The following is a 144,179-nucleotide window of genomic DNA, read 5'->3' on the forward strand; positions in this document are numbered from 1 at the left end:
GGTGTGGGGTCGTAAAGGGGTGAACTGGTAACCTTTCCTCCCCCTTTTTTCTGTTGGTCAGGGGTAAACCCACCTGTCCTTCAAGGTTCCTGTCACGTTGCGGTTCGGCACGTTACAGGGTGAGGGGGGGGGGGGGGGGGGGGAGTTTCCTGGTCCCACGCCCTGGAATATTGGGCGTGTGCACCGCAGAAATTCCCCCGCCATAGAGTACGTCACTGTGCGCGTCTCTGTTGGTAGGACTTCCGTGTGCTGTTCAGGTCCATGTGATGGATCTGTTTCGGGGGGTGGTCAGGGCTCCTCCTCACGAAGCTCCTATTCGGGCCTTCTGTGAGTTGGGACTCTCCTTCCATGTGAGGGAGCCTCCTTCAGAGTACAGAGCCTCCTCCTCAGATTGTCAAGGTGAGTGGAACCTCAAGAAGGAGTCCTACTCTATTGTGTGTGTATTCGATTCAATTCGATTATTGAGTGTGTATGGGTTCAGTGCCTCCTCCCCGGAGAGCCCTAAAACCAATTTTTTACGTGGCTCAAGGTGCAATATATTCTTTTCAATCTGTACAGCTCTCTGGGGATTTCCGTCTCCTTCCTATGGGAGGGTGGTGGGATGTAAAAATGTGAAATTTTTTTACCCCCGGCTGTGTAGACTGGGATACATACTGTTGGTGCTTCCTTCTTTTCTATTAAAAAGAGTTGGAGTTAGGAAGTATCACACCCCTCTTGTCGTTCCCCTGGGCGCCTTGGGGATTCAATGACAGGTCTAAATAGCCTGTTCATTGATGTGGTTGTGTCCCGACGCACGCATAGTGCTAGCTCGGGGTGTTCTGTAATCAGGTGACTGACTGGCACGCCTTGGTTGCATGGGGTTAAAAACGGCGTTTTTATAAAGCAACTGGGATGGAGGTTTTTTCCTCTTCCGACGACCTGTTTTGGTTGTTGACGGATTCTCGTTCATATCTGGGGGATGATGACGGAATGGATCTGAACATATGTAGAGGGGTCTCACACCCTGGGGGTGGGCCACCGGGCGCAGTTCGCCCCGAACGTCTGGGTGGCGCCTTCTTTTCATGTTTAAGATCAACGCGCATATCTGCCCCTTCTCCTGGAGTAGGCATGTCGGCGTGGTTAGGGCACGGGACTGGTTCTGGTCACGCTGGTCCGGATCAGTTAAACCCGTTGTCCGCCGGGGATGCAGATCTGCTGTTCTGGTACCCTGAGGGACTTGGGCTTTTTTCAGGGGGAAAAATGCCAGGTCGGTCCGGGTGTCACAGGGTTAAGCGCTATGGAGACCCTGGTTGGGTACATTTTGTACTCAGCACTGTCGTAATGGCTTACGGCCATGCCAACCTGTACACGCTCGATCTCGTCAGATATCGGCCACTACACAGGTTGGTCCTGGTTAGTACTTGGTTGGGAGACCGCCTGGGAATACCAAGTAGCCTACGGTGTGCTTGGGGCTGGTTCTCCATTCTATTCGCTCCTCTCTCACGCATGGCGAAGAGGGGCCTGTTGGGGTGGTCTTTGACCTCCTCGGGGGACCCTGTGCTCCCCGTATCACCGGGCCCTGTCCGAAGTAATGTTTTCGTTGACCCGTAGGCTCGGGATAACCCTGTTGGAAACTGGAACACCGGTACTGCGGTAGTGCCGCAGGTACGTTTTTGAGTTTTTTCCTGAGGGGTTATGGGACCAACCACCGCATAGGGTAACGACTAGGTGGTTGGTTCTCTGGTGTGTTGGAGCAGTGTCAACTCCCGGGTTAACCGGTTGAGGGTGTCCCTGCACGTTCATGATGTCTGCCAATCGTGTCAGCCTTCTCTGCCTCAACCCCTCTGGGTGTTTTTTTTTAAATGGAGGCTTGGTCATGCAACAACGCCAGCATGCGCCCCTTCCGCCGGGGCGGCTGTGTTCAGCTGTCCCCTCTGGCGCCTGTCTCGTCCGCAGTCTCCAGGCTCGGGTTAACAGCCTGTTGCCTGGTTTTCCCCGGTGCGCTGCCTGTTTCCGTTGGTTAACCTTTTTTGTGTGCTTACGGCCATGCTGACTGCCTGTTCTGCAGGGTCGGTGTGCCAGGCGGTGTACTATTGGGGGGACAGGGCCCGCTCGGCTGAGGGGCCTTTGTCCGAATACGCTGGCGATGTGGGGGGCGGGGTCACTAAGTGCCCACCTGGTGGGGTCTTGATGCTGGCATCATGGACTTCTCCGGGCCCCCGTTCCAGGGGGTCCAGTCCCTTTGGTGGGTCTGGGCCTTCCTTCGTGCTCCGCTGCTACGGCCTTGCCACAGGGTTGGGTTTGCCCTTGACCCTGTGTTTCTGGGGGCAGTAACAAGGTTGTTCCCTCCGTTCGTTCCCGGGTGGCATGCGGGTTGTGCGTGTGTGTAGTCGTGGGGTCAGGCCACGGTCTGCTCACCCTGTGCGTTGAGTTGCTTGAGTGCCTCTTCGCACGGTCGGGTCCGTTGCCCTCCCGGGAAACCTCTAATAGGGGGGGTGCCCTCCATTAGGGGGGGTCGGGGGGGCTCGGCCCTCCCTGTTCTGATGGTTGTGGGGGGCTTTCAGCGGGGTGTATTTGTCGGCCGGTGGCTCCGCTCGGCCTCCCTTTGTGCATGAGTGATGCCGAGCGGATCCACTATGATACAGAACGATAGGTTATGACTATAACCAAGTTCTGTCAATAGTGGTGACGCTCGGCATCCGACGCCGCTGCAGCCCTTGATCTCACCTTGTGGTGAAAGCTTGGGAAGGAGGAGAGCAGGTGACCACACACCTGCTTATGAAGGTAAGCTAACGAGGGGTGTGGTCAGACGAATACTGGGATAAAGGTACATTGTGGAATTTTATTCAGTGCGCGTGCACATGCGGGGATAGTGCATGAGTGATGCCGAGCGTCACCACTATTGACAGAACTTGGTTATAGTCATAACCTATCGTTATCCTCATGTACAGAAAGGACTTTCATTTTTGGAATGTTGCAGCGGATGTGTTGAAGGAAGTCTGTGTACAGCGGAGCAATGATGTTCTGTTTCAAAGACTCATTCCAATTAGCCTTCAGACTTTGTCCATCTTCTTTCCAAAGGCCTCTCCTGGAGGAATCAACCTCAAAATTCCCATTCACATGCACTGGAAGTCCAGTTTCTACTGGCAGCGGTAGAGAGCAAAAGGCTCTTCCAATGAAAGCTTTCTGTCTGCTCGGCTCACAGCTCATGCGTGCAGCCAGTGCTGCTTGGGGTACCTTGTCCGACTGGTAGCTTTCTGTGCCAGTACTGTTTTTTAATGAACCAAACTTCTCTGCAATAGTCCAATTGCTTTGTCTTTTATCAGAGGTTGAAATCTTGATATCATAAATGGCCTTTAAGGGTGTTGTTGGTTTGTCCGACTGAAGTGCATTTTGTAGATGCCTTTGAAAATAATCTCTCTCTTCTCTGCTCTTTTCTGAGAGACTTTTTTCAACCATGAAGGTGGAGTTCATCGTGTGCATTGATTTCATGAAATTGTATCTTGTGGATGTTTTTCAGGAATAGAATCAATCCTTCAGGGTCTTCAGAAAGGGCAGAGGACAACTCTTCCATGTCACGGTCAGTGACTCCCTGGTTTGATATTTTTGAGCTGTTTGCCAACGCACCGATCCTTAGAGGCAGTCTGAACATGGTGCCTTTTTCAAGTGAAAATCTATCTGGACGAAATGACTTGTACATATCCATGTACATGTCCTTGAAATCCTTAGCGAGATTATAACCACAACCAAACCCATCAATTACATCATCCAACATTGTTTAAACAACTAAGACATTCGCTGTGACAGAATCGCTTGATATTTAGTCGTTTAGTCACTATCAACATATCCATTTGTAAAGATTATTGTCCATCTTCTTGTGATCCGGCGGATTGATGTGATTCGGTTGTGGGCGGGTCCTGGGCCAGCAAGCGTGGACTGATCGCAATACATATTTGTAAACGGACTGTTTCAGCCAATCAGAATCGAGAAATTTGCATGCCGTTGTATAAAATACATTAAACTGGTAAAATAAATGCTTTTGAAATGTAAAATAATAGACCTAAAATTCTGATAATAAATCATATTCAGCCTATGGATTTCCTATACTGCACGACACCTGTTTGAGCTGCGGGATGAGGCGCGCTTGTTTCTGATGGAGAATGCGTCCCAGATCGCTGCCCACCTCCGATGCCGACTAGATATCAATTGAGGGGGAATACGCACAGCTATACCTACCTATTCGAAAAAAACATTATCTGCACTGACTTATATAAAAAATAAGTACAGATCACGTCTGAATGAATGTGGAGGATGATCTCCGAGTCGCTGTCTCCAAAATTAAACCCAGACTATTGCCCATCTATCTCATTAGGTGAGTTGAACATTATAGCCTTCTAAATGAAACACGCTATATGTATTCATTTTATGGTTGTTTGATTATTGTGTTATTTTGTGTAGTTATTGTGCGTGTTAAAAGCCTCCAATGAATGTGTGCGCGTGAACGTTTGCATGTTTCAACCACCTCTATATAATAGTGGGGGTCGCGGCTCTCTGACACCGTTATTTCGGGGATCGCGGCCTGAAAACTTTAGGAACGATGTATTTATTATATTACATGATACCTAAGCGCATACAGTACAGATATCCTCATAAGTATCTATTAATTCGTATCAATTAGATATACTCTTTATCTTTGGGCTTGTTTTGTATACTTATTCTGAAAGAGTTGAAATAATTATTTTCGCTAGCAAGATCTCATTCGATTATTCATTCCATTAAGCCTATTGCCAGCAGTTACATTTAAATAAATATAATCTGATTGATTGGGGTAATGAGGGACTTAAAATGTGCCTATAGATTATGCATTTAACTCGGCGAGGCTATTGAGCCGTACTGTATTGTACCCATTCTGCAATCTTGTTAATAAAGTTTTAAATCAATCAATCAATGCCGTTAGAAAATCAGGATTTCTGCGATCGACACCTGCTGTCTTTTCAACTGAAGCGGCCGCGCGCACTTATCCTGAGTATCAAGTCTGGTTCGAATGAACTAGACTGAATCAGCGTTCGAGGAACAGGAAAATCCCGGATTCAAACATCGGGTTAATTGAATCTGGATAATGGGACTTTTGATCGACTTAGTTGAACCAGGTACGGGGAATGGGGCTCAGCATCCCCTTAACAATTGTGTGTATTGAGCTGTACTGTATTGTACCCATTCTGCAATCTGTTAATTTCAATCAATCAATCAGTATTTTGTGACTGTTGGGAACTAGGCTATACTGGCACACCTACTTCCAGTGAATGACGCTAAGCTAGGCTAACGGTGTGGCTGTTCCCGGCCTAATGCATGCATAGAGAAGAAAATGGTATGTATCTGCTTATCTAATTCAAGTTCAAGTTGTTTATTATTTGTCACAAGAAAATACATAATACTTTACGATGAAATGCTTGTTTCTGTATGAGCCCGAGTGTGTTTCATACAGTAAAAAAAAAAGGGTAAGTAAGTAAGTAAACAAGTTATTAAGAAGTAGGTAAAAAGTAAGTAAAGGAATGTTCAATGTAATAGACTTCAGATTATGCAGACTATTTTACCTTATTCATCCCACAATGGTGATTGCCTCTCAGTTTACCTTTTACATTATGGCCTAATATAACAATATACAAATAATTAGTATTTATACGTGATGCAGATATTGAGCATGTACAGTGCATTGCAATTTTTTTTAAATTATAATAAAGATCGCCTCAAGCATGGACGTTGAGCTGCTTGTTGCATGTAGCAGGTGAAAACACCGCCATCCGCCAACATTGTGGCAAAAGTGAATCAGGAGACATGTCTGGTGGAAATGGGCCGTTGGCCTCTGGCCGCGACTAGGGGCATCCCTTGTTGGCCAAGCTAGAAAGCCGGAACTCATCATCATTTTCACAAGTTCTTTATAAACCCAACCCTTACCTTATCTCTTCCTTAACCCTTACCTTAACTCTTCCTTAACCCTTACTTTAACCCTCACCTTACTAAAAATAGAGTATAGGGGTTTCTGACTTTGCAGCTTGGCCAACAAGTAATAACACCTGACTATTATTGTGTATCTGCAAAGGAGTGGATATGAGATGATAAATTGGGATCCAAGAACAAGCCATTATTGTGGCAGTTTATTGGCCACATATACAATTTATTAATATGCTGTAGTTTTAGATTAAATAATTTACACTGAATCAGTAAACAAAATCAACACCTCTGGTAGGCGACATACACATTTCCAGACATGGTTACATAACTAGTCTTAGGTAATTGCACAAATATAACTGAGGAATGTGAATCACAGTATTCACATTATAAAGACTAACCATACAACTAATAAACCGACATTTAAAAAGGTGGATGAGTTATTTTTATTATGCATGTTCTATTTTTCAATGTCCGATTCTTTGTATGGATGATGTACAGCAAATATTTCTAGCTGGTCATATATCTATGTAGTCTCTCCTATTACCATTGCTTCTGTAATAAATGCCTATATATTTTCAAAGACAAATATGTCCTTCTCATTCATGTCTTCCTTATGTCCTGCAGCTGCCATTCAGTGCGGTAACAGGATTGTGATCGTTTTGACATTTTGTAGAGGGTACATGTCTTGACGACGGACCGGTTTTATGAATGGATGCATTCATCAGTCATGCCTGCACCTTACTCTTGGCTCTAGCTCTGGAGCGGGTGGTGACTTCAGAGAGAGCAGGCAGAGAGGAAGTGGACAGTGTAGCAGAAGGTCTGGAGAGAGGAACAAACAATGGAGGTTTAACCACCTTCTTCTCCACTTTCTCCACCTCCTCCACTTCATCCACCTCCTCCTCCTCCTCTTCCTCCACTTCTCCATTTTTAACCCTTTTCTGCCTCAGGTGCTTATCACAATGGTTCACAAAGGTCTCCATCTTGACAAACGTTATGTTACACACTTTACAGTGGTAGGGTCGAAGCCCTCTGTTCAGCCGCATGTATAGCCTGACGTACGACGACCGCACAAAGGTACGACAACAGATGGCACAGTTGAGATCATCTTGGCTGGCCTGTGGTTTTGGTCGCAGCCGGTCCTCCTCCGACCTGTTCTCAGCCGACTCCTGTGCCTTACAGAAGGAGTGCGGCAGTGCCGAGGAGGGGGAGGACTCCTCCGCGGCGTGCTGGCGGCTGTGCGACATGAGCCCGGCCTTCTGAGAAAAAGCCTTGTTACAGACAGTGCACCTGTAGGGCTTCTCGCCCGTGTGGAGCCGGCGATGGGTCTTCAGGTGCGAGGCTCGTCCAAAGCGCTTCCCACACTCTGGGCATTTATATGGCCGCTCCCCACTGTGGATCAGCTTATGGATCACTAGGTGGGTCGACTGGTGAAAGAGCTTCCCGCAGACCCCACACTTGTATTTCCTTTCCTTACGGTGGGTATGAGTAGCTTGGTGAAGGGCCAGGTGAGCAGAGGAAATAAAGGTCTTGGAGCACAGCGGGCAGCTGTGAGGGTCCGGTTGGAAGCGCCTGTGAAGCCGCCGGCCGTCGTAGACATCGAGGCGCGCCTCACAGGACGGGCATTTGGAGGGCTTCTCCGCTTTATGCGAGCGCCGCTGCCTGGTGAGCGCTGAGGGCTGAGCGTTGGCCAACGGCGGCGGCTCTGGCTGCGGGTTGAAAGTGGATCCGCAGTCCGAACACTTGTGGGGTGTCTGGAACCGCCCGGTCTGACCCTCTTCCTCACTGGCTTTATCCAGCATGATGCCGTCTACAACCATGGTGAGAGAGAGGTCTCCATGCCTTGACCCACCAGAGGGACGTGTATCTGCAAAAAGTAAAAAAAATAATAATACAAATAAAAACACTTTAGCCAGGTCTACGCCGCATTTAAAAAATGTCCACATTTTGTTGCCCGACAATCAAACTAAACTTTTCCCACCCTTATTTGATTTGATTTATTGACTAAAACATATAACAAAATTGACAGATCAACAAATTGTATTTGCCTTGTCAGGGATAGAACGAAAAGGACTTATTTCCGTCGTTGTCCCTGTTGTTTCAAGTTCAAGTGGCACGTTGGAGTCTGTTTGAAGTGCATTGAGCATTCTTAGTGAATAGTCTAAAGTGTTGTATTTCACTCCATCCATTTCCCATTCTATCCTGACAATAGCCCCAGTCCCTGCTGGTGGGGGGAAAAACACTCCCAGAACAGGATGCCTTCCCTACCATGCTTAGTATAAATGGTGTTATTTGGGTGATGTGCCATATTGTGCCCCCCTCCCCAGCAAATGTAATATAGCAGTTAGTCCAGAAAGTTCTATATTGGTTTTGTCTGACCACAAGACCTTTTGCTACATGTTCTTGGCAAATGCAATGGACATGCACAACACAACTACTAGACCCGTCTTCACCATAATTATAGATGTAGCAGTACTGTCTATCTGTATGTCATGTTATGATGAATTGAAAATGGGGGACCCTGATGTAAACAAGACAAAAGTCTTTCTCTGGTCTGCATCCCCTTAACAATTGTATGTATTGAGCTGTACTGTACCCATTCTGAAATTTGTTAATAAAGTTTTCAATCAATCAATCACGTCCTGTAGCTCCTTCATAGCTAGCTGCCAGTGGCCTCTCTGACAAGTGTCCTTCAGCTTGGATGGATGATCTAGGCATGGGCCATGGTTGTGCCATGCACCTTCCCCTTCCTAATTGTGGTCTTAACCTTACTACATAATTATGCAAGGTATTTGCTACTGCACTGTTATCCTATAGCTAGTTTACAACTGCTATTATTCTGATTGATTGATTGAATTGATTGAAAAGTTTATTAACAGATTGCAGAATGGGTACAGTACAGTACATCTCAATACATACAATTGTTAAGGGGATGCAGACCAGAGAAAGACTTTCGTCTTGTTTACATCAGGGTCCCCCATTTTCAATTCATCATAACATATATGACATACATGACATACAGATAGACAGTACTGCTACATCTATACATTTATGACATATCAGATTTGCAAATACAGTACTGTTTGTGATACAAAAGTGTCCAGAAAAGGAGTGTATATACATTTGGCGTAGAAACTGTACATTGGAGGAGGTTGGTGGGGTGGGGTTGGGTGGGTTGGGTGAGGGCTGTACATTGGAGGTGGGGGGGGGGGGTTGGGTAGGGGACACACACACATTTTACACTGTACATTGGAATATTGACAAAGCCTTACTTGGTCATTTACTGTACAACTAGGTTAGGACATTTGTAGGGGCCAGTTTCGAATTGCAGTCTCACGTAGGTGTTTTTTGAGAGTGTTTTTGAAGGTGGGTAGTGATTCACATTCCTTTACAGCTTTAGGCAGGGCGTTCCACATTGATGTGGCATAATTGCGAAACGTGTTTAGTCCCTTGTTTGAGCCGAATCTGGGTTTTACATGATTTGTGGAGCTCCCTCTGGTGTTGTGATCGTGGTATTCACTGACCTTTGGGAAGTATTTTGACATGTACATGGGTACCTTGGTCGCGTAGTGTATCTTGTAGACCAGGCCCATTGCAAGTTGCTGTACTCTGTCGTCTACTCTAAGCCATCCTAGGTTGTCAAAGTGGGCAGGGGTGAGGTGGGTTCTAGGAGTCAGGTCAAGTAGTAGTCTGACTAGCTTGTTTTGAGATGTTTGTAATTTGTTTTTTAGTGCCTTTGAGGTGCTTTGGTACCATGAGGTGCAAGCATAGTCGTAGTACCCTTGAATGAGTGCTCCTGCTAGAGTCTTCAGGGTATTCTTGTTTACCAGAGAGGAGATCCGGTACAAGAATCGCGTTCGTTGGTTGACTTTTTTTATTACATTGGATGCCATTTTGTCACAGGAAAGATTAGCCTCTAGGATGGAACCCAGGTAGGTAATTTCATCTTTCCTTGTGATAATATTGTCACCCACTGTAACCGAGAAGCCGTCAGTCTTGCTGAGTTTGTTATTTGAACCGAAGAGAATGGACTCTGTTTTGCCCATGTGTAATGATAGTTTGTTGTCGGCGAGCCATATGCAGATTTTGCCTAGTTCCGAGCTGAGGGCTTTTTCAACCTGTAACTTGTTCTTGTCAGAGACCAGCAGGGCTGAGTCGTCCGCAAACAGGAACAAGTTGCAGTCACAAGCTGACGACATGTCATTTGCATAAATTAGGAATAGTAGCGGTCCTAGTATGCTTCCTTGTGGAACACCACAGCTCACTGTGAGGGGGGGGGGTAGGGTACCGTTTACTTCCACCATCTGTTCCCTCCCCTCCAGGTAGGATTGTATCCAGCTCACTGATAAACTATCAAAACCAATTGCTTTTAGCTTGTCAATCAGAATGGTGTGATTGACAGTGTCGAAGGCCTTTTGTAGGTCCAGCATGACCATGCCGCAGTATTTGCCCGCGTCCACCTCTTGTTTGATGTGGTCGTTCAAGTAGAGAAGGCATGTGTCAGTGGAGTGGGATGTTCTGAAGCCAGATTGGAATTCGTAGATTAGATTTTTTTCCGCGAGGTACTTTTCGATCTGTTCGTATACTATTTTTTCCATGACTTTCGAGATGGATGTAAGGATAGAAACAGGGCGGTAGTTACCCGGGTCTAATTTGCTGCCCTTTTTGTGCAGGGGTGTTACTCTCGCAATTTTGAAGTCCTTGGGGACGTGTCCCTGTTTTATGGAGAGGTTTATTATGTGTGTGATGACTGGGGTGATGGCTGCTGCTGAGTCTCTGAGGAATTTGGAGGGGATGTTGTCATGGCCAGTGGCCTTGTTTGGTTGGAGGGCGCTCAGTTTTTTGAGTACCTCATCTGTAGTTACTATTTCCAGTTTGAAGTCGTCTTTGTGGACGCCTAGGTTCATGTAGTATGCTACTATGAGACTTAATTCCAGTTATTCTTATTTTTTCGTTATTTTTCCAGACAGTGAGTTTTTTTTCCCCACTTGGAAGAAGTTGTAGGGTATGTTTGTAGATACATATGTGGGGATAGTTAGAACGCTTTTGTTATTATTGTTTCAGGCAGTAAGGTACAAATAGACGGGATGTGTTCTTTGGAGCACTGTAATTGAATGCGTAAAATGGCACTGCGCCAAAAGGAATGGAACTGGGAGCAGCCTACGTGGGTTTATTTACCAATAAAGGCCGATAACTTAATCAATCAAAGCCATATGCATACATGTGATTTCGACAGAAGTCCACACAATGCAATCTGAATCTTTCAGGTGGCGATCATCTATTTACCATGCAACAAGAGAAAGTAGGCCTGAACTGACGAGAAATAAGAACCTCTGAGGATGACGTTAAACAAAGAGAGCCATGAACGCGCCGAGGGTTTACATACCGAAATCACTGTTCAAACGAAAATGCAGATGTAATCGAAGATATCATCTCGAGTCGTAAGCATTAGGTCTGCTGCATTCGATGGGCTCAGGGGCTGCGGTACCCTCTATCGCTTAGCGGCGAAAGCAGCCGATCTGTTACATCACCGATTCCGACCGTGGTAGACCTCTTATCTGACTTGTGTACGTTTGAGACCGCTTGAGTTTGTAGGCGCTGCGCCGCACTTTCGACACAATCGCATTCACAACAGACGCGCGTCCAGCCCCGCGCAGTTTGGTGACGTCATAGAGTACCGCTGGACTGGTCCCATAGATATAAACACGACTAGATGAATCACCCGCGCTGCTGGCCAACGAAGACCGACGTAGCCAAAAAGCGGCCACCTGGCTGCAGGGCAGCACGGCACGCGTGCCCACTCATAACCAGGCTTGCGTTGTTAATATGGACTGAGCCGGCACGCAGGATAATGACGCCGCGCGCACGGGCGCGCGCGACCCCGCGCGCATGCGCATATGTTCCCTCGCGCACATAATAATAATAATACACTTTGTTTGTATAGCCTTTCATACAGAAACTGCAGCTCAAAGTGCTTCACAACAGAAGAAAGACAGGCATAAAATGAGCACATAAAGTGCAGACATATAAAATCAGTTTTTCACATTAGGATCTAACATCCCAACAGGCAACCTTGTTTATGGTTTGATTCAGTTTTAATATAAATAATAAAAATAAAGAGAAGATTAATTAATGATCTACTCAGTCCCAAAGTTTGTGATGTAAATATGGAATGTCCCAAGTTGCTGCTGTTTACAGAGTGTATTGTTGTCCAAAGGTGAATGATGGTGAATGAAGGGTTAAATCAAAACAGTTGTCAATTCCAAACGGTGAGACACGTCCTCATACATCATTCACCTTTGGACAACAATACACTCTGTAAACAGCAGCAACTTGGGACATTCCATATTTACATCACAAAGAGTCCAGACGTGGTTGAAGACACCGGCCTAGCGGCTATTGTTATGATAATGCGAGGTAGCGCCGGGAGGCAGGTAAACAGACGAGCCGAGTCGAGCGCAGCGCGTTCTTGAGTGCACGCGCATGCGCGCACAACCATGCATGTGCGTGCACGCGCTTCTGCTCAAATCTTTAATACTCAGTGAGCTTGCACACCGTGCTACCCCGTCCCATGAACAACGCATGCCTGCTCATAACATGATTGATTGATTGAACACTTTATTAACAGATTGCAGAATGGGTACAATACAGTACGGCTCAATACACACAATTGTTAAGGGGATGCAGACCAGAGAAAGACTTTCGTCTTGTTTACATCAGGGTCCCCCATTTTCAATTCATTGAAACATTTATGACATACACTGATTGATTGCTTGATTGAAAACTTTATTAACAGATTGCAGAATGGGTACAATACAGTACAGCTCAATACACACAATTGTCAAGGGGATGCAGACCAGAGAAAGACTTTCGTCTTGTTTACATCAGGGTCCCCCATTTTCAATTCATCATAGTATACAGATAGACAGTTATATACATTTATGACATACCAGATTTACAAATACAGTACTGTTTGTGATAAAAAAGAGTAAAAGAAAAAAAGTATATACATTTGACGAAGGAACTGTACATTGGAGGAGGTGGGGTGGGGGGGGGTGGGTAGGTGGGGGGGGGGGGGGGGGACTGTACATTGGAGGTGGTTGGGTGGGTGGGGTAGGGGGGGGATGGGTAGGCAGGGGGGGGGGGGGGGGGGCAGGCCCGGACTGGCCATCGGGAGCACCGGGAGTTTTCCCGGTGGCCTAGCCTGCACAGATAAAAAAAATAAAAAATTATATAAAAAAAAAAAAAATTATATATTTTTTTATTATAATAATTTTTTATTTTTTTTTGCCAGTACATTGTTTCTAGTTGTGGCGGCGGCGCGGCGCGATAGTTAGATAACCTTAGTGGGTGGGGAACAACCAGGATTTCACTGTCTGCGACTGCGACAGAGTTGGAGAACTATCTGACTCTCTCTCCCTCACGTGGATCTCACACACACACAATGGAGCCGTGCTGCCGCTTTTGATTGGTGGAGGCGGGACCAGGCGATACAACTGATTGACAGCGGAGGCGGCGAATGGAATGGCTCAGATGCAGAATAACAGCCAGGCAATGAGCCAGGTAGTGAGGGACTCAGGAGAGATACAGTAGAGCGAAAGTCAATTAACGTTGATGTCAAGATGGACAGTGGAAGAAAGATAAAGGGTGGAGGAGAGAGGGATAAAACAAAGAAAAAGAAAGGAGATGCTGCTAAATCCGGCAACATTTATCAAATGTTTTCTTGCACCAAGGTCAAGGAACCAGCAGGTTAGTCAGTGATAAAAAATAAACATGTGGATGTTAGCTAGCTAACATTACCATGCAATGCATCATCTCCCCTGTCAAAAGCCCAATGTTAAATCTGCCAAGAAACAAATAATAATTTAACCCTTGTATCTGAAAACTAAAGTGTTATACTCTTACCATATTAGGGGACTAAATTGAAAAACGCCATAAAAAGATTATATGTTGAAATAATTTCACACTTTCTTTTCCATAAATATTTTATTCAACTTCAGATTAAAAATGAAATACTCCCACTTTTCTGAAAGGAGTTGTTAAATCTGACATTACAAAAAAAAATATGTGGTGGTTATGATTGGGGCTGAAGTTGAATAAACAATTTATGAAAGAGAAAGTCAAAATAATTCCAAGATAATTCAAAGATTACACACCTTTGCCACATATATTGGCTACAAACATAATCACTGCAAAGTTATCAAAAAAATAAGAATCTGATCAGACACAAGGGTTAAGTTGTTGTTCCCTTTCTAATTTCCTCAAAAACATCTAGTCTAGTTAATGTGATCAATATTATTTGACAATTGATGCTTTTTGTTGGAAATTTCAGTCAGTGAGCTCATACTTTGAGCTCATTTTATAGTTAAAATGATTGAGACAACGCAATCTTCTGTTTTCGTTGTGCATCCATGCGTGTGCTCACCACACGCGATACATGTGTCACTATTCTGGCAGTGGCTACTGTTATTATAGTATTGTAATGAAAGGTCTGTTATTTAATGTTTGTGTAAAGGGCTATTTTAACTGTTGATGGGTAGTGCATCAGTAAAGTGAATATGGTATTGTGCTCTTTTTTGCTCTGTTTGAATAGGTGGAGAGAGTGGTTAACTGTATTATAATAGTAAATAGAAAAATATGTTGTGCTTTTGCTTTTTTCTTTTTGAAGGTGGAGAGAGTAGCATTGCAAGTGCAACAACAGTTTTATTTGAGGTTCATAACAGTACATTGTACTAAGCAATTGTTGGCTCATTAGTTTGTGATTCACATGCACTAAAATTCACCAGAATGCAGAAAATTAAGTCTTTGTAACAAGAAATGTTCTGGTGGGGGACCCCCAGACCCCCCGCTTAAAAAGTGGCCTGATTGGGGCTATATTTCGCGCTATATCTCCCGGTATGAATTATTTCCCCAGTCCGGCCCTGGTGGGGGGTAACTACATTGGATTATCGACGAAACCTTACTTGGTCCCAAGAAGAGGGTCTCGTGTATTACTGGGTTAGGACATTTACTGTACATTGGAGGGGGTTGGGTTAGGACATTTACAGGGGCCAGTTTCGAATTGCAGTCTCCCGTAGGTGCTCCTTGAGCAGGGACGTTGGAAGGGGGGGGGGGGGGGGGGGGTGCGGGGGGCCTGCAGCACCCCCTCTCAATTATTGCAAAAAAAAAAAAAAAAAGGATATATATATATATATTTTTTTATGGTTTTTTTTATGACAGTATTTATATATTTGTATATACTGTAACTGTATAACTGTAACACTGTATATTATAAGTTTATCCTGCTCAAAGCACTTCACCATTTTAATATTGTGTGTATTGAGCCGTACTGTATTGTAGCCATTCTCCAATCTGTTAAATAAAGTTTTCATTCATTCATTACACTACTGTATGTACACAATCATACGTGTAAAACCGAGTAGATTTTCGAGTGATGACAGACTGTCACAGACTGATTGAATGACAGTCTGTATTGTATTGAATTGTATTCACCTCCCGTCTCCGGCCCTTCCCATGCGCCACGAACCACTGAGCTACTGTGATACAGTGCTTGCGCAGTCAGTCGATTTTAGCTAGTAGTCAGACTTTGCTAGCACAGAATGTCTCACTCGCAGAAAAGAAAAATATCAGATTTATTTTCGAAGCGTCCCGCCGGTCCCAGTGACAGTCCCACTAAATCTGATAAATGTCAGAGAGAGACAGAGACGACAGGTTCAGCCTCAGCATCAGGTATTGAAGAGTTAACTGAGTCTGTTCCCCTATACCCCCCCTCGGGCGCCAGGGGCTTCCACTGAGGGGTGATGCAAATAGGGATGGGGTGTTATGGCAGCTCATGATGGAAAGAGTGCGCACCGAGTCTGATCCCGAGTTGAAGAATTGGCTCCAAAAGAGAGACAACTGGATGTCCAACAACATCCAAAACGAAATCTTACAGCTGTTTGCCCATGATATTCAGCGACAAATTAGAGGCAAAGCATCCAAAAGCCCATTCTTTGGCTTGAGCGCTGACGGAACCACTGATGTCACTCACTGGAAAAGAACAATTCTCGTGTAATATACAGTTCGCAGATGACAACTTGGAAGCTCAGAACTTCTTTTGGGGTTTTTACAATGCCCGGCCCAGACACAACAGCCGAGAGACGCTGTTTTTGTGTATAAAATACTTTTACGCCTCGACCTGCTCATGGAGAGGCTGATAGGATACTGTTTTGATGGGGCCAGCAACATGTCTGGGGGGTACAGGCTAGACCAGGGGTTCCCAAACTTTTCAGGCAGCGACCCAAAAAAAACGGTGTCAGAGAGCCGCGACCCCCACTATTAAAAATAATTAATTTTAAATGGAAATGTATGGTTAAAACATGCAAACGTTCAAACGCACACACACTAATAAGCATTGGAGGCTTTTAACCAGGGTCGGACTGGGGAAATCATTCAGGCCAGGAAATATAGCCCCAGTCAGGCCACTTTTTAAGCAGGGGGTCTGGGGGTCCCCCACCAGGATTTTTTTTGTTACAAAGACTTAATTTCCTGCATTCTGGTGCAGGAATTTTTTTTATTTGTACCCATTAAATGCCAGTGTTTGTGATGGCATCACAAATTATTGTTAAAAAACAGGCTAGCATATGTATGATTAGCAACAACACAGATTCTTATGGATTTTCAGTTTTTTGTAATTGATAAATACAATATTTTATTCAACTTCAGCCCTGATCATAACACCACATATTGATTTTATAATTCTAACCCTTTAAATGCCAGTGTGTGTGATGGCATATATTTGCAATATATCAAATGCAAAGTACATTTTTCTGGGGGGGATTATTACAGGCTAGCATGTGTCAATGATTAGCAGTTTTTCGTAAGGATCCCGCCTCCACCAATCACATGCGGCTCCCTTTGTGTGTGTGTGAGAGCAAGAGAGAGAGAGAGAGAGATAGTTCTCCAACTTGTGTGAGTTGCAGTGATCTCCTGGTTGTTCCCCACCTAGGTTATCTAACTAAAAAAAAAATGATCATCTGGCGACCCCCCAGCACCCCCTACCGTTTTATAGTTCCAACGTGCCTGTCCTTGAGAGTGGTTTTAAAAGTGGGTAGTGATTCACATTCCTTTACAGCTGTGGGTAGGGCGTTCCACATTGATGTGGCATAATTGCAAAACGTGTTTAGTCCCTTGTTTGAGCCGAATCTGGGTTTAACATGATTTGTGGAGCTCCCTCTGGTGTTGTGGTCGTGGTATTCACTGACCTTTGGCAAGTATTTTGACATGTACACATGGGTACCTTAGTCGTGTAGTGTATCTTGTAGACCAGGCCCATTGCAAGTTGCTGTACTCTGTCGTCTACTCTAAGCCAGTGGTTCTCAACTGGTCTAGCCTCGGGACCCAACATTTTCCTTAGTCATTAAGTCGCGACCCAAAATTTTGAACCACTATGATTTATGTAAAAAAAAAATATTTGCAGTAATACGCAATCTTTCAAAACATGAAATAAACACAAAAAAGTGCAACAAAAGTGCAACTATTGCTAAAAACCCAATGAAATAAAAGAATAATACATAATATATGCTTCTTAGCAGATTTCTTAGCTTAACATAACAGACCTAAGTTTGGGGGAACTAATGGGATAACTGGGGTTGCAACAAAAGTGCAACTAGGGCTAAAAACCCAATGAAATTAAATAATAATAATAAATAATTATGCTTCTTAGCAGACTTCTTAGCTTAACATAACAGACCTAAGTTTGGGGGAACTAATGGGATAACTGGGATTGCAATAAAAGTGCAACTAGGGCTAAAAACCCAATGAAATAAAATAATAATAAATAAAATGCTTCTTAGCAGATTTCTTAGCTTAACATAACAGACCTACGTTTGGGGGAACTAATGGGATAACTGGGGTTGCAACAAAAGTGCAACTAGGGCTAAAAACCCAATGAAATTAAATAATAATAATAAATAATTATGCTTCTTAGCAGACTTCTTAGCTTAACATAACAGACCTAAGTTTGGGGGAACTAATGGGATAACTGGGATTGCAATAAAAGTGCAACTAGGGCTAAAAATCCAATGAAATAAATAATAATAAATAAAATGCTTCTTAGCAGATTTCTTAGCTTAACATAACAGACCTACGTTTGGGGGAACTAATGGGATAACTGGGGTTGCAACAAAAGTGCAACTAAGGGCTAAAAACACAATGAAATAAAATAATAATAATAAATAATATATCCTTCTTAGCAGACTTCTTAGCTTAACATGCAGGGAACTAATGGAATAACTGGGGATGATGTTTGCTCCTGACAAGAGTCTCAAAGTCTGGGGTGATGGTAGACAAAGCAACTCTGAGGTCATGCTCAATGTCCAATCTGTTCCTCCGCTTTGTCTTCAGCTGGACCAGAGCTGAGAAGCCACTTTCTTAGCCACTTTTTTACCTTTTTTTATTTATTTTTTTTTTACACACACATCCGCGACCCACTCAAAATGGCCCCGCGACCCACTTTTGGGTCGCGACCCACCAGTTGAGAAACACTGCTCTAAGCCATCCTAGGTTGTCAAAGTGGGCAGGGGTGAGGGCGGCAGACCCGACGGCATGGGCGGGCATTTGGGGGCCGGGCCCGCCCACTGAGTCAGCTGTGCCCGCCCTGGTAAAAAAAAATTATTTATTTTTTGGCCAATCAAAGTCGACTATCCAAATCCTTAGTCGGGGACGCGTGTAGCCTTTTTACAACGCATCCGCGTTTCCGGCGCTCTGATTGGCCAGGTCATGTGACATGTGCGCCCAATAGCGTGTTTGCCCATTTCCGCGTCGAACAGCCTGCAAACTACCTGGCGTTCTAGCGCCATGCTCTAAGACAAACTCTAACCGTAACCAACTTCGAAATTAGTGCCTAAAGCTTAACCGGCGAAAGAACTTGCCGTCACGTTCTAAGACAAACTCTAACCATAACCAACTTCGAAGAGTGCCTAAGCTTAACCAGTGTAGAAACTTTCCGTCCCACGATTGGCGCTCATGTCACATGACCTGGCCAATCAGAGCGCAAAACGGGAACCCGGAAACAGCGATGCATTGTAAAAAGGCTTCAAGCGTCGGGGGCAGTCCTAGTGGCGTCTCTACAATTCGTAGCCGCATTTCTGCAGACCCCTCTCTGATTGGTTGAACTCCATTTTTGCAGACCCCTCCCATTTCTGCAGACCCCTCTCTGATTGGTTGAGCGAAGCCCCTCTCTGATTGGCCCCCCGCATGAGCCGAGACAAGCTCCTCTAGCCAGGAGTCGAAACTCCGTTAACTCCAGAGAGAGAGGCTGAACACAATTTATACGCATGGAAGTATTGATTACGCCATAACGAATCATTAAAAAAATATACCGTTAACTGGAATATGTTGTGTGTGCGTTTACACATGTTGGATAGGATTATGTAATTGGTTTGTATAGCTTCGCGTATAACGTTATTTCGCGTGACTTCACGGTTTATTCACATTTCACAACACAGCCAGCGTTCAACTTGTTTACACTCCCCACTTACTGTACAATGTAACATTTAGATTAACCCAGTTGTCTGTATGTCATATGTTACGATGAATTGAAAATGGGGGACCCTGATGTAAACAAGACGAAAGTCTTTCTCTGGGGTCTGCATTCCCTTAACAATTGTATGTATTGAGCTGTACTGTGTACTGTACCCATTCTGCAATCTGTTAATAAAGTTTTCAATCAATTCAATCAATCAATAACTAGACAGTTACAATATACAATATAATATGTCTGCTACATCTAGACATTTATGACATACCAGATTTACAAATACAGTACTGTTTGTGATACAAAAAAGACATTTTCAATTCATCGTCTTGTTTACATCAGGGTCCCCCATGTTCAATTCATGATAACATATATGACATACAGATAGACAGTACTGCTACATTTAGACATTTATGACATACCAGATTTTGAACTTGTGGTAGGCCTAGACATTTTCAATTCATCGTCTTGTTTACATCAGGGTCCCCCATGTTCAATTCGCGTTCAATTCATGATAACATATATGATATACAGGTAGACAGATGGACAGTACTGCTACATCTAGACATTTATGACATACCAGATTTACAAATACAGTACTGTTTGTGATACAAAAAGAGTCCAGAAAAGAATGGCTATACATTTGACGTAGAAACTGTACATTGGAGGAGGTTGGGTGGGTGGGGGGGACTGTACATTGCTTCTTCTAAGTGTCTATGCTTTTTTTTGTTAGTATTTACTGGCTTTCAAAAAAATAACATCTTGTTGCTTGTGTGTTGAAGGACTTTTTACCGAAGGGTTACACATATCATGTCTGCACGTACAGACGTGCGGTGAACCCATCCTGCGTTGACCATACCTCTTTTGAGGCCACTGTGCGAATGACTCACCAGTCTGAGGAGGAGATCCTGGTGTGGGCAAGGTCGATGCAGGTCACCTGGAGAGTGGCCCATACAAGACCCAAGAAGATCATCTTCAGAGTATGTTGTTCTTTTAGAGTTGGTATGGTCAACATTCCCTGAGAAGTGATTTTCCACTTTCAGTACGTTCAGCTGAAAGGTCATTTATGGCTGATACTATAATATTTGTCTCCAAATATATGATGGCTCTGGATCATTTTACTCTTATTTACCATTTCAACCACATTTGCATAACTACAGTGGATGTCATTACTTGGGTTCATGGGTTCATGACAAAGCAACATCTTGGGAGGATCTTTCTGGTAAAATAAATATCTTATAATTTTTATACAGAGAGACTACAGGTGCCAGCACAACACTAGGTGCACAACAACCACACAAACACCTGGCAAGGTGTCTAAAAACACAGGTTGCCCGGCTGGAATGAAGATCCAGCTGAACGTACTGAAAGTGGAAAATCACTTCTCAGGGAATGTTGACCATACCAACTCTAAAAGAACAACATACTCTGAAGATGATCTTCTTGGGTCTTGTATGGGCCACTCTCCAGGTGACCTGCATCGACCTTGCCCACACCAGGATCTCCTCCTCAGACTGGTGAGTCATTCGCACAGTGGCCTCAAAAGAGGTATGGTCAACGCAGGATGGGTTCACCGCACGTCTGTACGTGCAGACATGATATGTGTAACCCTTCGGTAAAAAGTCCTTCAACACACAAGCAACAAGATGTTATTTTTTTGAAAGCCAGTAAATACTGACAAAAAAAAGCATAGACACTTAGAAGAAGCAATGTACAGTCCCCCCCACCCACCCAACCTCCTCCAATGTACAGTTTCTACGTCAAATGTATAGCCTTTCTTTTCTGGACTCTTTTTGTATCACAAACAGTACTGTATTTGTAAATCTGGTATGTCATAAATGTCTAGATGTAGCAGTACTGTCCATCTGTCTACCTGTATGTCATATATGTTATCATGAATTGAACGCGAATTGAACATGGGGGACCCTGATGTAAACAAGACGATGAATTGAAAATGTCTAGGCCTACCACAAGTTAAAAATCTGGTATGTCATAAATGTCTAAATGTAGCAGTACTGTCCAGGGACGTGCACAGGACTTTAGAGGGGCAGGTGCTCAAAGGCTGAAAAGGGCACTACACTTGTGTGTATATATTAAGCGAGCGCGCGCAGCGCGTGAGCGCGATTTGTAAGGGCCCTTTTCGGGCGGGGGGCCCCCTTTTTATGCTTTTTGGGGGGTTTTGGTGATCAAATATTGAATATTGAACTATAATAATCAGTGCAGGAGCTCACTTATCCTTGAAAGACACTTTTATCACTGACTTAAAAGGCCCATACATCTCCATAAATGTTCAGGGGGGAGGGAATAAGTGCTTACCTTACAGACCCCAAGAAGTGCTGTATATTCTGTATCGTTTAATATAAATGCATTTTTTATTCCAATCCCGATTTGTATTTGAGATTCCCAAATCCCATCGGACTTGACTTCTTTGTGTCCCTCAATGAGTGTAATACCAGCATTCAACAGCGGTTTCTATCATGATCATCATCACCACCCACGCTATGCATAAAATATATAGGTCCGCGGAGAGGCATGCTGAGGAGGCCGTGCAAACTGCAATGGAATATGGGGCATCTCTCTCTCTTTACCTAATATTTTGATTCTATCCTGACATTTTTCAGTTGGAAGGGCAGTCTATATGCGTAACAGTAAAAAAAAAAAAAAAAAAAAATTATTTTTATTTTTTTTCAAAAAGGGCACTTTTTTGATGAGGCTCAAAAAGGCAGGTGCTCAGGCACCCCTTGGCCTCTATGTGTGCACGTGCCTGGTACTGTCTATCTGTATGTCATATATGTTATCATGAATTGAACATGGGGGACCCTGATGTAAACAAGACGATGAATTGAAAATGTCTTTTTTGTATCACAAACAGTACTGTATTTGTAAATCTGGTATGTCATAAATGTCTAGATGTAGCAGACATATTATATTGTATATTGTAACTGTCTAGTTATTGATTGATTGAATTGATTGAAAACTTTATTAACAGATTGCAGAATGGGTACAGTACACAGTACAGCTCAATACATACAATTGTTAAGGGAATGCAGACCCCAGAGAAAGACTTTCGTCTTGTTTACATCAGGGTCCCCCATTTTCAATTCATCGTAACATATGACATACAGATAGACAACTGGGTTAATCTAAATGTTACATTGTACAGTAAGTGGGGAGTGTAAACAAGTTGAACGCTGGCTGTGTTGTGAAATGTGAATAAACCGTGAAGTCACGCGAAATAACGTTATACGCGAAGCTATACAAACCAATTACATAATCCTATCCAACATGTGTAAAGGCACACACAACATATTCCAGTTAACGGTATATTTTTTTAATGATTCGTTATGGCGTAATCAATACTTCCATGCGTATAAATTGCGTTCAGCCTCTCTCTCTGGAGTTAACGGAGTTTCGACTCCTGGCTAGAGGAGCTTGTCTCGGCTCATGCAGGGGGCCAATCAGAGAGGGGCTTCGCTCAACCAATCAGAGAGGGGTCTGCAGAAATGGGAGGGGTCTGCAAAAATGGAGTTCAACCAATCAGAGAGGGGTCTGCAGAAATGCGGCTACGAATTGTAGAGACGCGTCCTAGTGGGCACTGATGTCAACAACAACACTAATGAAGCTAGCACGGCACTCTGTGATAATTCCTTTTCTACCCTCAAGAACGTCTATACAGAACATCGCCTTAGTATGCTTCATCGACGCAAGGCCAATTTAATTCAGTTGGCATTTGAGAAGGACTTAACAAAAAAGTTCAGGAATGAGTGGAGGGACAGTGTTTTAAGAAGATTTCACTCTGTCCCCAAACGCCGCTTGCCGCTCTACTAATGATGGTGAGTAGCCTGTGGAGGAATTTTGTTAGCTTTTTTATGCACCTTATTTTTGTCAGTTCAGTTCAGTTTGTCAGTGAATTCAGAAGTGTTGAATAAATGGAGACTTTTCAAAGATATAGAATAGAAATGTATTATCCTGAGGGAAATTTGACACTGCAAATCACTCAACATTAAACATTTAGACAGAACAAGTCACGAATAAGAATAACAAAAAAAATTGCCTAAAAATAGAATAAAAATTGAATAAAGGATACAGTAAATAAATACAGTAAAAATATAAGTATAAAAAAAGTCTACAGTAGGTGTAATATTGCACAGTGCTGTTTAAAAAGTAAGCGTCCAGGAAGATGGTAACTGTCACTCTGTGCTATGTCCGCTGCGCCACCCAGCCGCCCTAGTCGTAGTACCCTTGAATGAGTGCTCCTGCTAGAGTCTTCAGGGTATTCTTGTTTACCAGAGAGGAGATCCGGTACAAGAATCTTGTTCGTTGGTTGACTTTTTTGATTACATTGGTTGCTATTTTGTCACAGGAAAGATTTGCCTCTAGGATGGAACCTAGGTATGTAATTTCATCTTTCCTTGTGACAATATTGCAACACTTAAATCTGCATAATGTCTAGGCCTACTGTAAAGGAACACACCAATATTATATTCTCCAGAGTCAGACAAAACAATAGATACCAATCTCCTCGGATATGGACCAGCTAACTCAGCTGCTGGCCAAAAACACCTCTGCAGAGTTGTAAGCTAGTCTAGTGGTTACATTGATTGATTGATTGAAACTTAACAGATTGCAGAATGGGTACAATACAGTACGGCTCAATACAAGGAACTGCTAAGAGGATGCATAGTGAAATGAACGTTAAATAAGGCAATTATGTGCATTTTCAGAATTCAGACAAATAAGAAAATCCACAAATCATGTAACTTTAAAAGTATTTTAATTTAATATACATTACCACAACAAACATTTTGATTGCATCTACGATTACAGATTTTTTTTTTTTGTTTTTTCTTTTTTTTTTCAAGTCAAGAGTTTTAATTGTCACGGCATACAGGTATACAATGAAATGTGCGTGGCTGGTATATCTCTGATCTTCATTACTCAAATTGTTCTCTTTTGAGCCCCAGAAATTCCAGTGCATTGCTGGCAAGTAGTTTGTCCTGCAATTTAAAAGTGTACAAAGTATATTCAGTAGATTCTAGTGTCCTTTAGATACTTAAAATCATGGCTATAAAACAATGGACCATTTATTATTTCTACTCTAGACTGTAGAGACACATTTATCTTGTAAGATTGGTAATTCTTCAGTATACAGTACATGACACATCCCCACAATATGAAACTTTACAACAGCTCAGTTGCTTTAATTACACAAGTTAATTACACAATCTAATATACTGTAAGACAATCACGTTACCTTGAGAATGTCATCAAACTCATCCATGGATTCAATCAGTGATCCAGGCTGAAGCTCTCCCAGTGGGAATGGGTAGTCGGTTCCAAGCATCACTTTATCCTGTGTGAGGAAAAGAGCCGGCATGATTTGAAGACTATGAGGGGAACAGGAAAGGTGTGATTTGAGGTTCAAGTTTAGTTTTATTTGTCACATATAAGGTACATGTACATTATAGGGAAAATGCTTGGTTCTGTATGACCCTTCTGAAATTCAATTCTGAAATGTGCTTCATACAGTAAAAAGTAAAAGAATAAAGACCACACTATTGAACACTACAATATACAAAACTAAAAATGTACAAACATGAAAAAACAAGACAGGGGGGGGGGCAGTATCCTGGAGTGAGGTCGCACATTGCAACTGCTCCCCAAACCTTTACAAACTAACGCTTTTGATGCCCTCACTAGTCACTAGTCTTTTTTCCCCTTTCTGTTAATTGATGATTTCGACAATATAATACTTTTGTGACAAACATGGCAAGCAAACAGACGACTAGGCGCGGTGCTGCATCCTCGGCAGCCGACAGAGTACAACCTCACTCGCCAAGCACGCCCGGAACCACGCAGAGTGGTCCTAGCATGGATTATATCAAGTCATTCCTCACGGAGCTACTCGAGAAGCAATTCGAGAAGCACTTTGAGAGCACAGCTGAGATAAAAGCTGCACCCCGACTCTGGAACTCCCTCCCTCAGTCCATCAGAGACTCCCCTACACTCTCCACCTTCAAAGCTCGCCTCAAAACCCACCTGTTCTCCCTTGCCTTCAACCCCCCCCCCCCACCCATAACCCCCCCCCCCTCCAACCAGATTGATGTCTGTCTCCTGCCGCTCTGTGTTTTTGTGCTATCTCATGCTGTCTTCCCTGTTCCCCCATGGTCTCATGTTCCTTTTGTTTTTGTTTCTTTGTTGTTTCTTTGTTTTTGTTTCTTTGTTTTTACTTTGCTCCCGACTACTGTCAGCGACTTCGGGTCATTGAGAAGCGATATATAAATTAAATAAATTATTATTATTATTATTAAAAGCGGCCATTCAACCCTTGGAGGGGAAATTGGAAATGCTCCACACGAAAACCTTAGACAATACTAAAGAGATTGTCTCACTCACAAGAGAAGCCGGTCAGCAGGATCAACGGCTACAACGCGTCGAGCAGAACCTAGCTACCAAGCTAGCCGAGCTAGCCTTGTGAAAGACAGAATAACATAAGAATTGTCGTATACCAGAGGACACTGAAGGAACCCATCCATCAAGCTTTGTTCCAGATATGCTGCAAGAAATCCTGGGTAAAGAGCTGCCCTCCGGAATGTGACGGGGGCCGTCGAGCTGGTATGGCTAAACCGCGAAAGGGTCAGAAGCAGAGAGTTATAATTGTACGACTCCATAGATTACAACTAAAGGAAATAATCATCCGTGAGGCCCTGGCCAAAATGGGCAAGTTGTTTTACAAAGACCAATCTGTCACTATATACAAAGATTATCCTCTGGAGTTTGTGGCCCAAGGTGGAGAATAGGTCATGGAAGAGCTATGGAAAAGGAGATGCAGACCAACGCTACTGTTTCCAGCCAGGCTATCTATCATAACCAAAGATGGAGTGAGAAAGAGGCTTGGGTCGGTTGCTGAGGCAGAGGACTACCTAAGACACGGGCAACCCAGAAGCCAGTGGCGGACTGGCCATCGGGACGTTCGGGACGAATCCCGATGGGCCGGAACCAAAGTGGGCTGGTCCAAAAAAAAAAAAAAAAAAAAAAAATTTTATACTTTTTTTTTAACTTTTTTTTTTAACTTTTTTTTTGGGCCAGTGTGTGGGCCAGTGTGTGGGCCACTAATGTGGGCCGGTGTGTGGGCCAGTGTGTGAGTCGGTGTGTGGGCCACTAATGTGGGCAAGTGTGTGGGCCGGTGAGTGGGCCAGTGTGTGAGTTGGTGTGTGGGCCAGTATGTGGGACGGTGTGTGGGCCGGTGTGTGGGCCAGTATGTGGGCCAGTCTGTGGGCCGGTGTGTGGGCCAGTGTGTGAGTCGGTGTGTGGGCCACTAATGTGGGCCAGTGTGTGTGCCGGTGTGTGGGCCAGTATGTGGGCCGGTGTGTGGGCCGGTGTGTGGGCCAGTATGTAGGCCAGTCTGTGGGCCGGTGTGTGGGCCGGTGTGTGGGCCAGTGTGTGGGCCGGCAATAAAACAATAAACAAGTTGCATAAACTAAATCAGATTAAAAATGATCACAGTTCTGGTTTGCCTTAAGATGCAGTTTAAGATGGGTCTTGAACATGGAGTATGTAGGGCACTCTCTAATCACAACTGGTAGGCTATTCCAGTAGTTACCACTTTTAACAGAGAACACAGTTTTTTCAATGGTAGTATACCGAAAAGGCACCTTACAGTCCCCTCTACTGATGGCCCTGGTGGTTATGCCAGTGTCTGCTTTCTGTTGGATGGGGGAGGGGCAAGTCCATGCAGAACCTTGTACATGAAGCAAGTATATTTGAAAACTTGGAAATTCTCGAAACTTAGCATGTTATGTTTTTCTAAAACATTACAGTGATGAAATGAAATTGGTTTCCTATCAAATACTTTTATGGCTTTTTTGTAGAGTAATTCTATTGGTGTAAGAGTAGTGACATATGAAAGAGACCAGTTGATAAAACAGTAGGCCTACTCGATGTGTGATAAAATCATTGAATGCAGAAACATCCTTGCAGCATTAACTGGCAGGCAGGGCCTGATCTGCCTGAAGTTTTCGATGTTAACTGTGTTTGTCACTTTCTTCACATTACTTTTTGAAGGTCAATGTGACCCCAAGATACTTGAATTGGTGGTGTGTGCCGGTTCATGAGGGCTAGCTAGCCTATACTAGTTCTTGCAGTGATTTCAGTCATTCTATTACAAGACAATGTGCTTTCCGTATTCCTGATTCCTTACAGCACGTGGACGTAAATAGTCGTGACTCGTGACGTTTTTTCTCTGACTAAAAGTTTAGTTAGCAATGTTAGGACTAGTGCCCACCACAGCATCAGAAGCTAAAGTGCTAACCTAGAGAGCCAATCAGAACCTAGGACGGGCTGCAAATTAATTGGCTACTAATATTATAATAGTAAATACTCAAATAAAATACTATTATGTTCCCTTTCAAATTTTCATGTTGATATAATATTGGTAATCTAATTGATTGAATTGATTAGTTGCCATTTTACATGCTTAAATAAGATGTACCGTAGAATTCCCAACAGTTAGCTATGTTCTCGATTAGTCTCATCTACATGTTTGTAGATAACCACAGCTAACTAGCTTAAGCTAACAACTAGGTCAACTACTACCCCGTAGTTAAACAAATGTGATTGCATATAACAGCTAACTGCTACAGCTAAGTTGGTAGTTAGCCTATTCCATTAATGTTGAATGTATTTATGAAGGTTGTTGATGGTGGTTGGCGCTGAATAGCAGACATGATTCCGTCAGTCTGCCACAGGGAAGCTGTGTTTGCTGATGCTGCTCACGACCACCAGTAGCGTATGACTGTGTGAGTGTGAATGCTTGATGGTTTCTGTGAAGCGCTTTGTGGAACAATGCTGATATACAGTTAAGAATGAGTAATTCGCTTTTGGTTTTTAAGAAAATGGTTTGTAAAGCTATTTTTGAAAACTACAAGGGTGAATAATACTGTTTTTTTTGCTATTTTCTTTTAGAATACTGTCTTAATTTTTTTAATTTTTGTTAAGAATATAGGACAGGCATAGGCTATATAAGCATTGCTTCAGTCTGTACCTTCTCAGTCACTGTAAAATCCAATATTGTTAAATGATGGTGTATATTGTATTGTGTGAGATGATGACTGAATAAACTACTACTACTACTACTACTACTACTACTACTACTACTACTACTACTACTACTACTACTACTACTACTACTACTACTACTACTACTACTACTTTGGGTGTTTTCAAAAGGCTGAAAAACGCTGTATGAATTCAAGCCATTATTATTGATTGCTGATGTTCTTCTTATGCAGTTGACTCTGAGGAAAGAGAGAGCGCCCAGTCCAGCACAGCTGACCCGGAGGGGAGAGAGAGTGCCCAGTCCAGCACAGCTGACCCTGAGGGGAGAGAGAGAGCCCAGTCCAGACAGACAGACAGACACACAGAGACAGAGAGAGAGACACAGAGAGAGAGACACAGAGAGAGGGAGAGACACAGAGAGAGAGAGACACACACACACACACACACAGAGAGACACATACACAGAGAGAGAGAGAGAGAGAGAGAGAGAGAGAGAGAGAGAGAGAGAGAGAGAGAGAGAGAGAGAGAGAGAGAGAGAGAGAGAGAGAGAGAGAGAGAGAGAGAGAGAAAACAAGCTCTTGGAATGGGTGTCTGGGAGGAAGTGGGGGGTCTTTCGATGTTGATTAAACGGCAAGCAACTAATGTCATGAGTGCCAAATTAAAGGACAATAAATCCAATCTAACTGAAATTGTGTAGCACAGACCTTTTCTATGGATCAAAACCTCAATATTATTATGGTGTAGTTAATACTTCATGTATCCTTAATCCCTAGGCTAATGAGGCACTAAGATGTTAGTAAAAAAAAAAAATGCCAATGACAGGAAGTAACGGTATATGTATGTGTGTGTCTCTGTGTGTGTGTGTGTGTGTGTGCACTGTGCATGAGTGCACATCTAGGGGCGGTGTGTAGATTTGGTCTCCCTGATGTTGACTCCTTAGCCACAGCCTTGGGTTGTTTAATACTGGACAAGTGTTTCATAACGGCCGTTGTGTGGGCCGGTTTCGGGGCCGGTGCGTGGGCCGGTGCGTGGGCCGGTGTGTGGGCTGGTGCGTCTGAATGTCCCGGGCTGAATTTGTGTCCCAGTCCGCCACTGCCAGAAGCTAACAAGGATGGTTGCTAACAACATGGTTGTCGAACATGTCTGCAGTTAGGCCAAGCTAGATTGGCCATGCTAATGGACTTTCATTGTGGCAATACTAAGCTAAGTAACAAGCTCATGTTGAATGGTCCAGAGACAACTATTTTTCAATTACGATGGTTCATAGTTGATGGATAACAGACACTTTATTGAAGCTAAGCTAAGTCAACTGAGCTCCTTCATGTTATAACTGTCGGACTGTTCAATTAAGCTAGGTGAAACATGTGCGTGTGCTGGCAACTGTATTGCATTAAGCTAGCCTTCATATTATGACCATCAGACTTTTGGGGTGTAAAGTACTTGAGTAATTGTACTTCGTTACAATACTTAAGTACTGTTTTGGGGGATTTGTACTTTACTCAAGTATTATTAGGTTTGTATACTTTGTACTTTTACTCCATTATATTTCAGAGAAAAAAAACATACTTTTTACTCCTTACATTTAAAATGCAGACCTACAAAGTACAAAGTACAAATCTCACAGGTCCAACTATTTTAATTAGAATATTTTAATTGTTTATCTGGTCGAACGTTAGGTTATGACTATAACCAAGTTCTGTTAGTATAGTGACGCTCGGCGTCACTCTCTGCACTGCCCTCGCACACGTGCACGCGCACTGGATAAAGACCACAATGTACCTTTAATCCCAATATTTGTCTGACCACACCCCTATCAGCTTACCCATATAAGCAGGGGTGGGGCCACCCACTCGCCTCCTTCCCAAGCTTTCACCACAAGGCGAGATCAAGGGCTGCAGCGGCGTCGGACGCCGAGCGTCACTATACTAACAGAACTTGGTTATAGTCATAACCTAACGTTCTGTATCGTATAGCTCTCGCTCGGCATCACTCTCTGCACAAGGGAGGCCGAGCGAGAGCCATCGGCCGACAAATACACCCCGCTGAAAGCCCCCCACAACCATCAGAACAGGGAGGGCCGAGCCCCCCCGACCCACCCTAATGGAGGGCACCCCCCCTATTGGGGGCTTCACGGGAGGGCGACGGACCCGACCGTGCGAAGAGGCACTCAAGCAACTCAACGCACAGGGTGAGCAGACCGTGGCTTGACCCCATGACTACACACACGCACAACCCGCATGCCACCCGGGAACGGAGGGAACAACCTCGTTACTGCCCCCAGAATCACGGGGTCAAGGGCAAACCCAACCCCGTGGCAAGGCCGTAGCAGCGGAGCGCGAAGGAAGACCCAGACCCACCAAAGGGAACGGGGGCCCGGAGAAGTCCATGATGCCAGCATCAAGATCCCACCAGGTGGGCACTTAGTGACCCCGCCCCCCACATCGCCAGCGTATTCGGACAAAGGCCCCTCAGCCGAGCGGGCCCTGTCCCCCCAATAGTACACCGCCTGGCACACTGACCCTGCAGAACAGGCAGTCAGCACGGCCGTAAGCACACAAAAAAGGTTAACCAACGGAAGCAGGCAGCGCACCGGGGAAAAACCAGGCAACAGGCTGTTAACCCTAGCCTGGAGACTGCGGACGAGACAGGCGCCAGAGGGGACAGCTGAACACAGCCGCCCCGGCGGAAGGGGCGTAAGCTGGCGTTGTTGCATGACCAAGCCTCCATTTAAAAAAAACCCACCCAGAGGGTTGAGGCAGAGAAGGCTGACACGATTGGCAGACGTCATGAACGTGCAGGGGCACCCTCAACCGGTGAACCCGGGAGTTGACACTGCTCCAACACACCAGGGAATCAACCACCTTGGTGTTACCCAATGCGGTGGTTGTTCCTATAACCCCTCAAGAAAAAAACTCCAAAACACACCTGCGGGTATACACCGGCTATACCGCAGTACAAGTGTTTCAGTTTTCAAAAAAGGGTTAACCCAGGCCTACGGGTCGACGAAACATGACTTCGGACCGGGCCCGGCGATACGGGAAGCACAGGGTCACCAGAGGAGGTCAAAGACCACCCCAACAGGCCCCTCTTCGCCATGCGTGAGAGAGGAGCGAAAAAGAATGGAGAACCAGCCCCAAGCACACCGTACTTGGTATTCCCAGGCGGTCTCCCAACCAAGTACTAACCAGGACCAACCTGTGTAGCGGCCGAGATCTGACGAGATCGAGCATGTACAGGTTGGCATGGCCGTAAGCCATTACGACAGTGCTGAGTAAAAAATGTACCCAACCAGGGTCTCCATAGCGCTTAACCCTGTGACACCCGGACCGACCTGGCATTTTTCCCCCTGAAAAAAGCCCAAGTCCCTCAGGGTACCAGAACAGCAGATCTGCATCCCCGGCGGACAACGGGTTCAACTGATCCGGACCAGCGTGACCAGAACCAGTCCCGTGCCCTAACCACGCCAACATGCCTACTCCAGGAGAAGGGGCAGATATGCGTGTTGATCTTAAACATGAAAAGAAGGCGCCACCCAGACGTTCGGGGCGAACCGCGCCCGGTGGCCCACCCCCAGGGCGTGAGACCCCTCTACATATGTTCAGATCCATTCCGTCATCATCCCCCAGATATGAACGAGAATCCGTCGATAACCAAACCAGGTCGTCGGATTTGGTCGTCGGAAGAGGAAAAACCTCCATCCCAGTTGCTTTATAAAAACGCCATTTTAACCTCAAGCAACCAAGGCGTGCCAGTCAGTCGCCTGTTTACAGAACACCCCGAGCTAGCACTATACGTGCATCGGGACACACCCACATCAATGAACAGGCTATTTAGACCTGTCATTGAATCCCCAAGGCGCCCAGGGGAATGACAAGAGGGGTGTGATACTTCCTAACTCCAACTCTTTTTAGTAGAAAAGAAGGAAGCACCAACAGTATGTATCCCAGTCTACACAGCCGGGGGTAAACATTTTTCACATTTTTACATCCCACCACCCTCCCATAGGAAGGAGACGGGAATCCCCAGAGAGACTTCCCATGCGAGCTGTACAGATTGAAAAGAATATATTGCACCTTGAGCCATGTAAAAAATTGGTTTTAGGGCTCTCCGGGGAGGAGGCACTAAACCCATACACACTCAATAATCGAATTGAATCGAATACATACACAATAGAGTAGGACTCCTTCTAGAGGGTCCACTCACCTTGACAATCTGAGGAGGAGGCTCTGTACTCTGAAGGAGGCTCCCTCCTCACGGAAGGAGTCCCAACTCACAGAAGGCCAGAATAGGAGCTTGGTGAGGAGGAGCCCTGACCACCCCCCGAAACAGATCCATCACATGGACCTGAACAGCACACGGAAGTCCTACCAACAGAGACGCGCACAGTGACGTACTCTATGGCGGGGGAATTTCTGCGGTGCACACGCCCAATATTCCAGGCCGTGGGACCAGGAAACCCCCCCCCCTCACCCTGCAACGTGCCGAACCGCAACGTGACAGGAACCTTGAAGGACAGGTGGGTTTACCCCTGACCAACAGAAAAAAGGGGAAGGAAAGGTTACCAGTTCACCCCTTTATGACCCCACACCCATGATACGATGTAATGACAAAAAGAGAGTATGACACAGTCATAGTCAGCTCTATGAAGCGTCTGACAGCTTCACACAGCGCATGAGCTAACCTGCTATCTGATTTTTACTAAGGAAAAAACACAGAATAGAGAGGGCTCTCCAAGAGCCCCGGTACCAACTTACACATGTGCTTCTGTGGCCAGTCCAACCCAGTTGTAGGTCACATGACACACACAACCCATCATCACCTACAAAAAATGGCAAAAACACACTACAGAGGAACGCCATTTTTCATAATGAGAGAATACATAATTCTCGATTAGTATTGGCCACAGGCCTTGCTAAGCACACACGAAAGCGACCAAACAATCTTTTCTTTTAGGAAAATAAAGTTTCTCCAGCAGTTTTAGCACAACCTCAGCAATCAAGCTAAGGGTTACATCGTATCCCTACCACACAGTGACACAATGTAGTGCAACAACATGTCTGAGAGGAGGATGAAGAAGTCCCCAGGGAACCGGGGGGAAACACAATCCTCCTACTTTAACCTTAATACGGCCAGTTAAAACAGGAAAACCTGTTAATATGTGAACACACTGTTCATTGTCATTACAGGCTGAGAAAAGAATCATTCTTTACTCATTTGTCACTAAGCATAGCTTTATAGGTTAGTTAACCCCCTTAGTTGTGAGTACACGGTACATATAAACACACATGATGTTTCTCAACACAACAAACCAGATCATTTTCACATCTGTAACAACAACCCGATTTGCATGGAGAAGCTAAATACCAGTGACAAGACAATTCACACATAACTCGCGTCGTATCCTAAATGTAGTGCAGCAACACTCGTTTTTGGAAAACATCGTTATTTACAAAACATTTAGAAGGGAAAGCCAGAAGAAGTGTACAAGGTCTGGCCAAACCTTGCCTACCCGGAGCGTAGATCAAGCGAAGTGCAGTCTCAAGGCACCGTAGTAAACACAGCCGTCCTGTGTTGTCGATCTGGGCAGCGTTGCCGCTCCATCCCGTCGCTACGGTCCCTCTTGTTGACGCAGTCCTTGCCGTCCTGGCCCAGGGCAGGTTCGACGAACATCCTCTGTCAAAGATGACGTCGTAGTCAAGAGTGTTTAAAACATGTTATAATCAAAGCACGTTCAACAGAGTAGCATTAAGCTAACGGCCGCTCTAACCGTCGGTCGCTACCGCCCCTGCCCGCGAGACGACGAGCGAACGGCGCACGCAACCAGAGGGGAGCTTCGAATCCCCCCCGCCTCTCCCCGTGAGGGAGAGGGGAGTTGGGAACCGCGGCGGCACGCGAGGGGCCGGAGCCACCCCGCGCTGAGCCTCGGCCGATAGCAGCAAGCTAACGTTTCCTAGCCTAGCCAGGTAGGCCACCTAGTGATCACAGCAGGCTAGCGCCGCAGCTAACAGCTGACTGGCTAACAGTAGGCCACCACTAGTACGTAAGCTAAACAGCTATCACCTGAACTTGTACACAATGATATAACACTCACTCAGACAGGCCGCCGTTCTGAAACCCTCCTCACTTTTTAAGAGAAAACAGAAACAAGATGTTAACACAGTTTTACAACGGTGATTTTACCAACACCCGACGGAGCCAGCACAATACCCAAATGGCCTGTAGCTGACTTTGAACACAGATCTTCCGCTACCGAACATCTATGCCCATATTTCCTCGTGAGGAATACTCTCATTTGGATATGAAAGATGGGGCTCACGATGACAGAGAAAACATCCACTCGTCCAGAAAACACAGGGATCACCAGTGTTAATGGTCGTGGCCCACTAGTTAAACTATAATGGGCTTCAGACCAAGGTCTTCTGTCGCCTAAGAGGCTGAACAAAGGACCCTAGTCTGGGGCCGGTTTTCATAAACATTGTCAACTAGCCCCCATAGCACTAACAGACAAGTGGAGCTTGCCAGCAAACATAACTCACCAAACCTGGAACCCACCGCTTCTCACAACAGCGGCGCGTCCTACAGCCCAGCTGTGTCTTTACCGCAACCAGCACACAGCAAGGACTGCAGTTGGAAAGGCATGTAGCGGCGCGAACTCCCAATACGAAAACCGGTGGAGGATTTTTAGAATGATCATCATCTTCCAGACACTCCAGTACGAAGACAATATCGCCGTATTTTCTCGAAAAATTGTGAGAGAGAAAATAAAGATATGATGTCAACGTATCCTTGTTTTCCAACTCTTCTCCTACCATCACATCACTTCAAGTGGGGATCTACCGAGGCACTTCCTTGTGGTGAAAGCGAGAAGGAGGCGAGTGGGTGGCCCCACCCCTGCTTATATGGGTAAGCTGATAGGGGTGTGGTCAGACAAATATTGGGATTAAAGGTACATTGTGGTCTTTATTCAGTGCGCGTGCACGTGTGCGAGGACAGTGCAGAGAGTGACGCCGAGCGAGAGCTATACGATACAGAACTAACGTTAACGTTATTAATCCTGTGACCGCAGGTAAACAGCCAATCAAATCTCCATCAATGGAAAATGAACCCGCCCATACCCATGCTGATTGGTCCTTGTGCAACACTAGAAAGTGGGGATCTTTGATTAAACACCTGCTATCAGAAGAATAGACAGTCAGATCGGCATTATGCTGTGGTTAATATTGTGATATTATTCAGGGTACTCCAGTATTCTGTCTTTAATATTGTGATATTATTCAGGGTACTCCAGTATTCTGTCTTTAATATTGTGATATTATTCAGGGTACTCCAGTATGCTGTGGTTAATATTGTGATATTATTCAGGGTACTCCAGTATGCTGTGGTTAATATTGTGATATTATTCAGGGTACTCCAGTATTCTGTCTATAATATTGTGATATTATTCAGGGTACTCCAGTATTCTGTGGTTAATATTGTGATATTATTCAGGGTACTCCAGTATTCTGTCTTTAATATTGTGATATTATTCAGGGTACTCCAGTATGCTGTGGTTAATATTGTGATATTATTCAGGGTACTCCAGTATGCTGTGGTTAATATTGTGATATTATTCAGGGTACTCCAGTATTCTGTCTTTAATATTGTGATATTATTCAGGGTACTCCAGTATTCTGTCTTTAATATTGTGATATTATTCAGGGTACTCCAGTATGCTGTGGTTAATATTGTGATATTATTCAGGGTACTCCAGTATTCTGCCTTTAATATTGTGATATTATTCAGGGTACTCCAGTATGCTGTGGTTAATATTGTGATATTATTCAGGGTACTCCAGTATTCTGTCTTTAATATTGTGATATTATTCAGGGTACTCCAGTATGCCGTGGTTAATATTGTGATATTATTCAGGGTACTCCAGTATTCTGCCTTTAATATTGTGATATTATTCAGGGTACTCCAGTATGCTGTGGTTAATATTGTGATATTATTCAGGGTACTCCAGTATTCTGCCTTTAATATTGTGATATTATTCAGGGTACTCCAGTATGCTGTGGTTAATATTATGATATTATTCAGGGTACTCCAGTATGCTGTGGTTAATATTGTGATATTATTCAGGATACACCATTATTCTGTTTTTAATATTGTCATATTATTCAGGGTACTCCAGTATTCTGTCTTTAATATTGTGATATTATTCAGGGTACTCCAGTATGCTGTGGTTAATATTGTGATATTATTCAGGGTACTCCAGTATGCTGTGGTTAATATTGTGATATTATTCAGGGTACTCCAGTATTCTGTCTTTAATATTGTGATATTATTCAGGGTACTCCAGTATTCTGTGGTTAATATTGTGATATTATTCAGGGTACTCCAGTATTCTGTCTTTAATATTGTGATATTATTCAGGGTACTCCAGTATGCTGTGGTTAATATTGTGATATTATTCAGGGTACTCCAGTATGCTGTGGTTAATATTGTGATATTATTCAGGGTACTCCAGTATTCTGTCTTTAATATTGTGATATTATTCAGGGTACTCCAGTATTCTGTCTTTAATATTGTGATATTATTCAGGGTACTCCAGTATGCTGTGGTTAATATTGTGATATTATTCAGGGTACTCCAGTATTCTGCCTTTAATATTGTGATATTATTCAGGGTACTCCAGTATGCTGTGGTTAATATTGTGATATTATTAAGGGTACTCCAGTATTCTGTCTTTAATATTGTGATATTATTCAGGGTACTCCAGTATGCTGTGGTTAATATTGTGATATTATTCAGGGTACTCCAGTATGCTGTGGTTAATATTGTGATATTATTCAGGATACTCCAGTATTCTGTCTTTAATATTGTGATATTATTCAGGGTACTCCAGTATTCTGTGGTTAATATTGTGATATTATTCAGGGTACTCCAGTATTCTGTCTTTAATATTGTGATATTATTCAGGGTACTCCAGTATGCTGTAGTTAATATTGTGATATTATTCAGGGTACTCCAGTATGCTGTGGTTAATATTGTGATATTATTCAGGGTACTCCAGTATTCTGTCTTTAATATTGTTGTAACTGAGGGGTACAATTCCCTGACTGTATTGTTAGATATGATACTTACTACCACTACCTCTTGTACTTTAGACTCTGGCCACCCAGTACTAGGTATAAATAATTATGATAAACACTCCCACCTGATGAAACGGATCCAACACAAATGTACCAAGTCGAAAGTCTGCGTTTAATAATAATACATAGCAAAAGGTATGTACAACGATCACTTAATTACATTTATGATTTGAAATAGTATGCACTTTTATGGCAAATGAGTATTCGTAGGTAGATCAATATCGAATGTCCAATCTCTGATTGCGCAGGAAGCAAATATACAACCTGGAATATTTAGGGAACAATAGCAATGATACTTGAATGATTATATAGCTGGATACACTAGGGGAAGGTTCCGACTGCTTGTAGGACAGCTGGAGGGGGGGGGGTAGAGTCTGGCTGTATCCCGTCTGGCCGAGGGTATCCTGGGAGAGCCCACAGTCGTGCGACTCGGTGCCCAGCGATCCTCGATCCACAGATGAAAGCAGTTGGACTCTCTGTGGCCGGCGTCCTCCGGTCCACGATGGAGAGACGTGAGGCGACCTCGTCGTGTAGAGCGTCTTCTCACCTGTCGTCCTCTCCGGGGGGGGTATTTCCAACACGCCGCAGTGTTGGCCTTTATCCATAGAATAATCAAAGTACTCAAAGCATAATCCAAGCCGGGGAAGGTTAGCCGTCGTCGGTAGAATAATCCAATATACAGGTCCACTCGCTCTTTGGCCTGGAGCTCCTCGGGTGCAGCTTCACGTGGGGTCAACCACCCTGGATAAGCGTCCAGCTGATGCCCGAAACGATGGGGGTGCTGATTACTATAGAACTCTTACCGCACGAGGCACTACATATGAATAGACTATTATTAGCTTAATAGAATACGTCCAACTCGACGATATAGTGCCAAATATGACTATTCAAATATTAATATACACGATGTCTCAATGCCGATACTGGGCCGAATTGGCCTTACTGCCCACACGTGGTTCGCGGGGAGGCTTTTGCGTCTGTCACTCTGTTGGAGGGTAAGGAACTGGACTAAAAGAAGGCTCTACTTTAATAGCGCAGTATATATACGCACTATGAACAAATAGTACCATTAGTGGTGCGGTAGACATATTCCTACGCGGAACTAGGACTTGTCCATACATGTTGAGCGGTACGATTGAACCTGGTCTGAGGGGTATGGCGACCTGGCACCAAGGTCTCGTCCAATGGTAGAATGGAGACTATTATGGGATGTTCAGTAGACTAGAAGGGATATTCAATGCATATTGTACAAGGAATATACAAGGGATATCAGGGGATATACAAATACAATTAAATATATATATATAAATAAATATATATATTCGGTTTAATCTGATCCTTCAGAACAGCCGCCCCCTAATTGGTCCCAACCCAATTAGTTAAGCAGAGACAGATTAACCGCACTGTCTACCACTCAAGGCTTCGCTGTAAGGGTCAGTCAACTCACAAAGTCATAGGGTCATGGTCATCATCGATTGTGTCTGGGAGTCGGGGCAGTTCTATGAGCCTCGCCACAGGACGGGTGTAAATGCGCCCCTGGACGAGTACTTCAGCTGCTCGGACCTTGCCATCGGCACCGGTGATCACTTTGCTTACGCGGCCAGCCGGCCACATAGCTCTGGGTAGTGACTGGTCAATAATCATGACGACTGTTCCTTCCGTCAAATTGTCTCTCTCTTTTACCCACTTCTGGCGGGTCTGTAGAGACGGTAGGTAGTGCAGTAGGAAACTGCTCCAAAACTTGTCGGCTAATACTTGGCTGTACCTCCACATTCGTCGGCCGTTCGCTTCTTCAGGCCGGTACATTGTCTGGGGTAACGCGGGATCTAGCCGCCCCATCAGGAGGGTGTTGGGGGTGACTGGGTCGACATCTGCTACATCACTGGAGACGTAACCGAGGGGCTTGGAGTTCAATACTCCCTCAATCTCCGTGAGGACTGTCATTAGGACTTCTTCCGCCACAGTCTGGGCCCCAAGTACTGCGTACAGGGCTGTCTTTATAGAACGTACTTCTCGTTCCCAAGTTCCACCGAAGTGGGGTGCGTTTGGGGGGTTGAATTGGAAGTCAATCTGGGCTGGAGCGAGGTGGGTCTTAAGTTCTGGGCCCATAGCTTGGAAGCTCTCCCTCAGCTCTCTTTCTCCGCCTTTGAAGTTTGTCCCGTGATCGGACAATAATGTAGACGGTTTTCCTTTCCGTGATGTGAATCTTCGGAAGGCCATAAGGAATGAGTCTGCGCTCATGGTCGGAAGGAGCTCGATATGTATCGCTCTGGTGGTCATGCATTTGAATACAATACCCCACCGCTTCTCGGTGCCTCTTCCTTTCTTTATGTGCAGCGGGCCAAAACAGTCCATGCCTGTTGAGTGGAATGGCTTGTCGCCGAGTCGGAGGCGACATGGGGGTAGGTCAGCCATCCGTGGTATGCTGGGCTGCGCGCGCCACTTTCGGCAGTCTAGACAGGTTCGCTGGAAGCGTCGCACCGCCTCTCTTCCTTGAAGTATCCAGTAACGACGTCTGATTTCCGCGAAGACTCTCTCTGCTCCTGCGTGGTGTACATCCTCGTCGTATTTCTTTATAATCAGCTCTGTGACCTTGTGTCGGCTGTTCAATACGATCGGGTACTTAATGTCATCCGGTAAATTGGGGGCTCTCCGCAGGCGACCACCCACTCTGATGAGGGTATGTGTGTCACTCTCGGGGGCCATATGAATCAATCTGCTGTCTGATGGGACGGGCTTTCCTCCCTGTAGACAGTCTAGTTCATCGGGGAACGAGTCTCTCTGGGCTCGTTGCAGTAGAAGCAGTTCTGCTTCCTCGTAGTCAGCTGCTGACATATCAGCGGGGGACTTAATCTCTGCGTGGTGCCGCAGGAATGTCCGTTGCTGCGCACTCTCTATGGTAATGCAATCGTCTATGTTGGGGTCTGCGGAGACAACAGTGCTCAATCCACAGAACATGGGTTTCTTATTCTTAGCCTCCTCGTCACTTGCTTCCCTCGGGGTGGGCGTGGGCCAATCTCCTTCCGGGAGCTTGAGGAATGCTGGTCCGTCACTGTAGATGTTATGACGGGTTAAGTCATCTAGGGACATTCCCCGGGTGATGACGTCAGCTGGGTTGTGTTTTGTATCAACATAGCGCCAGTTTGCTTCTCCGGTTAACTCTCCGGTTAACTCTTGAATCTCAGTGCCTCTGACTCCCACGAAGACTTTGTATTTGCATGAATCCGATTTGATCCAGGCGAGTACTGTCGTGGAATCTGACCACAGGATTGTTCTATGCACCGGAATGGTGAGCTCACGTTGGATGAGCGTGGCTAGATGCGCTCCTGCGAGGGCTGCGCAGAGCTCTAGACGTGGGATAGACTGTTGCTTGCGTGGGGCTATTCTCGAGCGGGCGAGGATGAATGCTGTGTAGATCTCTCCCCCCTCTTCTTGGGCCCGCAAGTAGGCTACTGATCCGTAGGCGACCTCGGAGGCGTCACTGAAGACGTGTAAATCCATTTTACATGTCTCTGGCCTCACCGTGGGTGGGAAGTAGCTTCGGCGTATATTAACGCCTGGGAGTGAGTGGAGTTCCATCTCCCACTCTCTCCAGGTGGATGCAAGGTGTGCGGGAATGGGGTCGTCCCAGCCCTGGTCCTTGTCCCACAATGCTCGTACAATCATCTTTGCCCTGGTGGTGTACGGTAGTATACATCCTAACGGGTCATATTGTCGGGCGAGTGTTCTGTACACACTCCGTCTGGTGGTCGGTATTGCCGTCGACCTTCCCTGCTCCGTGGTCAGGGGTTTGTGTCTATAGTGGAGCGAATCTGTTTTGAAGCGCCACACTAGTCCTAGTGTCATCTCTTGGGCTTCTCCTGGGATTGTGGCCATCCAGGTCTCGCTGCTCGCTGCCTTGTCCTCGGAGGAGAGGCTGCGCAGTACGTGCGGATCGCTGTTGGCCCACTGCCTGAGATCAAAGCCGCCTTTGATCAGAGAGGCGCGGAGTTTATGTAGGAGAGCCTCGGCTTCTTCCTGGGTCGAAACGCTTTGTAGACAGTTATCTACGTAGAAGCTGTTCTTCACACTGTGTCGGACCTCTTCGTCCGCTGCTGGGTCCTCTGCGACATGTCTCTGTAGTGCAAATGTAGCACAGCATGGGCTGCATGTAGTTCCGAAAGGGAGGACTTCCCATTGGTAGATGGCTGGGTGCTCATCTCCTGGCCTCTCTCTCCATAGGAACCGCAACAGGGGCTTGTCCTCCTCTACTAATCTCACCTGCAGGAACATCCCTTTGATATCCCCGCTGATAGCCACCTTGTCCTGGCGGAAGCGGAGTAGTACGCCTAGTAGGGAGGGGCCGAGTGTAGGACCGGGCAATAGCTCTTTATTCAGATTTTGGGATCCGATCTGGTAGCTGCAGTTAAACACGATGCGGTCTTTGCCGTTGTGATGAACCTTGTGGTGGGGCACGTACCACGATTCAGTCGTCTGGTCGGCCTCTTTAATGTCAATCTTTGTGACGTGTCCCGCTCTGATGAGCTTCTCAATCTCAGCGCGGTATACACTTTCTTGGGCGGGGTCCTTGGCTAAGCGCCGCTCTGTGTTTAGTAGGTACCGCTCTGTGGCGTCTTTCTTTGCGTGAAAGGTAGGCATCCCTTCCCGCCGCAGGAGTGGCGTGGCGTATCTCAACACGCCGCTGACTGGGACTCTCTTTGTTCCCGTCTCGAGGAGGTTAATGGCGTAGATGTCGTCTTTAGAGCGAATGTCTTTCTTTTCGTTCTTAAAGGGCATTTGTTCTAAGGTCCATAGCCTCTCTACATGCTGCAGGAGTGCGGTGTCTCCCTCTGTGACTCGGGAGTGGAGACAGCTAGTGGCTGTGGTTCGGTTGAGAGATTTGGCGAGTGGGCCTTGGAGAGTCCATCCTAGGTGGGTCTCGACTGCTGCAGGACAGCCTCTGGGTCCGGTATGAACCCGGTCTATCGGGACAATGAGGTCTGCATGGTCGGAGCCTATCAACAGTGTCGGGGTAGCACCGTCTATGAGTGGGATCGGTAGCTTGCGTAGATGTACATATTTCTCCATCAGCTTGGCTACGGGGTATGTGTACCGCGAGAGTCCTATTTCTTGGCTGGTGAAAGCGTCTGTAATCCTGTACCGTCGCTCGGGCTGGCCGCTTGCTGCGATAGAGAATGAGACATTCTCGCCCTTTATCGTTTTCAAATCTCTTCTTATTGTCCGAATTGTCATTTGGTTTTTGCTCCCCCGCAGCCCTAGCTGGGCCGCAGCGGACGTGAGCAGAAGGGTCTTCTCTGACCCGTCATCAAGGACGGCGTAAGTGTCCATGACTTTATTCTGGTAGCTCAATGTCACACGGACTACCTTTAAGAGCACTCTGGCTCCGCTGCTGCTGGCGGGGTCGATGTACATGACGCTTGCTTTGCTGCTGGATGGTGCGGGTGGAGGCCGCCGTCTGTTACTGTCGTGGAGTATGTCCAGATGGGCTCCATCGCACCGACTGCACTTTTTCTTTAAGCGGCATTCGGCTGCCATGTGTGATCGCGCACAGCGAAAACAGCGTCTGTTGGACTTTATCCATTGACTCGCTTCCTCCGCATTCATCTTGGGGAATGAGTCACATTGTGACAGCCAGTGTTCTTTCTCACAGTAGGGGCACACTATCTTCCACTTCTCCTTTCTTGAGGGGGTACTGTGGCTCCTACTGCTTGGCACTGACTCCGATTGGTGCATGACAGTCACCGATCTTCTTCCATCATTTAGTCTCCTGGTTCCTTCTCTGGAGCCAGGGGTGCTCCGTCCGAATGTATCTAGCCGTAAGCTGCTGACTTCTCTCGCCAGGAAGTCGGCTAGATCGAGGAGGTTCGGTTCGGGGCTATTAGGGTCTCGGTGGTCTCTCTGCCGCCTAAATTTATTTATGGCGTTCATCAATGACATCCACCAACATTGTCTCCAGACACATGTGGAGCTCCGTATACTGGGCCCGGTTCTCCTGGGTGAAGTCTGGTACCATAGGTGTGCCAATGTATGACGCGGATTGTTGATACATCGGCGAGCGTTGGGGGAGAGGCCTCCTAGGCGAGTCTCCTCCTGCTCCTTGGCGTGGGCTGGTACCGGCTGTGTACCATGGCCCGCTGGTCCAGGTGCTGTTCCTCGGTGCGGGTCGTGCGTCGTGCTCACCCGTGAATAGCGTCGGGGGTCTGTCGCGCAGCTCCGCGGGGGTATAGCCTGGGCTGTACTGGACCTCCTGGTCCGGTAGAGTACTGTGCTGTCGTCGGGCGTGGTTCTCCTCCTCTTCCTCTTCGTCTTCCGTTAGGTCATCCAGGGCTTGTAGTCTCTGATTTAGCCTCTCCGCAGTGTATGCTGCTCCTTCCCGGTGGCTGGGTCTCGCTTGGACCGGTTGGGGAAGGGGGTCTGCGGGGGGTATAAACCTCGTCTGTTGGTCAAGTTCAGGGTCGCTTACTCGGCTAGGGGATGCCGCCCTGGAGTGATGTCTAGACGAGTTCCTGGAGCCTCTGGTGGAGGGAGGGGGTGTTGTCCTTCTGATCAGCTGTTCTATTAGTTGCGCTTGTGCTCTGTCGCGCTCGGCTTCGCGCTTGGTGAGATCCGATTCTCTCTGGGCACCGGTGGCGGCGCGCTGGGTGTCGGCCCGGTCTCTTGCCATATTCTCTTCCATCTGAATGCGTCTTATTTCCAGGCGTATGTGCTCTTCTTCGCTCCGTTGCTGTATCTGCAATCGATCGCGTTCACCCTGGAGTCTATCGCGTTCAGTAGAGGCTTTCAGGCTGACGAGGAATGCCTGCTGTAGTGTCCTCTCTGCCTCGCTGGGAGAAGACGGTTGTATAGGGGAGCCGTCCCTTGGGGTACTCCGTGCGGAGTCTTGGAGCTCTATCTCCACGGTGCTCTCCTCATCTTCTTCCGTGCCGAGTTCTCTCTCGGTAGTGTTGTCTTCCTCCCGGGACTCGTCGGGGACTACTTCTTCGGTATTGGCGGGGTGTAAAGTCATGTCTGGTTCCCCCTGGTCCCCACCGTGAGCTGGGTCAGTTACGTTAGAACCCATAGGGGCCTCTATGGTCGGGGTAGCCTGGTCGTTAGGGTTAGACATAATTTTACTTTCTAGTTTTACCGCGTTTACTGTTGGTAGAAGACTAGGTTGTTGACTGACAGCGTAAGCCTCTAGGTACTGAGGGAGCTGTCGTTTGCGCCGCGGGCGTTGTTGGTTAGGAGGATCGTTTCGTGGAGTGTTCATCATAGGCCATTTTAATATTAATAACACTATATTAATATTACACTGATTACCCTCCGGCTCGAAGGACCAATTGTAACTGAGGGGTACAATTCCCTGACTGTATTGTTAGATATGATACTTACTACCACTACCTCTTGTACTTTAGACTCTGGCCACCCAGTACTAGGTATAAATAATTATGATAAACACTCCCACCTGATGAAACGGATCCAACACAAATGTACCAAGTCGAAAGTCTGCGTTTAATAATAATACATAGCAAAAGGTATGTACAACGATCACTTAATTACATTTATGATTTGAAATAGTATGCACTTTTATGGCAAATGAGTATTCGTAGGTAGATCAATATCGAATGTCCAATCTCTGATTGCGCAGGAAGCAAATATACAACCTGGAATATTTAGGGAACAATAGCAATGATACTTGAATGATTATATAGCTGGATACACTAGGGGAAGGTTCCGACTGCTTGTAGGACAGCTGGAGGGGGGGGGGGGTAGAGTCTGGCTGTATCCCATCTGGCCGAGGGTATCCTGGGAGAGCCCACAGTCGTGCGACTCGGTGCCCAGCGATCCTCGATCCACAGATGAAAGCAGTTGGACTCTCTGTGGCCGGCGTCCTCCGGTCCACGATGGAGAGACGTGAGGCGACCTCGTCGTGTAGAGCGTCTTCTCACCTGTCGTCCTCTCCGGGGGGGGTATTTCCAACACGCCGCAGTGTTGGCCTTTATCCATAGAATAATCAAAGTACTCAAAGCATAATCCAAGCCGGGGAAGGCTAGCCGTCGTCGGTAGAATAATCCAATATACAGGTCCACTCGCTCTTTGGCCTGGAGCTCCTCGGGTGCAGCTTCACGTGGGGTCAACCACCCTGGATAAGCGTCCAGCTGATGCCCGAAACGATGGGGGTGCTGATTACTATAGAACTCTTACCGCACGAGGCACTACATATGAATAGACTATTATTAGCTTAATAGAATACGTCCAACTCGACGATATAGTGCCAAATATGACTATTCAAATATTAATATACACGATGTCTCAATGCCGATACTGGGCCGAATTGGCCTTACTGCCCACACGTGGTTCGCGGGGAGGCTTTTGCGTCTGTCACTCTGTTGGAGGGTAAGGAACTGGACTAAAAGAAGGCTCTACTTTAATAGCGCAGTATATATACGCACTATGAACAAATAGTACCATTAGTGGTGCGGTAGACATATTCCTACGCGGAACTAGGACTTGTCCATACATGTTGAGCGGTACGATTGAACCTGGTCTGAGGGGTATGGCGACCTGGCACCAAGGTCTCGTCCAATGGTAGAATGGAGACTATTATGGGATGTTCAGTAGACTAGAAGGGATATTCAATGCATATTGTACAAGGAATATACAAGGGATATCAGGGGATATACAAATACAATTAAATATATATATATAAATAAATATATATATTCGGTTTAATCTGATCCTTCAGAACAATTGTGATATTATTCAGGGTACTCCAGTATTCTGTCTTTAATATTGTGATATTATTCAGGGTACTCCAGTATGCTGTGGTTAATATTGTGATATTATTCAGGGTACTCCAGTATTCTGCCTTTAATATTGTGATATTATTCAGGGTACTCCAGTATGCTGTGGTTAATATTATGATATTATTCAGGGTACTCCAGTATGCTGTGGTTAATATTGTGATATTATTCAGGATACACCATTATTCTGTTTTTAATATTGTCATATTATTCAGGATACTACAGTATTCGGTCTTTAATATTGTGATATTATTCATGCTGTGATGTGAATGCCGTCCATGTTAGTTTACCTTCAATGGAGAAGTGCATTAAATAATTTTAATGCAAAAAAGTGTCATTTCAGCATTGTCTATCACAGATTATACAACGGCATGCAAATTTCTCGATTCTGATTGGCTGAAACAGTCCATTTACACGTATGTATTGCGATCAGTCCACGCTTGCTGGCCCAGGACCCGCCCACAACCGAATCACATCACATCAATCCGCCGGATCACAAGGAAGGTGGACAATAATCTTTACAAATGGATATGTTGATAGCGACTAAACGACTAAATATCAAGCGATTCTGTCACAGCGAATGTCTTAGTCGTTTAAACAATGTTGGATGATGTAATTGATGGGTCTTGAATCATTCTGTAACAAAAGAAAAATCGCGGATTGATTGATTGATTAATTTTCAATTTTTTTTTCAATTTTTTTTTCCTTTCGACTGTCAGCGCTCGCTCTAGTCTCCACCCACCGCCACACACCCCCCGCACAGACACACACACACACACACACACACACACACACACACACACACACACACACACACGCACACACACACTCTGCCTGCAACGCGGGGGATAGTCAGACTGAGAGAGAGCTGGGTGCTGCGCTGTTCTAAGTGAGCATGGCCTATTGAGTTGATTGATTGATTGATTGCTAATTTTATTACTGTACGCTTGGTTTCCAACTGGTTAAGTTTAGGCCCTCTACAGTAGGTTTAAAAAAATAAATAAAAGAATAGGGCTAAGAAAACTTTTTAATTTGTTTTACCTACTTTCTATAGAAGCATCTAAGAATGAAGTTCTATGGAAAGTAGGTCTGCATTCCCTTAACAATTGTGTGTATTGAGCCGTACTGTATTGTACCCATTCTGCATCTGGTAATAAAATTTTCAATCAATCATTCCAATAATACACAGTTGGATGTGTTAGTTGGTTGGATGCACTTCAAGCTGCTTCCACATGAGGCAACTTCTCTCAATCATTCCAATAATACACAGTTTGATGTGTTAGTTGGTTGGATGCACATCCGATCTGCTTCCACATGGAGGCAAATTGTCTTTTTTGTAGTTGTGGGAACTACTTTTTCTGGCGGATGGTTTTTTCAATAAATCTTCGATTAATGTGTGTTTATTGTATAGAAATAAGGTTGGATGAATGTGGCAGTTCTATAAAAGCTTTACACCACTTGCAGTCGTGATTTGTGAACAATAAACCATGCCTAGGGGGGTCTAACGACCCTCGGCTGCGCCTCGGGCCTAACGACCACCCCTAGGCATGGTTTATTGTTCACAAACCACATGGTTTATTGTTCACAAACCACTCCTGCGCGTGATGTAATGCTTAAACACATTCCATTGTGGGCAGAGTGTCTGCTTGGTTTCATTCCAGCCTTGCCTAAACACCAGCTGATGATTTCACTAATTGGCTCACCTCTTCAACTAACTCACCTGGTGCAATGTATAGTTAAAATGAAAACTTGGCCCACGATGGAATGAATTTGAGACCCCTGGTTTATCCCTTTAAAAAAAATGTACTTTTACTTTTTAGTACTTAAGTACATTTAAAAGTAGGACTTTTTTACTTTTACTCAAGTGTGTTTTTAGCCAGATACTTTGACTTTTACTTGAGTCAGATTTTGAGACAGTACCCATACTTTCACTTAAGTATAATTTCTGGGTACTTTTTACACCCCTGCAATTAAGCTAGGTAAACCATATGTGTGAGCTAGCAAACTGTATTGCATTAAGCTAACCTTCATGTTATGACCATCAAACTGTTCAATCAAGCTAGGCGATACAGGTGCGTGTGCTAGCAAAGTGTGTTGCATTAACAGTTTCAGTGCCAGCCATAACGTTGATTAATGTCCTTGAGTGCCATCATCCACTTCAATGATAGCGTTAAAAACGCATAATCTATGTTTTAAATTATGGCTATGTGTCTAATCTGCCCGTCGCTTAAAATGACTTGTTTGCAGCCAACATTGTCGAAACGGATTGTTTTTTTAATCGGTTCATATCCTTTTTATAGCATTTTGAAAAGCTATCGTTTTCTCAAAAATTTCCGGAAAATAGAAAGATTCCCTCATAAACAGCATTTATTGGAATATTCTCGAATACACTAGACACGTTGTCATTTGTTGGCCTATTTATGAATAGTTTTCAAATAAACGCTAGATTATCGATAGTATATGTGTACTTATGCACGCTATAGAAGCGAGCTGAGAAATGGATTCTCTCATTTCCTCAACATCACACACACACACACACACACATATACACATACGGGACACGCTGTTATCTCAGTGAATACAGCTCTGATTATCCTAAAACTGGTAACATAGACTCCTTACCTTAGATCAGATGTTCTCGAAAAAGATTATTCCAATTCCTGATCGCCATTCCAAATATCGATCACGTTTATTGATTGATTATTGGCTGCTGTAAATATATATTCCACGCTGCTTTCCAACTCGCGATCACTTCCCTCATCATCAGATCCCTCGCCAGCATAATGGAGCCAGTTGGCTCCCCCCACACAGATCCACCAGTATAATCGAATGGCCTGCAGTTACACAGGGATAGACGATACACTGCGATACACTGCAATATTTTCCCATCGGAGCTCCTAGAGGGGCTGCTGTACCAACGGGAGACTCGGTTGATAATATGAATTCAGATCGCTAATAAAAAATAGCGATAGATGATTTTGGCAATCTATCGGGATTTAGGATAAACTGGCCAAAATCGACCTTCCTTCCACTTAATGTCACTGCAAAGGCTACCCTCCTTCCAGAAAATATACAAATGGTAGAACACTTTAGATGTCTTGGAGTTGAAATATTCCCCACTATATGCCAAACAGTGAAGTATAATTATACAGGAATCCAAGATAGGATCACAAATGACTTTGACAGGTGGTCAAAACTTAAAAACTCAGTACAGGCCGAGTATCAATAGTTAAGATGGATGTTTACCTAGAATCAACTTCTTCAGTTCAATGCGACCGTTACCCTGTTGGTTACTGGAAAAAATTACACTCCGCCACATATAAATTTATTTGGAACAACAAACCTCCACGAATAAAAAGATCCACCGCACAGAGAAATAAAGCAGACGGAGGTCTAGCATTTCCAGACTTCTACTACTACTACTACTTTAAAGCGTACTCTTTAAGACCACTGATCACCTGGTTTGATTCTCAAGCATCCGTATCCTGGAGAACATTAGAAGAAAACATTGTGGCACCACATAGACTGCAGGATGTAGTATACACCAACCTATCAATTAAGCAATGCAACGTGAAATTTGGCCCTCTTATTACACATATGATCCGGATATGGCGTGAAACACATACTAACCAACATAAATACACTCTCCCATATTTAATAACAATACACTCCTTATTGCACAACAACCTATCAGATTTCCCAAATGGGAAAAGAATGGCATACATACATTGGGAGATATCTTCAACAAACGGGGTTTCTGTAGCTATCAAGATATACATAACACATTTAACCTCACCAGTTCCACATATTATTTCTACAGACAGTTATTAGCATGTTTGAAGGCTCATGGAGTCCCATTAAAGGTACCACTTGAGCAGCACAGATATCACAAATTCTTTTATGAAAGGAAGACATCGAGAGGTTTTGTCTCAGACTTTTACCGTCACTTACTTACATCTTCGTATGAAGTCCTTCCCCTAGACTCAGTTTGGAGGAAGCATATACCAGACTTGGAAGTAGATTTTGATTGGGCTGAAGTCTGGGCAAACGTTCGGCTATCGTCACGTAACCCAGATTATCAACAGATTAATCTTAATTTTATTCATAGGATTTACCTAACTCCTATTCGACTGAACCGTATGGGGCTTAAACAAGACTCTCGATGTTCCTTATGTACAAACGGTGATAGTGGTACATTTATGCATATGTATTGGGAATGCCCGCCTGTTAAGATATTTTGGGAAGAAATAACCACACTATTATCAGGATTTTTGTTTATGACAATACCTGTAATGCCTTCTGTATTGTTGCTGAATGATGTCTCTCAGTTATCACACTCTGTACTTGTAAAAAGGCTAATCTTGTCCGGTCTTACGGCTGCCAAAAAGCTAATAGCATCACGCTGGATTCAACCTGATAAAATGTGCCGGAGGGTATGGATTCTTACCTATCTTGATGTGATTTACCTAGAGATATCTACTGCACAAATTCTAGGTGTTAATGAAGCCAGCATAGCAATCTGGTTAGGAGTGGTGGAGAGGATAAAGCATTATATGAACTTTTAATCCTTGGTATCAAACGGAATAATGGATGTATTCAAGGGGGGTCCGGTGGGGGGGGGGGGGGGAGAACGAGCAAGAGCATTTATGTGTTGTATTGTATTATAATTAATCTGTGTATATCTTTAATCTTTAATCTACATCTATTTTAATTTTAAAAACCGGGCTGTCATTATTGTTATTATTATGTCGGTAATAGCCCTGTGATTTATAGTGGATTTCTACTGTAAATGTTGTATGTCATGTCAAAAATAAAAATATAAAAACATTTGTCAAAAAAAAAGAAAAAAAATAACGACAATTCGCGTCGTCGGCAGTGGTGCAGTGCTGGTATAACTCGGTATAACGGCGTTATACCTCGGTCACTGAGGCTGAAGTACGCGCAATCGCTTTTTACATGGCATTATCCAACCGGACTCCCGGAGAAGCATGCAGCTGCAGAGCCGCAGAGCCAGCGGCGCTCTCTGGGCCGCGCGCTGACGGCCGCGCTGTGAGGCAATAGTATCCAGCTGCAGGACGAGAGCAGCCAAAAAAAACTGTGCATGCGCGCGCACGCGCGTGGAGCGTTTGACCTACTGTCAATTTGCCACTGCACCACTGGTCGTCGGCACTCAACGGGGGGCATGAAAAGACGACATAACACGTCGCTGGCACTCAAAGTGTTAAGCTAGCCTGGCCATGTTAGTTCCAGGTTCATCTTTTAAGCTAGCGGGGTGTAACCTGGCGATTTTGCTATGCAGGCTACAAGCCAACTAAATTTAAATTACAACGGTTCATGGTTGAAGGATAACATACACTATATTGAAACCAACTAGGTTGGCTGAGTTCCTCCATTTGTGACCATTGGACTGTCCGGTTGAGCTAGGTGCACCATGTGCATGTGGCCAGAAAACTGTATTACAATAAGGTAGCTGGCCTATGTTCGTCCCAAGTTCTCCTCTGCGAACAACAAGATGAATGTGAAAAAAAAAAGTGTCGCCATTGTGACAAGACGTCAAGCACGGTTATTTAAGCTTGAAAAACTAGAAATGTTATACGCTGACCTATACGCTGCGCTACACTATAATATACAATGAACAGACGAATACACAGCGTAAAATCGTTAAAAAGGAAATAAACTCTATTCTTAGACAGCGTTCCGAATTTCTAATGCACAGAACAAGACAGAATTATTACTTCCATGGTGCTAGACCTAGTCACTTACTCGCAATGAGAATCCGTGCTAAGGATCAGTTTTCAGATATCCCTTCAATCAGAACTCTACAGGGGGAGTTAACAGACTCAAAGAAGATTAATGACACCTTTAGATCATTTTATTCACATCTATATAGTTCAGAAGTTACTGTTGATCAATTCGAAATTCGAGGCGTTTACCAGCAAACTTGAGCTAACTGGAATTGGGGAGACAGATCACTCTTTTAGAACTCAGAGATGCAATTGCTGAGATGCAGAGGGGCAAAGCACCCGGCTGGGATGGAATTCCACCCAAACTATACCTAGCGTTTTGGGAACCACTAGGCCCACTATTGCATGAGTTGATTAAACACTCCATTAAACAAGGGGGATTCTCGAGGAATGTAAATATGACTCTTATTTCTCTACTCCTTAACACTTTGGCTGCCACGCTATTTGGTTATCATTACCCTTAGAATGCCAGCTAGCCTTCTAGTAGTTTCCGTGGTCGTTGCACTATGTTTGCGAAGATGTGTTTGTGTTCTGTATTATAGCTGTAGAGACACGGTGTGGCTCATTTTGACAAACATTACTTGTAGTCCAACATGGGAATAATAGTTTGTTTCCACACGCTGTAGTTTGTAGTTTATTACACGCTAAACATTTTGCATTTCCAAGATAATAGTATTTTTTCATAGATTGCGAGATAAAACGCGCTATGTGCAATAAGCCCAAACCGCTGATCCCCTGAAACCCTGAATACTCCCAAATCAAAGGTACAGTATATGACATGTAGATATATACCATCACAAAATCATCAAGGGGGGGGGTCGTTTTAACTCAAAACTATGATCGCGTTTGCCGAGCAGGTTTTTCGTCCGGTGAAACACAGAACTGTCATCGTTAGAAAAACACGATTAGGTAAAATAGACATAGAATGTACCTTACCTTAGCCAGAAAGTATTCCAAGAAGAAGAATTCCACGTGATCGCATCGCCATCGCGATTACCAGTGTATATGTCTTTACACGTTTCGATGGTCAAATACGCTTAGGCGACAGAATTTCTAGGCGATCAATGTGAATCTATGTCCCAACAGGGGGAGTGGCCACTGGCCAAGCAGAAATGAAAGTTAAAGTGTGATTCAACCCAAGCCATCGCAGTTCAGACATGGACGATACTGCCACCTGGTGATAGTCGATCGGCATTGCAGTTCTAATGTGTGGGGATGGTCGAAAATGATGCAGATCACTCTGGGCAAGTCTGTAGAGCAGGGATCAAAGTAAAAAGATCAAACGATCCAAAAACGACTTTTTACATTTTTGGCACTCAACCGTCGGCGCCCAATAACGACTTTTAATTTGTTTTGGCACAGAATGTGTTAAGGACAAGGACCCAAATGACTGTGGTAGCTACAGGCTAAGTATCCTAAGTCTCCTCTGCGCCAACCTCAAAATATTTGCCAAAGTCCTGGCCCGTCGTCTACAAAAATATATGACGGAGCTAGTACACTGATCAAACCGGCTTTATTCAAGGACGCTTAGCTGTGGATAACCTTAGAAGATTGTTGCACATAATCGACACTAATACGGATAATAAAACACCAGCTGGAGAATTATCCAGCGCCTTTCCTACAGAGATATTATTATTATTATTATAGGGGCACTTACTATACAAGTATTATCATCTGGTGCCACCTAGTGGGCGTTTACTGCAAACTGTGGGACTCATGGAGACAGAAACTGTGAACAGGTGGGCTGATTCAGAGTCTGCGTGACGCACTATTTAAGAGACACTCATAGCCATATGCCTGTAATGAGAAAAGCCCCGTAGGCGATCTAACTGGCTAACGGTATGTTGCATTGTTGTCTTTTGTATGCGCTGTTTATGTTCATAATTATCATTTATATATGCTAGGGCTGTCCCCGACTAAGGATTTGGATGTTCGACTAGGATTGGCCAAAATTTGCCATTAGTCGACTATTGGTCGACTTAAAAAAAAATATATATATATATATATATTTTTTTTTTATTTTTTTTTTCATCTGGGCTGTGGGGGGTGCTTAATGTCTGAAGGAGTCGACTGAAGGCTTCTTGTCCTCTGCAAAAGCATGCAATTGGTCCACTGATGGATACATCTTGATATTTGTCTAGTCTAGTGTGTTCATTAGATCAGGGGTTCCCAAACTTTTCAGGCCGGGGCCCAGAAAATAAGGCGTCAGAGAGCCGCGGCCTAATGCACATCGTCTGGCTTTTTTTTCTTCTTTTTTTTTGTCAGGCGACCGATTTTTTAAGCCAAATATCACTTCAATCCTATTAAGTTAGTTCAAGTTAGTTATTCATTTATATGTGCTATTTATGAGAGGGCTAACTTGTTGCAAAATAATAATGATAATAATAATAGCCTCATTAAAATACTATTGTTGCTTTTGTTGTTTTCAGCATTTTATGTGCATAATCTGTTATTTAGTTTGAAATGTTCGTTGAAATAAGTAGATTTTTCGTTTTTGTTTATTTATTAAGTTAATATAAAACCATATAGTCACATTTTAGAATACAATAGAATAGAATTTTAGAATACAACTAGAAACACTGTCCTGGCCTGCTTCTAAGTTCAGTGGCCTGACAAAAAAAAAAAAAAAAAAAAAAAAAAAAAATTAATTTTTTTTTTTTTTTTTTTTTTAAATCATCTCGCAGCCCATCCGTGGCTGCTCGCGGCCCAAGGGAACCACTGCATTAGGTGGGTGAAATCCTCTTTCAGTGCCTCTGTGCCTGTTTTCATAGGCAGTTAGCCTCTGGTATGCGTGCCATTAGCGTTAGCCACGCTTCTAGGCCTATTTTCTTTTGGAAAGAATGATAAAAAAAAAGTTAAAAAAAAAAAAAAAAAAAACTTTTTTTTTTTTTTATTATTATTATATTCGACTAAGAGGTTGGCCAGTCGACTACGGCCCCTTTCGACCGATTAGTCGACTAATCGATTAATAGGGGTCAGCCCTAATATATGCATAGCACATGTGGCTAATGAATGCCGTTTTGTTTCCCGTTTGTACAGGTAAATAATCTGACTGTTAACTGACGGTAAAGTGACTAATGACTGATGAATACTGCCGTCTAAAGACTACCAGTAATCTAATGGCTACTAATGACTAATGCTACTAGCTACCTACTGTCTAATTGACCACCTGCTGGCTGTTTGCCAATGACGTTGGAGTTTTCGAGTGTTTGGATGTTATATCCTAATAAATAACATTCAAGCAGATGTCGGAATTGTTTCCTTTGGTCCGTATTAAAACAGTTGATCGCCTGCACCCTTCCAATGGAGAGATCTAGTTGACGCACATTGACAGTGACTGCTAGATAATTGGACAATTATTTACCGAACGCGTCCCGCTATGAGACGGGACGGACGGAACGCAGAAGCAAGTGCCCGCGTGAGATACCCCTCAACGTCAAGGTGGAACCAGGACGGAGTGGATACACACGACGGGGCACATCGGAGAGGACGCGGTCAGCTCAAGGGAAGTGAAACGTTGATGTTGACTGCTTATTGGGTTGGAATCGCCGTATTCCGCCCACATGCTGGTTGCTTGAAGTGGTGGGGTCGCCGAATTCCATCCAATGTTAATGCTAAATGCTAGCCATTAGCCAACCAATGCTAAAACTGCTAGCCACCAATGCTAACGCTGTTAGCCAAAGACTGCTAACACTGCTAGCTGCCAATGCTTAACGCTAGCCATTAGCCAACCAATGCTAATACTGCTAGCCACCAATGCTAACGCTGTTAGCCAAAGACTGCTAACTCTGCTAGCTACAAATGCTTAACGCTAGCCATTAGCCAACCAATGCTAATACTGCTAGCCACCAATGCTAACGCTGTTAGCGACTGCTAACACTGCTAGCTGCAAATGCTTAACGCTAGCCATTAGCCAACCAATGCTAATACTGCTAGCCACCAATGCTAACGCTGTTAGCGACTGCTAACACTGCTAGCTGCAAATGCTTAACGCTAGCCATTAGCCAACCAATGCTAATACTGCTAGCCACCAATGCTAACGCTGTTAGCCAAAGAATGCTAACACTGCTGGCCACCAATGCTAGCTAAAGAACATTCATTGACACCCATGCCTTGGCTGTGTTGAACTAAGCAACTACATTATTGCTCCAAACGCTGTGAACATTATCATTGACACCCCTATGCCTTGGCTGTGTTGAACTAAGCAACTACATTGTTGCTCCAAACGCTGTGAACATTATCATTGACACCCCTATGCCTTGGCTGTGTTGAACCAAGCAACTACGTTGTTGCTCCAAACGCTGTGAACATTATCATTGACACGCCTATGCCTTGGCTGTGTTGAACGGTGCAAATATATTGTTGCTCCAAACGCCGTGAACTATACCAATTAACCAAGAACTGTAACGGTGCTCACCAACTCTTTCCTACTTGCTCACTCACATTGTGGACTGTACCTCAAGTTTCAAGTGAGTTAAGCGAACTACGTTTGACCCACCATTTTTCCTGCTGGGGAAAGTGTCATTGTAATTATACTGCTACACGCCAACTGTACAACTGTGCTTCTGACTGTTGACTCCATTGTTTACTACTGCCTGCGACCAGTGACTCTGCCGTAAAAGGAGCTCCAGTTGGGGCAACGGCTGACTGGGACAAGATGGAGGGTGTAGATGTGGAAGAGCTAAAGAAGAGGCGTACTGCGGCGCAGACAGCTTTCACAAGGAGAGCCAACCAAGTAGCTGACAATGTTGACACCGCATCGCCAGCGGAGCTGGTCAACGACAAGAAAACTCTTCAAGTAGAGTTTGCTAAGCTCGTTGACACGACGGGAGACTATGTTGGAGCATTGGAGGAGGCCGATGGAGCTGCACATGCTACCGTGATAGCCGACGCCACAGCAAAGAAAGACGCAAGGAAGCAGAGGAAAGCGGCACTGGAGAAGAAGATCTTCTCGGAGGTATGGTCCCGCTTCGTTCAGCCAGAGTTAGGCCCCCTTGAAGTGGAGTTCAAGGAGGCCTTGGAAGAGACAAAGAGACTCAGCACCCAATGGGCACCCAAAGACGAGAGAGCGTTGGAGGGGAACAAATTGGAGAGGAGACTCAACGCCTTCGAACAGATGGTGAGAGAGTGGAGATACTTTCTTCCAACTCCCAACATAGCTGAATTGGGGAAGCGGTACAGGCACCTAGACGAGGAAAGAGCAGCACTAATGGACAGATGGTCGACCCTCCTAGAGCCTGGTGGAAAGGGTGACATTGGAAGTGCTTATGAGGATGGAGAGGAGGAAAGGACACACAACATTGAAAGGCGCGGTGACGTGACCAGCCCACCTGGCGTCGCCAGGGACGCTCCTCAACATGCCACTGAAGCTGGCCCCTCCCCATCCGCCGACGATAAAGGTGAGGTCGCTCATGCCCATTCACCTCCCCAGTGTAACAGCGGTCAAGCAGAGGGCGCTTATGGAAGCCCTCCCTTGCCTCCCGGCAGCCATGAGGAGGCCTCCAACGCCGTCCATCTCCAGTATGGAGTAGGGACCGCAGGAAGTGGGCCTCTCCATCATGTTGGAAGGCAATCACCCCCACGGGTAAGACAACCCGGCAGGGAACCTCGTTTCAGTTCATCCGTCACCATCTATATTCATGCCAACCCCACTGACACGCCTCAGTCACGAGGTGACCGCGCCACGCCACCAGGTGATGAGGGCGCAACGCAGGAAGGTCTCGCTCACCACAGAGACCACCAGGGGGCCCGACCTAGGATCAAGCTCGCCGCCATCAATCTACCCAAATTCTGTGGGGACAGAAGGACCTATTGGCGCTGGCGGGATAACTGGGAGGACCTCCAGGCGCTGGCAGAACCCTCAGGTTTACCAGTGTGTAAACTGTATCACCTACTGGACAGTGTGGAAGAGCCACTGAGGAAGAAGCTTGGGCTGGATCACTGCAGAACCGCAGATGACATTTTCAGGCTCCTAGACAACCGCTTTGGGGACAGGAGCGTGACCGCAAGTCTGATCCTCAAGGACCTGGAAGAAGTACCTGCAGTGCGAAGCAACCAGCCTAGGCCGATGATAGACCTGGTCCAGGCAGTGGAAACCGCACTGTATGACCTGAAGGACCTTGGAATGAAGGATGTTATCAAGAACCACTTAACTGTCGCCGCCATAGAGAGGAAGCTGCCTATAGGCATGAGAGAGAAGTGGATCTCCTACGAGCGTGACCCCGCAAATGGCGTCACGCCGAGAAGCTACTTCGACAGGCTCTTGTCATTCTTGAAAGGACAGGAAAGGATCCTCGAGAGGCTAGCACAGCTGGAGAACGGAACCACCCACGCTGGCGATAGACCAACCCAGCGTGAGATGCTGAGCGACAGAGGTAGTGAAAGACAGTCATTCACCAGAACAACAGTGAGTGATGTCAGGAGGGAGTCCCAGAGGGACTCGTGCACCATGTGTGGAGACAAAGCACATGGAGGGAGACTTTATTTCTGCCCGGCCTTCAAGAAGGCTTCATTGACGGAGAAGAGAGCCCAGGTGAAAAAGGCAGGGATGTGTGCCAAATGCCTCGATTATCACGGGGTTGACGGCGGGTGCATGGAGAGATTCTTCTGCCAAGAGGAAGAGTGTGTGGAAGAGGATGGCCCTGTCGTGCATCATGTCCTCCTCTGCCCCAAGACGCAAGGGAGGAGTGAGGCAACTGATGAGCCACCAGCTAGGAGAGGACCCCAAGGCCTGACAGAAAAGCAGGAGGAAGTCATCGCTGGGTTGGCGCTCCAAATGGAAGCATTCAAAAGGGCCTTCACGAACAAAACAACCTCTAAAGTGTGCACCGGCAAGAGCTTGGTGGACAAAAGTGGCTTAAAAGAATACCCAGTCCTGATGATGCTCGTGGATGTCACCACAAGGGGAGGAGGCTGTGTCGGGGCCTTGATCGACCTCGCCTCCGACACGAACTATATCACACACAAAGCCGCCAAAAGACTCGGGCTGACCGGCGAGCCAATCACACTGGTCGTGTACGGTGTGGGGAAGATGGAAGTCAAAGTTGATATAAAGCGATATGTGGTGGCGATCAAGGTATGGACCCCGAAGGGGACCGTAAGGTGCCATGAGATGATCTGCTATGGCCTTGAGGACATTGCCAAGGTGGACAGAGTGGTGGACTCTGAGCAGCTGGAGCTGTTCTTCCCACGTGTCCAGCCAGGAGAACTGACCCGGCCCGAGACCATCGACCTGCTCTCAGCGCCCGGGAGGGTCGCTTAGTCCCACAAAGAGTGGGGAGAGTCGGCGATCTGGTGCTGTGGGACGGCCCGCTGGGCAAGACTGTGAGTGGTGCGCATGTGGGGTCGTAAAGGGGTGAACTGGTAATCCTTTTCTCCCCTTCTTTGATGGGCAGGGGTTAAAACCTCCTGTCCTTCAAGGTTCCTGTCACGTTGCTGTTCGGCACGTTACAGGGTAAGAGGGGGGGGGGGAGTTTCCTGGTCCCAATATTGGGCGTGTGCACCGCAGAAATTCCCCCGCCATAGAGTACGTCACTGTGCGAGTCTCTGTTGGTAGGACTTCCGTGAGCTGTGCATATGATGGATCTGTTTCGGGGGGTGGTCAGGGCTCCTCCTCACGAAGCTCCTGTTCGGGCCTTCTGTGAGTTAGGACTCTCCTTCCATGTGAGGGAGCCTTCTCAGATTGCAGAGCCTCCTCCTCAGATTGTCAAGGTGAGTGAAACCTCAAAAAGGAGTCCTACTCTATTGTGTGTGTATTCGATTCGATTCGATTGAGTGTAAGGGTTCAGTGCCTCCTCCCCGGAGAGCCCTAAAACCATGGCTCAAGGTTGCAATATGTTCTTTTCAATCTGTACAGCTCGCGTGGGAAGTCTCTCTGGGGATTTCCATCTCCTCCCTATGGGAGGGTGGTGGGATGTAAAAATTTAAACAATTTTTACCCCCGGCTGTGTAGACTGGGATACATGCTGTTGGTGCTTTCTTCTTTTCTATTAAAAAGAGTTGGAGTTAGGAAGCATCACACCCCTCTTGTCGTTCCCCATGGCGCCTTGGGGATTCAATGACAGGTCTAAATAGCCTGTTCATTGATGTGGTTGTGTCCCGACGCACGCATAGTGCTAGCTCGGGGTGTTCTGTTGAAGATCAGGCGAATGACGGTACGTCTTGGTTGCTTGAGGTTAAAACAGCGTTTTTATAAAGCAACTGGGATGGAGGTTTTTCCTCTTACGACGACCTGTGTTGGTTGTCGACGGATTCTCGTTCATATCTGGGGGATGATGACGGAATGGATCTGAACATATGTAGAGGGGTCTCACGCCCTGGGGGTGGGCCACCGGGCGCGGTTCGCACCGAACGTCTGCGTGGCGCCTTCTTTTCATGTTTAAGATCAACACGCATATCTGCCCCTTCTCCTGGAGTAGGCATGTCGGCGTGGTTAGGGCACGGGACTGGTTCTGGTCACGCTGGTCCGGATCAGTTAAACCCGTTGTCCGCCGGGGATGCAGATCTGCTGTTCTGGTACCCTGAGGGACTTGGGCTTTTTTCAGGGGGAAAAATGCCAGGTCGGTCCGGGTGTCACAGGGTTAAGCGCTATGGAGACCCTGGTTGGGTACATTTTGTACTCTGCACTGTCGTAATGGCTTACGGCCATGCCAACCTGTACACGCTCGATCTCGTCAGATCTCGGCCGCTACGCAGGTTGGTCCTGGTTAGTACTTGGTTGGGAGACCGCCTGGGAATATCAAGTACGGTGTGCTTGGGGCTGGTTCTCCATTCTTTTCGCTCCTCTCTCACGCATGGCGAAGAGGGGCCTGTTGGGGTGGTCTTTGACCTCCTCTGGTGACCCTGTGCTTCCCATATCGCCGGGCCCGGTCCGAAGTAATGTTTCGTCGACCCGTAGGCCTGGGATAACCCTTTTTTGAAAACTGAAACACTTGTACTGCGGTATAGCCAGTGTGTACCCGCAGGTGTGTTTTGGAGTTTTTTCTTGAGGGGTTATAGGAACAACCACCGCATTGGGTAACGACAAGGTGGTTGATTCCCTGGTGTGTTGGAGCAGTGTCAACTCCCGGGTTACCCGGTTGAGGGTGCCCCTGCACGTTCATGACGTCTGCCAATCATGTCAGCCTTCTCTGCCTCAACCCCTCTGGGTGGGTTTTTTTTTTAAATGGAGGCTTGGTCATGCAACAACGCCAGCATACGCCCCTTCCGCCAGGGGGGCTGTTCTCAGCTAACTCCTTTGGCGCCTGTCTCGTCCGCAGTGCTCCAGGCTCAGGTTACAGCCTGTTGCCTGGTTTTCCCCGGTGCGCTGCCTGCTTCCGTTGGTTAACCTTTTTTGTGTGCTTACGGCCATGCTGACTGCCTGTTCTGCAGGGTCAGTGTGCCAGGCGGTGTGCTATTGGGGGGAAAGGGCCCGCTCTTGGAGGGGCCTTATCCGAATACGCTGGCGATGTGGGGGGCGGTGTCACTAAGTGACCGCCTGGTGGGGTCTTGATGCCTGGCGTCATTGACCTCTCCGGGCCCCCGTTTTCCAGGGGATCCAGTCCCTTCAGTGGGTCTGGGTCTTCCTTCGCGCTCCGCTGCTACGGCCTTGCCACGGGGTTGGGTTTGCTCTTGACCCCGTGATTCTGGGGGCAGTAACGAGGTTGTTCCCTCCGTTCGTTCCCGAGTGGCATGCGGGTTGTGCGTGTGTGTAGTCGTGGGGTCAGGCCACGGTCTGCTCACCCTGTGCGTTGAGTTGCTTGAGTGCCTCTTCGCACGGTCGGGTCCGTCGCCCTCCCGGGAACCTCCAATAGGGGGGGTGCCCTCCATTAGGGGGGGTCGGGGGGGCTCGGTCCTCCCTGATCTGATGGTTGTGGGGGGCCTCAGCGGGGTGTATTTGTCGGCCGATGGCTCTCGCTCGGCCTTCCTTGTGCAGTAGTGATGCCGAGCGGAGCCATTATGATACAGAACGATAGGTTATGACTATAACCAAGTTCTGTTAATAATGGTGACGCTCGGCATCAGACGCCGCTGCTGCCCTTGATCTCACCTTGTGGTGAAAGCTTGGGAAGGAGGCGAGTATGTGGCCCCACCCCTGCTTATGTAGGTAAGCTGATAGGGGTGTGGTCAGACGAATATTGGGATATAAAGCTACATTGTGGTCTTTATTCAGTGCGCGTGCATGTGCGAGGTACAGTGCAGTAGTGATGCCGAGCGTCACCATTATTAACAGAACTTGGTTATAGTCATAACCTATCGTTAAATAATCCAACATTGGGTTGTGGGCGTCAGTGGCTGAGAGAGTAAAAGCCATGATCTAGCAGCGAAGCGGGGTCGGGATGTTGGTCCTGAGGGGTCCGGGGGTCCTGGGGTGGGGGTGGGGGCAGGAGTGGGGGAAGAAATGGCTTTTGTAATGTCTGTGGCAATATAATTTTATTTTATATTCTGTTTTAATTATTTTAATTATTTCTATTTTATTGTCATTATTGTTATTATTATTATTGCTGTTATTGTCCTGTGAATTTTGCTTATTATTATTGTTACTTTATAGGGTGGTGTAAGCTGACGTCACTGGTTGTTCCATCCGTATAGGGATTCATCATTGGGAAAATGGATTATTGGCTATTGTAACAATTCTGCCGCATTGGAAATTGAAAAGCTTTCATTTTTGCACAAAATGAGTTCCCTTCTACCACTAACATTATTGTTCAAGCATTTTTGGTTGAAATAAAGGTAGTTATAAGGTTTTTAATTTGTCGTTAATGGTTATGATCACCAGAGAGATACTAGCCACAGATTCAGGGTCAGTTATTTTCCCATTGTACGAATTGTTAAGCTTATGGAATGTAAGGGAAATCTGATCCTAGGTCTGCGACTAAAGCCAGGAGTCTACGCTGTGGTGACGCCCCAGTCAGCAGCGCCAAATGGTAGTGTAGTTTCTCAGTGAATGAAAACATAAACGTTGTTATTTTGCTACCTTTGCGATTAATTGCGAATATTTTCATGTTGAGCTATAGATTGTCGATGAATACGCACAGAAAGGTACACCATGCAAATGTCCATGCTTTATTTGTTTTAAACGAGACGATTTAGAAATGGGCAATGAGGAAATACATTGCGTTGGACAGAGGGTGGAACACGGAAAAACGGCAATGACCTATGTGGGACAAAAATAAAAATAAAAAAATGTGATCACACATTTAAATTTTTTTAAACAAGGTAAAAAGGTAGAGGAGGTAGTGCAAATCTTTTAGGAATAAATAGATAAAATATGGTGTAATGTTTCAAAAGTGTTTAAAGTGTCTAAACAGTGAATGTTAAAGGTGAGTGTTTAAAGTGAGTGTGTGCATGTGGATGTTGTGTGCAATGAGTGTAGAATGGATGAGTTTCGTATGAGGCTCACTTTTCCGATCACGTCAACAAGCAGCTTGAGGGCGACAGGGTGGTGGACTAGCGAGTCGGTGTAGAAGGAGCCAAGGTATTTCTGTGGGTTGATCTTGTTGTCCACGGCACACAGGTCCGGGCGAACCTTGTGCCCGTGTTCAATTCTGCCTATGGTGAATGGGAAAGAACCACCTGTATACAAACGAATGTCAAGGATCAGTAGGGTTGGGTACCGTTCACATTTGAACCGATACCGGTACCAGTTCGTAGTGTAAAATGTAATCTCAGATCACCACAGCTTCCAAGTCTCGCAAAATGCTGGGGGCAGATCCTAAACTAGATATCGACATACTACGTGGTAGGGCTGACCCCTATTAGTCGATTAGTCGACTAATCGGTCGAAAGGAGCCGTAGTCGACTGGCCAACCTCTTAGTCGAATATAAAAAATAAAAATAAAAATAACATATTTATAATTAAAAAAATCTATATTTTTATCATTCTTTCCAAAAGAAAAGAGGCCTAGAAGCGTGGCTAACGCTAATGGCACGCATACCAGAGGCTAACTGCCTACGAAAACAGGCACAGAGGCACTGAAAGAGGATTTCACCCATCTAATGAACACACTAGACTAGACAAATATCAAGATGCATACAACGGCAAATTTTGGCCAATCATAGTCGACCATCCAAATCCTTAGTCGGGGACAGCCCTACTACGTGGCAATGGTTGATATGAATTTAAAATCTGCTATGCCCTTCAGATCATAATGAGATGTCCATGGAGGTTTGGTGATTGGGGAGGGGGGGTCTCTGGGGGTTCCCAGCTAAATGAGGAATAAATTACACTATTATTTAATTCAAACAAAGTTAGGATAAAGAGAGAATGTATATAAGAATGTACAGTACAGTACCTCCATGAGCAAAGCAGACCTTCAGTTTAGGGAACCTCTCGAAGACGCCTCCAAATATCATAGCGCATATAGCCATGGTCGTCTCAGAGGGCATGCCTGTGGGAATGAAAAACAGGATTCAAATGGATGGTATGGACTGCATTTATATAGCAGATTTTATCCAAAGTGCTTTACAATTTTGTTCCTCACATTCACCCATTCACTCACACACCCGACGGCAGAGGCAACCATGCAAGGTGCCAACCTGCTCATCGGGAGCAATTCAAGGACACTTCGACATGATGCCCAGGAGGAGCGGGAATCGAACCGTGAACAAGAACCATGTTAACATTAATTCCCAGTAAAAAAATTAAATGATCAAAGCTACAGTAAGCTACAGAGATACAGTAAATGGTTTTCATCCACTTATATATGCGATGTGTTCTCTGGTGGAGGATATTGTATTTCATGTTGACTAGACCAGGATCTCTCTCACTCTCACTCTCACTCACCCACCAGCCAGGGCAGCCAATACTTAGCCATCCTCCCATCTGTCTGCATGTCCCATGGGTGGACAAACAAAGCACAGTTCAGCTCTTCGGCTGCCTGTAAGGAAGACACATTGCACTTCACAGCCCATGCAAACCCAGCACAACCACAGTCGGTGTTGAATCAGTATGGATGAAATGTGAATCTGAATGCACGCCGTTTCACAGAGAACAGTGGAGTGGAGGTCTGGCTATTTGAACATGCACAATTGTTTTAAAAAAATGGTTGAATGGTTATTTTGGGCAAATACTTCAATATTAGAGTTTTTACTATAAATGCAAAGGCTATAATGAGCACAATCAGACAAATTGTCAGAATTGTATCACCTTTTAGGAATCTTGGGTCTTTTCTGGCTGCCATTTTGGATTTTCCCTTTTAAAACACCTTTAATGGGTCCAAATGTTTGGGCACCCCTTCTGAGATGATGAGATACATCCTAAAGAAGATACATCCTAAGATAACGATTTGGCCATTTTCTTTTTAGCTTAACCCTTTCACTACCACACTACAAAGCTTGGTAGTGTGGTAGTGAAAGGTTAACCTTATGTAGTGTGGTAGTGAAAGGTTAACCTTATGTAGTGTGGTAGTGAAAGCGTTAACCTTCTGTAGTGTGGTAGTGAAAGGGTTAACTATTTGTAGTGTGGTAGTGAAAGGGTTAACCATTTGTAGTGTGGTAGTGAAAGGGTTAACCTTCTGTAGTGTGTTAGCGAAAGGGTGAACCCTTTGTAGTGTGGTAGTGAAAGGTTAATCTTATTTATTACATGATTGTAGTAGTGAAAGCGTTAACCTTCTGTAGTGTGGTAGTGAAAGGGTGAACACTTTGTAGTGTGGTAGTACCTTCTGTAGTGTGGTAGTGAAAGGGTTAACCTTCTGTAGTGTGGTAGTGAACGGGTGAACCCTTTGTAGTGTGGTAGTACCTTCTGTAGTGTGGTAGTGAAAGGGTTAACCCTTTGTAATGTGGCAGTGAAAGTGTCAACCTCTTGTAGTGTGGTAGTGAAATAACCTTCTGTAGTGTGGTAGTGAAAGGGTTAACCGTCTGTAGTGTTGTAGGGAAAGGGTTAACCTTCTGTAGTGTGATAGTGAAAGGGTTAATGTGCTCTATTGGGATTCTAACTGTATGTAGTGTATACACTGCAGTATGAAACCTCTCACAGCATAGACAGGGTAGAGTTCAGCAGCGTTGAGGTCCCATTGGTTGATGTGGGAGCCGATCTGCACCCCGGGGAACCCCAGCTCCTCCACACATCGTCTCATCTCCACCACGGCCAGGTCAGGGGCCTGCAGGGGCAGCGTGCCCAGGCCCACAAACCTCCTGGGGTGGCCGTGGACTGTCTGAGCCAGGTCATCATTCAGGAGGACACATAGATCCAGAGTGTCGTGGGGTTTGGCCTGTGGTTTAAAAATAAAATACTGGAGGAGTCACCCTAGGTGGCTGTGGCCTGTGGCACCGCATCGTGGCGCGTAGCCTACTGTCGGCGTCATGGACTCATCTCTCCTCCCATCTCTCATGTCTCTGCATACTGTATACTGTTTTTTTTTTTATAATTTTTTTTCTGTTTCTGATTTTTCTCTGATTTTCTCCCCGTCCCAATTAGTCGTTGTGCCAATTCCCCCCCTCCCCTACCTGGCTGCTGTATGCATGTTCTCCTACGAGTCGGTACAAGGGCGTCCCGAGTCGATCGCACGCTTCCCCCGAGACGAGACGTGCGCCGACAGCCAGTGACGTCTTTTTCACTTGGCAGCGAGGACTCTCATCGGTGAGGTGTAACGCGTGGGAGGGCACGCTATCTCCACCATGTCCTGCCCCGCTTAGCAAGCGCCGAGACCTGACGCTGTCCACAACGCCAAATTCCCACCCGCCAGCTTCCCCACCCCCTAATACTGCCAAATTGTATTAGTGTGAACGGCCAGCCAAGCTGGTGACAACACCGGGAGCTGGATTCGAACACGCGAATCCAGCATCTCCGGCGTTGGTGACGAACGCAATCTCCGCTACGCCACCTGACCGCCCCGTACTGTATACTGTTTAATGGAACACGCAAACATTATCGGTTGGAAATGCACTTACCGTCTTCTCCAGAGTCAGACGCGTGCGTTGTGGAAGGCTAGCCTAACAAATTAATGAAAGTGGATACGGACCTCTAGCATAGCTTAAAACTATGAGGGTTGTGTAGCTGGTCTGTATCTGCTTCCATTAATTTGTGCTAAGCTAGGCTAGTTTGCAGACGGATAGCTTTCTACTGAATGCGCAGAGAGGATATTGGTACAGACTCTGGAAAAGACCGTAAGTGCATTTCCCATAATGTCGGCATGTCATGTTCACAAAGCTGCTAACCGTTTTGACGTGACCACACAGGACGAATGCCTGCAACCCAGTATTAGACCCACTAAGGACCTCCTATCTTCAAGGAACCTCCCACAGAGGCGGCTGGGTGGCGCAGCGGACATTGCACTCGTCACCAACGCAAGAGACACCGGGTTCGACTCCGGCTGTCGGCGTTGCCTCCGGCTTGGGCCAGCCGTCATACTAACTCAATTGGCAGAATTAGCGGGTGGAAGTCGATGGGTGGTAATCTGGACGTTGTGGACAGCGACTCCTACAGGTCGGTTGGGGGACGCCTACACCGCAGAGACAGGAAATGGCGGGGGTAGTGTGAGCCTCCCACACGTTACACCTCGCCAATGAGAGTCCGCGCTGGCAGGTGAAAAGATGTGACAAGCTGCCTCCTCATGTATCGGAGGGGACACGTGATGCAAGGCTTCTATCCTCCCTACAACCGGCCAGTGGGGGGCATATGCGAGCAACGTTCAAGACAGGGGAGGGAAGAATTGGCACAGTGGAATTGGGATGGGAGAAAAATTGAAAAAGAGGAGAAAAAAGCGGATAAAAAAAAGGAACCTCCCACAGTAGTCTACAAATGCCCCCCCAACCTGAGAAACCAACTAGTGAGATCCTAGAGCCCACCCACTGCTCACAGATCCACATTTCACATTCAACATCAGCACACTAAGGTACACAGGCATTGACAAGGTAGAGAGACCAGCCAGAGGAGGAGACCATGGCAAACTACTCTTGCAGAGAGAAACCTACCATATACAAACCCTTCAGACTATGGCCCCTCTTGGACTTAATGAAGAGTTTGATATCAAACCCTTCCTGTAAACACACACATTCTATCTCTGGTTCTGTTTTTAAGTTTTCTCATCATATTTTTTCTCTGGTTTTGGTCGTATATTCCTTTATTCAATATTTTTATTCATTATTCATCCAGGGACCTTGGTGTTACCATAGGGAATGAGTCTGAGATCGCCACAGTGCAATACCGACCGCATCCAGCTAGACGGCGGTATCGAGCACCCTTTGTAACCTTGTATCTTGGCCTGTGTAACGGCCAAATGTCTCCGGTCTCACTTTTCCTTGTCGGCAGAGTGGAGCGTTTTTTTAAATGAATGAATGAATTTATTCACACACACACACGATACATTTACATGCGAGTATCCTCATGTGATATCAATGTCACAAATTGTGTGCATGTGCCAGGTCTCCCAAGAAGCTATTTAAAGCTTTTGGAGGGAGCCTGATCACAGATACAAACAGAATATAAACAACAAAACAATAACAAAAAACAAAACAAAACAAAACAATACAACGTGGGTAGGTTTACACACCTACCTACTAACTGACATATAACAGAGATACATAATACAGACAATTTTATTCCTAAGTTATAATTTTAATTAGAGATATGATTTTAGCAGTTCCTCTTTCAGTGATTTTTTAAAGGTTTTAAAGGTATTAGTCATTTTTAGATTTTCGTCAAGCTTGTTCCAGATCTGTGGACCCCTGCATGCTATGCTTAGGCTAGCACAATTGAGCCGTCTCCTCTTGCCAGATATAAGATGCTTATTTCTTGTGTTGTGGATGTGCAGTGGTTGGCAGACTGGGACAAGCTCAGACAGTCTGTGATTCATGTTGTTGACAACTTGATACATAATTGATGCGTTTTGATGAATGTTAAATTCAGCGAGCCTCAGGAGACCAAAGCGATGGAACAGAGGCTTTGAGGGCGCTCTATACCCGGACCATGACAGCACTCGTAGTACCCTCTTTTGTAGGCTTTCTAGTTTCTTGAGATGGCTGGGGTATGTGTTGCACCATATGACGTTACAGTAATTGATGAGGGGTTCAAACAGGGTTTTGTATAAAGTTCTCCCGGTTCTCCCGGTTCCATTGAAGCGTGTCAAATATCCCCGATCAATATGTTGTGGTGGGTTATGCCGTATAATATATGAGCTATATTCAAATAAAAAGTATACATTTGAGGAAAGGAAAGGAAAAATAAATATGATGAAAGATTAACAAAGATTCATATCTCATCTAAGAACCTCTTCATCTACAGTATCACCTATTGAGAGATAATGATTTTGTCCTTATTTCTTGCTTAATCATGCTTACCCAGTAACTGAGACGCTATCTTATTTCATGCTTACCCAGTAACTGAGAATCTGAGATACTATCCTTATTTCATGCTTAGTCATGCTTACCCAGTAACTGAGATACTAATATCTTTATTTGATGCTTAGTCATGCTTACCCAGTAACTGAACATCACAGGAACAGTGGAGAGGGCTTGAACTGTGACACCTGGAAGGTCATTAATACAGTGTGCTACAGTAAGTCCATAATACACAGTAACCTACAGTATATTTGTAATACAGTATAAGAAAAGTAGCACCATGATTTGAGGTATCATGGAAACATTTGTATCTTGTATCAGACTCGAATCTAACCGTTCTTGAAAATAGTTCTCATTTTAAAATAGAGTATTTATCATAATAACCTGATTGGAGTACCTGATGGGAGAACAATTCAGATAGTAAGAGGTTGTTAATCAAGAAAGAAAAGCACACATACTGTAATTGACTTTCAGATACATTACAAGTCATTCAGAACTTAAAGGGTTCTATAATGTACCTTAGAACGGGGGGAAAGGTGGAGTATATGAGAAAGACCTATCGCTCTGACAGCACTAAACATCTAAAATACTGGGTTGATATGTCTATTTTATGTGTATCTGCCAATTCCATGATTTTATATGTCTATTTTATGTGTATCAGTGATAATCAAACCGTAAACAAAGAGGCCACCGCCTAAGATGTCAGATCCTAATGTGAAAAACTATGTGATTTAATGTTCTATGCCTTATCTTGACTTGTCCATTTTGCTGTTGCTTAATTTTATGTCTGCACTTTATCCATTGTTCTTGATCTGCCAATGTTGTGCTCATTTTATGCTTATATTTTTATTTTACTGCTGTGAAACACTTTGAATTCTTGTATGAAAGGTGCTATACAAATAAAGTGTATTATTATTATTATTATTATTATTATTATTATTATTATTATTATTATATTATTATTATTATTATTATTATTATTATTATTATTATTATTATTATTATTATTATTATTATTATTATTATTATTATTATTATTATTATTATTATTATTATTATTATTATTATTATTATTATTATTATTATTATTATTATTCCTGGGGTTACTTTAACTCCTATGTGGCGATCCTCGACGCGTCTATGCTTTTACCAACGCGTTCGTGTTTCCGGGTTCCCGTTTTGCGCTCTGATTGGCCAGGTCATGTGACATGTGCGCCAATCGTGGGACGGCAAGTTCTGCGCCTATTTCCGGGTCGAACAGCCTGCAAACTACCTAACGCCTAGTTTATCACTGGTTAAGCTTAGGCGACTCTTTCGAAGTTGGTTAAGGTTAGAGTTTGGAATCAGGGCAGGCGTTCTATCGTCATAGACCTTTACCAACTTCGAAAGAGCGCCTAAGCTTAACCAGTGTAGAAACTTGCGGTCCCACGATTGGGCGTACATGTCACAAGACCTGGCCAATCAGAGACGCGGAAACACGAAAGCGTTGGTAAAAGCAATCAGGCATCCTGGACTCATCTGGCACCTAACAAGGCTGCTCTGCCTGTAGGTGTGATCAGTCTCATGGTCTTTATAGATAAGCCTTTACCGTGAAGATCCATGTCCCGTATCCGCGCCTCTGCATCCCAGCAGTTCTCCTGGATCACTCGGAACAGCTTCCCATCCCTCATCATCTGGGCTTCACCCTGTAACAACAGATATATTAGAAAACAGGCATACATGCAGACATGCAGACTGCCAGGCCACCCCCCATCCAAATAGAGGGCCTAACTTCACTTTTTTACTATTTATTTTATATCAGTGACGGCCACTAGATGGTGGCAGAGGGTTGATTATTGTTCTATCCCTGAGAATAGCATTAGAATCCCAAAATTAAATATGCATCTTGACTGACTGATTGATTGATTGATTGATTGATTGATTGATTGATTGATTGAAAACTTCATTAACATATTGCAGAATGGGTACAGTACAGTACAGCTCAATACATACAATTGTTAAGGGGATGCAGACCAGAGAAAGACTTTCGTCTTGTTTACATCAGGGTCCCCCATTTTCAATTCATCGTAACATATATGACATACATGACATACAGATAGACAGTACTGCTACATCTATACATTTATGACATACCAGATTTACAAATACAGTACTGTTTGTGATACAAAAAGAGTCCAGAAAGAAAGAGTATATACATTTGGCGTAGAAACTGTACATTGGATTGGGTAGGTGGGGGGGACTGTACATTGGAGGTGGTTGTGGGGGGGGGGGTTGGGTAGGAGGGGGGGGGGGGGGGGGGCGGGGGGTTGGGTAGGAGGGGTGGGTGGGGGACACTGTACAACTATACAAACAAAACTGTACATTGGAATATTGACAAGACCATACTTGGTAATTTACTGTACATTGGAGGGGGTTGTGTTAGGACATTTACAGGGGCCAGTTTCGAATTGCAGTCTCCCGTAGGTGTTTTTTGAGAGTGTTTTTGAACGTGGGTAGTGATTCACATTCCTTTACAGCTTTGGGTAGGGCGTTCCACATTGATGTGGCATAATTGCGAAACATGTTTAGTCCCTTGTTTGAGCCAAATCTGGGTTTAACATGATTTGTGGAGCTCCCTCTGGTGTTGTGATCGTGGTATTCACTGACCTTTGGGAAGTATTTTGACATGTACATGGGTACCTTGGTCGTGTAGTGTATCTTGTAGACCAGGCCCATTGCAAGTTGCTGTACTCTGTCGTCTACTCTAAGCCATCCTAGGTTGTCAAAGTGGGCAGGGGTGAGGTGGGTTCTAGGAGTAAGGTCAAGCAGTAGTCTGACCAGTTTGTTTTGAGATGTTTGTAATTTTGTTTTTAGCGCCTTTGAGGTGCTTTGGTACCATGAGGTGCAAGCATAGTCGTAGTACCCTTGAATGAGTGCTCCTGCCAGAGTCTTCAGGGTATTCTTGTTTACCAGTGAGGAGATCCGGTACAAGAATCGAGTTCGTTGGTTGACTTTTTTTATTACATTGGATGCCATTTTGTCACAGGAAAGATTTGCCTCTAGGATGGAACCCAGGTAGGTAATATCTTCTTTCCTTGTGACAATATTGTCACCCACTGTAACTGAGAAGCCGTCGGTCTTGCTGAGTTTGTTATTTGAACCGAAGAGAATGGACTCTGTTTTGCCCATGTGTAATGATAGTTTGTTATCAGCGAGCCATATGCATATTTTGCCTAGTTCTGAGCTGAGGGTTTTTTCAACCTGTAACTTGTTCTTGTCAGAGACCAGCAGGGCTGAGTCGTCCGCAAACAGGAACAAGTTGCAGTCACAAGCTGACGACATGTCATTTGCATAAATTAGGAACAGTAGCGGACCTAGTATGCTTCCTTGTGGAACACCACAGCTTACTGTGAGGGGGGGGGATAGGGTGCCGTTTACCTCCACCATCTGCTCTCTCCCCTCCAGGTAGGATTGCATCCAGCTCACTGATAGACTATCAAAACCAATTGCTTTTAGCTTGTCAATCAGAATGGTGTGATTGACAGTGTCGAAGGCCTTTTGTAGGTCCAGCATGACCATGCCGCAGTATTTGCCCGCGTCCACCTCTTGTTTGATGTGGTCGTTTAAATAGAGAAGGCATGTGTCAGTGGAGTGGGATGTTCTGAAGCCAGATTGGAATTCGTAGATTAGATTTTTTTCCGCGAGGTCTTTTTCGACCTGTTCGTATAAAAAATGTTCCATGACTTTCGAGATGGAGGTAAGGATAGAAACAGGGCGGTAGTTGCCTGGGTCTAATTTACTGCCTTTTTCGTGCAGAGGGGTCACTCTCGCAATTTAGTCCTTGGGGACGTGTCCCTGTTTTATGGAGAGGTTTATTATGTGTGTGATGACTGGGGTGATGGCGGCTGCTGAGTCTTGGAATTTGGAAGGGATGTTGTCATGGCCAGTGGCCTTGTTAGGTTGGAGGGCGCTCAGTTTTTTGAGTACCTCATCTGTTGTTACCATTTCCAGTTTGAAGTCGTCTTTGTGGACCCCTAGGTTCTTGTAGTATGCTACTATGTGTTCTACCCCATCATGCCCTGAGTGGGAGGGTAGTTTGTTTACCAGTGTTGTGGCTATGTTTGTGAAGAAACTATTTAAGTAATTGGCTACATCCAGCTTTTCTGTGATGAGCGTATTGTCCGTCTTTATGTTTATGTTTGAGAATCTGGTTTTAAGTTTTTTACTGCAGCCTAGTTGGTTATTGAGTAATTTCCAAAGTTCACATGGTTTGTTTTTGTTTTCCTCGGTTTTGTCATTGATGAAATATTTTTTTGCTGTTTTGATCATGGAGTTTACATCATTTCTTAGTCTGTTTCTTTCCAGTTTGAGTTCAGTCACGTGGGCTTGGAGTTCACTGCTCGTGCTTATGGTAAGCTTTGACTGACTTTTACGAAACTCAGAGCATTTTTTGTCTCTGGTTTTCATAGCGGTCAGTATTTCAGCGTGCATCTACGGCTCCGCGCGATTTTTTACCCTGGTGGTTCTTAGGGGGGCCATGTTGTTTAGTATCGTTGAAAATTTGGTTTTGAAGCCAAGCCATGTTTCTTCAACCAGTGTACCATTGAGCTCATCTGACCAGTCCAGACCCTCCAGTTCAAGGTTAAAGGCCTCGCTAGAGTAGGTTTTGAGGTCTCTAGATGTGACTGTTTTGTGACAGCCAGCCTTTTGTTTTAGCTTTTTGCGGGTACAGAATATCATATAATGATCACTTAACCCGCATGCTATAACCCCTTTATTGGCGATCTTGGACTTGTCAGACTAGATTGGTCTCCGAGCTGCATTTCAAATCAAGTGTATTTATTGTAGCCCACGATCACAGTTACATGTCTAGTCAGCAGGCTTCACGTGCCCACATTTGCCATGGAATCATAGTAATCATAATAATCTTAATTACCCACCTCATACAAGATTCAAGATTGTTTATTGTCATGTGCACAGTTAAACAGACCGTACCAATGAAACTCTTACTTTGCTAGTCCGCCCTTCACACAAAATCACACAATACTATTTAAATACTATAGTCATACTAGCGATGCGTCATCGTGAATAAGCCTACGTCCTAATGTGAAGTTGGCTGACGTCAAAGCTTCCACTGCCTAAGCAGCTGCACACACGCCGGCTGGCTGTGTGTTCTGTACGGTGCTGTTCTATTCTGGCCTTGAAGTATGTTCTACGGCGACTCGGCGACGTGGCGGTTCTCCAGCTGCTCACACAGCAAGGTCCCGGCAGCACAGGGTGCAACCGAGGAGCACCCGCTGTGTCGGTGTCGCACATGCACTGCATTTGCATAAACACACACACTCAACACATAATCCTGCATTTGCATGTGTACACACACACACACACACACACACACACACACACACACACACACACACACACACACACACACACACACGCGTGTGCACAGACACACACACACTTATGGCTCACCTTGCAGTGGTGGTGAAGCTGGACAAACCCATCATACCCATACCTCTAAAAAAAAGAAGAGCAGTCTGTGATTATCATGAGCTGGTTATTTTGTGGGAGCACCATGTTAGAGCGACACTGTGTAGACTATAGAATAACTGCTGTGAATGGTTATACTTGATATACACTAAATCTATTTATTATATAAATATCAAAAGGCAGGTTCAGAATGATGGACTCCGATCCCTATTCCCTACTCATCAACGATGCTGAGGAAGTCATTCATCAGCACAATCCAAGCTGTGATTCATATACACAGCTCCTCAGTTAGCCACAGATGAGGAGCACATTCAGCCATACAGTAGACTTATCCCCCTCACGACCCACCACAAGCTGCCTCGGCCAGTCCTTCCTGCCAGTAGCCATCAGGCTCCACAACCGTGAGGAATGCACGCCAATTGGAGAGGCTGGTGAACTTGAGAACAGTTAGGACAATTTTACTCTTAATAATAAATACTGTTAGGACTATCTGACACTACACAGGATAATAGATAATCACTATTATCACAATCACCATTATTACTTTACCCTTTGTTCTATGTTCTATGCTCTATTATTATTAATTATTATTATTATTATTATTATTATTATTATTATTATTATTATTATTATTATTATTATTATTATTATTATTATTATTATTATTATTATTATTATTATTATTATTATTATTATTATTATTATTATTATTATTATTATTATTATTATTATTATTATTATTATTATTATTATTATTGTCAGCAGGGCTCTATAGCTTGAGATAAACGACCACTATGCTTTTGATCCTGGGGGTCTAAACATGGTGACTCTGATAAGCACATTTTTGCCTTGCTATGGATCCTGCAGCAGGTTTTACGGTCTGGGTTAGTGTTAAAGTTAGAGGTTCTATGTAGGATTGCAAGTAACTGTCTAACTGTATATATAACTATTTCCACCAGAGGGCGCTCTAGGCGGAGCCACTAATGCTGCCTGGTCAGTCAGAGTATTTAAGGAGATGTCTCCTCCCCCTCTACCTCTTTCCCCACCTGCCTCTCACGGAGAGGAGAACTCATGTGCTGCTGCTTTACCATGTGAATAATAAACCACGCCAAAGGCTAAAGATAGAAACCATGCCTCTTGACCACATTATTGTCGCCCCATAGCCAGATTCTGTCAACAGGTTATGGGCCCAGATCACGCAGGGGCGAAATAATAAAGGGTAGCAAGTTTAGCTGAAGTATAGGCTAGGTTAGCACCGGGAGTACCGCGTGGCTAGACGCTAGGCCAACAGGAGCTAAAGCTACGCGCACCCTCAAAGAGCAACATGGAATCCAACACAACGATCCTGCGCGTCAAGAGGAAGTGGGGCGCCGACCCCACCAACGCGCTGCTGCTGGAGCGCAAGCGGACCCGCCCGGAGAGCAGCGTGCAGAGCCCCGGGGAGGCGGCACCGGGGGAGACGGAGCCTGCTGAGCCCAACGGAGGCGAGGGGGAGAACCCCCGTCTTAGAACTCGTGGCGACCAAGGGAAGGAGCAAATGGCCCTCATTTAATGGAAAGGCAGAGGACTATGAGCTCTGGGAAGAGCGCATGTTATGCTGCATGCACGGTGTGGGACTGAAGACGACGATCTTGACGGCCCCCACGGGAGACCTGACGGCGGAAGCACAAGCCCTGGACGACAAGCGTAATGCAGATGCATACTGTGAGTTAGCACCACTGCTCGACGACACAAGCTTGGGGCTGATATTCCGCGACACTAAAGACAAAGGCCGAGAAAGCCTGGGAGTGCTGAGAGAACATTATATCGGGCAAGGGAGACCCCGAGTCATGGCCCTCTACATAGCACTAACAGCCCTGAAGAAGGGGCACACCGAGACTGTGACCGAATACGTCATCAGAGCTGAGCAGATCATGACGGCATTGAAGAGTGCAGCAGAAGCACCAAGCGATGGGCTAATGATGGCGATGGTGATGAGGGGACTACCGGAGCTGTACAAACTGTTCACACTCCTGGTAACACACGGTTCAGCGGACATGACGCTGGGAAAGGCCAAGTTGCGAAACTTCGAGGCCTCAGAAGATACCCACCCAGCCGCCGCGGAGGCGGGAGAGAGGGTGCTGAAGGCCCGAGCGATGCCAACGGAGAAGACCAGGCCCACGACGGAGCTGGCGTGTTGGCGATGCGGAGACAAAAGGCCATCGGAGAGGTAACTGCACAAGGACTGTCTGGTGTGGCTTCTGCAGATCCACGAGGCACACAGACAGAGCGTGCATGAAGAAACGCGACCAGAGCGCGCGATACGTGCATGGACAAGATGGCGGCCATAGGCAAGATGGCGGCGACGGTCGACGTGAGACGAATCGAGACGACGCCCGGAGAGTAGCGGGACAAGAGGGCTTCATCACCAGGGCGCAGACAGCGTACGTCACCAGGCCAACGCAGCTGCAACAGACCCAAAGGAAGGGACTGATCGTGGACACAGGTGCGTCGTCCCACGTCGGTTTTCAGGCCTGTTTTTCTAGGACTGACACACTGCTCACTGACAGCTGACAGCTATGGCATCGGGTGTGGCTGGAGCAACAGCAGCTCTCCTAACTTTTATCTTGTTCTTAAACATTGCGGGGTTTCTTGGCTATACCCCTCATGATTTTAATTGCAGATTCTTAAAGGAATGTAAATCACAAATTGGTGATACTCCTTCGAACGGAATGAACGCCAAACATTTTGGCTTCGGTAAAGCGGCGGTGTTGACTTCATTTGTTTGTCACCTGGGGCAACTCCGCGTCAAATTAAAATCAAACAAGCGGAACGTAAACGCTGGGAGGCTTATTATAGCAATTTGCCTGCTATTGTCCGGGGATATTCATCAGTGTCCTGGCCCGGGGAATTCAAATTCAAATGGGGAAGGAATCAATTTAACGGATCTGCCGAGGAGCGACTACACCTCCCCTCAGGTAAGCTCGGGGTTCGGGGAATCTGCGGGCGTTACCTGTGACATCTTCACCGATCCGTCTGCACTTCTCTGCCTGGGAGCTGTTCCGAGGGCCTTAGGAGATGACGCCGGGCGATCCGAGTGCGGAGCAACCGGAGAAGGAGACGGTGAAGCAGGGAACGACATCGGGTGGAGAGGCAACTTCGAGAGGATTGAGGAAGCTGGAGCCACCGTTAAATCGTTACCTGACGCGGGCAGTGAAGAAAGACGGGGCCGGGATAGTCGGGAGGATCCACATCGATCACCTCTCCGTGATGGTGAAATTACAGCGGGATCATCAATCTGTACCATTGAAAATGGAACTATAAAGGACGCAGGTAATCTGGATTCTGTCTTTGATTCCAGAGGATTACACCTGATACACGTAAACACTAGGAGTCTCCTCCCCAAACTCCACGAACTTCGACTGCTTGCTAGTAAGAATAATCTTTCAATAATCTGCTGTAGTGAAACATGGCTAGATGATTCTGTACCAGATGCTGAAATTGAAATAGAGAATTTCACGGTGATAAGGAAAGATAGAAATAGAAATGGCGGTGGTGTCTGTATTTTTGTGAGGTCAGATATTGATTTTAATGTTAGAGATGATTTAAATAATGATCAAATAGAGGCAGTCTGGTTGGCTATTTCTCTCCCCAAAAGCAAACCAATCCTCGTTGGGGTGTGCTATCGTCCCCCAAATCAGAGTGATTTTTATGATTTATTGGGAGAGACCTGCTCTAATTGTGATGACTTTACCACAGCAGAGATTATTGTCCTTGGGGATTTAAACACTGACTTTCTCAAGAAGGACTCTACTATTTTCAAAGCTTGTGATACCTTTTGTAGATTGTTTGATCTTCATCAGATGATTAAGGAACCTACTCGTGTTACACACACCTCCCAAACCATTATTGATCTGGTTTTGGTATCGGATAGGACCAGGATAAGCAAAAGTGGAGTAGTAGAATATACTATCAGTGACCATTCCATGATCTTTGTGACTAGGAAGATACAGAGAAATATATTTAAGTGTCACAATACAGTGAAAATTAGGTCTCTGAAAAACTACAGCAAAGCTGCTCTCATCGAGTGTTTTAATAATGTAGATTGGGCAACTGTTCTGAAATGTAATAATATTGATAACGCCTGGATATGTTTTAAATCTATTTTTCTAAATGTAGTGGAGAAACTAGCACCAAGCAAAGTGGTAAGGATCAAGCGTAGAACAGAGCCCTGGGTTACTGATGACATTTTAAAACTGATACATTTAAGAAATCTAAGTTTTTCAAAATTTAAGAAATCAAGGGATAATTCAGACTACCAAGAGTTTAAGAAACTAAGAAGTGAAGCGAACAGGGAGATTATGACAGCCAAAAAATCCCACTTTTCTGAAAAGATAGTCGAATACAGGAACAACCCCAGTAAATTGTGGAAATCATTAAAGGATCTAGGCTACAGCAAAAGGCTAAAAACCAAACCTAGCAGCCTTAGTTTGAACCACGAGGGTAAATTGACCTCAGACAAAAAAGAGGTGGCGGAGGGGCTGAACACGTACTTTACATCAGTGGCAAGTAATCTGGTAAAAGATCTCCCACAGCATTCAGGGCGTTTTGGAGAAGCACAGGTTAATGAGTATTACTCACAACTAGAGCTGCAAGAGGACTCCTTTTCTTTTAGTAAAGTGACAGAGAGCGCAGTCCTCAAGAGGCTAAATCAACTTAATTCCAGTAAAGTGACAGGATTAGATCAGATGCCTGCTAGGTTTCTTAACGACGCAGCAGAGAGCATCACACCTGCTATTACCCACCTAATCAATCTCTCCATTGAGCATGGGAAGGTACCAGCAGATCTAAAGAGTGCTAGAGTAATCCCACTCTATAAGAAAGGTAATAAGTCAGACAAGGGTAACTATAGACCAATTAGCATTTTAAGTATACTATCAAAAGTCATGGAAAAAATCATTCATGAACAGATCAATACATATTTAGTGAGTAACAATATCCTATTTGAGCATCAGTCAGGCTTTAGACAATCTCATTCCACTGAGACTTGTCTGGTGTATTTGACTGACTGCATCAGAAAGGAGATTGATGCAAAGAAATTCTGTGGAATGATCATGTTGGACCTACAAAAGGCCTTTGATACGGTTGACCATAGTGTCCTTTTATTTAAATTGAAGGCGATTGGGTTTAGTTGGTCAGCGTTGAACTGGGTCACCTCATATCTATCAGGCAGGTCTCAGATGGTAGATGTAAACGGGACCTACTCCTCAGCCAAGGCGATCACCTGCGGGGTGCCTCAAGGGAGTGTCCTGGGGCCGCTCTTCTTTCTCATTTACATAAATTATATGAAGAATGCCTGTTCATCAGACCTTTTTCTTTATGCGGATGACTCAGCCATTCTGGTCTCCCATAAGGACTTGGCAGTAGTGGAGAGGACCCTTAGTGAGGAGCTATCAAATGTGCAGACATGGCTGTCAGATAACAAACTATCTCTTCATCTAGGAAAAACAGAGGCCATCCTGTTTGGATCAAAGAAACGGCTTGGTAAAGATATTGAAATGAAGGTAAGAGTAGGTGAAAAGCAAATAACAAACAAGGATTCTGTTGTATATCTAGGCTGCATACTGGACAAACATCTTACAGGAGAGGCCATGGCTAAAAAAGCCCACACTAAAATCTGCCAGAAAACGAAATTCCTAGCTAGACAAGGGAAACTACTGGACCAGGCAACACTTAAAATGCTAGCGGGCGCATTAGTACAGAGTCACTTTGACTATGCTGCCACCTCCTGGTTCAGTGGCGCTCCACAGGTCCTGAAAAATAAACTTCAGACAGCTCAAAACAAATTAATTAGAGTAGTCCTTAAACTACCTCCACGCACTCACCTAGGGCCAACTTTCTTTAGGCAACTAAACTGGCTTCCGGTCAATAAAAGGGTAATTCACATCAAATTAGGTCTCACACACAAGATAGTTCAAAATACAGGTCCGAAATATCTATCTAATTATTTTAATCGATTCCGTGACAATCATTCATACTCCACTAGAAGGAGCAGTACGGATTTTATTCTGCCAAGATTTAACTCACTAATGGGCACAAATACATTTTTATATTCTGCAGCACTGGAGTGGAACAAGCTTCCAGTGGCCCTGAAAAACATCGAAGAGGGGGGAAGTTTTAGACGTGCCACAAAGAAATGGCTAGCCAGTGTAGTATAGAATAGCCATAGGAAGGAGAGGGTAGGAAGTGCTTTTTTTGTATGGGGTTGCTATTATGTTTTATTCTGTTTTTTATTATGATGATCTTTGTTTTATTATGATGCTCTATGTTTTATTATGATGCTCTATGTTTTATTATGATCCTCTATGTTTTTATTATGATGCTCTGTTTTAGTATGTTTTATTATGATGCTCTATGTTTTATGATGTCTGTCCATGTCCAAAATCAGGGACCATGATGGAAATAAGTGCTTGCACTTTCTCATGTTTTTATCCCTTGGATGCTGTCTTTTACTCCACAATAAAAATCAATCAATCAATCAACGACAGGAGTCGGTTCAAGAACTTTGACAACACTTTCCACCCGGAGAGACACAGCATGGAGCTGGCAGACGGGAAGCGCACCTACGGGTTGGCGCAAGAGAGAGGAGACGCACAGGTATGCCTCACAGACAGTGAGGGGCGCCGGCGTACAGTGACGTTAAAGAACGCTCTCTACGTACCATCGTTCCCACAAGGACTATTCTCTGTAATAGCTGCTACTGCGAACGGTGCCAGAGTGGTCTTCATTGAAGGTAAACATTTTCTTGTAGAGCCCAACGGTACGCGATTCAACATAGAGGTGTACCAGAGAATGTATTATCTGCAAACAGAGTGTAATGGCAATGACAAGTGTAATGATGATAATGATATGTGTAACGTGACTGTCAGTCACGATATTCAGACATGGCATGAGATTATGGGTCATTGTAATTACGAGGATTTACTGAAACTGCAAGCAGTGACAGAAGGCATGCACATTGAAGGTGAAAAGCGTAGACCTGACAAAGAATGTGTAGTGTGCATAAAGGGGAAGTTTACTCAATCGAGAAACAGAAATCCCACAGAAAAAGTAAAGGTACCACTTGCGCTAGTTAACACAGATCTTGCCGGTCCAGTAACAAACGAGTCCATAGGAGGCTTTAGATATGTACAGTCTTTTACAGATGTGTGCACAGGGGCAGTGTTTGTTTACTTTCTCAAAGCAAAGAGTGACACACTCCAGGCCACAGAGAAATTCCTGGCAGACATAGCCCCTTACGGTAACGTAAGATGCTTGAGGTCCCACAACGGAACTGAGTTCACAAACAGAGAGTTCCAATCACTGTTGAGGAGGAACAAGATAAGACACGAGACGTCATGTCCATATTCCCCACACCAGAACGGAGTGGCAGAGAGGGAATGGCGCACTATTTTCGAAATGGCTAGGTGTAAGCTAGTAGACAGTAACTTACCTAAGAGTCTATGGCATTATGCGGTGCAAGAAAACGCTTACACCAGAAACAGGTGCTTTAATAAGCACACAGGCACCACCCCATATACAGCACTGACAGGAAAGAAGTGTAATCTAGCTAGAATGCACAAATTTGGATCAGTGTGTTATGCTTACCTGCAGGACAGAGGGAAGCTCGAGTCCAGATGTGAAAAAGGACTCTTTGTAGGGCACGACAAAGGAAGCCCTGCTTTCCTAGTTTATTATCCCGGTAAAGGGGGAGCGCAGAAACACAGGCTAGTCAAGTTTGTCACAAAGACAACATGTGAGAGCGAGACACAGACAGAGGAGCCAGAGCTGGACTCCAGAGTAAGGTGTGAAGAAACAGAGACACCTCAGCCCAGTGTACTTAGCACGGTCGTGCAGACAGACAGTCAGCAACCCCCAGAGGGCGATGACGAGGAGCACCCAAGGGTGACGTCACGTGCCCCAAGCAGTGGGAGGTATCCCTCAAGGGAACACAAACCCCCAAAGTATCTCACAGACTATGCCCCGGAGAGGAAGTGACGAGGATGACAGTACACTTACCACCATTGATTACTGCTACAGGGTAGTCAGTGGGATACCTCAGACCTTTAAAGAGGCCATAGTGTCCCCTGAATCAAGTAAATGGGAGAGAGCAATGGATGAGGAGATGAGGTCCCTAGAGGACAACCACACCTTTACTCTAACCAAGTTACCAGAGGGAAGACAGACAGTGGGAGGGAAATGGGTGTACTCAATCAAGGAGGGTATTGAAGGCCACGACAAGTACAAAGCGAGATTTGTAGCTAAGGGTTACAGTCAGAGGGAGGGGATAGACTACGGTGAAACATTCTCCCCCACAGCCAATCTGACCAGTGTAAGGGTAGTGATGCAGAAAGCAGCTGAGGACAATTTGATTTTACATCAGATGGATGTGAAGACAGCCTATCTGCACGCACCCATAGATAGGGAGATATATATGGAACAACCTGAAGGTTACGAAAAGAAAGGAGAGAAGCTAGTGTGTAAGCTAGAAAAATCCATTTACGGCCTGAAACAGTCTGGGCGAAATTGGAACGAGATGCTTCATACATGTCTCATTGAAGATCACTTCCTACAGAACCCAGTAGACCCCTGTGTTTACTCAAGAGAGTCAAAAGAGTCAGGAAAAGTGATCATCGTCATTTGGGTGGATGATTTGATCATCGCAGCAGACAACACTAGAAACCTAGAACAGGTGAAAGGTATGGTCTGCACCAGATTCAAAATGAAAGACCTTGGAAGGTTAAAGCATTTTCTAGGCATGGACTTTGAACAGTCTGCCAATTGTGTAAAAATATCCCAGAAGAGATATGTGGAAAAGATCCTGAAACGTTTTGACATGCAATAATGTAGATCAAGGGAAACACCATGTGATAAAAAATTAGACTACCAGGAGGATGCTCAGAAACTGACAGATGTAAAAATGTACAGAGAAGCTGTGGGTAGCCTCATTTATTTGACAACATGTACTCGCCCTGACCTATGTTTTGTAGTGAGTAAATTGTCACAGCATTTTGCTGACCCCACAGAGGAGCATTGGATTAATAATACATCTATTTTATATAGCGCTTTTCCAGGTGCTCAAAGACGCTTTACATGGGCAGGAGAGACAAACTATGGCAAAACAAAAAACAGAACAAAAATAATACATGACAAAAATAAAATAACACTGACAGAATTAGAGGTCAAAAGCAAGATTGAAAAGGTGAGTTTTGAGGGCTGATTTAAAAGATGTCAGGGTGTTTGCATCACGGATATGGCTTACAGCAAAACATGTTTTTCGTTATCTCAAAGGTACAGCAGATAAACAGCTGTGTTTCAGAAAGAGCAGCGAGGGCTTAGGGCTTAAAGCCTACAGTGATGCAGACTGGGCAGCTGACACCACAGATAGAAGAAGTACCACAGGATATTGTGTGAGTTTGAACACAAACAGCTCACTGGTTTCGTGGAAAACAAAGAAGCAGCCCACAGTGGCACTATCAACTTGTGAAGCCGAATATATGGCTCTAGCTATGACAATACAGGAATGTATTTATCTAGATAGAACAACTGCTTGAAGGGATGGATACCTATGTATATAAGAAGACTGTTGTTTACGAGGACAACCAGGGAACCATTGCGATAGCTAGAAACCCTGTGTGCCGGCAGAGATGTAAACATGTCGATATAAAATATAATTTCATCAGATCTGTCATCAGAGAAGAAAGAATGACACTGATTTACTGTCCAACGGACGACATGGTAGCAGACGCTATGACGAAACCTGCTTCCAAACTGAAATTGAAGAGATTTGCAGAGGTCATGTTTGGTGTGTAAATATTGACTGCCATATTCTTTTTGATGTTCTGAATTGTATTATTTTCTTTGTAAATTGTTTTTGGAGAAGTTATAAAGTGTGCTATACAACCCTAAGTGGGAGTGTTAAAGTTAGAGGTTCTATGTAGGATTGCAAGTAACTATCTAACTGTATATATATCTGTTTCCACTAGAGGGCGCTCTAGGCGGAGCCACTAATGCTGCCACCAGGTGGCGAGTATTTAAGGAGATGTCTCCTCCCCTTCTACCTCTTTCCCCACCTGCCTCTCACGGAGAGGAGAACTCATGTGCTGCTGCTTTACCATGTGAATAATAAACCACGCCAAAGGCTCAAGATAGAAACCATGCCTCTTGACCACATTATTGTCGCCCAATAGCCAGATTATGTCAACAGTTTGGATAAGGATGTAGTCCCTGTTCCCTAATCCAGTTTTTTCACTCTGGCAGCGCCCCGGCTGCTTTCTTCTTTTTTTTCTATTATTGTTATTTTTCTCCTTTTTAAGTCCTGGTTATTGGAGCACTTTCATCACTTTGTCTGTTGTCTGTGTTGTTTGTGCAATGTCTGTCCAGATAGATGCCTTGTCTACTACTGAAAACCAAGTCTACCCACGGGTACACATAAGTAACCTGAACCTGAACCTGCTGTGGAAGAGTGGCTATTATAGACTCCTATAGTGGCTATTATAGACTGCTATAGTGGCTATTATAGACTGCTATAGTGGCTATTATACATTCACATTTACATTTAGTCATTTACCTGACGCTTTTATCCAAAGCGACTTACAAGTTCTGTATGACAAGTCATCAGGAAGGGCACAACTCTATCAGCTGAGTAACAATGTTCATCAAAGTGTTGAGTGCTACAGTGTAGGTTAGTTTATTAGGACAAGTGTATGACAGTAAGGTTAGTTAGGGTTAGATTATTATTATTATTATTATTTATTTATTTATATTTATAAAAAAAAAAAAATCAGAAAATGGTTGAAGAAGTGCGTCTTTAGTCGACGCGAAAGATTGGACGGGTTTCGGCTGTCCTAACTGGGGTGGGCACTGGGCAGTTCATTCCACCATTGTGGGGCAAGGACTGAGAAAAGGCGGCTTCTCCTTGACCCTCCCGGTGCTCAGTTAGGAGTGGGTCTGAGACGGCCAGAAGATGCAGAGCGTAGGGGTCTTGAGGGTGTGTAGTTAGAGACCATTGACCGGAGGTAGGCGGGAGCGGTTCCCTTTGCTGCACGGTATGCCAGGTCGAGGGCCTTGAAGCGGATTCATGCAGGCGGGGAGCCAGTGCAGGTCCCTAATAAGTGGGGTGACATGGGCCAACATCGGTAGGTTTGAGATCAGGCAGGCCGCTGCGTTCTGAATGAGTTGAAGAAGCTTGGTGGCAGTGGCCGGGAGGCCAGCAAGCAGTGCGTTGCTAACCTGTAAATGTAAATGTAAATGTAACCTCGTTCCCAGTTTTATCTCCTCCGTGAGATAAAGCCTGGTATATCACTATGTGTATGGGGTAGAATTTCCGGTGTATGTACTTCCCCTGGAAGCTGCCTCCGAACGGACCAAACTTTTCCCGAATCCTGTTGGCAAACAAGCTAGAACGTCCCGGTCATGTAGTAAATTCTTCAGGTAAAGCTGTTGCAGTGGCTTAAACGAGGAAATATTGTGCACTTTACATAATTAATAATTGTTTGGTCGAAACCGGAAAGCCTGTAGCCTGTACTTCCTGTACTTTCGTTTACACACTTTAGGAGGCATATGTTTACCAGCCTAGTGCGTTGCAGTAGTCGAGGCGGGAGATGACTGTTGATTGGACGAGGAGTTGGGAGGCTTCTTTTGTCAGGAAGGGGCGAATCCTTCTGACGTTGCTCAGGAGGAATCAGCAGGTTCTGGTTGTCGCTGCGATGTGAGTGGAGAAGTTCAACTGGTCGTCGAGGACAACACCAAGGTTCTTGGCGGTCGGGGACGCGGTCACTATAGACTGCTATAGTGGCTATTATAGACTGCTATAGTGGCTATTATTTTGATAATTCACTCATAATATAGTTTTAAGGCGAGAGCTAATAGATGAAGCCTTACAGATCTATGAGAGCAAAGTGGTCACCAATGTTCCATCTCATATCATCCACGCAGATGAGCATCATTTTATTCTCTGTTTGGACTCAGAGGGAAGTTCCAACTGCCCAGAAAGCATAGTGGGTTTTATGCTCTTTGGACCTTCATTGGCACTAGTCTCCCCCTGTGTCTTTTCTATTCCACAAAATGGTTTATCCAACTATGGTTAGCAAAAGAAAACATTATATATATCAATAATAAATATAATACATTTTACAATCATATACAATAATTAATATAGTTTCCAGGAACTGTTAATCACTCACTAAGGTGTTGATATTTCAAATGTTCATTATGTCACTGAGATGTATTTATTATTTACTGGAATAATACATCATAATGACATCGCACACTTAACTCTTACGTGTTAATCTGTAGACCGTTTTTGCCTAAAGGTACATGCCTAAGCGCAACAGTAAGAAGCATTTTGTACAAAAGTATTCTGTACTTCTGTATGACAACTATTAAAGAAACTTGAAACTAAGTAAATGGAAGATTGCTCCACTTCTGCAAGGTCAATTTGCATGTTCTTGGTATCTAGGAACATCTAGGGACCTTGGGGTATGTATTTCCAGTGTCAGAAATATTGTGTATGTTGCTAGGCTGAGTAAATTGTAATGAATAAATTAATTATGATTCATTATGATTTATGATTTTGATGATGATGATCAAAAATGTATACGGGGCACGAGAAAATGCTCACTGAGCTCATTCACCACCTTATTGAGATCATGTGTACAAAAAATCTAAGCAAATGAACCGCGGGAAGATGATTAAACAGAAGGATTTTGTAGATACAGTAATTAATGATAACCGACTTTAATTATAAATTCATATTTGACCTTGAACTTGACCTTATTATGGGAAAATGCTTCTCTTTCAAATGGCAGGGTTGAATCTGGATTTAGTCATTTCTTGCGGTTTTTACGATAATTAGCATTTTCCGATAAATGAGTATTTCCGATAAAACATATAAAACATCTGTAAAAATGAAAATATACACTTTGACTACTGTTTTTGATAGGGTTATGGTCTTTACTCTTGGCTACAAAAAAATATATTTTAAAACATTGACCTCTTAACATCCAAGGGCCCACATGTGGACGATTTTTTGCCGACCTCTAGTGGCTCGGGTGTGCATTTCTTTTAATACAATATATAGATAGAATTAAAGCCCTATTTGTTGCCTGTCGATTGCCCTTTCAGGTGACAAAATCCGTTCAGAGGTTCTCGAGTTACATGCCGATATGTGAGGCGTGCCCCAAAGTACGCAAAAGTACACATTACCACCCCCGACTCCCGAGGATCTAGCTCAGTCAATCATTTGGCGATCTCGAAAATCTTTGCACAGGGTTGTAGCCAATGAGTGTGGCTTTCCAATGATCCCCCATGATATGATAATTTGGGATCTAATACGGTCTCTATTGATCGATTTATGATAAAGAAAAGCAGGGTCCCTTAAGGCTTAACAGGTTCAATAACTCTCAAACCAAATAAATTTGTACCAGACAGTTTGTAGTGGTTGCACTGATGGAGTGTTCCTTTAAGGCAGTATAGCTTGCCTCAAGTGAATGCCAAGCAGTGTTTTTGTTTTTACAGGATATTTGAACAAGATTAATGTTTCACTATAGCCGGGCCAAATACACTCGTCTTCAGGTGAAAAATATTTTAGCAAGTAGCTCTCAAAGAATATCACTATGATCCCACAAAACAACATAATATCAAAAACTATAATAATAATCAGCCATCATCATAATCCACATGGCACAGCCTACTTAATCTGATGGCCAAACATCACAAAAAAGTGAAGGCACCTTCGTCCCTCTCACCACCAGAGAACATGGCTAATGATTAGCTAAAGGCCAGGACTCATTATTGACAGAGACATTGATTTAAGTTTAACCAGCCAGAGAGAACAGATTTATGGGACTGGGCCTTCACTGTTACCCCTCACTGGACCTTCCCACTGGCACTCAAAGAGGAAAATGTCAATACACTTTCTCTGGCCTTTGATAGTATTTCATTCAAGGATGTGTAAAATAGATAGATTAGATATATGGAAAAGTATATTGTCACAACAAACTGGTTTCTGTCATGCATCTAAAAAAGGTTTGTGCAAAAGGAATCCAGTATGATAATTTCTCTATAGTAGCCTATTCTGTTGTGATATGTTTACAACTATACTTTTGAGTGAAAATGTCTCGGGAATGTTAGAAGTGTGTACAGTAGGCCTACAGTAGGTTTAAATAGAAGTTACTCAACTGTACCAGAAGGCTATGCCACCACTTAGCCACTGCCCACCACAGCATGCAGTCGGTGCGTATAGCCATGCACGCGGAACGTCAGGCAATAAAACAAGTCTGCGCTTCAAAGTCTGAGCGTGTGCGTTATCTCTCATAACCTACCTGTTTTAGATCTGGCCATTCCTTTGGTAGAATATGATTATGAATGTCGATCTTCATCCTGCTGATCGCTTGAGATTTCAACTGACCGTGGAATTCTGTCACACCATGTGATGTGACCACAAATAATAAAATAAAAAAGCTTTCACGGACGTGAGCAAGGTCACTCCCCGCCCAGGCAGAGCCCCTCTGCCCCCAGGGTCCAAGCGAGCCGCTGGAGGCGAGCGTCAGGTGAATGACTGATGGAAGTGTAAAGTGCCAGGTAATTCACCACCAGCCCATAATGACTGAGTGACAACCCCATTCGATACCACTAATTATGCGTTGATAGCTGAACAGAATGTGGTGGTCCCAACAAACTAGGGCCTATTCTTTGGTTCAACAACTGATCTGTACTCGAAAAACACAATACTTTTTGTTAATGTTTCTTTATGCAAGCAGCCCATGGCTGGCTGGCTGGCTGCCGAGTTCACTTGTTATGCTGAGGCAGCATTACTGCTGCAGCGCAGTTTTGGCTACAATTTATAGCAGGTGCATAAAAGTGCATAGGAATGGGGTTTTGATAGCAGGAAGTGATATACCCTGATTAAATAGTACTCTAGTAAAAGTGCTCAATAAAATGTTTTAAGTAAATTTATAGAAGTATTTGATAGTGAATGTACAACTGTATACAACTCTGGCAGCTAAGTAAGAATGTCCGTCATACAGTGTTGAACTTGGGTGCTACAGAGTGCATAGTATAGACATATCAGCATAGTAGGTAGTAATATAGGCAAGGAAGATTACTTATTAGCAAACTGCATGATAGTAAAAGACAGTACGAAGGTTAGTATAGTATTTTGTGCACAGGACTTTAGAGGGGCAGGTGCTCAAAGGCTGAAAAGGGCACTACACTTGTGTGTATATATTAACCGATCGTGCGTAGCGCGCAAGCACGATTTTTAAGGGCCCTTTTTGAGTAGGCTTCTTGCCACTCAAAATCTATTTCCAGGTCTGGTATATCCCTTCTCCAAATAGAGTCTAGGTGGAGGGTTTCATACGAGGCCATTAGTAATTGATGATACAAATCTGATACAAAACCTCTCGATGTCTCTCTTTCATAGAAAAATGTGTGCTATCTGTGGTGTGCAATTGGTATCCTTAATGGAACACCGTGAGACTTCAAACATAACAATAATTGTGCGTAAAAAAGATATGTGGAACCGGTGAGATTAAATTTCTTTTCTATTTCATCATAGCTACAAATACCCTGTTTGTTGAAAACATCTCCTAATGTATGTATGCCTTGCTTTTCCCATCTAGAGAATCTTATAGGTCGTTTTCCAATCAGGAGTGCATTGTTATTGAATAAGGGAGTATGATTATGCCATTTATGTGGGTTAGAATATTTTTTTTGTGTTTCACGCCATATCCGGATCGCATGTGTAATTATAGGGCCAAATTTCAGTTCGCATTGCTTAATTGATATTTTGGTGTATACTATGTCCTGCAGTCTCTGTGGTGCTACTATATTTACTTCTAAATTTCTCCAGGATACTGATGCTTGGGGTTCAAACCAGGTTGTCAATGGTCTTAAAGTGTACGCCTTAAAATAGTGGAAAAAATTTGGAATTGCCATCCCTCCGTCGGCTTTGTTTCTCTGTGCGGTGGATCTTTTTATACGTGGTGGTTTGTTATTCCAAATAAATGTATATGCGGAAGAGTGTAATTTTTTCCAATAACCATCTGGAGGGGGTAACGGAAGCATTGAGCTGATGAAGTTGATTCTAGGTAAGACATCCATCTTAACTATTGAAACCCGTGCCTGTACTGAGTTTTTAAGTTTTGACCACCTGTCAAGGTCGTATTGTATTTTATTTTGGATTTCTATGTAATTGTGTTTCACCGTTTGGCTTATGGTAGGGAATACTTCAACTCCCAAGCATCTAAAGTGTTTAACCATTGGTATTTCTTCTGGAAGACTGGTATTCTTTGCAGGGGCGTTCAGTGGAAGGAAAGCCGACTTTGGCCAGTTTATTTTAAATCCCGATAGGTCGCCAAAGTCATTAATCAACTTGAGAAGATGAGGCATTGCGGTGTTAGGGTTTTGCATGAACAGTATTACGTCGTCCGCATATAGACTAATTTTGTGTTGTGTGCCCTTGATTACGATTGGTTCTATGAGTTGGGATTGTCTTATATATTGTGCTAAAGGTTCTAGTGATAAATCGAATAGTCCGGGACTAAGAGGGCAACCCTGTCTAGAAGAGCGTGATACCGGAAATATTCCCGAGGTGATTATACCTGTTGTAATCATGGCCGATCGGTCTTTGTATACTACTTTAATCATATCAATGAATCCTTTTCCTAACCCCATCCTTTCTAATACTGCCCATAGATACGACCATTCCAGCCTATCAAAAGCTTTCATTGCGTCCAGGGACAGCATCGCCTTGGGTGTGGTGTCGTCCTTGCTGGCATCTAGTACGTATAGTAATCGTCTTATGTTGTCAGTGATCAAACGGTTTCTTATGAAGCCAGTTTGATCCGGATGAACTAAAGACATCATATGCTTTTGAAGTCTGATGGCTAATACCTTAGAGAACAGTTTGATATCGGTTCCGAGGAGGCTTACGGGTCTATAACTACCGCACTCGGTGGGGTCTTTGTCTTTTTTAAGGAGGACTGTTATGAGTGCAATATTGTCGTTCTTATGAAAGTTCCCCATCTTGACTGAGTATAAAATCATATTAAGTAATAGGGGTCCAATTATGTCCCAACATGAGAGGTACATTTCTGGTGGGATACCGTCTCTTCCAGGAGCCCTACCACTTTGCATTTCGGATGTTAGGGTTTGTAACCGACCTCAAACGCAACGGCACAGAGAGAGTTGTTCAGAGTTAGCCAAAGCAAGGGCGTATTTATTTTCAGAGTTACAAGATGGAATTAAGTTGAGCAACCGAACAAACGGGGAATCTGGCATGTGAAGATTGTTGCGGCTCTGCAGATTCTCCCAGTAGGTGGTGGTGAGGAATTGGCTTGTGACGTCTGAAGCCGCTCTGCAGATCCTCCCAGCTTTCACTACCGGTGGAAACGGAGAGAGAGAGAAATCTGAGTTAGCCCAGCGCACAACAGAAACAGAGAGGTGACTGATCCAGTATATATCCCAGTGACTTGATCTTCGGTGTACCACACACAGTTAGCAGAGTCCAGAGAAAAAACAATACGGTAATCCAAAGTGTAAATCCAACACAAAAATAGGTGAGAATAGTACAAACAAAAAACGGGATCTCTTCGGTGTTTCACAAACGCACAAAAAACTGATGATCCAAAGAACTGTTTCCAAAAACTCACCAGAGCGCAACGCGTAAAGCGGGCAGATAACGAGGCGCAGCTCAGAACGGGAAAACCAGGTTCTCCACAGGGATTCTCCACGAAAGTCCTGGAGAGCAAAAGACAGCAAACAGCGACGGGGAAGGCAGGCAAATGCAGGAGTAATCAGAACGATCCAACATTGATAGTAGGGGGATCAGGGTATATAAAGCCACAGGGCGCTGATTACAAGCTGTGACAGCTGCGGGATGAAATTGATACTTGCTCCAGAAGCGTGTGGCGAGGAGAGCACCAATCAACACGGCAACTTACAGGAACGGAGCGTGTGGCGGGGAATGCAATTAATCAACAAAGTACCTTAAAGGGACGGAGCGTGTGGCGGGGAGCGGACCAAACCTCACAGTACCCCCCCCTCCACGGGAGCCACCCGGCGACCAGGCCGACCCGGCTCGCCCGGATGGGCACGATGGAAGTCGGTGATCAGGCCGGGATCCACAATGAGCTGGCGGGAGACCCAGCTCCGTTCCTCCGGACCGTACCCCTCCCAGTCCACCAGGTACTGGAACCCCCGACCCCGCCGTCGAACGCCCATCAACCAGCGGACCTGCCACTGGGGGTGACCGTCCACCATCTCGGGAGGAGGTGGTGCCGGAGCAGGAGGCATCAGGGGACTGAGAGAGACAGGCTTAACCCGGGACACATGGAAAACGGGGTGAATGTGCATGGACGCAGGAAGCTTAAGACTCACCGCCGCCGGACTGAGCACCTTCAGAACCTCAAAAGGTCTGACGAACCGGGGGTTAAGCTTCTTGGCCGAGGACCGAAGTGGAAGGTCCCTTGCGGAAAGCCACACCCTCTGCCCAGGGTGGTACGTCGGCGCAGGAACCCGGCGCCGGTCAGCCCCACGACAGGCGCGCTCTGATGACCGGAGCAGCGCGGTCCTGGTGATCTCCCAGACCCGACGGCACCGGTCGAGGTGGTCCTGTACGGAGGGAACTGCCACCTCCGTCTCCTGTGCAGGGAAAAGAGGGGGTTGGTAGCCCAGGGATACCTCAAAGGGTGAGAGGCCGGTGGCGGAACTGACCATGGAGTTGATGGAGTACTCGACCCAGGGAAGGAAACGGCTCCAAGAAGCTGGTCTCTCGGCAGCCACACACCGAAGAGCAGACTCCACACTCTGGTTCATCCTCTCCGTTTGTCCGTTAGTCTGGGGATGATAACCAGAGGAAAGACTGACCGTTGCCCCCAATCCCTTGCAAAAAGCCTGCCATACCTGGGAAGTGAACTGGGGCCCCCGGTCCGAGACGACATCCTGGGGAAAACCATGGAGGCGAAACACGTGGCGTGTCAGGAGGTCCGCCGTCTCGGCCGCCGAGGGAAGCTTGGGAAGGGCCACGAGGTGAACCCCCTTGCTGAACCGATCCACCACGGTCAGTAGGCACGTGTTCCCCTGGGAGGAGGGAAGACCCGTGACGAAGTCCAGCGCCACATGTGACCAAGGACGGCTCGGAATGGGAAGCGGCTGTAATAGCCCGGAGGGTGCCTGGTGGGAGGTCTTGCTGCGGGTGCAGACTGCGCAGGCCAGTACGAACTCCTTGACGTCGTTCCTCATGGTGGGCCACCAGAATCGACGAGCCAGGAAGGAGAACGTGCGATGAACGCCCGGGTGGCAGGCGAACCGGCTGGTACGGCCCCACTGGAGGACCCGGGACCGGACCGAGTCGGGGACGAAGAGACGATGAACCGGTACATTGCCTGGAGCGCGATGGAAGCGTAGGGCACGCCTTACCACCCCCTCGATGCCCAAGGTGACGACTCCTACCACCCTGGCCTCTGGGAGGATGGGAGTCGGGTCCTCAGTGGTTGGAGCCCCCTTGGAGTGTAACCGGGACAGGGAGTCGGCCTTCGTGTTGCGGGAACCAGGGCGAAACGTCAGCGAGAAGTCGAACCGACTGAGGAAGCTGGCCCATCTTGCCTGCCGGCCATTGAGGCGCTTGGAAGCACGGATGTACGTCAGGTTCTTGTGGTCCGTCCAAATGGTAAACGGCTCCTCAGCCCCCTCTAGCCAATGACGCAACTCCTCCAAGGCAGCCACAACCGCCAGCAGCTCCCGATTGCCGATGTCATAGTTCCTCTCGGCAGGGAGGAACCGACGCGAGTAGAAGGCGCACAGATGTACCTTCTGGTCTGTTGCCGACCGCTGGGATAAGATAGCTCCCAGTCCAGTATCCGAGGCGTCCACCTCAACGATGAACTGTCTCTTGGGGTCTGGATGGAGCAAGATCGGGGCGGAAGTGAACCTCTTCTTGAGGGAGCGGAACGCAGCACACGCCGCTGGGGACCAGTCGAACGGCAGGGCGGGAGAGGTCAGTCTGGTAAGCGGTTCCGCCACTTGACTGTAGTTCCGGATGAACCTTCGGTAGAAGTTGGCGAACCCGAGGAAGCTCTGTAACTCCTTCCGAGAGGTGGGTTCCGGCCACTCCTCCACGGCCTGGATCTTGCGAGGATCAGCTCGGGTCAAGCCTCTCTCCACGATGAAGCCCAGGTAATCGACGGAGTCGGAGTGGAATCGGCACTTCTCCGCCTTGACGAAGAGCCGATTGTGGAGGAGGCGCTCCAGCACACGGCGGACATGCTGGATGTGTTCCTCGAGGGTCTTGGGGAAGATGAGGATGTCGTCTAGGTATACTACCACAAACTCCTCCAGCATGTCACGAAGGACGTCGTTCATGAGCGCCTGGAATACCGCCGGAGCGTTGGTGAGGCAGAACGGCATCACCAGGTACTCGTAGTGGCCCCTGGGAGTCTTGAAGGCGGTCTTCCATTCATCGCCCTCTCGGATACGGACTAGATGGTAGGCACTCCGGAGGTCCAGCTTGGTAAAGACGGTAGCCTGGGTGAGAGGCTCGAAGGTGGAGTTCATGAGAGGTAGAGGATACTTGTTCTTAATGGTGATCTCGTTGAGCTGGCAATAGTCGATGCAGGGTCGAAGGTCTCCGTCCTTCTTCCCAACAAAGAAGAAACCGGCCGCCACAGGAGAGGAGGAAGGCCGAATGAGTCCTGCTTCCAAGGACTCAGAGATGTATTGATCCATCGCTGCCTTCTCCGGGACGGTCAGACTGTAGAGGCGGCTGCCGGGAAGGGGAGCCCCTGAGCGGAGGTCGATGGCACAGTCGTAAGGCCGGTGAGGCGGAAGGGCCTGAGCCCTGGACTTACTGAAAACCTCCATGAGGTCGTGGTACTCGGGGGGTATGGTCGAGAGGTCCGGAGGCGGCTCACCAACGGATCTCCGGGGGGGGGGGGGCAGGACGCCGCCTGAAGACACTGGGCATGACAGGAGGAGCTCCAACCCTTGATGGTACCGGAGGACCAGGCGATGTGGGGCTCGTGCAGCGCGAGCCAGGGCCGGCCCAGGACTACTGGGACAAGAGGGGATCTGGTGATAAAGAACTGGAGTCTCTCAACGTGGTTACCAGCAATGGTGAGCAGGACAGGGCAGGTGCGTTGAGTGATGTCAGCCAGGCGGTGTTGGTCCAATGCGAATACCTCCAATGGCCTCACTAGGTCCTCAAGTGGAATGTTGGCCCGGGTAGCAAACTCGAAGTCTAGGAAACTCTTGTCAGCCCCCGAGTCAATGAGTGCCTCCACCGTGGCCCGTTGGTCCGCCCAGGCCAGGGTGACGCTCATCAGACGGCTAGGTGGTGCACGGCTCTGGGAACGAGAAAAACGGCTCACCAGGATCTCCCGGGGTCCCGGCGAGCCTGGTCTTTTGGCCGGGTGGGGCAGTTGGCGATACGGTGTCCATCCCGACCGCAGTAGAGGCAAAGGCCGGACCTGAACCTCGCCTCCCGTTCAGCTTGGCTAAGATGAGAACGTCCCAGCTGCATGGGTTCCTCCTCGGGCACCGAACGGGAGGGAAAAGAGCCACCAGTCGTGTTGGGAGCAGGGCGACCAGCAGTACCGTCACGAGTACGGGGGGTCCGGAGTACCTCTGGAGGTCCCTGTCGGGTTCTCTCACGTCTTCTCTCCTGGAGGCGTCCGTCGATGCGAATGGCAAGGCTGAACAGGTCCTCGAGGGACTCAGGTTCCTCACGGGTCGCGAGCTGGTCCCTGACTGCGTCGTTGAGCCCCCTCATGAAGGTGAGACGAAGTGCTTGATCGTTCCAACCGCTCTCCGTAGCCGCCAGTCTGAACTCCAGCACGTAGTCGGTAACCCCGCCACTGCCCTGCCGGAAGGTACCCAACCGGGCTCCAGGGTCCTGGCCACGGGCTGGGTGGTGGAAAACCCTGCGGAGCTCAGCCACGAAGTCTGGGTAGGAAAAACAGAAATCTGCCCCCATTGCCCAGGAGGCAGTGACCCACTGGGCTGCCCGGCCTGAGAGCAAGTTAGTCATGTAAGCCACTTGGGCTCCCCTTGAAGTGAATCGACTGGGTTGATGACGAAAAACCAACTCACATTGCATGATGAATGTGGCACAATCCTCGAAGTTACCGTCGAACAACCGTGGTTCGGAGAGACGGGGCTCCCGAGGTGCGGGATCGGGAGGCACGGGGCCTGCCAGGGCTGCGGGTGATGCTCCGGCCGAGGCTCCTGAAGGAAGTGGGGTTACAAGCAAGGTGTTAACGGTTTCACTCAGCGCTTGTAAGTGGAGGAGAATATTAGACTGCTGGCTAGCCAGAGAGCCCAGGGACCCCTGAATAGGCAGGACCTGCTCTCGGAGTTCCTGTACAGCAGCCGCAGCCGCATCTAGCTGTAGGCTGTGGTCGTTGGTTAACTCTATCTGGACTGCCAATGCTGTTCTGACTCTCTCTGTGTCGGCTGTGGTCGTCATGGTTGGATCGTAATGTTAGGGTTTGTAACCGACCTCAAACGCAACGGCACAGAGAGAGTTGTTCAGAGTTAGCCAAAGCAAGGGCGTATTTATTTTCAGAGTTACAAGATGGAATTAAGTTGAGCAACCGAACAAACGGGGAATCTGGCATGTGAAGATTGTTGCGGCTCTGCAGATTCTCCCAGTAGGTGGTGGTGAGGAATTGGCTTGTGACGTCTGAAGCCGCTCTGCAGATCCTCCCAGCTTTCACTCCCGGTGGAAACGGAGAGAGAGAGAAATCTGAGTTAGCCCAGCGCACAACAGAAACAGAGATGTGACTGATCCAGTATATATCCCAGTGACTTGATCTTCGGTGTACCACACACAGTTAGCAGAGTCCAGAGAAAAAACAATACGGTAATCCAAAGTGTAAATCCAACACAAAAATAGGTGAGAACAGTACAAACAAAAAACGGGATCTCTTCGGTGTTTCACAAACACACAAAAAACTGATGATCCAAAGAACTGTTTCCAAAAACTCACCAGAGCGCAACGCGTAAAGCGGGCAGATAACGAGGCGCAGCTCAGAATGGGAAAACCAGGTTCTCCACAGGGATTCTCCACCAAAGTCCTGGAGAGCAAAAGACAGCAAACAGCGACGGGGAAGGCAGGCAAATGCAGGAGTAATCAGAACGATCCAACATTGATAGTAGGGGGATCAGGGTATATAAAGCCACAGGGCGCTGATTACAAGCTGTGACAGAGTGGTGTAAGGTAGGATACACCCCAGCGGGTCGTATTGGCTTGCGAGTGTTCTGTATACACTCCGTCGAGTGGTCGGTAGAGGGGTCGACCTTCCCTGCTCCTTGGTCAGGGGTGTGTGCTTGTAATGGAGCGAGTCTGTTTTGAAGCACCAGACGAGGCCCAATGTCATTTCCTGTGCTTCACCTGGGGTGGTCGCCATCCAGGTCTCGCTGCTTGCTGCCTTTGTCTCTGGGGAGAGGCTGCGAAGTACTTGAGGGTCACTGCTGGCCCATTGCCTAAGGTCGAAGCCGCCTTTGACCAGGGAGGCTCGGAGCTTAAGCAGGATGGCTTCGGCTTCTTCTGGCATTGATACGCTCTGTAGGCAGTTGTCCACGTAGAAACTCCTCTCTACGCTTTGTCTGACCTCCTCGTCGGCTCCAGGGTCTTCGGTCACGTGCTTTTGTAGTGCGAACGTGGCGCAGCATGGGCTGCGTGTGGTGCCGAAGGGGAGGACCTCCCATTGATAGATGGAGGGTTGTTCATCGTCAATCCTCTCTCTCCACAGGAACCGCAGCAGGGGCTTGTCTTCCTCCATCAGTCGCACTTGTAGGAACATCCCTTTGCTGATGGCTACTTTGTCCTGGCGGAAACGTAGTAGTACGCCGAGGAGGGAGGGGCCGAGTGTCGGGCCTGGCAGGAGCAAGTTATTCAGTCATCTGGTCTGCCTCTTGGTCGTCGATTTTCTTTATATGTCCAGCTGTGATCAGTTTGTCGATCTCAGTGCGGTATATCGATGCTTGAGGGGGGTCTTTAGCTAGACGCCGCTCGGTGTTCAGTAGATAGCGTTGTGTCGCTTCTTTTGATGCATGGAGGGTGGGCATCCCCTCTCGCCTCAAGAGTGGAGTTGCGTATCTCATCACTCCGTCGACCTCGACCCTCTTTGTCTTCTGCTCGAGGAGAGCTATGGCATACTTGTCTTCCTTGGAGCAAACTAGTTTCCGTTCGTTCTTGAAGGGCATCGAGTCTAATGTCCATAGTCTCTCGACGTGCTGCAAGAGGGTGGTGTCGTTGTCGCTTACCCTCGTGTAGAGGCAGCGTGTGGACGTCGGTCGGTTGGAAGACCCGGAGAGGGGGCCTTGGAGCGTCCAGCCCAGGCGGGTCTTGACCGCGGCTGGTCAGCCTCTGGGTCCGATGTGGACCGCGTCCGTTGGGACGATGAGGTCTGCGTGGTCAGAGCCTATGAGCAGGGTCGGGGTGGCGCCGTCGATGAGCGGTATAGGCAGTCGGCGTAGGTGCACGTATTTCTCCATCAGCTGTGGGATGGGGTAGTTATAACGTGACAGACCTATGTCATGGCTTGTGAAGGCATTAGTGATGCTGTACCGCTTCTCGGGCTGCTCGACCGCTGCTATTGTGAATGAGACGTTTTCGCCCTTTATGGTCTTTAGATCTCGCCGAATAGTACGGATTGTCATTGTTTCTTCGGTACCCCGCAGGCCCAACTGGGCTGTGGCGGAAGCGAGGAGGAGAGTCTTTTCAGACCCATCGTCGAGGACGGCGTAAGTGTCCAGGACCTTGTCCTCGTAGCTTAGGAGCACTCGGACCACTTTCAAGAGCACTCGGGAGCTCCCGCTCTTCGCAGGGTCTATATACAGGACATCTGCTCTCGAGCTGCTTTGTGGTACGGGTCTCCGCTTGTTGCTGTCGTGTAGGATATCCAGGTGGGCGCCGTCGCACTTGCTGCATCTTTTCTTCAGGCGGCACTCAGCTGCCATGTGGCTGCGCGCGCAGCGGAAGCAGCGGCGGTTCGCTTTGATCCACTGACTCACTTCGTCAGCAGTCAACTTCTTAAAGGTGTCACATTGAGACAGCCAATGTTCATGTTCACAATACTGGCAGGCAATCTTCCACTTTCCCTTCGCGGGGGGGGTGTTATGGCTCTTGTGCCGCGGCACTGACTCGGCCTGGTGCATAATGGTCACGGACCGGCGGTTGTCATTAATACATCTATTTTATATAGCGCTTTTCCAGGTGCTCAAAGACGCTTTAGGGTTAGAGCCACCCCACACGAACGTGTCTAATCGTAGACTGCTGACCTCCCTGGTGAGGAAATCAGCCAGGTCTAGGAGGGATGGTTCTGGGCCGTGGGGGTCACGGTGGTCTCTCTGCCGCCGAAAACGCTCTTGACGGGCTGGAGGGAGCTTCTCCAGTATCCGCTCCACGTTGGAATTTGCATATAGTTCATATCTCCCCTTCTCCTTTTGTGACCCCAGCATCCCCACAAGGGATTGCACCTTGATAGAGAGGTCATCTAGTGCTCTATTGTCTTTGGCTGGGGGGAGGCGGTCGATATCTCGTATTTCTTGGATTACGTAATCCCATATGCGTCCATAGCGCGCGTCGAGGGCCACCAGAGCATCAGAGTAGGGGGTTCTTGAGTTTGAATATGCCAGCGCTATGTTATGGGCACTTTAAGGTGCTTGAGGAGGATGGCATATTTATAAGACTCGTCGTGTACCTTGGACATGATAGTCTCTAAACACATGCGTAGTTCCGTATACTGCGCTCTGTCCTCACGCGTAAAGTCTGGGAACGTGGGTGTTCCAAGGTAAGATGCCATGGATGGCTGGGACACAGATGCTCGTAGGGGGAGAGGCCTCCTGGGCGAGTCTCCCCGTACGGGTGGTCGTGGGTTAGTGCTGGGTGGGTACCAGAGGCCGGGCCCCCAGGTACTGCTCCTCGGTGCTGACTGTGTATTAAACTCACCCATGGGTTGGGTCGGGGGTTCGTAACGCAGTTTGTGCTGGTGGGCTTGATGTCCTCCCTCATCCTCCGTTAGGCCTTGAAGTCTCTTAGTTAGTTTCTCGGCGACATAGGTGGGTTCTTCCCGGTGGTCGGGTCTCGTATGGACTGATCGGGGAGGGGAAGGTGCCCTCGACCCGTGTAGAGATGATCTCCGGGAGCTCCGGGTGGAGGAGTGGGGGGTCGCCCTCTGGAGTAATTGCTCCATCATCTGCGCCTGCAGGCGGTCCCGCTCCGTTTCGCGCTGTGCATTGGCGGCGTCGCGCTGAATGTTCTCTTCAGCCTGGAGGCGCCTCTCTTCCAGTCTGATGCGTTCTCTTTCCATTGCAGACTGTTCGCGCGCACTCTGTTGTTGCGCTTGGAGACGTTCTCTTTCCACTGCAGAGTGTTCGCGCTCACTAAGTGTCTGCGCTTGGAGACGGTCGCGCTCACCCTGGATACAGTCTCTTTCGGTTGATGCAGTTAGTGTGGCGATCAAGGCTTGTGCTAGTCTCTGGTCAGCCTCGCTGGGGGATGACGCTGATGAGGGCGATGTGGCGTTGACAGGACTTGGTGGTGACCTGTTCTCTTTACGCGCTCCGAGGTCCATCTCTTGAGCGCTGCTTCTTACTTTCTCCCGCGCCCCGAGGTCCATCTCTAAGACGCGGTACTCTTCTCTTGGGTGCACGCCGAGGTCTATCTCGGGTGCGCGCTCTTGGGTCTCTTGCGTTCCGAGGTCCATCTCGGTGGCGCTGTCTTTATCCTTTGGCGCTCCGGGGTCTATCCCGGTGGCGCTGTCTTTGGGTATAGTCACGTCATGTCCCGCTTGTTCCCCCCCGTGAGCTAAGTCAGTTTCGTTTGAACCCACTGGGGTCTCTACTGGTGGGGCCGACACGTCGATTAGGTTGGACATGTTTAAGCTATTAGTTTTATCCGCGCTTAACGTCTTTTTAGATAAGCTAGGAGGTAGAACGACAGCGTAGTCCTCCAAGTGTGGAGGGGGCTGACGTTGGCGCCTAGGGCGCTCTAGTTTGGGAGAGCCGTTTGGAGAGTGTCCGCCGCTGGCCATATCACTATTAATTAGAGCTGGGCCGTTAACGGCGTTAACGTGCTGCGTTAACGCTATACTACTATCGCGCGATAATATAATTAACGCATTAATCAAAAAAAAAAAAAAAGGATTTTTTTTTTTCTTTTTTTACATTTTTTTTTTACCTTTATTTACCCAGGGTAGGTTCGCTGAGCACAGATGCTCTTTTTCAGGAACGCCCTGCTTCACATTCACACAGTTCCATTCACACCTGGGAGCTGCCCAGTACAACCACAGTTGACACCATTGGCCACTGAGCAACTCCACTGGAGCAGTTGATTCAAGCCATGTCACATAGTTCAAGTTTGAAATGATTCTTTCTGTTTTGCTCCTGAGAGTGTGCTAGATACTGTACTGTACTGGTAATATTATTTATTTGTGTTAACTTCTGAATAAAACAACTTATTAAACACAAGTACATCTTATTGAACATTATTTTGATATTTCATTACCAATTATCATAGCAAAACAGCTTTTTCAAACAGTCTGTAATGCATTTTGAAAACGGGAGATGGGCTCATGGTGTAATGGACCACCTGGCCTGAGAAACATAAGGAGGAAAGAAAAAGTAAGGACTTACTTCTGGTCATTATTTGGGTAGAACACACATATTTTGAATGCCTTCGGCAGATTTTTTATTTATTTTTTAGCCATTTTAATCTAGATTAATCTAGATTAAATCCAGGATTGCAGATAGATTAATCTAGATTAAAAAAATTAATCTATGCCCACCTCTACTATTAATATGATTAAGATTACTGATACCCTCCGGCTCGAAGGACCAATTGTAACTGAGGGGTTACAAAACCCTGACTGTATTAAAGATTGTGATAGATTAAACCACTGCTAATTATTATTATTATTACTTGCCAGAAAGTACAGTTATAATATGGCAGACACTCAGAATAATACGGCACGGTGACAAAGAAATATCATTTAGAGTATTTATTATTATGCAGCAATTGTACAGAATAGGAATTAAGGGTCACGCTTGTATGGCGAAGAATATGAATAAAGTCAGTCAGTAGCAAAGTCAGTTGGAATGAATAATTCCTAAGCTGGGATACTAGACTAAACGCCGCCTGGCGTAGGATGGCACTATAGGGGCAAACGATGGTACCGCTGGAGACAGGGGGTATCCTCCCAGAGATGTAATCTCTGGAGGAAAGAAGAATGTTTGGATACTCAGTCTGTTCACTTGAAGAAGAAGGGGTTCTCGTATAGATCCAGTCCTTGTAATCCAAATGCTCAGCAACAAAGCAATAGCTGTAATCCAATTGCCCGATAGCAATGACGATAGCCAGCTAGCTTCGGTCCTCGAAGCTAGCCCGAGGTAAGATCTTCAAGGTGGTTAAATCCAAACGACAGTGGGTATTAACAAGGCTCTTCTCCACGGTAGTACGTTCCACAATCACTATAATCCAACCAATACTGGTTCTGCAATCGCCGCCGTAGGTTCCAATATGCACATGTCCAGTAGGTCCACGACTAGACCCTCCTCGTGTACTGGCACTAACTACTAAGTCCACGCACACTTGCTAAGGTGTCACTAGTTACTAAACGAACGAACTGCTTGGTAATGCCGCACACGAACGAACTGCTGTAACACGATTCACACTAAATGACGACTCTTTACTTCACATTAAGCTAAGTCGAACTTGACGTTACTGCATTAACTCTGACACTTTTACTATTCACTTCGCACGTTAGGTTCCCAACACTCTGTTTAGACGAACTGCTTCACACTACATTAGAATCACACTACTGCTGCTGCGCCTTCCACGATATATATACTTAAGTGGCTTTCTAGTGCCAAGCCTCAGCTCTCGTCTCGAATCAATGCACCGGCACCAGGCATGTTCCAACATGCCCAGACTCGCCTTTGAACCTGACTTCAGGGGCGCGTTGTCTGGCGCCGAGAACGTCAAGGGCATTATCCAATGAGGAAAGTGAATATTACTAGGATTCAAACGCAGGCTTAAAGGGATATAACTTATATATATAAATAATATACAAGTTATATAAAACAATAAAACGTAGATTCTCAGCTTTAATCTGGCCCTTCACAACACTTGTTATTCAGCAGGGTTGTGTTAAAGCGCCATCTTGGGGCTCGGGATGATAGTACACCAAATTATCCTTTTAGGAGTAAATAACAGTGATCTGATAATGCATTGGGTACCATCTCCACTTCATAGTTATCAAATAGTCTCGGTGTTGCGAAAACATAATCTATTCTGGAGAGTGTTTTATGTCTTGCTGATCGACAAGAGTACTTCCGGGTCGTGGGGTTGAGTGATCGCCATAGATCATTTACACCTGTATTCTTTGCCCAATCCTTTAACGCATTAGATGACTTTTTTTGTTCGTTGGAAAAGTTGGGATAAGATTTATCCAACCCACGGCCCCAAATGGCATTAAAATCCGCACCAATTATAAATGAGTATTCTGGAAGGTTTAACATTTCCCTAGTGAGTGCAGTGTAGAAATTAGTTTCGTATAGATTTGTGGCATATACCGCTACCAACGCTATTTTCCTATTCTTGTGTATAATCTTAGCTATGGTTATCCGACCATCTGCATCAGACCATACTCCCTTCAATTCAATATTCAATTTCCGTTTCACGACTATAGCTACTCCACGGGTTCTCGTTCCAAAGGAAGAGTGACTAATGTTATGGTATGTGTTGTCCGCTAATGTAGCTTTGTCTCCCACTAAAATGTGCGTTTCGCTTAAGAGAGCCACATCAACCTGTTTGTTTTTCATCAATGTGAGCACGCTTTTGCGTTTATGTTGATTATTTATTCCCCCAGTGTTCCAGATCATTATATTCAAACTAGCCATAATCTATACATATTGATTTGTATTTGTTGGTAATATTTCTGGAGTGCGAATTCACAATGGATTTACATCCCACCGTTGAGGTCCCGTTGAGAGCCGAGCATAAAAACATACATATATACAAAAAAAAACCTGATCCCCCCTCCCTTACAGAGTCGTACAAGGTACCTATTTGATACCTCCTTCGCGTACAACTTCTTCCTTTCCTGCACCTCCGGTCTGACCAGAATGAGCAATTTATCCTAAGCTTTCCTATGTATACCATAGAATCTTTTAATTCTAATTTAATAGAATAGCCTCTCTCCCGTTAATGTAATTATAACAGAATGAAAATTATACCTCAATTGGTATTGTTCTGAAGGTCCAGATTAACACTGAAAGTATGCGTTTATTATTTTGTATAACTTATATATTGTTTATATATATAAGATATATATTTTCACGTCATCTGTTTGTCTAACAGTATTCATCATTCGCTTATTGTATATGTCCCATTCTTAACGCCGTAGGCGCCAGTGCGCGCGCCCCTCTAGACATGTTTCAGAACATGTTCAGACATGCCCGGACAAGTGAGAGAGCGTATTGATCTGTATGGGTAAACAGGCTCAGAACACAGGAAAACTAGCAGAGTGAGAGAGAAGTAACGTTTGGAGCAGTTGTAAACAGCACGGCCAGGCAATGTATCGTTATAGAGAGCTGTACGGCTAATTAGATACAACTATAATATTGTCGAGCCATTATTGGCACAGTATAGTGACTTGTGTAAGCGAAGTAACGTGGAGAGACTTATAGTTGAACCCAGCAACGTTCTGGACATAACTACTCATTGGAGACCGCCTGCGGGTTAGCTTCAAGTACAGACGGAGTTAACTAGCTATCATCCATGCCAACGGGCTTTTGGACTAATGGCTATTAATCCTGCCATCGGGCGCTAGGAATACAAGGACCGGTCCGTACGAGACCCTCTTTCCCAGCGACGACAGGATTATCCCACCAGTCTGCAGTTTCTCTGGAGCCGGAGCTCTAGAGAGAACCACCGTCTCCAGCCACCATCTTGCTTTTCCCTGTGCCGCTTCGCTCCGTCTCACTCCCTTCAGAGCTCCACCGGTCGGGTATCCGTAGTATAGGAACTATCGTTACCTCTGACTTTGTTGCACTGACATTCTATTATTAAAAGAGAGCTGTGATATATAATATGTATGTTGCTATGACTATTAAAATGCTTGTTTAACTTGTATCACTGTCCCCGCGCCGTTAATAGAGTGTCCGCCATTTTGTGTACTTATACTGTCTGGCCATTAACATATTCTTTAGCAGTGGTTTAATCTAACATATCTAAATACAGTCAGGGTTGTGTAGCCCCTTAGCTACAGGTATACTCATTTAAACCTCTTTTTTTTTTCTTTTTTTTTTTAAACCTTCTATTAACATTTATTGGTTAGAACATTTCAGAATAAAGAAATAAAGAATAAGAAATAGTGATGTTTAGAATTAGATATCGAAAACCCATATAATCCGGGAATATCTACTTAAATTTTTTTTAAATACCTTTGCATGTTTACACATCTAAACGACAAGGAGAATTTTAAATACTTGTATGCAGATCGTCCCCCGTCATGCTTGATCATTAATCTGTTATGGTGGTCGTTGTTCTTCACATCTATTTCCTGATCAAGTCTCATATCGTTGTTATTTCACGGGGCCATCATTGAAAAAGGTATTGTATTCCAGAGTGCTGCCCGCCGCTCGTGACTTGCAGATTGATGTTTTAATGTTCCAGTACATTCCTCGTGCCATAGACCAATAACAATCCAGTATATTCCAGAATATTCCGTTATGACTCATAGCCTTCATGTAAGAAAAATAGAGTCGAAAATTCTAGAATGTTCCAAAATGGTCGGTATCAAATCAGATCTGCATATTACCGTGAATCTATTATGGTGTTTAGCGTTTTATATCAAATTACTTATTTCTCATTGTTGTCAAAAGTTTGTATGTTGCCGTTTTTGATGTCCATGCAATTGTAGCGTTTTCCATGAAAGTTGAGTCTTGTCATCCACTTTTTATATTCTTCAAGTAATCTTCTGCCGCCTCAAGCGAACGTAGCACGAATCTCTTTCCTTCTCCCTCAACTATGGAAAGATTAGCCGGATACCGTAAGATGGGGTGGAAACCTTTCTCATATAGCCGGTTTACTACATCCTTGTAGCGGGCCCGCAGAGTTATGGCTTGTTTGCACATATCTTCATAGAACCACACTCTTTTCCCTTTGTACAACAGTTTCCCCCATTTCTTGCGTGATTCCCTGATAATCGTGTCTCTTGTTGCAGTTTCCCGTAGACTAGCAATTATCACTCTTTCCTTGTTGTTATTATTGTAGTTTTCAGATCCAATTCTGTAGCGTTTGTCCACTATCGGTTCTGTAGTTAAAATTTCAGAACCTAGGATTTCGAATAGCACTGCAGCAAACTTGTCATCTGTGCAGTCGACTGATTCATCCAGACCCACTATACGGAGATTGAATCTGCGGGCGTGCTGTTCTATTCCTCCAGATGGATCAACTGCCGGAGCTGTTTGTTTTCCAGTTGCATTTCCTTCGATACTTCGGCGATAGCTTCAGATAGTTCCTCATTCTTCTTCTCGATCCCAGTATTTGCAACCGCCGTTATGCGATCGGATTGTGCTACAATCTGTGTGTTGATATATTCAAATTTAGCCTCTATGGCTATCTTAAATGCGGTAGCATTAGTCTCGACTCTATCCACAGCTTTAGCAATATCAGTAACCTTGTCGGTTAGGATTTTCATCATATCTGTCATCCGCGTTTTGAAGTCGGGTGGAATACTCTCCATGACTGTCTCTGCTGAGGTCGTTTGAATGTTAGAATCCATGCTATTGTCGGGTTTTTTATTCTCAATAGCGTCTGCTCTTCCCTTCCCTGAACGTGTCACCGCGCCGTCTGCCGTTGGAGAATCTGCTTCACGTCTTTTTGAGCTATCTTTCTTTGGTCGCATGCTGCGTTTCACTGTTGATATAGTTAGTTGAAGGTCTTAGTTAATATATAAGTCGAGGTTTAAACACATTAGTGTTGTATAAAGTAGGTATTTAAGCGAAATTAACAAAAAATGGAGCGGAGCTTGTGACAGATGCGTCCGTCACATACTGTCGTCAAACCGGAAGGTTAGGTATAGTATATATATTTTTTCATATCAGATATTGATGATAATATTTAGTTACTTAGTTAATTACTTTCCACCACTGTATGGTTTACCTCTTATGGGCAGGGCACATTGGATTTGATTGATTGATTGATTGATTGATTGAAAACTTTATTAACATATTGCAGAATGGGTACAATACAGTACGGCTCAATACACACAATTGTTAAGGGGATGCAGACCAGAGAAAGACTTTCGTCTTGTTTACATCAGGGTCCCCCATTTTCAATTCATAATGACATTTATGACATACACAACATACAGATATACAGATATATACAGTATCATGACATTTATGACATACATGATGACATGTAACGGGGAAGCCCGTGGGTATGTCCACAGTCACGGAAACAGGTGTGTTGACGAGTGACTGTGGCAGTGCGGGCTGGTAAATTAAACTCACTTCCCCATAACAGGGTTAACAGACGCATAGGTACGGTAGTTAGGAGTGAATTCACTTCTTAGTGCAGCGGCCTGTGTCGTCGCCCGCGGTGCGGGAGCCCCCTGTTCGACCCCCCCTCGGGACATTAACATTTAACATCAACACAACGCAGACCAATATGATCCGTCACACATACAGGTATACAGTACTGTTACATTTGTGACATACAAGATGCAAATATACAGTACTGTTAAACAGAGATCCTGGACCTACAAAAGGCATTTGACACTGTCAATCACTCCATTTTGATTGACAAGTGTAACGGAGGTACCGCGTGTGTGTCTATCCACAGTCACGATGGACAGTGTAGTGAAGTGGCTGTGGACGTTAAGCGGTACTGCAAGTAAAACTCACTCCCCAGAGGCAGGTGAGTTCACCTCTTGGTGTAGTGGTCTGCGATGTCGCCCGCGGTGCGGGAGACCGGGGTTCAACTCCCACTCAGGGCATGTTAAATAAGCCCGGTTACACAAGCTAAAAGCAATAGGTTTTGATAATATCAGTGAGCTGGATGCAATCCTACCTGGAGGGGAGAGAACAGATGGTGGAGGTAAACGGTACACTACCCCCCCCCCCTCCCAGTGAGCTCTGGTGTTCCACAAGGAAGCATACTAGGACTGTTACTGTTCCTAATTTATGCAAATTACATGTCGTCAGCTTGTGACTGCAACTTGTTCCTGTTCGCGGATGACTCAGCCCTGCTGGTCTCTGACAAGAACAAGTTGCAGGTTGAAAAATCCCTCAGCTCGGAACTCGGCAGAATCTGCACCTGGCTCGCAGATAACAAACTATCACCTAGGTAAAACAGAGTCCATTCTCTTCGGATCAAATAACAAACTCAGCAAGACAAATGGCTTCTCTGTTACAGTGGGTGACAATATTGTCACAAGGAAAGATGAAATTACATACCTGGGGTCCATCCTAGAGGCAAATATTTCCTGTGACAAAATAGCAAACAATGTAATCAAAAAAGTCAACCAACGAACAAGATTCTTTTTTTTTATCCACTTTTTCTCCTTATTTTTCAATTTTTCTCCCATCCCAATTTCGTGTTTCCAATTCTCCCCTCCCCTGTCTTGAACGTTGCTCGACTATGCCCCCCACTGGTCGGTTGTAGGGAGGATAGAAGCCTTGCATCACGTGTCCCCTCCGGTACACGAGGAGGCAGCCTGTCACATCTTTTCACCTGCCAGCGCGGACTCTCAGTGGCGAGGTGTACGCACTACCCCCCTACTTCCTGTCTCTGCTGTGCAGGCGTCCCCCAACCGACCTGTAGGAGTCGCTGTCCACAACGTCCAAATCCCCACCCATCGACTTCCACCCTCTAACTCTGCCAATTGAGTTAGTATGACGGCTGGTCCAAGCCGGAGGCAATGCTGACACCTGGATTCGAGACTGGAGTCTCTTGCATTGGTGACGAGTGCAATCTCCGCTGCGCCACCCAGCCGCCCTCCAACGAATAAGATTCTTGTACCGGATCTCCTCTCTGGTAAACAAGAATGAATGACTGAATGAATGAATGAATGAATGAATGAATGAATGAACACTTTATTTAACAGATTGCAGAATGGGTACAATACAGTACGGCTCAATACACACAATTGTTAAGGGGATGCAGACCAGAGAAAGACGTTTGTCTGGTTTACATCAGGGTGCCCCATTTTCAATTCATAGTGACATTTATGACATACACAACATACATGACATCATGACATTTATGGCATAGGGATATACATGACATACAGGTATAGTACTGTTACATTTGTGACATATACGATATGCAAATATACAGTACTGTTACCCATAGATCCTAACAGAGAATATATACATATGATGGGGAGGAGACTGTACATTAGGAGGTGGTGGGCGGGTGGGAGAAAAAATATACATACGGTGGGGAGAAAATATAACAATCAATCAGATTTATTTATATAGCACATTTAACATGACACGTGTCAACCAAAGTGCTGTACAGAGGGTAGATACATAGATACATATTGACAACAATCACACAAAAACAGTCAGTGAACGGGAAAGGCTAGTAGGTAGAAGTGGGTTTTGAGCCTAGATTTGAAGGCATCTATAGAGGGGGCAAGCCTAATGGAGGTGGGGATGCTGTTCCACAGTTCAGGGGCTGCGACAGCAAAGGCATGGCCCCCCCTGAGCTTGAGGTTAGACCTCCGGACTGTCAGGAGCCTCTGATCGGCTGACCTGAGGGACCTGGTGTTGGAATAGGGGGATAGGAGGTCTGAGATGTAGGAGGGGGGTGACCATTAAGGGCTTTAAAAACAAATAGGAGAACCTTAAAATCTATCCTGTAGACCGCAGTGGTGCCTAACCAGTCGATCGTGATCGACCGGTAGATTGCACGCTGGTTTCAAGTAGACCGCAAGATTATTTTGGAAAATCATTGTTACGGGGTCTAGTTAGATCGAGGCGATCGGCAATCGCTTGCTTTTGTTTTCATGAATACCCGAATGTAGAGGAATGTGAAGCACTTTGCTTACAGACGCTGAACTTGATACTTGTGTCTGTCGTTATTCATGCCGTAGAAACATCCACACAAACATGGTGTCAAAAGTAGTTGAACTTATGTCCATGTATACATATTAGCTGACTATGTCACAGTCGGACTCCGGTTCTGAAGACAACATTACGGAGGCCGAGACAAGTAACGTTGGGCTATTGTCAGCTAGCATGGCGGCTAATATTCCACCCCCCTCCCCGATGAGCTTCACAGGCGACTGGAGCGTCAGCTGGGACATATTATGTGCCGAATACGAGGACTATGCACTCGCTACGGGTATAACCAAGAAGGACATGCACATTCAGGCTACAAATCTGGGGCGGCTAGGTGGTGCAGTGGGCAAGGCAATCACCACCAATGCTGGAGACGCTGGGTTCGAGCCCAGCTCTCCACATTGTTTTCAGTTTGGCTGGTCGTCCGTACTAATACAATTGGCAGTATTAGAGGGTGGGAAAACTGATGGGTGGGGATCGGACGTTGTGGACAGCGACTCCTACAGGTCGGTCGGTGCGCCTGCGCAGTAGAATCAGGAAGCGACGGGGGCGGCGTGTCCCTCCCGCGCAGACCCCTGACGCTGAAAGATCTCGCTGCGCAGGTGAAAAGATGCGACGGCTGCTACCTCGAGTACCGGAGGGGACTCGTGCAATGTATGGCTTCGTCCACATTACAGCCGGCTTGTGGGAGGCATGAAACAGCGTTCGAGATAGGGGAGGGTAGAATTGGATGATACGGAATTGGGATGGGAGAAAAATGGGAGAAAAAGTGGATAAAAAAAAACAAAAAACATTCAGGCTGCAACTCTGAAGAGTGTGATGGGAAGCGAATGCAGGCACATTTACCGTCACAACCTGAATCTCACCGAACAGGATCAAGGGACGCTAAAGTCATACTGGATACGTTGGAAAAGTACTTCAAACCGGCGAAGAACGTCATAATATGAAAGGTACGTGTTCGGGAGCAACAAGAGGAAGGCGAATCCATAGACAGTTTTGTGACCAGACTGAGAGAAAAGGCAGCAACATGTGTATGGGCAGCTAAGAGATGAAATGATTCGTGACAAAATTGTACTAGGTGTTGCAAACGAGAGCATAAGACGCAGACTGTTGAGTTCAAGTTTCAAGTTTCAAGTTTCTTTAATAGTTGTCATACAGAAGTACAGAATACTTTCATACAAAATGCTTCTTACTGTTACGCTCCAGAGACTGTGCTAGACAAGATAGTATCAAATAACATAGTATAGCATGTAATTTAGAAGTAGAAAATGAGGTCACAGTGTTCAGTATAGACATATGTACAATGTTCGATGCAGAATAGACGTAACTGAGTTACCATATAATATACAATACTATGCAGTGTACTAATGTACAGTACTATATAGTGCAAAGCAGAAATGGGATGAGGTACAATTTAGGTACAATTTACAGTAAGGTGTACGAGTTGTAGTGCAATCCTTCATCAATAAATATAAAGTGTGGGGAGTGGGTGCTACAGTGTGTTTGTTTAAAGTGAGTGTGTGCTATAAAGTGTGTGGAGTGGGTGCTACAGTGTGTTTGTTTAAAGTGAGTGTGTGCGTGTGGATGTGTGTGCTATGTGCGTTTGATGGTTGTTGTTGTGTAGTGTTCATTGTTCGTTTAGCAGCCTGATGGCCTGGGGATAGAAGCTTCTTCTGAGTCTTTCTGTGCTCGCCTTGAGACTCCGGTATCGCTTGCCTGACCGCAGCAGTTCAAAGAGGCAGTTGTTCGGGTGACTGGAGTCTTTAATGATTCTCTTAGCCTTGCCCCTGCAACGCTTGTTGTAAATGTTCTGGAGGGTGGGGAGCCCCCCTCCAATTGTGCGTTCGGCTGAACGTGTCACTCTTTGTAGTCTGCTTCGGTCTTGTGCAGTGCTATTCCCAAACCAGGAGGTGATGTTGCCAGTCAGGATGCTCTCTATTGTACATGAGTAGAAGTTCTTAAGGATCTTCTGACTGACTTGGAACTTCCTTAGGCGCCTGAGGAAGTAGAGGCGTTGTCGTGCCTTCTTCACAACACTGTCAATGTGTGTGGTCCATGTCAAGTCCTCGGATATGTAGGCTCTGAGGTACTTAAAGCTGTTGACTCTCTCAACCGGTGCCCCGTCGATGCTGAGGGGGCTGTAGTCCTTGACCCCCGACCTCCTGAAGTCCACAATCATCTCCTTTGTTTTGCTGACGTTCAGGGAGAGGCTGTTTTCCTGGCACCATCCCGCCAGGACCTTGACCTCTTCCAGGTAGGCCCTCTCGTCGTTGGCAGTGATCAGGCCCACCACCACTGTGTCGTCAGCTAATTTGATGATTGTATTGCTACTCCGCTGAGCCACACAGTCGTGTGTGTACAGGGAGTAGAGGAGGGGACTCAGAACACAGCCCTGGGGGGCCCCTATGTTGAGGGTGATGGATGAGGAGGTGCAGTTGCCTGCTCTCACCACCTGGGGTCTGCCCGTCAGGAAGAGAGAAAGGGCTCACGTTAATCACCGCTGTTGAAATGTGCCGAGCAGCGGAACAGGCTGATATGGGAGTGAGAGCGATGGAGATAGCAAGCCCATGCACCGACGCTGTTCACGCCATTGCTAGGCAACAAGTCAGGCATAACCAAGGGAGACGGAGCTATTCACCCAGAACTGGAGACAGATTATACATGCAAATACTGTGGCAACTATCATCCAAGGGGCAGAGAACATTGCCCAGCATTTGGGAAACAGTGCAAATCATGTGGATCACAGAATCACTTTGCAAAAGTGTGTCAAAAAAGCAAAAGAAAACCCACTGATGGAAAAGAGCACTGCATTGTAAATACAGCTGACAATTCAGAGCAAGACAGTGAGGATGACATAATGACTGACATTTAATTCTACAAAAGATAAAGGAGAACTATCAGTGACTGTTGACAGACCTTTTTGTGGAATTGTTTTTTGATTGTATTCCACTTTTTTTTGCTTTGGCAATGTAAACATATGTTTTCTCATGCCCATTGAATTGAGTGTGTGTGTTGTCAGTGTGTATGCAGAGTGTGAAATAAATGGGTCACGCTGCCTGCATGCCCAACGTGAGAAGTTACAGTCTTGTCATTCCTACACTACACCATTACAATGATATATAAAATATCATATTATATTATATACCCATTCAATATGCACATGACAGAAAATATTATATGCCATATAATATTTTCTGTCATGTGCATATTGAATGGGTATTACTAATACTATTACTACTAATACCAGCCGAGAGTAGGGCAAAATTGGGCTGGTAGCTCTCGGCTAGGTGGCAAATTAAAAAGTAGATCTTGGTTCAAAAAAGGTTGGGCACCCCTGCGGGAAGTATTTCGACATGTACATGGGTACCTGTGTGGTGTAGTGTATATTGTAGACCAGGCCCATTGCAAGTTGCTGTACTCTGTTGTCTACGTCTAAGCCATCCTAGGTAGTCAAAGTGGGCAGGGGTGAGGTGGGTTCTAGGAGTAAGGTCAAGTAGTAGTCTGACCAGTTTGTTTTGTGATATCCTGAAGAGCACTCATTCAAGGGTACTACGACTATGCTTGCACCTCATGGTACCAAAGCACCTCAAAGGCACTAAAAACAAGATTACAAACATCACAAAACAAACTGGTCAGACTACTGCTTGACCTTATCCTAAAACACACCTCACCCAACCCATTTTGACCCACCCAGCCACCCCCTCCTAATGTACATTTCCCTCCCCCTCGTATGTATATATTTACTGTTAGGATCTCTGTTAACAGTACTGTATATTTGCATATCTTGTATGTCACAAATGTAACAGTAATGTATATCTGTATGTCATGTATGTCATAAATGTCATGGTTAGATTAGATTAGATGAGTAGATTAGATTTGTATATCTGTATATCTGTATGTTGTGTATGTCATAAATGTCATTATGAATTGAAAATGGGGCACCCTGATGTAAACAAGACAAAATTATTTCTCTGGTCTGTATCCCCTTAACAATAACAATTGTGTGTATTGTATTGAGTTGTACTGTAATGTACCCATTCTGCAATCTGTTAATTAAAGTTTTCAATCAATCAATCAATCAATCAATCAATCAATCAATCAAGCAATCAATCAATCAATCAATCAATCAATCAATCAATAACGTTAGCTCATGATCCTCCCTGGCCGAGGCGTCGCGTGGTTCTATAGCGCCATCTCCTGGCTAATTGATGTGCCTATTAACGCTCACGCGGTCTCATCCCTTTAATAATAATAACCATTTCTCGGAAATTACATGAGAGACGCAATTAACTCGATTTTTTTTGTGCTGCGTGTGAAAAACAAAAAATGCCTAGTCAATTAGTGGGATAATTGTACTATTTACTAGATGGTTCCAGTGGATTGCGTTTCAGAACTGCTAAGGCTGAGAGGGAGGGGGAAACTTGCTGGCACCGCCTGCTGCCAAACCGACCGCGGATCAGATCTATAGTCAGTCAGTGCAGCCAGTGGCGCATCACTGCATCTAACCTTTTAGTGCTTGTTGTTAACCCACTGTGTCGGGCAACCGTTTACATTCCGACATCAAAAGTAAAAACTATTGTTTTGTCGTCGAAGTCAGAGGGATTGAGTTTCGTTGCTGCTGATGCTGATGCTGATGCCCTTTATCTCCATTATCTTCTTCTCGCCATCATCTCCCCTCCTCGCTGTTAGACCACACCGGTGCCATTCGGTGCCCTGGATGGCTGCTGCACTTGGCGCACCGCTGTGAGATTTTCTCACCCCCCCCTGTTTCTTGGACGCTGACCCTAAACACTTTACTAAACAATGATGACAGATCCGACGACTCAAGAGTCCTCCTACCCCATCCCGGACCCGACTGTAGTGGACCCGTCCTCCTCGGCGGCCGTGCGGAACGGCCAGTGCGCTCCGGATGATGCCGCTGTCAACAATCACCACCAAGCCAAGAGAGCCAGCCAGTCCGACCCCTTCAACACGGGGGGCCAAGAGATGAACATCACCGACAACGTGGAGGGGGAAGGTAGCTTCTTCTCCCTTGTTGTTATTATTATTATTATTATTATTATTATTATTATTATTATTATTATTATTATTATTATTATTATTATTATTATTATTATTATTATTATTATTATTATTATTATTATTATTATTAGGATGCCAAAGAGCACAGTGTATTTATAGCTCAGGTTTTATATGACCCGGTCTGATCACATGTTTTTGACATATCAATAATTTATGATAGCCCTAAAACAGCAGGATAAATGGTAGACGCTGAAAAGGAGATTATAGGATAAAACAACAGAACTTATTAACATGCGACAAACATGTCTTCAGAATTCACTTTTAAGAAGACCAACAATCCCTCGTGTCTGTCTGCTTTTGTCCTCATACACAACAACACAATAGAGTGGTATATTGACAATGTGAGACACGCTAACATGATTTGGAAAAACTGTAGTGTGACCGACCAGCTATTGCTTCAGAGAATCCAGTGAAATGGTTAAAACTGCACACACACACGCACGCGCGCACACACACGCACGCACGCACACACACACGCACAATATCACCGCAAATTGAATTGTGCTGCTGTCAGATTTGCACACTAGTCACATAAAACCTAAGATACATCACTCTGTGTGAGTGTGTGTGTGTGTGTGTGTGTGTGTGTGTGTGTGTGTGTGTGTGTGTGTAAGTGAGTGATGTATAATATGTGCTGTCATAACAATAATCCCATTTATTATTCCATGTGTAGAATGCCTGTGATATAAAAATAACAATATATCCCTCCATGGATGGCCTTGTAGCCTACACTAATTCCCAAGCTGTCTGTCTGCCCTTAGTAGCCCCTGTAGTTCAAGGCATTTCTGTCGATTTATTTCATATTACACATTTATACTGGGACGAATTACAGGTGATTAAAATATGATAATTCGGCCTATGTGTTTCCCACTAGTTTACATGGGTTAGCGCCGGTGGTGGCAGGCAGTGGTGGCATTCATAGTTGGTCCCTGGGTGGTCTTTACATTATTCGCATGGTAATGGTACATTATGAAGAAGACAATAGATTGATTCCCTTTAAGTAGGGGTGGGCGTCAAGATTTGATCTTCTTAGATAAAAAAAAATTATTAGATCGAAACGTTCTCATGACCATAAAAGTTAACTATAAATTGTTAGGTCACTAAAACCCATAGATTGCCAATGAGCCAAGTAGAAAGACTCACATAATAAGCTTTGTAACGCAAAGGGCAGCAGTCTAGGATCTATTGGATTGCCTCAATCAGGAGTTCTCAAAGTTTAGATGGTTGAGGGCCGCCCAAGATGGTAAATGGACTGCATTTATCTAGCAGCTTTTATTTTATTTTGCTTTACAATTTATGCCTCACATTCACCTATTCACTCACATTAATACACTGACGGCGGAGGCTACCATGCAAGGTTCCGACCTGCTCATTGGGAGCAGTTAGGGGTTAAGTGTATTGCTCAAGGACACTTGGACAAGCTGCCGGGAGGAGTGGGAATCTAACCGGGAACCCACCAAATGAGCGCTCTACCTCCTGAGCCACTGTTGCCCCAGAAAAAATGGAACGCAAAATAACTAAATACATGTGATGATGATGTAATATGTCTAAAAGTCATACACGACTCTCAAGTTGCCTAGTTACCTTGCAACCTGTAACCTAGCAAGTAATGTTGTAGGTTGGTTTAAAGCCGGTATTGGAACCGGACCATACACACACACTCTCTCCTTCTCTCTCCTCCCCTCTTCCCCTCTCCTCCTCTCCTTTCCTCCAGTAGCAGGATAGCAGGTCTGACAGCATTAATCTCTCCCTTATTTACATAAAAGGCTCTGATACTGTTCACACAGAACCTCAGCTTTGCAAACTTCTTCTCCAACGACCAACATTTTACAAAGAATATTTATTCAAACCCAATTTCTTCAAGCTAGTAAACTACTTTATTTAGCCTACTTTACACTTTAGGGACACATTAATGTTACCTACAGCACTAAAAGTAATTCCACGGCTGTCCCCTCCCACATGTTCCCTCAGGCAAATCTGCCAGTCTCACTCCGCCCCACACACATAATAAACCTCTCTATAAGACAGGGGCACGTCCCCAAGGACTTCAAAATTGCGAGAGTGACCCCTCTACACAAAAAGGGCAGCAAATTAGACCCAGGCAACTACCGCCCTGTTTCTATTCTTACCTCCATCTCGAAAGTCATGGAGAAAATAGTCTACGAACAGGTCGAAAAGTACCTGGCGGAAAAAAACCTAATCTACGAATTCCAATCTGGCTTCAGAATGTCCCACTCCACTGACACATGCCTCCTCTATTTGAACGACCACATCAAACAAGAGGTGGACGCTGGCAAATACTGCGGCATGGTCATGCTGGACCTACAAAAGGCCTTCGACACTGTCAATCACTCCATTCTAATGGACAAGCTAAAAGCAATTGGTTTTGATAGCCTATCAGTGAGCTGGATGCAATCCTACCTGGAGGGGAGAGAACAGATGGTAGAGGTAAACGGTACTCTATCCCCCCCCCCTCACAGTGAGCTGTGGTGTTCCACAAGGAAGCATACTAGGACCGCTACTCTTCCTAATTTATGCAAATGACATGTCGTCAGCCTGTGACTGCAACTTGTTCCTGTTTGCGGACGACTCAGCCCTGCTGGTCTCTGACAAGAACAAATTGCAGGTTGAAAAAACCCTCAGCACGGAACTAGGCAAAATCTGCATATGGCTCGCTGATAACAAACTATCATTACACATGGGCAAAACAGAGTCCATTCTCTTCGGTTCAAATAACAAACTCAGCAAGACCGACGGCTTCTCAGTTACAGTGGGTGACAATATTGTCACAAGGAAAGACGAAATTACCTACCTGGGTTCCATCCTAGAGGCAAATCTCTCCTGTGACAAAATGGCATCCAATGTAATAAAACAAGTCAACCAACGAACTAGATTCTTGTACCGGATCTCCTCTCTGGTAAACAAGAATACCCTGAAGACTCTGGCAGGAGCACTCATTCAAGGGTACTATGACTATGCGTGCACCTCATGGTACCAAAGCACCTCAAAGGCGCTTAAAACAAAATTACAAACATCACAAAACAAACTGGTCAGACTACTACTTGACCTGAACCCCAGAACCCACCTCACCCCTGCCCACTTTGCCAACCTAGGATGGCTTAGAGTAGACGACAGAGTACAGCAACTTGCAATGGGCCTGGGCCCTCATGCATCAACGTGGACTTTGAACTTGACCTACTTCCACACGTAAGCACGGAATGTAGAACTAGCGTACGCACAGGGAAGTCGGCATTCATCACACGTGCGTACGCAGGCTCTATGGTCCTCCGTGTTGATGAATACCACTTTGTTCTACCGTCAATGCTCGTGCATGATTATCCATATATGGTCATGAAAATGAGGAAACACCCCCCATGGGATGTGAAATAATGGACCGACCCGAGCGGGACTCCGAGAAACTCCACGGAGAATTCACTGCTGTCGAACCAAGAAGACACTATCGCGTATTATGATTTATGGGATAAATAAAAGGCGGACTTGTAAACGGTGATGTCAGATATCAACGGCTCCCTAAAACCATTGCTGCAATTCTGCCTGGACAGCTCAAAATACTAATAAAGACCGTTCGTTGACCACTGTTTGGCGTTGGTTGTGTGTCATTATAACCGTGCTGTAATATGAATGCCTTTATTAGTTGTGTTCGATTGGCTATATGATTTTTAGAGGCATCTATTTAGTTGTCGGCTAATAAAGACCGCGCTGGAATATGACTGCCTTTTCCCGTGTTGTTTGATTAATACCCACGGATTAAAGTTCTCCTCAATTCTATTCCAAATCGCGATGGATCTCCCGTCAATTTTCTACCTGCTGCATATGATTTCTAGAGGCATACTACAATCTATTTTGATGTCAGTATTGGGTAGCCTATATAAACAATATAATACGAGAGCATGTACAAGAACAATGAATCTCACTGCATGTATGATGTAGCCAGCTGCCTTTCAATACATGAACTTGAATTCCATCATGTTTGTGTGCGGGACTCAAGGCTGCTGTCACAATGGGTGGTACCGCCGTACAGTAATAATAATAACAGTCCACACAATATCACGATCCATGCCATAGCCTATGTTCTATTAGGACATGATCTGTGACGACAAATGTTCTAGAATGTTTGATTAAGATATCATACTCTGACAGCATGCCTATGAGCAACAAAAACGCGAACTTGAATCCCATCATATACATAGTCTGTCCACTATAGTGTCATTGCAATGCGTTTTCTATTCCTTCTTATACAGTAAAAAGGGGGAAGAACACTATATTCATATGACTTGTATTCTGCTTACAGCTTCGAAGTTCCACTTGTTTCGTTTAACGTAAAGCCTTTTAAATATAATCAAAACGTTCCCGTGTTTCTGCGGTCTGCGCAGAATAATAACGAGTTGAGCTTTATGATTTATGATGAATTGAAAATGGGGGACCCTGATGTAAACAAGACGGAAGTTGGTCTGCATCCCCAATTAACAATTGTATGTACTGAGCTGTACTGTACTGTACCCATTCTGCAATCTGTTAATAAACTTTTCAATCAATCAATCAATCAAGCTACGCGGAGCGCAGTCAGTCAGTAGCCTACACCCCGTATATTCCGATAACGCTATATAAACCATGCTGCATTCATTCTGAGAGAAAGATCTATTATTCCAAATGCTATTTATAGGGTTTTGACCATAATTACACTACTGTTGCTATTTTACAATGAACTATAATGAACTACGGTTCGTACAGAACGTGCCAGTGTTATTATGCACAGAAGCTCATTTCCTTGTTGTAATAATATATTCTACCACTGGGCGCTAGGTACGCCAGGTCTGACCTGTGCGTAGATGTACGCACGAAGTCAAGTTCAAGTTCAAATTGATGAATCCCACTCGTTGCTTAGAAATGATCGTACGCACAGGGTAAGCACAGATCTGTGCGTAGAACACGTTGATGCATGAGGGCCCTGGTCTACAAGATACACTATACGACCGGGGTGCCCATGTACATGTCAAAATACTTCCTAAAGGTCAGTGAATACCACAACCACTACACCAGAGGAAGCTCAACAAATCATGTTAAACCCAGATTCGGCTCAAACAAGGGACTAAACACGTTTCGCAATTATGCCACAACAATGTGGAACGCCCTACCCAAAGCTGTAAAGGAATGTGAATCCCTGCCCACATTCAAAACCGCCCTTAAAGAGCACCTACGGGAGGCTGCAATTCGAAACTGGCCACCGTAAATGCCCAAAACCCCCACCACCTCCTAATAGACAGTCTCCTCCCCACCGCATGTATATATTCCCTCCCCGCCGTATGTATATTTCCCTCCCACCCACCCACCCCCTCCTAATGTACAGTCCCCTCCCCATCATATGTATATACTCTGTCAGGATCTAGGGGTAACAGTACTGTATATTTGAATACCGCCTATGTCACAAATGTATCAGTACTAAATACCTATATGTCCCTATGCCATAAATGTCATGTATGTTGTGTATGTCATAAATGTCTATATGAATTGAAAATGGGGGACCCTGATGGAAACAAGACAAACGTCTTTCTCAGGTCTGCATCCCCTTAACAATTGTATGTATTGAGCCGTACTGTATTGTACCCATTCTGCAATCTGTTAAATAAAGTTTTCATTCATTCATTTCATTCATTCATTCATTCATTCATTCATTCATTCCGTCTTAACCAATATGTAGCGCTTGGTCTATGTACTTTTTTCCAGAACATTGCAACAAATGTTTTGGCATTGCGCATACTGAGGTCTAGAAATGTCTGGTCGTATTTACTATAGTTATGCTTTTCTGGGTATAACCCTAACAGAAATAATTTTGGTTCCAATTCGTTTAGAAATAATTTTCTCAATGATGACTCTTACCTCTTCCCAGAATGCATAAATGTTTCTACATTGCCAGATGAAACAGTTTCTGTATTACCCACTAATTCAGTATAGTTTGAGACGTACATTTATGGAGTTAGTATGAGCTTTTGCACATGCCACTTCCCATTCCTCCTCCGATATTTCAATTCTTCCCTCCAGGAATTTAATGAATATTTTGAGCTTTCTGATGAGTGATCTACCAGTAGGTTGTACAATTCCGATATGATACCCTTTCTCACGCTATTCCATAACATCATTTTTTCCATTTGTGAGCGTTTTGGTCTATCTAGTTTGCCCTCTTGGCTGACTCTTGCAAACTTTCTAAGTTGGAGAAATGTTTACCATCAAGGTCAAAATTAGTTCTCGGCTCCTCAAAAGACATCATGACATGACATGACATGTCTGGGTCTGGCAAATACAGATTTTGGATTAATTTAAGTCCCATAGTTTATATGATGCATCAGCTCTGCCTGGAGCAAAAAACTCATTACCCCATATCGGACTAAACTGACAGCGGATGTGGTTCTTCTAAATGTTTCTTTACATACCATATCTTTATCATTATGTTTTACGATTGGATTTCTAGTTTTTCTTCGTAGTTTTCTTACTGTCTCTGAATATATATATTTGGCGCACCGCTGTGTGTATGATCTCTTACAGGCTCTTCTTCTTCCCCGCCAGCCGTCCCTTCCACATCTTTCCTGCTAGTTTTCGGCGTATTCACTGTTATCTCGGTAGTCAGTTAGCTTTGGTTGTTTCGACCTGGCGCTCTTTTCTACAACCATTTTGCTCACTTTTCCTTCTCCCTTCGACATTATGTCTTCTCTTACTTCAAAAATGCAAGGTTTTAACTAGGTATGTCCGATATTATCGGCCTACCGATATTATCGGCCGATATTGGCATAAAAATGTGATATCGGAAAATATCAGTATCGGTTTATAGGTTTATAAAAAATTCAAATCATTTCCTTTTATTTTTTTTTTCATTTATTTAACATTTATTTACCAAGGCAAGCAAGTAAGAACAAATGATTATTTTATTTATTGTCAAAGTATGAATAATGTTGTGTTAATTACACGACAAGAGATATGTAATGTTAATTACCTGAAATTATTCAGTTTTTTGGCATGTATCGGTTGATATCGGTTGATATCGGTATCGGAAATTAAGAGTTGGACAATATCGGTATATCGGTATCGGTAAAAAAGCCAATATCGAACATCCCTAGTTTTAACATAAATGTATTTTTGTAGGAATTATTGTAGTTAGCAGCAGAGTCCTCCTACGTGGCTGCCATAACTGGAACCATCAGGGACTTGGTTTTCTACCTCACTCCCTACACAGTACACACTCACCTACCCACCTATCCATTAGGGATGGGTACCTTTCACATTTGAACCGATACGGTACCGGTACCTGTGAATCGATACCGGTACCCAACGGTACCTTTTTTCGGTACTTTAGTCTCAAGAAATTGAATTTACCTACCTCAGTTGCGAAAAAAATATCCAAACTTCAAATAACTACAATTTCTACCGTTTTCGGCTTGCCATTGCTCCGACTGCTTTTTTGTTGAATCAAGTCAAATCCTAGGTAAGCATATATTGTGCGTGTGAACGTTGACATAAAAAAAAAAGTAAAAAAAAAAAAAATCTATTTTTTATTTTTATTTTTTGGTATCTCACTTGAATCGATACTCGGTAGTACCGACGTGTTTCGGTTCGGTACCACAAAAGTACCGAATTCGGTACCCATCCCTACTATCCATCCATCCATCCATCCATCCATCCATCCATCCATCCATCCATCCATCCATCCATCCATCCATCCATCCATCCATCCATCCATCCATCCATCCATCCATCCATCTATACAACCAACCAACCAACCAACCAACTAACCAACCAACCAACCAACCCAACCAAAACAAAACCAAAGAAACAACCAACCAACCAACCAACCAACCAACCAACCAACCAACCAACCAACCAACCAACCAACCACCCAACCAACCAACCAAACAAACTAACTAACTAACTAACCATACCATTTCCTTCTAATGGACTCAGACCTACAACAAATTACAATTACCCAAATATTCTTCTTTGGTTTACAGCAACAAGCTGTTTCCATATACATTACTGTTACAAAGTACATACCATACTCATCACTGGACTATCTTGTGTTTGTACTTTTTATATTATTATATTGTATTTGTATCTATACCTTAAGTGTATCTATAGTGTATATAGATACTGGACTGTATAGGACTGTGAAGCTATGCATCCCCCACCCTGTATCCCCCCCATGCTGCTTTGACACCCGTATTTCCCCAAGGATCATCTTATCTTATCTTATATATCAGTGTCTGTTACACAGTACATGTCATATATCAGTGTCTGTTACACAGTACATGCCATATATCAGTATGTTGTGTTTTATTATTAAGACAAAGGATTGCCACATCAGATGCAGCGAGACAATAAAACACAACAGAAGGAAGAGGAAGGTCATCTCTCATCATATTCACATTCATCTTCTATCAGTTGGTTGAGTGTGACAGAGATCTCAGGAGGAATGCAGACTGAATCATACAGTAGATTCACACCACGCCTCAGAAGTGTTAGTGTGTTGGGGAGGAGTATTATTAGATACTTACAGTTGAATGGTTGTTGTAAATTTGTTTTACCAGCGGGTAAAAGCAAGGTGAATGTAGTCAATCCAGACAGACAGACAGACATACAGACAGACAAACAGACAGCCAGACAGACAGACAGACAGACAGACAGACAGACAGACAGGCAGGCAGACAGACAGACAGACAGACAGACAGACAGACAGACAGACAGACAGACAGACAGACAGACAGACAGACATACAGACAGACAGACAGACAGACAGACAGACAGACAGACAGACAGACAGACAGACAGACAGACAGGCAGACAGACAGGCAGGTATGTGTGTGTGGAGAGAGCTGTGTGGAGCACATGCCTCTCCAGCTGATCCTCACCCTGGATCATGTGAGCAGTGTGAGGCAGCATTCCACCATGCCCCCTGAACACACGCACACACACATGCACACAAGCACACACAGAGTAATAGAGTCTACTATTGGTGATGGTGATAGTAGAGTAGTTTGACCTCCTTCCTGTCCCTAACTGATGATGCTTGCTGTCTGTCTGTCTGTCTGTCTGTCTGTCTGTCTGTCTGTCTGTCTGTCTGTCTGTCTGTCTGTCTGTCTGTCTGTCTGTCTGTCTGCCTCTCTGCCTGCCTGTCTGTCTGCCTCTCTGTCTGCCTCTCTGTCTGGTTCTCTGTCTGCCTCTCTGTCTGGTTCTCTGTCTGCCTCTCTGTCTGGTTCTCTGTTAGCCTCGCTGTCTGCCTCTCTGTCTGCATCTCTGTCTGCTTCTCTGTCTGCTTCTCTGTCTGCTTCTCAGTCTGCTTCTCTGTCTGCTTCTCTGTCTGCTGCTCTGCCTGCTTCTCACCACTCCACACACTGGCAACATGCGATTTATTTTAATGTATCCCTCAAAGAAACTTGTAACAGCCAAGTTACAGTAAATCATACAGATAAACTGTGGGGCTTTTTATGACTTTGCGGATTAGTCCATTAAAGCGGGTTGTGTGGGTCTGGACACTACAACGTGACTTATTCAGGAGGACAGGGGTGCTCGTCATAGCCTAGTCCATGTGATGAAGAACAATAAACGTCTGGGCACTGCAACTCCCCAAGAATTGACGATGACAAAATCCTGTTCATGTTCAGACTTACCTAGAATACGTGTTTCAACATTGTGTACTTGTCAAAAGCTTGGTGGGCCTGTTTCTGCCGGTACTACCTTACAAGGGTGCTGGTTTAATTGTCCCCCATCCTGCAAATGACGGGGGGGGGGGGGACTATGGATCTATCTCTGTGTTTGTTCGTTAGTTTGTCACACTAAGGGTGCTCTGACTCTGCAGGGAAAAGTTACTGCTCTGGTCTAGAATCAGTTTTCCCTCTACAGATCCTAACCTTAACCATTAGTGTGTAGGGGAGATAACCGACCACGGACGACACTGGGATTTACAGTCACTGGCAGGGCCGGACTGGGGAAATAATTCATACCGGGAGATATAGCGCGAAATATAGCCCCAATCACGGCACCTTTTAAGCGGGGGGTCTGGGGGTCCCCCACCCGGAATTTTTTTGTTACAAAGACTTAATTTCCTGCATTCTGGTGAATTTTTGTGCATGTGAATCACAAACTAATGAGCCAACAATTGCTTAGTACAATGTACTGTTATGAACCTCAAATAAAACTGTTGTGGCACTAGCAATGGTACTCTCTCCACCTTCAAAAAGATCACAACATATTTTTCTATTTACTATTATAATACAGTTAACCACTCTCCACCTATTCAAACAGAGCAAGAGCACAATACCATATTCACTTTACTGATGCACTACCCATCAACAGTTAAAATAGCCCTTTACACAAACATTAAATAACAGACCTTTCATTACAATAATATAATAATAGCCACTGCCAGAATAGTGACACATGTATCGCGTGTGGTGAGCACACGTATGCATGCACAACGAAGACAGAAGATTGCGTTGTCTCAATCATTTTAACTATAAAATTAGCTCAAAGTATGAGCTCACTGACTGAAATTTCCAACAAAAAGCATAAATTGTCAAATAATATTGATCATATTAACTAGACTAGATGTTTTTGAGGAAATTAGAAAGGGAACAACAACTTAACCCTTGTGTCTGATCAGATTCTTATTTTTTTGATAACTTTGCAGTGATTATGTTTGTAGCCAATGTGGCAAAGGTGTGTAATCTTTGAATTATCTTGGAATTATTTTGACTCTCTCTTTCATAAATTGTTTATTCAACTTCAGCCCCAATCATAACCACCACATTGCTGCTGTCGGGACAAAACCTCATAACTCCAAAAACCCAACTTTTCAGCAGATGAAAAAAACTAACACGGATTTGAGGGTGAATAGAGTTAGGAGGTTTAGACAGATGATCGGTTTAATGCTTTCCCATTGTTTAAACTTTGTAAAACCCACACACACATATGGAGGATGATCTACGGAGTTGATTTATATAATAAAAAAAAATTCAAAAAATGGAGTTATGAGGTTTTGATCCGACAGCAGCGACATATTGTTTTTTGTAATGTCAGATTTAACAACTCCTTTCAGAAAAGTGGGAGTGTGCCATCTGCCATTCCATTCGCCGCCTCCGCTGTCAATCAGTTGTATCGCCTGGTCTCGCCTCCACCAATCACAAGCGGCAGCACGGCTCCATTGTGTGTGTCGGCGTGAGGGAGAGAGAGTCAGATAGTTCTCCAACTCTGTCGCAGACAGTGAAATCCTGGTTGTTCCCCACCCACCTAGGTTATCTAAAAACGAACGCGCCGCGCCGCCGCCACAACTAGAAACAATGGCCTGGCAAATAAAAAAATAAAAATTATAATAAAAAAAATATATAATATTTTTTTTTTATCTGTGCAGGCCAGGCCACCGGGAAAACTCCCGGTGCTCCCGATGGCCAGTCCGGGCCTGGTCACTGGAGAACACAGTGTCAGCCAATCAGCTTCCAGGATGGAATGGGGGGGGGGGAACCCTGCATATATCGGTATCGGTTGATATCGGTTGATATCGGTATCGGAAATTAAGAGTTGGACAATATCGGTATATCGGTATCGGTAAAAAAGCCAATATCGAGCATCCCTAGTTATTATTATATATATTTGTTTATACTTTTCAGTTTGGGTGCTGAACTAAAACTTAAACTTAAAACCATATTATATTCTATCAATCTGCTCGGTAAACAAATAACAATATAGCTTGAGCTAATAATTCAATGAAATAATTCAACTCAAAATTGCTATCCTGGACAAAAGGGCTGGATCAGCACCAACGATGTAATGCTTCAGATGAAGAACCCATGCACTGACTTTAGGTCTTGAGATGAACAATGGTCCTCAATCTCCAACGTGTTCCTAAGTGCCTTGGTAAATATCTTGGTAAAAATGTCGTACCAACAGATTTATGTAAATCCTCCTCCAGATTCCTGAACACGTGAAACGGTCTTCGTAAATGGGCAAACACGTCGGCATCTGTGCTCCGCTGAATGAACCGACGTCACTCATTCACATCTCCAGGCGCGTTTACGTTTATCCTCATTTGCATACAGACGCGCCCCGCCAGCTCATTATGAGGAGGTGAGAGGGGCTGCATTGCATCTTTGCTGTGTTGATCCTTGTATTCAACAGGTAAGTTAGTGCGGAACCGATTTGCGACTGATCACAATTCGATTCGATTAAAATGTATTGTCCTCATACAGCACAAGTACAATAAGACATCCAACCAGAGTGCAAATGTAATAGTAAAGTGCAACAGTAATATACAATCAAGCCGTTTCTACTGGCTTAGATGTGCGCAAGCAATGTAAGAAATAAATAAAACCAACAATAAATAATATCATAAGAACAAGACAGTATATGGAATATTAATAGTCTATTCCAATATATCTTCAGCGATCGGGGGTTAGTTCTTATTTATTTATTTATTTTCGGACATGGTTCGTTGAGTCACGACTATAATTTATGTAAAACGTGATTGTTAATGATACAAATAGTGTCGTATTTATTATCATTATAATTATTTAATTCCACAGATATCTGTCATATTGAAGTGATGGCAATCCCCAAGGACTTGTCCCAAAGAAGGCTCTTCCAAACTTGGTTGCATGCCAATACATCGAGACAGTCGTAATTATTATCATTATAATTATTTAATTCCACGGATGTCTGTAGTAGGGATGTGCATCTCCTCACTGAGGCCGATGCGATGTGCATCTCGATACGGTGCCAACGATACGATACATTAACGATACATTTGAAGCACCGGGCGATGCGATGCGATATGATTCACCCCCTGTTGAGATACGATACGATTCGATACGATTTGATTCAACATAATGCGATTCGGGGCGATACGATGCGATTCAACACGATGCAAAATAATAATAATAATAATAATAATAAATAATACAATTTTATGGTATGACAGAGGATTTGGTTGTATTCCTTATATGCAGCTTATATTATTATTAAAAATAAAAGAATCTACTGTAAGACAATTTATATAAAAACTCTTGGGTGCCTAAGAAGACTTTTGCATAAACTGTCTTTTCTATCCACTTTAGCTAAAAACACACGAGATTTATTTATCATTATTATTTTGTTGTTCCTATTTGTGAATAATCATGCACTGAAATGTCAAATCACGTTCCATTTGTACCTGTACAATATGGTGAATAAAGTAATCTGAATCTGAATCTGAGAGAGAGAGAGAGAGAGAGAGAGAGAGAGAGAGAGAGCCCCTCCCCGTCTGAGCTGCCCCGTCGACAGTTGATGATGTCACACACTAGACTAGGTCACTAGGATGCGTCTATAGTACTTTCCGACCGTAGCATTATGTCAACATCACGGAGCCAGGCTGGATGGATTGTATGAAGCGATATAATTAAGAAATGAATAACCAATAAATGTGAAGTTATCTTTGAACCCCTGTTGTCAAGCGTCTTCAATATACCCCCCCCCTCCTCACTAATGTTACTGGTGTTGCAGAGTCACTTTAGTTAGACACTAGTTTAGCGTTAGCTGAACGGCTAACTGGCGTTAGCCAGAGGCTACTAGCGTTAGCATGTTGAGCAATTCTATTCATGTCTCCTCGACTTCCACTGTTTGTTGATAACTGTGACGCGGCTCTCGCCTTATGTAGTAGCAAAGCAATAGTATCTGCTGTGTGTGTGTGCAGTCACAGTGCACTGCTGACAAGTGGATGAGAGGAAATTATATCAATGCATCGGTTTTTGACCGATGCAAAGACGCTACAACAAGATGCATCGCGAGTTCAGCCTGACATTTTGCCGACGCGGACTTATTCCACCGGTGCACTTGCATCGTGAACGTGTATGCCGGCGCACCGATGCAAATCGATGAATCGTCACATCACTACTGTAGAGCTATGTCAAGAGCCAATCGCGCAGTCGTTCAGTATTGACATTATTATGAGATGTCATGCTAATATATCATGTTCTACAGTAGGACATACTACTATAATACTACCTAATAAACTTCCGGTCAGCTATAGAATGGAGTAAGTCGCATGTGACACAGCTGCTCACCCGTTATTTTTTTTTCCGTTTTAAAAACATATTTATAGACCACCAATGCGTTTAAAACTTGACGCATATATCAACTAACTATATTGACTGAAAGAATCGAGATGCCTCCAAAGAAAAATCAAACGATCTCAAAACCAAGCGCAGAGGACTCGCCTACGGCCACAGGATACATGAGACAAATAGCGGAGAATATAGACGTGATAGCGGCCGCCTCAAGTTCAACCCCTACAAATACCTCCGCGGACACCGAATATATCATCCGGGAAATGAATAAAATGGAGAAGATAATGGAGACAATGGAGAAGACAATAACCCAAAAAGTAGAAGCTATCAAAGAATCTATCGAAGGCAAAATAGAAGCGCTAAGAGTGGACGCCGAAGCACATATTAAGCGCACCGTGGCACTGGAAACAGGCCTGGAAGACCACCAACAAAATTTCGTTCGGATCTACAAAGACGTAGATGATATCAACGTTAATCTAACTGCTGAGATGAAGGGAAACTACAAAGAACTCAATACGGAGCTCAACGATATAACGGTTGAGCTTAAGCGAATCAATGAAGAACAGAAAGCCAAAATATTCTAGATGGAATATCAAAGTCGCAAGCTGAATATTCGTATAGTCAGTCTGGATGAGTCGGTGAGCTGCGCACACCCTGAAGAGTTTGCGACAGAATTACAGAAAATCCTGGGACCAGCGATCCTTCCTAAAGTACCCGAGGTGGAGCAGTGCTACAGATTGGGGACCCGATCCAGTGACAATAACGTTAGACCCAGAGTGATATTGGTTATCCTGCACCAAGTCAGAATAAAAGAAATTATTATTCGTGAAACTCGCAGGATGAAAGGCAATCTGAAATACAAGGATATATCAATACACTGTTTTGAAGATTATTGTCGGGAGGTGGTGGTCCTACGAACCAAGTTCAAGACGGTGATGTCTAAATTCTATCTGGAGAAATACAGACCCCTATTAATATACCCTGCAATACTTCGCATCGTCGATAAACAAGGAGCAAGGGTTTTCCTCAACTCGCCTGAAGATGCAGCCAAATACATGGCAGCACAAAACGCAGGATAGTGTACAAATGGCCTTTTAATCTCTGTTATGCATGGACACCATATAGTATAAACTTTAATGAACTGATGATTTGGGACAGAGAGACCTACGAGCTCAGAGTCATTGAATGTTTTCCCCGTTGGGCTTCTATTATTACGGACATATTGGATTCAAAATTGGAACGATATAGAGAAGATGAACATGGCGTTGAAGTGATCCTTATTTTAAGAGTATGGAATTCTAACAACATTCCAGAACATACTGGAACATTCGAACACTGTAAAAACGACATATTTGAATAATCTAGAACATCTAAAACATTCTTTGATATAGGGAACATTCTGGAATAACAGCAATACGTGGCCAGACATACTACCAGAAGCCCTTCGGGGGAATAACCAACAGCATCTAGCTGCAGAACCACAGAACCATCACAGCAGCGGCCGGCTGGAATAACATTCTTCACAACGGATCATCGCCCACCCCTGGCCAGGGGAAATGCTGCATATATGTATTTAAAAACAGATTTTTATTATATTATATTTCCACTACTTCTCCAATTTATACTTTAGATGTTTAAGCATAGCAAAGCTCTTTTAAGATCTAAGTTAATGTTCTCTTCCTTTTTTCTTGTTTTTTTTTCATCTCTTTTCTCTGATTTATTGAGGTTCTCTTTTCAGTTCAATACCTCCATATTATGCCTGGGTTATTATAAATTACACAAGTTCATATAAAATGTAAGTGATTATGGCATGATAATTGAAGCTTATTTTTGGTCTTTATTTTAATTTTTATCTTATTTTAATTTTTATTTAACGGGAAAGTGGCCAAGCCACAGTTGACATTCTACTTATGGTAGAATTTAGAATGTTAGATCCTATGGTATACATAGGAATGTTAAGGATAATTGGATCATTCTGGGATATCCGGTGGTTTAACTCTTTCAGTGCCACTCACGAGATTTCTCAGGTTTTTTTTATAGGTGGTTGCATGCCACTCACGAGATTTCTCTGAATTATTATTATTTTTTTGCGATCTGAAAAATTATTGCATCACCCGAGCCTACCCGAGTATAGCCGAGCTGCGCCGGTGATCACTGTGGAAAAAAGCGCCCCCTGTAGTCTCCCAGATGACATAAGTGATTTTGGAATGGACTCAATGAAAATGAATGGGGAAAAAAATCCGGTACTCCACATTTTCCAGTTCACTGATCCAGCCGGGGTTACCACAGTTCATTATGGAGCCTCAGATCCCCGCGGATCATGGAGATCTACTGTGTCGCGTTGGATCCATACACGTATCGATTTTTTCGAATGGTGATCAGGAATTGGAATATACCAGTTGGATACCATCTGATGTCAGGTAAGGACTCTATGTTATCAGTGGTAGGATAATCGGAGTAAGTTTGATGAAGTTATAAGCTGTTTTGTGAAATGTCTTCTTTCGGTTTCACTGTAAAAGTCTGTGAGGAAATCAACGGAGCGATTATCAGTGCGCGGCCGCAATGTGCTTGCGTGCACGTATAATATTGATCATCTAGCGTTTATTTGAAAACGATTCATAAAAAGGCCGACGAATATCAACGTTGTGGAATATTCCACTAAAAGACGATTTTCATAGAATGCTCCAGAATGAGCTGTTTTTTATATCAAAACAGGGGCTTTTCTAACTGCTCTGAAACGGAAACGACGCGATAAAAAAACAATCTGTCTTCACAGCACTGACTGGAAAATAGTCTTTGATAATGCGATGGGCAGATTAGACACATAGCCATAATTTAAAACATAGATTAGGCGATATTAACGTTAACATTGGCGCCGATGGTGGCATTCAAGCGGTAAAACGGAAAACCAGGCGTGGCACTGAAAGAGTTAAGGGAGGGAGTCATACGCGAAGGTTGTGTTCATGGAACACAATCCTGTACGACTCCCGGTGGGAGGGGAGGGAAGGGGATTTTTATTTGTATATATGTATGTTTTTAAGCTCGGCTCTCAACGGGACCTCACTAGTTGGATGTATATCTATTGTTGCCTCACACTCCAGAAGCATTACCAAAAACTACACTACAACATGTATAGATTATGGCTAGTTTGAATATAATGATCTGGAACACTGGGGGAATAAATAACCAACTCAAACGCAAAAGCGTGCTCACACTGATGAAAAAAGAACAGGTGGACGTTGCTCTGCTAAGCGAAACGCACATTCTAGAGAAAGACATAGATAAGTTAGCGGACAACACATATCATAATATTAGTCACTCTTCTATTGGTACGAGAACTCGGGGTGTAGCCATAGTAGTTAAACGTAAGTTGAATATTGAATTAAAGGGAGTATGGTCTGATGTAGATGGTCGGATAACTATAGCTAAGATTGTACACAAGAACAGGAAAATAGCGTTGGTAGCGGTATACGCCCCAAAGTGGGTTTCTTCACTACACTAACCAATGCAATGTTAGACCTTCCCGATTACTCATTTATAATAGGTGCAGATTTTAATGCCATTTGGAATCCAAGGATGGACAAATCTTACCTCGCCTTTTCCAGCGAACAAAAGAAATCATCTAATGCATTAAAGGATTGGTCGAAGATTACAGGTGTAAATGACTTATGGCGATCACTTAATCCCACGACCCGGAAGTACTCTTGTCGATCTGCGAGACATAACACATTATCCAGAATAGATTATGTCTTTGCATCCCCGAGACTATTTGATAACTATGAAGTGGAAATGATACCCAATGCACTATCAGATCACTGTTATTTACTCCTAAAAGGAACATTTGGTATACTATCTTCCCGAGCCCCAAGATGGCGATTTAACTCGATGCTGCTTAATAACAAGGAATTCATTACACAACTCAAAGAAGCTCTTATAGTATTCCTACGGGAGAATGCAATCTCGGTGCAAGACCCCAGAATAATATGGATGTCGGTAAAGGGAATGATCAAAGATTTCACTGATAGCTTTTCCTCCAAAATGCGCAAGAATCGATGCACAAAACTGGCTGAGCTGGAAACGCTTTACTCAACGTTATTTAATTCTTTAAAATACAACAACTCAACTCGACTAGAAAATCAAGTTAAGGTACTAAAAAAAGAGATCAATGCCATATACAGACAACAATCGGAAATACAAATACGTAGCACAAGACAACAGCAGTACTCCCAAGGTTCTAAACCTAGTCACCTATTAGCCATGCGATTAAAAATTAATGCAAAATCTGCAGATATAACTACCATTAGAGCACAACAAGTACTTGAAACAGACCCTGAAAAAATAAATGATACATTCAAAGAATTCTACTCCGACTTATATAAATCAGAAACGACCTTCGATCAAAACAAAATGGACACATATCTTAATCAAATTATTCTCCCTAAACTTTCAGAGGATGACGCTAAACAGTTAGAAACACCGATCACACTAGATGAACTTAGGGAGGCCATATCTGAAATGCAAAGTGGTAGGGCTCCTGGAAGAGACGGTATCCCACCAGAAATGTACCTCTCTTGTTGGGACATAATTGGACCCTTATTACTAAATATGATTTTATACTCAGTTAAGGAGGGGAACTTCCATAAGAATGACAATATTGCACTCATAACAGTCCTCCTTAAAAAAGACAAAGACCCCACCGAGTGCGGTAGTTATAGACCTTTAAGCCTCCTCGGAACCGATATCAAACTGTACTCTAAGGTATTAGCCATCAGACTACAAAAGCATATGACATCTTTAATTTACCCGGACCAAACTGGCTTCATAAGAGGTCGCTTGATCATCGATAACATAAGACGATTACTACACGTACTAGATGCCAACAAGGAAGACAACACACCTAAGACGATACTGTCCCTGGATGCAATGAAAGCTTTTGACAGGTTGGAATGGTCGTATCTATGGGCAGTATTAGAAAGGATGGGGTTAGGAAAAGGATTCATTGATATGATTAAAGTATTATACAAAGACCCATCGGCCATGATTACAACAGGTACAATCATCTCCAAAATCTTTCCGGTATCACGCTCAGCCAGACAGGGTTGCCCTCTTAGTCCCGGACTATTCGATCTATCATTAGAGCCTTTAGCACAATATATAAGACAATCCCAATCCATAGAACCAATCATAATCAAGGGCACACAACACAAAATCAGTTTATATGCGGACGACGTAATACTGTTCATGCAAAACCCCAACACAGCATTGCCTCATCTTCTCAAGCTGATTGAGGACTTTGGAGATCTATCGGGATTTAGGATAAATTGGCCGAAGTCGGCCTTCCTCCCACTTAACGCCCCTGCAAAAAGAAATATAACCCTCCCAAAAGAGATACAGATGGTAAAACAATTTAGATGTTTGGGAGTTGAGATATTCCCCACCATAAGCCAAACGGTGAAGCACAATTACATAAAAATCCAAAACAAAATCAAATACGACCTTGTCAGGTGGTCGAAACTTAAAAACTCAGTACAGGCACGTATATCAATAATCAAGATGGACGTCCTACCTAGAATCAACTTCTTCAGCTCAATGCTACCGTTACCCCCTCCAAAGGGTTACTGGAAAGAATTACACTCCTCCACATACAAATTTATTTGGAATAACAAACCACCACGTATAAAAAGATCCACCGCACAGAGAAACAAAGCAGACAGAGGTATGGCATTTCCAGATTTCTACCACTACTTTAAGGCGTACACTTTAAGACCACTAACAACATGGTTTGATCCCCAAGCATTAGTATCCTGGAGAAATTTTGAAGAAAATATAGTAGCTCCACACAAGCTGAAGGGCATAGTATACACCAAATTACCAATTAAGCAATGCGAACGGAAATTTGGCCCCATAATCACTCATGCGATCCGGATATGGCGCGAAACACACAAAAAAATATTCTACCCTACATAAATGGCATAATCATACTCCCTTATTCAATAACAATGCACTCTGGATAGGAAAACAACCTATAAGATTCCCTAGATGGGAAAAGCAAGGCATACACTCATTAGGAGACGTCTTCAATAAACAGGGTTTTTGTAGTTTCAAGGAAATAGGCAAAAAATGTAATCTCACCAAGTCCACATATTACTTCTACGCACAGTTATTGGCATGTTTGAAGGCTCACGGTGTTCCATTAAATATACCAATTGTACACCACAGATACCACACATTCTTCTATGAAAGAGAGACATCAAGAGGTTTTGTTTCAGATTTTTATCATCAATTACTAACGTCCTCATATGAAACCCTCCACCTAGACTCCGTCTGGAGGAGGGATATACCAGACCTGGAAAGTGATTTTGATTGGCAAGAAGCCTGGGCAAATATTCGATTCACATCAAGGAACCCGGACCATCAACAAATCAATCTTAACTATATTCACAGGACATACTTGACTCCTATAAGACTGAAAAAAATGGGTCTTATACAAGACTTCAAATGCTCCTTATGTACAAATGGGGACGAGGGGACATTTATGCACATGTACTGGGACTGCCCACCAGTTAAGATATTCTGGAAAGAGGTGACCCAGCAACTATCAAATCTCTTAACTTGGAATATACCTGTACACCCCTCTGTACTACTGCTGAATGATGTTTTTGAGTGTGCAGTACATCCACAGCTAAAGAGATTGGTTTTATCGGGTATCACAGTGGCTAAAAAGCTGATAGCATCACAATGGCCATCAGAGCCATGAACAATGAACATTGAGTGCTCAGAACATTGAACTGTCCACACACAAGCACACATGAACACACACACGACACGCACACTGTGCACGCTCACACACGAGCAGCCACTTAACACTTTAACATGAGCGGGCACACACTCATGTCGCACACACGCACACTTATGGCCAAAGGAAAGGACACTTTAAATTAGAATAACAGGAACAGTGTATTGCACTACCAAAGCTAACTAGCATGTCCCATATGCTCTGTAAATAACTATGTACAGATACCGAGATGTCACTCCATGTTACCTGCTACCTGTTACTGCACAATGTTGTTTCCTTCTTTGATTCTATTATATGTGCCACTGTATTGCACATCGTTGCGGGCAAGACCACCCGCATTTCATTGTATACCTGTATGCCGTGACAATTAAAACTCTTGACTTGACTTGACTCTTGATGGTTCCAACCGGAAAAAATTTGCCGAAAGGTCTGGATTATTACATATCTCGATGTGATCTATCAAGAAATATCTACAGCAAGAATTTTGGGTCTCAATGAATCCAAAATGACATTGTGGTTAGAAGTGGTGGAGAAAATAAAAGCTAGCATATAATGGTAATGTCTGGTTAGGAGCGAGGGAAAGTGGATGGATTATCCAATGGGGGGTCCGGAAGGGGGGGGGGGTACGAACTGGAGCATATGTGTGTAGGTTTTTAGATAACAGGTATTAAGGGTATATCCTATATAAGACAATTAACTAAAATGTGATTTCATTGGATGTGCACTGACAACTAATGCTTGTATATCTTATCGTGTGTTGTCATGTTTGTTTATGTGTTTGTTTAAAAAATAATAAAAAAATAAAATACAAAAAAATACTACCTAATAAAACAAGTCATTAGAATAATAGAAGCCTACTGCTGGAACGATTCATTTTGTACGTAGTACGTGTGTGTTCAAGTTCAAGTTTCAAGTTTCTTTATTAGTTGTCATACAAAAATACAGAATACTTTTATATGAAATGCTTTTTCCTGTTCTGCTCCTGAGAGTGTGCTAGATACAAATAAAATAGATAAGTAAAAAATAGAAGTCAAAAGTACCTAACAAGTGTAAACAAAAGTGTTCAAAACAAAAGTGTACAATATACATATATACAATATACAATACAGAGTAGACAAAATAATTTGTAACTGAGTTACAATACAATATAAAGTACAAAGTACAATGCAGATAATGGGATGAGGTACAACTTAGGGTAAGGTGCAATGAGGTATGAGTTGTAGTGCAAATCTCTTTACCAATAATATAAATATAAAGTGTGTTAAAGTGTCTAAAGTGGGTGCTACAGTGAGTTGTTTATTTAAAGTGAGTGTGTGTGTATGGATGTGTGTGCTGTGAGTGTATTTGATGGTTTGTTACATAGTGTTATTGTCATTGAACATCCTGATGGCCTGGGGATAGAAGCTCCTGTGCTCTGTGTGCTTTTGCGCTGAGGCTGCCTCACATTTATTTAGTTTAGCAATAGGAAGGAATACAGCAAACCAACAATAAATAATATCATAGAGAAGAAGACAGTATATGGCATATTAATAAAATATTCCACTATACATTAGCTATATCCACGGCGATCGGTTTAGTTCTTATTTATTTTGTTTGCAGTGTGTGTGTGTAATGCTCACAATGCCTCATTGAGTCAGGACTATAAATGCAAAAACGTAATTATTAATTATATTGTATATTGTCGTATTAATTATCATTATAATTATTTTATTCCACGGATGTCTGTAGTATCGGCAATCCCCAATGACTTGTCCCAGAGAAAGCTGTTGAAACCACAGGCGCACACCGGTCTGTCCGATTTATGACTGCCTTTTCGACTATGTATATCCTACAAAGAATTTACAATACGAAGCTGAATTAGTACGTAATTCGAGTTACGAAGGAATTCCTTGGTAATTTTTACGTATGTCCGTTAGAGAATGAGGACCAATGTTTTTAAACCTAATTATCTCAAAACGGTAAGTTAGAGTGGTATATATACATGCATAGCTAAATACAGTAGAGGCTGAGTACCCTTAGGTCATGTCTCACACCCCAAGTGATTTGGGTCGACTCTACATAAAATTACTTGTATGTTTCTTCTTCTGAGGGGATCGTTTGTTTGAAGTTGGATTTTCATCCTGTACACTACATCTAGATTTGTGTGGGTCAGCTTCACTGGAGTTGAATCTTAAACACCCTTTCCACTCTGAAGTATCAGCAAGCGAGGAGAGGTAGGAAGAGAGGAGGAGATGTAGAGAGAGAGGAGGAGAGGTAGGGAGAGAGGAGGAGAGGTAGAGAGGAGGAGAGGTAGGAAGAGAGGTAGGAAGAGAGGAGGAGAGGTAGAGAGAGGAGAGGTAGGAAGAAAGAGAGAGGAGAGGTAGGAAGAGAGGTAAGGAGAGGATGACAAGGTAGGAAGCGAGGAGGAGAGGAGGATGAGGTAGGAAGAGAGGAGAGGTAGGGAGAGAGGAGGAGAGGTAGGAAGAGAGGAGGAGAGGAAGGAAGAGAGAAGAGGTAGGAAGAGATGAGGAAAAGGTAGGAAGAGAGGAGGAGAAGAAGGAAGAGAGGTAGGAATAGAGAGGTAGGAAGAGAGGAGGAGAGGAAAGAAGATAGGAGGAGAGGTAGGAAGAGAGAGGAGGAAGGAAGAGAGGGGAGATGTAGGAAGAGAGGAGGAGAGGTAGGCAGAAAGGAGAGGAAGGGATAGAGGAGGAGAGGAAGTAAGAGAGAGGAGAGGTAGAGAGGAGAGTTAGGAAGAGAGGAGAGGTAGGAATAGAGGAGGAGAGGAAGAGAGAGAGGAGAGGAAGGAAGAGAGAGAGGAGATGTAGGAAGAGACGAGAGGTAGGAAGAGAGAGAGGAGAGGGAGGAAGAGAGAGGAGATGTAGGAAGAGAGGAGCAGAGGTAGGAAGAGAGGAGAGGTTGGAACATAGAGAGGAGAAAGAGAGGAGAGGAAGGAAGAGAGGAACAAAGACAGGAGTGGGGGGAGGAGAGGGAGAAAGTGAGTGTGGCAGAAAAGAAGAGGGAGGATTAGAGGGAGGTGTGAAAGTGAGTCTCCCTCGTTCCCTTCTCTTGTGATGTCATGGCTAAGATTACATTACTTTTTGACTACAGTTCAATACCCCCCACCCCTACCCAGGCCTTTTACTGCCTCAAACTAAAATCATGTGACTTCAATCAACAGCACTGTGTTGGAACAGACACACACACAATATGTGAAGTTAAGAAATACTATTAAAAAGAATGGACCAAATTCAATGGCATCACAATTTTGCACCACCTAACCAACTAACCTCCATACATACCAGTTGTTTTGTAATCCCTTTCAACTTTGGACCAAAAGGAAAAGCTATCTCTCCTCCAGGGACCCATGCTCATGAAAACACAAAGCTACTAGACTCATTTGGGGACCCTTCAGAAGACTGGGTCTAAAACAATAGCTTCCTAATCACACAGGGCTGTTGGGAAATTGTGCTGTCATTAGCATGGCTAATTGGTAAGAATGTCTATGATTTGTTTAGGAAGCGGTTTGCTTAAATTGAGTATGACACACCATATTTCCCTGAGTGGTCTTGTGTCAATCCAACATCCTCTGTGAACACACAGCACTCAGCACAACACACCAGTTTGAAACCAGAAAATACACCTTCCATCACAGTCACCCTCTACCCTGTTCATTCTCTATGGGTTCAACGTCCTGTTGCTGAGGACAATGTGACGGCGGCTGAGCGGACCCCCCCCACCCCCATTAGTCTCAACAACGGAGCAGTGGACCGTGCCATGAGAAGCTATTTAGTCTGTCTCGCCAATTAAGACAGACGCCACTGGTACCTCACACCCTGTGCTTCATGCCCATCCTCTGTCTGAATCCACCACTTGCCTGGTAAATCACATCCTTAATGGCCCAATGCCTTCTTGGCTGGTGGAGGACGGTAATGGGGAGAGAAAGGAAGGAAGGAGGGAGAGAGAGAGAGAGAGAAAAAGAGACAATTACATTGCACGTTGGAGCCAATTAGCAATTGTCGAGAGAGTGAGACTGAGCTATTGTGCCTTTGGCAGTGGATTCCATGACAGCTGATAAAAGAACCATCGTAGTGCTGCTGAGTGCTGCTGCTGTTTCCATGGCCATCGTGATGATAATGATAATAATACCACAAACAGTGTAGGGTTGTCCTCCACAGTCAGTTGATTTAATCAACACATTTGTTAATTTGTGTTTTCCCACCTTATTGCTATTGCTAGCTTCTGCCGATGGATGCCGTCATGCAGAATTTAAATCTGGTGCTTTATTATTTTTTTTTATCCACTTTTTCTCCCTATTTTCTATTTTTCTCCCATCCCAATTTCGTATTATCCAATTCTTCCCTCCCCTGTCTTGAACGTTGCTAGACTATGCCTCCCACTGGTCGGCTGTAGTGAGGACAGAAGCCATATGACGTGTCCCCTCCGGTACACGAGGAGGCAGCCTGTCGCATCTTTTCACCGCAGCAGCTCGAACTCTCAGTGGCGAGGAGTAACGCGTGGGAGGTTCACGCTGCCCCGCTACTTCCTGTTTCCGCCGCACCGGCGTCACCAAACTGACCTGTAGGAGTCGCTGTCCACAACGTCTAATCCCCACCCACTGGCTTTCCCACCCTCTAACACTTGCCAATTGTGTTAGTATGAACGACCGGCCAGCCCGTAGCAACGCAGAGAGCTGGGCTCGAACCCAGCGTCTCCTGCGTTCGTGGCGAGTGCCTTGCCCACTGCGCCAATCAGCCGACCCTCGAGATGCACTTAACATTTAAGCTGTTGTAGTATATTTTTGGACAAAATATACATATTTTAGAAGGTTATTGGAAATCTACTTGTGACCCCTGACATCGCTGCAGTCACACAGAGCCGCTGAGTCAGGGAGTCATCACAGGAACTCGCAAGCCACACATGATTCATTCAAATACAGTGACAATGGCAGATTTGAATGTCTTGATTACTGTTGACACCTAGCCCAGCTTCAAACGAATCCAGGACAGAGGGGAGTCACCCCCGATGGCTAAGAACAATGGGTCAGCCAGGACACAGGGATAGCATTTAAAGTAACATGGCAATGATAAACCACTGTGTCAATACCAGGTGAGTAAGTCACACAGCAATGATTAGAACTTGGATATTAGAAATGTAGCTTTTCATATTCTGTTTGAACACAACTAAAGTACAAATATTACTGAAATAAGGTTTTAATTGGGAAACAGTTTGAGAGTAAACATGGAATAGTTATAGCCAATTGTACAGGATTATTTTAGTGAACTACAAGAAAACTGGTGCAAACTACTTAAATGTTGTCTATCAATATAACTGATTGAATTAATATCATTTAAGGTGATTAGTTAGACAAGCATGGTTGTATATGGCTTCTAGTAACAACAAAAGAGTAAAAGCTGAAGTAAATACGGTTATAATTTAAAAGGTATTATTAGAATATATAGTCTGTAATGAAAACAAGGTCAATTGTATTTTCACAATGTATAAGGTTAATAGATCTATCAAAGTAACTGGTTAGATTCAGATTCAGATTCCTTTATTGAGCCATTTGTGTAAAAACACATTGGTAATTGTTGCAGCAATACAGTGTATGCATTTTCTTTTCTTTTTTCACAGTAAACGACAACACCAACACAGACACATGACAAGAAACGAAACAGTGCAGTGGAGGATTAATCAATAAAATACATATATATATATATATATATATATATATATGTGAAGAGTGCAGAGTTCCAGTACGGACTAGTGCAGTGCAGTCAGTGTCATTGTGCCAGTGTCACTTGGGGGCAGAGGGGGGCTTAGGATCATTTAAGATAATTATTTAGAAAAGCTCTGTTTTAAGAAATCTAGGTGAAGAACTGGAGTAAGTCAAATGCTTGTATACCATGAACTGAGAACAAATACTTTTAAGCATTATGTTTAGGGATGCTCGATATTGGCTTTTTTACCGATACTGATATAGCCTACCGATATTGTCCAACTCTTAATTTCCGATACCGATATCAACCGATATCACATTCTAATGCCGATATCGGCCGATAATATCGGTAGGCCGATAATATCGGACATCATTTCTATAGAAATGAAAAAAATATATATATATATTTTTTTTGAAAACCGATACCGATATTTTCCGATATCACATTTTAATGCCGATATCGGCCGATAATATCGGTAGGCCGATAATATCGGACATCCCTAATTATTTTTTAATCTGGTATATTCTGGTAATAACTTATGTTGACATGTGCGTCTCTGAAAGACATTAATTAATATCTATGTATCAGGTTTGGCAACTATAATAGTAACAATGATTTGGGCGGCTACGTGGCGTAGTGGGCAAGGCGCTCGCCACGAAATGCTGGAGACGCTGGGCTCGTCAGTTCGAGCCCAGCGCTCCACATTTGCTTTCAGTTTAGCTGGTCGTCCGTACTAATACACATTGGCCGTATTAGGGGGTGGGAAACTGATGGGTGGGGATCGGGCGTTGTGGACAGCGACTCCTACAGGTCGGTTGGTGCGCCTGCGCGGTAGAATCAGGAAGTGTCGGGGGCAGCGTGAGCCTCCCACGCGTTACTCCTCGCCACTGAGAGATCGAGCTGCGCAGGTGAAAAGATGCGACTGCTGTTACCTCAAGTACCGGAGGGGACTTGTGCTATGTATGACTTAGTCCACATTGCAGCCGGCTTGTGGGAGGCAAGAAACAGTCCGTGACAGGGGAGGGTTGAATTGGATGATACGAAATTGGGATGGGAGAAAATATAGAAAATGGGAGAAAAAGTGGATAAAAAAATTAAAATAGTAACAATGATTTAGGCCTTAAAATGATTTGGTAAGAAATGCTGTCTTAAGCAGAGCCGTTAAGGGTAAGTCACGCCTACATTTCAAATTCAAAATAAGCTGTTTGGAGATTGGAGGAAAACTGGTTGTGATGTCACTTTTTGTGATGTCATCACCCTGCAATCTGGGCCTTTATAACTGAGGCCCCAGGAATGTGAGGGGCAGAGTTGAAAGAGATGATGATGATGAAAAGAAGAAAAAGGACGTCGGAGGAACTGCCCCAATGGTGAAGGATAAGCTATATCTACGTTGCCAACGACGACAGTGTTGACAATACCAGCGAACATTCTTATTATCGTAACCATCTAGTGTTTTTGAGAAACAGCAAGTGCTATGAAGAAGCAGTTATTGTGTGCTTTGGTTAATACACTTGCAAGAG

General features: G+C 44.8%; 3 protein-coding genes across 3 annotated transcripts in view; 1 reads left to right on the top strand and 2 right to left on the bottom strand.

Moving 5' to 3' along the window:
- Positions 1–5,471: 5,471 nt before the first annotated feature.
- On the bottom strand, positions 5,472–11,494 carry LOC311229360 (uncharacterized protein). Its single transcript, XM_084315449.1, has 2 exons — positions 11,315–11,494; positions 5,472–7,795 (listed from the first exon to the last, which is right to left on the bottom strand). The coding sequence occupies exon 2, from the start codon at positions 7,746–7,748 to the stop codon at positions 6,657–6,659; it is 1,092 nt and encodes a 363-aa protein (XP_084171575.1). The 5' UTR covers positions 7,749–7,795; positions 11,315–11,494; the 3' UTR covers positions 5,472–6,656.
- Positions 11,495–24,378: 12,884 nt separating this feature from the next.
- On the bottom strand, positions 24,379–89,286 carry acmsd (aminocarboxymuconate semialdehyde decarboxylase; the record flags this gene model as incomplete). Its single annotated transcript, XM_084314716.1, has 10 exons — positions 24,379–24,441; positions 24,699–24,797; positions 63,540–63,712; positions 64,432–64,527; positions 64,923–65,016; positions 66,112–66,348; positions 69,554–69,603; positions 71,004–71,100; positions 74,870–74,914; positions 89,230–89,286. 10 exons carry the CDS (start codon positions 89,284–89,286, stop codon positions 24,379–24,381), a joined length of 1,011 nt encoding a protein of 336 aa, XP_084170842.1.
- A 26,506-nt stretch (positions 89,287–115,792) lies between these two features.
- LOC311228133 (transmembrane protein 163b-like) overlaps positions 115,793–144,179 on the top strand; it is a gene marked incomplete at both ends in the record, with an annotated part of 432,918 nt that continues 404,531 nt past the window's right edge. The window contains one exon of the mRNA XM_084314048.1: positions 115,793–116,003. Within this exon, the coding sequence (XP_084170174.1) occupies positions 115,793–116,003 (211 nt within the window). The remainder of the gene's footprint in view (positions 116,004–144,179) is intronic.

This window comes from Notolepis coatsorum (genome assembly GCF_963971535.1).
Source record: "Notolepis coatsorum genome assembly, chromosome: 5".
NCBI lineage: Eukaryota > Metazoa > Chordata > Actinopteri > Aulopiformes > Paralepididae > Notolepis > Notolepis coatsorum.

Bases quoted from the DNA above. Each gene is read 5' to 3' on its own strand.
- LOC311229360 (XM_084315449.1), bottom strand. From the start codon at position 7,748: ATGGTTGTAGACGGCATCATGCTGGATAAAGCCAGTGAGGAAGAGGGT.